We start from the raw sequence: 121,896 nt of genomic DNA on the forward strand, positions 1-121,896 counted from the left end.
TATTCTTATTATTATATTACATTAAAAATTACAATAGATGTTGGCTTAGACTATAAAAAGAAAAATAGGTAAATGAAAAAGTAAAAGATTTTTAAAAATTAATTGAATATTTCAGACAGTTGCATTCTGTGTGAGTTCTTGCTCCGGTGGGACTGGTTTTCGTATCTAAAGATTATTGCATAGGTGAATTGAAATGAAAAAGAAAATAATTAATTTTTCGATTAGTGCAAAGTGTAGGTCAGATATTTATAATAGCAAAAAAAATCTACAAATAATAAATAAAAAATATTTATTAAATTAGTTTTTAATTAATTTCAATCTACTTTGAATGTAATCACATGCAATATTATATTTATGAAAATTGTTAAATTAATGTATAGTGAAGTTATAGAAAAAAATTATTCTACTCATGTCAACCATATTAAACAAAAATTATTTTTAATGTTTAATGAAATTAAATCATTTTAATTTTGAGATATTATTTATTTTTAAAAAAATATTATCAACCATTTTTATTACAGTTTACACTTTGTGCAGGATATTTAAATTAATTCCACCACTATATAACCAGTACTATATTAACCAGTGATTGTTATTGGTTTATTATTATATATATTATTATTATATAGATATACTACTTAAACCTTTTGTATTAAAACTTAATTTAATAATATTAATGATATCATAGCGACTAAAACAACAATTTTTTCTAGAAGGCTACTCATATTTATTTATTTATTTTACTATTTATTAAATATTAAATAATTTATGTAAAGATTTGTCAAGCAAATTTTAGATTAAATAATAAAATAATATTACAATATTTTTAAATATTTTTTTTTAAATTGTACATACTAAGAGAAATATTTATAAGTCATTTCATATAACTAATATTCACAATTTTTTTGTTTAATTATCCTTTAGCTAATATATTAATATATTAATTAATAAATTAATATTAATACATATATTAATTTATTAATTAATGAACTAATATATTTAGTCTTTTCTACATGTCAGATGGATACCTAAAACATTTTCATTTACTTATAATAAAACTTTTAATAGTTATACAGAGCAATCTTTTAAACCTTGGAAAATATCACAAGGAAGGCTTAGAAAGCTTTAATGAAACAATGGACACGATACAAAAAATAATAAAATTTTGTTATTCCCCATTATTGAAGAAGCCTAAAGACTTCAACTTTCTTTGGATCCATACCAGAAATTATTACTCGGTTCGAGCATTATGCTATTATGTCAATTTCAAGAATATTTCTTACAAATAACAGTTTTGTGATACTAAGAAATCTTATGTTCAAATTCCGTTCTGGTATATGTTCGTAAGGGTAAGAACAATTTTGTTTGTAATAAGTTCTTAACAAATTAAAGCCCCTAAAGATTCAACAAGATTTACGAATGTATATGAAAAATTCTTTAAATATTTATGTTTTTTTCCATTAACATAAATTTATTCAAATAGATTTGCAAGAAGTTGACTTAGGTTTCGGTTCAGAGAGTTAGCCATTAACTTTGTACCTTCTTTGTACCTTCTATATATGTAAAAAGCAATAAATTGAAAACACTCAAAATTTCATTTTTTTTAAATTTAATTAAAATGTTAATGAACTTTCATAGCAAATTAACTGAAATCCAAAATGCGAACATACAAGTCAAGTACGGCTTTGTGGGAGTTGGTTAAGGAGTGCTGACTCTGAGCTTCAAATTTGACAGGGCACGAGCTCAATCTTTGATACTTGGAGTCTCAAAAAATTATTTATGAATAATTTAATATAAAAAATAATTCCAAGACCATTGATGTTGAGTATTTGACAATACTCGAAACAGCTGTATGGTCAGTCAAAAATTCAATTAATTAATAAAATAATAAAATTTTATTGTTACAATTCACTACTTTTCGAAATCTCTCTACCAAAACAAAGAATATAATATTTTTGAAATGAAATTTTAAAGATTTTAATCAAAGATTATTAGAATTACTATTATAAACACACTATAAACAACTGGGCTTAAATAAAAACTGCTCAGGAAATTAAAAAAATATCGGTTTGCAGAAGCGTATATTTCAAAGCACTCTAATCTTCTTACATAAAATTGAGAATCTATAAAATCTAATCTTCGTACATAAAAATCTTTATTCAAAATATAGCGCTGAATCTATTCTAATATATATGCTCTTATTATATTAAATTTAAAATTATTTCATTTCATTAGATACACTTAATATTAAAACTGAAGGAGCTACTAACGGTCTAAGTGCAAAATTCCAATCAAAAGAGTTTGACTTATAATAATTATGAATCCTATAAACTAATTCATTCAAGGCCCAATTTAGTCAATTGCTGTGTATTTTAATATAATATAATTTTGATATATCTTACAAATCAAATATATTTAAAATAAAATTTAGAAAAATATATATACAAAATTACTAATAATTAATTACTTAAATACAACTAATTACTAAATTTATTAATATCATGCTTTAAATATATAATTAATGAACATGCATTATAATGTTATTTTCGCAGACAAATAAAAACAATATTACATTGAATATATTAATATATGTATAAATGTACATATATATTTATTCAATATCTATACATATATAACAATAATATTAAATAAAATAAATATTAAAGTAATTAAACTTAGTAAGCTACCCAATAATTTTGCATGCAAATTTATCAGAAAAAAATTCAATAATGAGCTGCAAAAACTACTTAAAAATAAATGAATTATTAAATATTATATGAGTTGATTAACAGTTTACATGACGTAAATTCCAAAATTAAATTAAATTAAATTAGTAAAAGTTTTGCATTATTAGTTTTTTTCCAAAATAAATTTGAAAATGAATTAATTATAAATTTTAAATTAATGAAATTTAAATCCATTTATAAACGCTAATTAATTAATTATTTTATATCAAAATAATTATCGAAAATTATAATACAAAAGCATCACATTAATTGTTTAATATTTGAAAAAAAAAAAATTCATTAAACTTAAAATTAAAATGTATGAAAGACAAATAATTTTATTTTCACTATGAAAATTTTAGCATTGTAAAATGTTTTTGTATTATTTTGATCTAAATTAAGGATCCCCTTTTTGTTAGTACTTGGTCAAATTTTAAAAGTTGTTATCATTTAGTTTTATTTAATGTTGATTAAAGTTCTTTGTTAATAATTGATTTTCCATTCGTGTTTTCATATCCAGGTTTTTCTCTTACTTTAAAGCACCGAATTTTGAAATAATCGCACATTTCACGCACCTAACAAAAACAAAAATTATTATCAACATTATTCATTATTATTAGAAAACAATAAATATAAATCAAAAAAAAGAAAACATTTAAGTTTAAACAAAACACTTGCCACGCCTTGACCGTAATGTAAATGGGCTATGGTTGTGAAAATGGTTAATGCCTGCACTGTCCAGCGTTCTGCATCCGCAGATATTTCCATACCAATCACCTGCTCATACCACGGAAAACAGCTCACAGCTACCGTTGCCATCAATGGCCACATGAGTATATTGAAGGAATCACAGCGTGTGTCAGACATTTGAGCGACAATCAGGCGACACTGTAATTAAATAAAAATAAATAAGTGATATAGAAATAATATAACAATATTATATATAACATATATTATATATAACATATATTGTATATATATACAGTATTTGAAAAACAAATTTAAAAAATACTGAAGCTTAAAATTTTTTAAGAAATTTAATAATTGATTGAGGCCGATATATTATTAGATCGAATAAATGTTAGTAATATCTTTCATATATAAGAATTTTTTATTTTACTAGACTTTTGAAATTAACATCCGTCAAACAACAGATAAATGATTTGTCAAGTAATAGCATTTCTCTATTAAGTGGTACCTCTGAAATCACTACGCAAAAACCTACGACCCAACAGAGTTTATAAATAATTTATGTATGTATAATATGCATCCAGAATAAAAGTTCAGTGGAAAGTGGTACACCCATAGGTCATAAGGTTCAGTTTTATCTTAGTAGCTTCTTAAATAAAAAAACATTGATACAAGTGGAGTAAAAATAAGTCATCAGGTACATATGTCCCCTGAAAATCACATGACATGTGATCAGACATGTGGCATGATTGTAACCATTGAAATTATCAGAAACGAAATTATTGTTCCATATGTAGATAAAAATGTTCTGGACGACTTGCATCTTTTAGTTAGAATGAAAACATTATCTTAAAATTCAACGAATCAAGATTAGAGAATCGATGATGATTACTCCTATATAACCTAAACAAATTAAGCTGGCTATAAAAATTGAGTTGTAGCGTTGCTATAGTGTTACCGCTTATTCTGTGTTTACACTAGCTAAACTTTAAGAATACGCAAACCTTGTGTCGAAAAGGGTTATACTGATGTGAATGGTAGCGTTAATACACTTAGTCGTTGTAAATATCAGATGGTAACGAACAAGTATTAATAAACTGGCGCCTGAACGACAATCACAACCTGATCAATCAATATCTTTTCAGTTTCATTTTCTGAATTTTCTAATTGCAAATTACCTAGCACCAACGTATTATCCTAAGCAATAAGAAATATAGCATAAATATGCCTTCATATATCACTAAATAAAAATATGCACTTGCTTGCAAGCATATAACAGCAAACTTAGCTGTAAAATAAGTGTGTTAATTCTTTGATTTTAATATATGGCTTGGTATATGGAGAAAAATATGTTTCTTCCGCTTCCAAGAAAATTTTGACATTGAAATAGTAGTACATAAAAAATTGAAGGTATCATCAAAAGAGAAATATTTGACAAATTTTTTCGATGATTTTTGTTTTTTTTTGTTTTAATCAATTTGAAATCCTAAACCATTTCAAATAATATCCTTAAAATATAACTAACATAAATGTGTTTTAAATGAATTCATATTACTTAGAGGTATTAACTCTATTCAAATAATAATACTGTGGCCAACGATTACGAAAACGGATATATAAATTAGGACACAAAAACAGAAAGTCAAGCCTATTGAAATATAAATATTTAACAGTGACTAAAGCTCTTTTGGGCTATGACGAAAATGTATGTTATGTAGACTGTCCCATCAGTATTGCCAATTTCGTATTTTTTACTATTTTTTATTCTATTGTAGATATGCTCACTTTCAAATTGCCACCAAAAATAAATAGCAAGACAAAAGTCATTGAAGCTGTAATAATGTTAATTTATTATTATATTATTTTATAATAATTGCTAACAGTTCTTACAAAATTATACTCCTTGCCTTAAAGTCGGAAAGTGTTATCAGTAGTTTATTAGCGGTTAATAAAATGGGCTATGTTGCTCACTAAAAGGCGCAAATTCTGAAACTCATTACTAAACAACGCTGCTTTGCCGAGGCACAAATAGCCCGGCTCTTATACCGAAATTTGAACTGACTTATTATAAACAACAACAATTTTACTCATGCCTTGCCGGAGACACTCTACAAAACATGGCCCTCACAATCGCAATAGCGAATCCAAAATAAATATGAATAAATGTAATGAATGGATCATGACCATGCTCAAAAGGCCAGAAGCAGGAATGCCACGACAAGTCTGTAAAGAACTTTTAAATAACTTTTATAGGGCTTGAACTTAAAGCCTCATAATAAAATGTAACCTCAAAATGGTGATACGAAAAACTGTTATTAATGTTATGACAATTGTTCGAGTAGATGAAAGCATCCTGTAGTTGGTGGTTCCATTTACAATATTTACCGAGAGAAAACAGGTGTCAAGAGAAACCGCAGTCATATAATTTACTACATCTCAAAGAATGGTTCACCCAAATAGCTTTAATCATACTCCAAATTAATCTTTTTAAATTATTATGGAAAATTTGATGTTTCGGGATTAATTGTTGTTTTTAATATTTATGATCGGAACATTTTTTATAAAAGATATTTCCTTTGAACACACGCTGTTTTCTTAAAAACGTTCTCTGAAGCAAATCACCTTTTTTTTTGCTTTCTTCTTTAAAAATAAATAATTACGTAGTAATTAAAACATATATTTGCAGTGAATATTGTTTTGATTACTTATTTTGATAATTTAATTTAAATATTATGAATCACTAACTTTTTTAATTGCACTTTGGTTGTTTAAAAAATTAAGAAATGTTATTATTTTTGCCGGAACAGTGATAAAAAAACGTATTTTTTTAATTCCAATCAAATATTTAAATCCGCAAAATGTAGATTGAATAACTAATTAAAACAAATTATATTCCAAATTGATTCCAAAGTTCTTAATTATATTTTTTTTAATGTATTTATTTTTGGCATTATTTTTGATCAATCAGTAGTCACTGTTTCTTACTATTTATATTTTAGTTACTTACTTAATTAGTAATACTTAATTAATACTTAATTAGTTGTTTATTACCGACGTGAGACGTCTTTGGCCGCGTCGAATAGCCAAAAATGATTACGAGTAATGATTGTTTAAGTAATTTTAAGCTACACATGTGTTTCAAGATTCAGTAAAACGTAAATGACTTTCGACGCGGAGACTTATTGCACCCACTGTATAGTACTGACTTTGTACCATATATATCATATGTTATACTCTGATCACTTTGAAACACTCTAATAAAAACTTTCATCCAGGTCGGCATAAAATTGACATCACACAAGGATCGTATAAAGCAAGTGTAGTAATTTTTCAGAGATAAAAAGAGATTTGAAGTTCTGCAATATGAGAACAATAATTCCTGTCTTAAATCGGCCAAAGGTAGGCAATTATTTTTAAAATTAAAAAAAAATATACTTAATTAGAACTCGAAGTAGGGTTCATCGATTTTTCTTGCACAATATATTACATACACAAATGCAATTTGTTAATAATAACATAAACAAGGTGTAAAAATTTATTCTCTATAGACATGATGTACTTACCGCTATATTCGAGAACAATGTGCCAAATAGCACAAACAATATTCTTGGCTCTAGATTTACAATATTATTACGTGAAAACAAGCACCAAATCATAGTGATAACAAAAAGCCACAGAAATGCAAAAAGTGGACGTGCAGCTTCCATAAATGGGCGCATTTTACCAGTTTTATTTTTATACGATCTATAGAATATATATATAATGTAACATATTGCAGTCAAAAAATACTTTGAGAATTTATTATTTTTTACTTACAAATAAATATTTTTTATAATAATAGGATGACTTGTGACAATACCGGAACCAATTAAAATGATTTCAAACACATTCGCCATTGTTAAACTATAGAAACGGGCACGCCATACGCCAGGTCCAACAATCGATGTAAAGAAAAGCACTGAACTGACACCCTAGTAATAAATAAAATATGATAAAAACGTGAATAATTAATAATATTTGTTAATCGATAATGATTGAATAAATGTCCTGGCTTTGATGAAAAACGTTGACTTCTCTAATTATTTATTGAATATATAGTAAATTAAATTAAAAGCTAAAAATTCTTACTCACCCACATTGTGAAGTCGTAACCCCATGGCAAGAACATAACACCAGTATTGTACTTTTCTACATGCGTAAGGTAGAAATTAAGAAACACATTCCATATCACGAAAAACATGCGAATTGGTGGTAAATCATCAGAACCAAACAGTGAAAACATATAAATTGGTATTAGCACAGCCGAATATGAGTCTAAACCATGGTCAAATAATTCACCCAGAGGACCACTTGTACCTGTGCGACGCGCTTGTTTTCCATCCATACCATCTTTTGATGTAACAAACCAATTAAATTTATTTTAATTATTATTATGTATAACATAAAAATGAACAAAAATATAAAATAATTTTAATAATATATATGTATAATTATGATATAAACAATAATTCAACTTATAAATAAATATATGTATCTCTCAATAAATTCGTTCACTGCTAAATAATGATTCGAGTTCGACTTTATAATTGAAAATCAATAAGCTGAAAATAATTGTGTTCCGTTCAATGGGCTTCTCGGGGAGGTATGAAGATCTGAGGTCTATTATTACTTAGTCTGATAAAGTTATAAACAATAATCCAGCCAATGCGTGGAGAGGGGTTATGAAGAAATTTCGCAGTTAATAGAGAGTAGAAGTGCTCAAGTGCACTAACTCAACTAGTCTCAACATAATAATAAAATAAAAATAAATAATTAAATTATTAATAATTAAAAATTGAAAATTAAAAAAAAGAAAAGAATACTTTTTAGATAGGAAGTAAACAATGGTAATAAATTTCGTTTATTATTATATATTATATACTATATACTAGTATGTGCATATAAATTGTGTATTCGTAATATTGTCTTTCATCTTACCTAAATTATAGTATATTAATATATTAATTGCTGCCACTGACCAAACCCAACGTGGTACACTATTTTCCATATTATTTGCTGCCGAGAAATCCCAGTCATAATATGCAATGAGTATGAAATTGACTACGGTCATGAGAAATCCAGTAAATGTAATAAGATTAGGTGCCAACCATTTTGGCAGGAACTATTCAAGATAAAAAAGTTTTTTTAAATATTAATACATAAATCATAAATATAAGTTATATAATATGTAAAAGGGATACATTATAAAATTTTAAATTTATTTATCGACCTGTTTTTTTATAATATATATGTATATATATATATATATATATATATAATATATATAATATGTCACAAGGATTATATTCACCAGTTATACTGGTCATTAAAATCATTTAATCAGTACATTGCAAAATTAGTATGTACATATTTTAAACTTAATTCATGCACTTTTTTCAAATTATAATTCTCATTAAGTACAATATTTTTTATTCATAAATTGTCTATTAGATCATAAATAGTTTGTGTAATTTTAATGTAATATATTTCTGATAAATATTGGATCATGTTTTCATTATTGTTGTTATCATTACTACTTTTATTTATTTGATCGTTTTGTGATATAATAAAATTGTATATTGCGCTGAATACCAGTGGTTTTCACCTTGAAACGGATTTTGAAAATGCAATCCTAATTTTATGGATTAGACGATTGTTAAGGCTGTTTATCTGCTTACTTCGTTATTTATTAATATTATTGCATGAGAAATGTTTTATAATATTATTTGATGAAATTCAATTTAGAACCACTAATAATAACCTCAACTAATAACCACAACTAATAATATCAGGAGAAGCCTATTAAAGGCGTCGGTTTGAGGAACAATTATATATGTTTTAATATTAATTTTAAAAGAAATTTATAAAAACAAATAAAAATTATGAGTTAAAACACAAGTTATATGCCTTTGTTGTTGTATTATGTTGCTTAGGGTACACAATACAACAGCAAAGCACATCATATATTCTTATTTTTATGGGGTGGTTATAAGAATACAACTGTTGTATGGTTCTTACAATAATAGATTTAGAAAAATGGAATCGGCCACATAAGTAACTGGCTGTACTGTGGAATATGGGTGAAAGATATAGATTATTAATTGCCATCATGGTAACGATCATGAACTAACCATCATCATTAAACTTAATAACGATTATCATGAATGAACTTAATACAGATAATAAAAAACTATCGATATTAGTTGACATAACGAATTGAATTTCTAACTGTTCTAGAATTTGACAAGACGATAGTTTGAGACCAATATTTTTTGATATCGTAATCTAATATACAGTGTAATTAAAGTGATTTAGTTCAGACAGTACTAGGATACTTTATGTCGACTGGTGTATTAAAAATTCTATGTTGGTGATTTGACTTTGCTATTATTATTAAATAAGAATACTCAGAATAAATGTTGTTCTTGATTACTTTACATATAACTATAAACAACAAGAAGGGTTTCTGTGCTGACTTGTTATAGCGGTGAAGATATATATTGGACTTAGGTCATTGGACTTAGATTCTTGATCTCAACAATTTTTTTTTTGGCAATGCTCAAGGTTCCTGTAAAGAGTAGTTATAGACCAGTCTATTATAAATAGAAGAGTTCGGGTTTTAATTATCGTTTAGACTTATTTTCTTAAATTTTATAGCATTTTTATTCTTGCGGTATTACGATGGAAAGACGAAATCCAGATTAAATCTGAATTGTGGCTGTTGCTAACTGATATTTGAGAGTATCTACAGACGCCTTGATAGTTTCATCTAATTGGATTTTATGCTGATACTGTATTTTGAAACATAATAATTTTATAGTTGGGTTGGTTAAGTATTATAATACTTCTAGCAGACACCTATATATTTTTTTATGTATTCCAAGTGATTTCTGTTTCATGATATAAATTTCTTGCGATTTCTTTTTCCTTTCACTCTTTTCTTCATAATGTATGAAAAGAGGGGGGAATGCTATTGAAAAGTTTAATTTCCCCTTCTTCTAAAATCATTATTTCTTTTACACCACATTAATTTATTAGACAAATTTTTTTTGGTGGCGAGATTGATAAATATTTCGATATAATGCGCTTAAGTTGTGAGATATAAATTAATATCTTTTGTTTTTGATATTAATTTAATATTTACATTTCCCATTTTATTTTAAACTGTTGCCAAGTAAATTTGTTAAAATATATATTAACTGTCTTTAAACAGAAGAATAAGAATAATTAAGAATAATACTCGTCTAAACTCGTATAGATAAAAGCGCATGTACATTTAATATTTTATATAAATATTTATTTAACAATTAGAAATATAATTCAACTTACCTTCACACACCAATTCCAGAATGGATGCATCACGTAGATACTTAGATAGCTGGTGTCGATACTGTTGTACTGCATTTCACACAGGTGGATTGAGAGCACCGGAAATATGAAAAGAGAATATTCGAAACAAAAAATTTAAATTAAATTGAAATATTTTTGAAACAAAGGAATTCAAAATGCTACGGAAGTAATGAACAAGAATAAACAAAAGTTTTAATGAGTTTTTGCAATATAAATTGTTGCTTCCTTTCACTAAAAATTGCTACATTTTACAGTCCACAATGTTATTTCGCACAAATTATATGCAATTGAAATCTCAGGCAAGTAATTCTCAACTTCAAAATTAAGATTTAAATATGCACCCAAAATTTATTTGAAGAAATGAAGTGTGGAATCAAAAATTTTGATTTAGAAAATAATTTTACTACAATATTGGGTGTGGAAAAACTATTCGGCGTTTTACTCTTCATTTAAGTTCAAAATTGCAATGCGGTGTGTTTTTTTTTCAATCTTCTAACAATTAAAGAAAAAATTATCGAAGATATCTGCATAGACTTGTGTTTTTTATGTTAATGCTACTCTCAATATAGTTCAAGAAATTTCAACAAAATAATGAAAGATTCTCTCGGCCTCCATCGGGCTAGCACCGAAAACGTCGATCAATAGTGCAATTCAGGCAAAAATCGTTAAAAGTCTGTTGTGTCAACCTATTTTGGCGTTTTGGGGTGTTAGTTCTTGTCAACTACCACCGCTGACATCAAACAAAAACAAAAAAATATTGTGCCATTAACAAATACTATATATGTCTATACCTGAGTTTATAGGAACCAACGCAGACACTCTTGCTATTGCCCACACCCATTCATTCCGAATTCAACTTCACCCCTTAATAATCTTACCGGTCTTTCCTTCCTGTCACCTGTTCTATATGTATAAGTAGTCTACGTCATTTTAGTTCCTAATTTCGTAAGATCTTTGTAAGATCGAACAGAAGATCGTTTGTAAGATTTTAGCTATTCTGGCACAAACGTCTTTTTAAAAGTTTCATTCTATATCTTTCGAAATCAAAAACCGCTGGTAATCTCTACCATAAGCAAATAAACAATTAAATTTTAAAAACAAAAGTGATGGAAAGCAGCATAATTTTTATTATTTACATGAAAGAAATAATAGCAGCTTTTGCTGCACTACCAACAGCAGTGGCAAAAAAAAAATTAATTCATTTTAAAATAATAGCTTAAATATATATAAATAAATACATAAGTAGATGAATAAAAAATTGTTAAAAAATATTAATAGTGTTATAATAATAATAATTAATTAATAATATTAAAATTAATAATAATTAATTAGTATATAGATTGAAATACTAATAATTGTACAAAAAAAGATATGAAAAAAGTGTAGTGGCAAGCACCTTCGTCAGTTTTTTAAAGATAGATCTCTGGAACTATACACTAGGAGAATAATGATTCAAAGTACCATATTATATAGAGTGTCAGGGGCTCGTCATGAACAAAATTATTGTTGTTTTTAATGCAAATTATAAAATTTAGAGTGAGAGAAAAAATAATACGTCAGTTCAAATTTGGTCATTAGAGCGGAGGCTATATGTGCCTCGCCACCTAGGCACACCAGTGTTATTCACTAATAAATATCAATATTTGTGTCTTTTAGAAGCAAATTATTGCAATTTTTGTGACACTCAGCATAACATGCATTTTCGTCAAAGCACAAAATAGTCAATTTTGACGAGCCCATGACACTTTACATTAGATGGCCCAAACCAAAGCTAGCAGTGATCGAAAAAATCAGTGAAACTTGCAATATTATTATTTAATTTGAATTAAAAAAAAAACATTTTTTATAATTAACGTTAAACGTTATTTTTGTACCCCAATAAGTTTAAGTATTTCACCTATTAAAAGCATCTCAACATTTTTTTGTCATATTATGCCACATATTTGAATTTATAAAAAAATAAAAACTATCAATAAATAATTAATTAGTGTAAATATTAACATTAATAGGTATTATACATATTCATTAGTGTACATTAAAATTCATTAAAAATTAATAGATGTAATTAATTCGCTCAAGCCATAATTCAAAATAATTGTTACTTTTTATCATTTAATTGCAATATACTTCTAATGATAATTAATTAGTATTTGATTATATGATAATTTCGTGAATATTATTATTTATGGAAAAAGAATATTAACTGATAAAAAGAGCAAAGGAAGTATAAAATTATTATGAGTTAACATTTTTACTTAAATATTTTTTTTATCTGAACTGCAAAATGAATCTGATAAGTTTTGGATAAAAATTAAATGTTTTTATCAAAAATATTGTACATAAAATACAAAATCTCATAATACAAGTACTTTAAAGTCAATGTGTGAATATTCAATATTTATTACAGGCGTGTGTGATATTTGTACATTTATATAAAATATTGATTATTTTTTTTACAAATATACGTACATTCATTATTATTTTTAATATACGAACACAATGAACGCGATATATAAAATATTGGCATGAATATGGTTTGCTAATTAATCTATGAGACATTTTTTCAGCTTCAGATGTCAGCAAAAAAATTACTGTTCCAATAGACTTTTTACTATTATTAAAAGATACATTTTAATAATAAACTGCAAATAATTTACTATTTAATATTAATCCTTTAATAAAAAATTAATATTTCATTTATAACTTTTATGAATAAATGCTACCAAGTATATAAGTATATTAGTGCCTTCAGAAATTAACGTAGTAGTACAGTATAATCCGTATACGTTGACATCATATAATGTCACAATTTTATGACTTATAAACTCCTTTAATTCAATGAACTGTGTATCTTTGCATAATATTCATATGTTCAGCATCAAGTAATAAAATAAGAACATTTAGTGATAAACAGAGTTACTTTTTGTTTATAATAATTAAATTTGTTAGTTTATATCTAACTTCTTGTGCTATTTAAAACGACAACATTGCTTATCTAATTGATGATTGAAATATCTTGGCCAGAACTAGGCTTAAATTTTTGGGGGCCTCTTTCTTCAACACACTCGGCGATATCTCTAGCATTAGTATTGCACAGATTCTTGCCTTAATAAATGCCTCTGGCTGGTTCTAGCTTGACCTTCTCTCTACTATCTACTATTACAAGGTTTTGTAGTTTGAAAACGGCTTTTTTTTTAGCTAATTGATGAGGACTCGTTTCTCCCTCCACCACAACTAACTAACTAAGTGAAACATCTGGGAGTACCGAAGTAAGTAGAGCTGAATAACCAACACCATTCATAGAGTTGATACAACCGTTACGTTTCCATATTAGTGAACGTATCTAAAAGCAGTTAATCACGGCTTAAATTACTTAGTATATGTGTGTTAATAGCAAATTTGAAGAGATAATTCATCCAACTTCAAGAACAAAGTATAGCTACACAAAACTGGTAGCTCCAAAGAATTTTATTAGAGTTTACAAAATAGCCAGAAAGAAGCAAAGAAGATGCTCTGCAGTTTTCTTGAAGTTTAGTTTAATAAATATTTTATTAAATTATAAATTGCCAAATCTGGTCCAATACTTCTAAATATTTTGTTTATTATTGAAAAATATCTAATAAAAAATTAATTCAGATGATTTTGATTTTATCATTTGAAGAAAAAGTTTGTCTAATTTTGTAGTTTATAATTTTGCAAAGTAAAAATTATATTTTTGGACTAAACTATAATTAAAGGATACTAGATCTGGCAATATATTCCACTCAAGCTGTGAAAACTTTTGGCGCATTACCAAATTGTATGAAGTCTCCCATTAATTTGCTGGAACACCATAATTTTTCTATTGAAAAATTTTGACATTTTCACGTTTTACCGAATTTGATAGTACATTTTAGAAGTCAAAAAAAAACAGTATTTTGAAAACCCCACACCTTACATTATCACACTCTTCGTATTTGAAAGGACACTAACCGAAAACTACTATGTACATAAATAGTTTTGCTACATCAATTACCAAAATATATAATGATTATGTTAACTAAAAAAGCATACAATTAAGTTCTCTATTGGAGAGGAAGAATTCATATTTGGAACACCCCAACTACTATAGTATGTATGACATACACTTATGTATTTCAATTATCTTTTTTATATGTAATAGTGGATGTAAAAATTTTAAATTTTATTGAAATGTAAATATGCCAAAAATCTCGCGCCCATAATATTTTTTCTATCTGAAGTTTTAATTTTGTGTGTTTATAATATGAAACAAGTTACTTCATCAATTATGGGATAATTAAATATTGATTTTATGAAAGTTAATTTTTAAAACAGCTTAATAATAATATGTTTTTATAATAAAATCAAACGAAAAACCCATCATATTTACTTACATGCATTGACTTCATTGTAACCAATGCAACACATAGCAAATTTAATTAATTTAATCTTAATTTAATTACAATATTAAATACATTTTAAAATTGATCAAATTTAAGCGTAAATTGAATACAATATTATGGAAACTACATTAAAAAAGATTAAATGTTTATTAAACAAATTATCTAAAACCCATATTAAATTTGATACTTTTAATCGTATTAAAAAAAATTACTTAATGATTTTTTAATGGGTAGTAAGTACTATTTTATGTCATTATTCGAAAATAATTAAGAGAAGTTTTGTTGGTAAAAAAATTAAATCATCAGTAGAGCAGAGTACTACGGTGTTCTTACTAATCAATAACTACCTTCTGCTCAAAATGTACTCGGATTTTGTAAAAAAAAACACAAGAATTTAAATTTTATTCCAAATTTATTCTATCTCCTTCAAAATATGCTCCTTCTGAAGCAATACACATATGCCAACGCTTAACCCAATCTTCCATACACTTTTCGTAAGCCTTCCGTGAAGGTATGGCTTTTAGTTCCTTCAGCGAATTCTCTTTTACCGATTCAATCGACTCAAAACGCTTACCACGAAGGGGCAATTTGAGTTTTGGAAACAGGAAAAAGTCACACGGATCCAGATCTGGCGAATATGGTGCCTAAGCGATGACAGTGGTGCCGTGTTTTGTAAAAAAATTGCGTACAACAAGAATTAAAAATCGCTAAATGCACTTGAGGTAGTCTCACATTAACAGCTGCTGTAAACAAACTAATTGACAGATGGCGCTCAAATTTGTATCATATGTCAAGAAAGGGTGTACCAACATAACAAAAAAAAATTTTTGAAAAAGAAAAAAGGTCTATTACTTAAGGAGTAGTTAACAAACAACAAAATCCGGATACTTTTTGAGCAGAAGGTACTTCCTCGATATTAAATTCGCTGCAACTGTGCAAATTATTAATTCAAATGCGATAAAAGCTTTATTGCAACATCTTAATGGATAAAAAAAATTAACATTAAATAATTTATTATATAGTATTACCACACCTCACCTCATATTGGTTGGCTTAACAGACATTATAGTATTACCATAAGCTTTATCTTGGCTTAACCGTTTATGGTATAAAATATTGTTTATGGGAAAATGTTTTCGAAGTTGCTTCAGAGCTGTAGGTACGTAAACACTTCGATCTTAGACCATGCACCTTCCAATAAAATTCGGCACTATGTCATAGAGCTCAAGTGAACCAGGAATGGTTAAAAAATCATGGGACATACTTCATATCGTCCACACAATAGTTTTCGAATTCACTAGCTGCAAATTCGATAAACTATTCTATCTGGGCCCAGTTCGAGAACAAGGTGAGGCCTTAAAAATATGAAAGTATGGATGCGTTGAAGAATGACATTGTTCAGGAATGGTCCAAAATACCGAAAGATCACAATTGTAAAGCATGCAACCCATTTTTTAACCGTTTGAAGGCCACAGTCAAGACAAAAAGTGACCACATTGAGTTAGAGTGTGTGAATTCTAAAATTTTGATTATTTCCACAATTTTTTTGTAAATTGAATCAATAAGCAATACTTTCACATGGAAAAGAATGGTCGCTTGAATAGGTAAACTTTGGACCACTAAATCTTCATTTGACTGATTACAAGTGCTTTTGTAGTATTTACTAAAAAGAATTCTCTGTATCTTATCAATATTGTCTACTATTGAAAATAAAGCATTCCAAAAAGAAATATTTTCTTTTATTTATTTCTATCTCATAAGATAAGTGTAAGCATCCTCGTACTTGCTTATCATTGCTTCATATATTTTGCAAACAAAATCGTACATGCGGTCTTCTACATATCAATTTACTTTCAATTATGAACATTTCAGCGCCCTATTCTTCAGCGCGAAGTCCATTAAAACGCAACTAAATCAATTGTTGTAAGCTTTTTACGCTGTATAAGGTTCTGCCGCGCGATTAGCAATGGTCATTGACTTTCATTCAAAGTAGGTGAAACAATTCACTATGAAAGACCCAAATGAGTGAAAGATGAATGCTGCTGTTATCAGCAAAATAATTCATAACAGATCGCTTCAAAAGCCTCAGTAAGTACTAAGTTGTGGCAAGCGTGACTTAAAAAATCAAAAATAAATTAATTTGTCTAAAGTTCAAATGAAATTATTTTGCATTTCAATTAAGTTACATTTTTCCTTATATATATTATATGTAATTATATAAATAGATTTTGAGACATTTCTCAAATCTGTTTCAGACAACATCACTAATGTACATTTTTCTTTAAGTTGATATTAAGTTATCATAGCTACAGAAGGATGTTAGCGGAAATTTGTGATATTAATAATATCGTTAAAAATAATGTCAGTAACAATTAAAATAAAAACTGAAAAGTTTTTTTTCGATTATCGAAATCAAAATTCATCATCATCCGTGACTATATAGTACATATACGACCTAAGCCTGTTCAAGAACAGTCTTCCATTCTGCTCTGTTTTTTGCTTTTCTTTTCCAATTTCTTATGTTCATATCTTCTAAGTTCTGCTGCACACTGTCTGTCCATCGTTTTCTAGGTCGCCTACTTCTTGTACTGGTTCCTACCTCGTTCTCATAAATCTTAAGCGGTACTCTCATATCCGGCATTCTTATCACATGTTCAACCCATCTTAATAGCTGCTTTTTCATAATTTTGTTGATTCTATCACCTTCAGCTAGCCGTTCTAACTCGTGGTTGTATCTTATGCGATACATCCCGTTTTCTTTCACGGGGCCAACAATTTTACGGAGAATATTAGCTCTATTTGAAGGTATAGGTTACCTGTAGTCACATTCTGCACCAAGAGTTCCTATACTCATCTGATGTGGACGGGTATAGGAACTTGTGATGATGTCTAAGCTGTGTTAATGTTTTTGTATTTTTATTTATTTAATTCAAACTTATTTAAACAAATAATATTTTTAAATATTTTTATTTTTTTAGAATAATATTTATTACTTTGCATTTACTTCTTTTTAAATAAACAAAAATATTTTTATTATTTATTTAAACGTTTGAGTGAAATAAAAATAATGCTGATATGTATATACTAAATACTTTTAAATATAAAATACATGTTATTTGTTTACAAATTATTTTAGTTCAAAAAGACTTCAGTGATAATCTTTCATTGAAGATGCAATTAAACTATTTATTTTTAAAAATGGTTCAGTAGCTGCAACGCGAATTTATCAAATAATTTTTGCACGAATTGACCTTAAAAATGCACTGATTAAAAATAAAAAAAAAGTTATTTGTTCTATAAATAATAACAAATTCTGATTGAAAATTTATATAGAACGCTACGCAAAGGAATTTATTTAAAATGATCAATTTTCATTCACAAATCATCAAATATTTTTCAGAGATAGCCCCCAGCAACTATTAACTGTAGCCGCCTTTGCAAACCTCAAAAGGATGTACTGGAATAGATATTTGTTTTAAACGAAGAAGTGATGCTCAAAACAATAGCTTATTTCTAAGGTTTCAAAACAACTTTTTTTTAATAAGTTAAAAAAATGTGGAAAAGATATTACAAATATTGTAAAGAGTTCTTATGACAAGGAATTTATCGACAAATCATGAAATAATGCTAAAGATAATGTATTTATATATGTCAGATAGAAAACTTTTAAGTTTTATTTTTTTTTAATTCCTGCTTTGTTACTTATGATATATTATTATTATATTTTACTAGAACTTATTTTTTACTATATACTTTATTTAAAAGAAGAGTTCATTATAGTTTTAATAGGGTTATTACATAGTAGTACTGACACAAGTAGTACTTGTGATAAATGAGGACAAAACGAAGTACTTTCTGTCAACAAATAAATCTCCTAAGCATCTTGAAAGTCACGTCACTGTTGACAATTATAAGTTCGAAGTTGTGAAAGAAACTAGCGTAATAACGGAAATGACGTCAATAAAGAATCACTCTTGCCAACAGCTGTTATTTCGGGCTAAGTAAGCAATTGAGAAATATAGCTCTCTCTCTCTCTCTCTACAAACAAAAATCACGTTTTACAAGTCTCTTAACATGCCTGTTCAATTGTACTATATGGGTAGAATCATTTAAGAGAAAAATTCTTCGGTTAGATCTATGGTGCCTTAAGCGTTGGCAACAACTATCGAATAAGATAGAACGATTAGATATATGAGCTATCCCGCGACATTCACATGGTTAAGTGCATTAGAATTCGCTGGGTTGTTCATATCATGCGAATGGTAGAAAGTGTTCCAACTAAAAAAGTGTTTGATTCGGTATCCGAAGTTGGAAAACGCGGTAGAGGACGTCCGCAACTTCAGTGCAAGGATCAGGTGACCAACGATTTTTGGGCGCTCAATACTACCAATTAACGACAGGAAGCAACTAATCGAACTGGGTAGCGAAAGCTACTCGACGCAGCCAGAGACGACTCACGTCTATGATGGCGAACATTCTTCAGAGATATGAACTTCGCTGGCTTGTTCATATCATACGAATGGTAGAAAGTGTTCCAGCTAAAAAGGTGTTTGATTCGGTATCCGCAGTTGGAAAACGCGGTAGAGGACGTCCGCAACTTCAGTGCAAGGATCAGGTGACCAACGATTTTGGGGCGCTCAATTCTACCAATTAGCAACAAGAAGCAACTAATCGAACTGGCTGGCGAAAGCTACTCGACGCAGCCAGAGACGACTCACGTCGATAATGGCGAACATTCTTCAGAGATATGAACTAGCGACTCAAAATTATGTAGCGGTAAGAATTTTTGCTTTGTTTGAGAAAATGATCGCCAAAGCAGTAGCTTATTGCCAGGGTAAACAAATTAAAGAAAAAAGTTATAAAGAATGTGGAGAGTTGTTGTGCTAAAAAGTATATCAATTATTTTTTATATGTTCATTATATTCATTATTATTATGGATAGGATATACATGCAGTGGCCTCTTTTAAACAATTAAAGAATTTCTTTCAATGTATGTATTGTGTAATGTTAAAATTAATCAATATATCGATAAATCTCGTAACGAGAGTTATAAGGCAAATAAATTATATATGTCAGTCAATTTGTAGAGCAACAAGTGTTCACTAGTTTGACATTAAAAGTTATAATTTAATTATCGTAATTTCAGCCCCCACGATAGCAATAATAAACACGCAAGAAAAAAATTAAAAAAAAAAATATATGTGTGCTAAACATAAATAATTTAATGGAAAGTATGTGGTTCATAGTTCAGTCACTCACCTTGTATCGTTCGAAACCCTTCAAATGGGCCTCATCTAAATATTTAATTCCCAACATTTTTAAATGTGATCAGCTGACGCGGTATTGACGGTATTGTATAAGGCAGCCAAGTGCAGCGAGGGTGGTAGCAGCAATTGTTTGTTTATTCACTGCTGCAGGTGAATGCATAAAAACTGGACTAAAATGTCTAATTAACAATTTTTTATTTAAATTTATTCAAGGCACTTCAGAGTTGTGACGTCACCGGAATTGTAATAACTACACCACGGAATTCACGTGAGACTGTTAACAACTGACGAAGCGGTATTCACGTAGTTGCACTAATTGGCTTAACGAAATATTAAACATAAATTTCAACTCAAAAAAATTTTGTTTCATTATATACACCCGCGATTACACTAACAATTTGAAACTTAAATATCAAATTTTTTTTTTTATGAAATAAAAAATATTACAATTTTTAAAATAAATTGTAAGAAATTTTAAATATTTTAAATACAGTTTTAACACTCAATATATATTCTTAAACGAAAAATCATTTATACATATATATATATTCAATATTATTTTATATTTATTTATTTTATATAAGTTCATTTATATATACATATGAATTTGTATATAGTATATAAGTATAGAGTTTGTTTTAAATATATTATAAGACTCCAAACTACTGTATAAGAAAGTGAATATGTCAAATAAATTTCTATCAGATATATAATTTTATGACATAAATTACGAAGCATGATATGAATCAATAAGCTACAAAGAAAAATCTTAGAAAGTTAATTCTAGACCTAGTTAAAGCCTAGTGTGGGGTAGAGATAAGCCCCCCAGCCATTATAGAGTAAAAGTGCGAAATAGCATTAACTCAAGAAGAAGAAGAATCAAGAATCTAGACCTCAAATTTTTAGAGATCAAACTCTTTTGAACATATAAGACTGTATCTAACACATTTAATGTATGTTGTTCTTGTTGTTGTTGTTGGCCATCGGATTCAAGAAAGTAAGTATATAAAAGAACGACAAGACGTATGCAAAAGGGAAAGGAATGGCAGTGTTTATGCGATTTAGGTAGAATAAAGAAGATTCGGATTCAAGCAAGCAAGTACATAAAAGATGACAAGACGTATGCTAAAGGAAAAGGGATGGTAGTGTTTCTGCGATTTAGGTAAAATAAAGAATTGAGAGCGAAAGAAGAGTGGGTGTTAAAAATTGAATCTAACCAAGGTGGAGAAACTTTACCACCTCAATAGTGTACAAGAGATATTAAATATACCGGAACCAATCGTCTGCTCCAACGAGCAATTTCTGCCCGCACCCTCCAGCGGAAATAGAAACACTATGTTTAATTCCAATTATTGTCGACTTCTTTGCATAGACAAATAACTTCAAAATAAAAAAAGCATAAAGGTATGATTAATCATAGAACAATTGCTTTAATAACTTGTTAATCTCTGAATATATAATTTGTGTAGCATAGCCTGATTGTCTGATTAAAAAGAACGGTGTTTGCGCACTATCTAAAATTTCCGCCAACAAAGTTTTTCAAATCTGGCGTATATATAATGTGGTATCATAATCATAATTTGTGCTTAAATGACCTCAGTCTGCTAAAATCCGTTCAAAATATATTCAGCCAGAAATGGAAAAATCAGATGTTGTGCATAGCTCTTTTTCGGGGACAACTATTACTAATATTCTGTTTTTCTTCCTTGTTAATTGGACTTAGAAAAAAATGGAGGTGTTATAATTGAACGTTCAATCTAGCTTATAAATAGCCCAGGTAGCTGATGGTTTCAAATTGGGTTTATAAACAAAGTTACTGAGAAGTAATTAGACTTACAATGTCATTGCGTTTTGTGCACATTTAATACTAAAAATTTATTATTAATTATTATTATATATTATTAATTTATTTTCATTAGTGCTTAAACAATTAAGGCGCGCTACTCGGACATAAGGCATAAGTGTCTGATTAATGATTTGGTAAACATCATTTCATAAAAATATTAATTATCAAATGTTTGAGTATTATTATGTAGAAAAAAAATATCTAATATATGAAGAAACTTTTCAATAAAAAAAGAGTAGTTTTTAACGGAAGACAAAAGTTAATTAAGCAGAAATGGGCACGGTATTATTTGGAATAATAAAATTGTTAAAAATTTAATTATAAAGTCCAGTAAAACATATGGCATTTTCCAAGTCAAAAAACCAGGGTATACAATGTTTATGAACCTACAAAACCCTTCTTCTACGAAGATTACACAGATACACATTTTTTATTAAAAATATAATATACGTATATACCAAACATTTATACATAAATATATATTCTCGGATAAAATAGTTTGAAAACGCAGAGCTTTAAGGAAACTATTTTGATTTTCTGGTAAAGCTCATTTGAGAACAGACGTTTAGTTATTTTTTCCACTACACTATTTTAAGCAATTAACACGTCTTAGAGTTAGAAATATTTAGATGAAACCAACAAAAAAAAAAAAGGATATGAACCATCTGACGAATCTACCACTGATGATTTGGTCAGCCAAATTTCAATAAATTAAATAAATGTTTGTCCTTGTCTTTTTTTGCTATTTGAATCCGTTTAACTTTTTTTGGCAAGAAAAGATTAACATAAAGAATCTACTTATTATTATTTGTTGTTTGCTTAATCAATGTTAAATTCGAACAAACTAGTTATCACTAGTTGATATGTGTAGTTTTTGTTAATTTAATCAAAGCGAAAAATTTAAAACTTTAAACCTTGATATCTGAAGACGTAAACTTTATCAGCATATAGCGTGATAGAAAAAGTTGTTTAAGACAGAAGTCGCCAGACTCAGACTTCGGTATTTATACATTGCCTTCAAAGTACATAATCGCGTTTTTAACTACTAATCGTCTGCGGAACTAAAGTGGGTATATCACAATAATCCCCAAAGGATGCAGTAACGTGGTGACAAGTTCCCAACCCGTTTTTTTTAAATCTAAAATAGTTAACGCTACTGAAATGCATTGCCTAACCGGCGTTACAGGGAAATCGAAATCGAATGCCGCTTTGAGACGTAACTGTTAATGATTTATCTCAAAACACTGTTCTCTAAGTGATCTTCTTAGTTATAACAGAATCAGATATTTTTATAAAACACTTTGAAACAAAACTATTAGTGATTTATCTCAAAATACTGCTCTCTAAATGCTTTTTTTTAATTATAACAAAACCAGATATTTGCGTTAAACACGGAAATTGATTAACGTCACAAGAGTCTTTCTTACATTAATTAGATTAATTACATTAATTTTATATTTACGTTGTTCGTTATCGCAGTTATTGATTCATTATTGATGTTAGTCATTAGAGTTCACAAATTTGATTTATTATTATTCTAATTTTTTTAAATTATTTTTCACTTATATACAGTTTAGCTCAGATCGGTTTTATATCTTTTAAATTGCAATTGTAAAATTAAGGAACTTTTTACATTTATTTAGAAAAAAAACTATTTATGAAATTTTATATATTTTCAGTAATTATTAATTTCATTGCTAATATTAAGAAGAACGGACTGAAATGTGGCTGCTGAAAATAGTTTAAATCTAATCTATGCAATTTCATAATAATTTTTATATTTTTATTACAATTTAGCAACTAAGAACCAATCTGAATTTATTAAACAATTTTTCAAAAAAACTTTTTTTATTTTTTAATTTTTTTATTTGAAAATTAAGAATAAATTAAGTTTCCGCGCACTCAACACTAATTAAAATTGAACTTAAAACCACGACTGAAATTCACTTGCACGTCAGATTGAGAGTCTGAAATTATTTTTTATTTTATCAATTTTATCAATGAATCGATTTTGAAAGCCACGTGTATTTTTGCAAGTTTTCTCTCAGTTTGTAAAAAATTTGCAATTAACTGATTATTTAATAATACTATTTTGTTTTTGTGGTATATTAAAACCTTTTACTTGAAGGGGCTGTCTTATGTACTGGTGAGTTGATGAAAACAGTGGCGGTATCAAATTATTTAAAGTTTTAATAAAATCATTTTTACTAAACGATAATAAACAATTTATAGGACGTGTGCGAGTTCGAGTAAATTGTGGTAAAGTAAATTGTAATTTCCTAGAGATTTTTTGCACTGCACTTATGTAAATATTTATTTATTTATTTATTGCACTTTAATAAATAAGTTAAAAGTTTTCAAATTTATTAATTTATTTATTTACTAAACATTTTATGTATCTTTTTCTGATTCTGAGCTTCACATTTGGCAGGACCCGAGTTCGAATCCTGGTACTTGCAATCTAAAAAAAAAATAATTATTTACGAAAAATTAAATACAAGAATTATTTCCAAGACCACTGATGATGGGTATTTGGCAATACTCGAAACAGCTGTATGGTCAGCCAAAAATTCAATTAATTAAAATAATATGAAAACTAAAATTTTTGTTGTTGTAGCTCACTACTATTCGAAGAAACCTCTTTAAACACCTTATAAAATTTTCACAATAGTAACACATAATTTACATAATTTTCATCTAATTTACTCTACTTGAAATTCTGGTAAATACCAACATTCCCTGCCATACCGACATAATTCACTATTTTCATCAATTTACCATCAATTTACTTGAACTCGTACACGGCCATAATACGACCAAATCAACTGTGATTTGAAATAAAATCAATTAATTTTATGATAGATGAATTTTGAAAAATTACTTTAAGTCTAAGATAACCAAAAAACAATAGTAATTCTTCTCTTGTTACTATAGTTTTGTAGATAGTTGGGTTAAAAATGTTTCTGGTTAGTAAATTAGTTCAAGAAAATATTTACAGTCAAAAATTCTTAAGATTTACATATACTTAACAACGATGGCTGAAGACGACTATCGAACATAGTCGAAATATTGGAAAAGTATATTAATAGAATATAAATTGTTTTTAAATATAAATAATAAATTAAAGTTTTTTTATTTTTATTTAAACGACCAATTAGCCCGCTAATAAATTATTAAATAACAACGATGGATATACGAGTATAATATATACAAAGATTATAGTTTCACATAATAGGATTGACTTTTTACTAATATAATATAATTTCAACTACTACATGACTTTTTTTATTATTTAGATTTAGTATATTATTTGTTGTTTCAATAACATCCAATAAAAAAACATATGCTCATTTAATATAAGATTTTAAAAATATGATGATATTAAGAACTGTTGTATCTATAGTTGTAAAGTTGTATCTATACTAATTAAATAGACTATATGGTCAATATACCACCAACGCCGAAAAAGGCAAAAACTCTCCCATTAAGTAAAGGTAAACCAAACTGACAGTTTTATGAATCTAGTTAAGTCCCTAATATTGCAGGATGACAGCTTAGTCAGATCGGTAAGGAAAGGAGTCCCCAAGATTTTTGATCCTCTCCTAACAAAAGATGGACACTGACGCATAAGATGAAACACAGTTTCTTCCTTGTCCTTAGCTGCGACAAAGGTCATTATAAGAAAGATCTAGTCTGATAACATGCCTACCTATTACGCAGTCCTCATCAGCACCGATACCGTAGTGCTGAACAGATTTTGCTTTAGTTGAAGTATCTGACTGGTATGTTTTTTGTCCAAATTAGACACAAATCGACCTAGATATCTGACAATTGGATTTATCAGCCTATTGTTGCTTGGCTATGTTAAGATATTTTTGTTTGATTGCCAAAATATCACGCATATACTGATTAATTTTTTTTTTTTTGTTAAGAAATCAACCCAAAATAATATTTGTTTAAAATTTAATTAAAATTATAATTTTGTAGATCAAAGAAAAAAAGAGTTGTTTATACAATCACTATTCATAAGAGAATTCTCTAAAATCCGAAATAGTGTAATATACGTCATTCACATTATCAGCAAAGAAAATATCTCTCATTGGACATTGAAAAAATTATAGTTCCGACTAAGACCATTTGTAACTTGTATCTGATCACTTATAGCTGGCAAATATTCATTGAGAAAATTTGATGATAAGTCTATCAGATAATGATGAAAAATAAAGTTCTGATCATTTAAATTGTCTTAAATAAAATGTATTAAATTTTAATGAACTTTATTTTTTTTTTATATAAAGAAGGAAATAAACATTTTATTGACATTCACAATCAACGCAGGTACTGAAAATTATATTAGAAAGAGTATTATACAAGCCCTGACGCTAAGAAATCTTGATTCTCCATCAAACTTATTTTGAGAACTAAATATGTTCTCATGATTGAAAAATGGAATACCAGAACATTGTAATGCTCATATTGAGGTTAACTGCTTTCCACCAACAAATTCTATTGCGATAAACAGGTTAAATTCAAATGGCGACGAATATGTTTATTAAGAAATTAAAATATTTAATAAAAATTATTTTTCGTGAATAAATTAATATAATAATATTACTTAAATTATTTTAATTTATATTCAATTTAATTAATTTAAAGCTCATCAATTTTCAATTCGTTTTGATTCCAAGTTTTTTCTTTATTCACATACTTCACATATATCTGCTTATTTATTATTATTAAAAATCATTCCACATTTCTCCAATTAACAGATTATTATTGTAGTCATGTAATTTATCTTCTTCTTTACGTTAAATAACTATAGAATAGTAGATTATTCTATAAAAATATATATTATTCTATCAGATATAATTTTAAGATATATGTTAAATTATTTTATAAGTTTTACTTATAAGATAAAATCTAAGGATTAATTTTTATAAATTTTTCAATAAATAAAAACAACAGAAATATATAGATTATTCAATAATGGTAAAGACGAAGTTTAATAAGAAACTCGATTTTTTCATTTATTTCTTTAGATTCATTTTCTAATTTGATTATATTGAAAAAATAATACCTAAAAAATTTTAGATTATATGTTAAATTTTCAAAACATACACTTAATTGAAAAAAGTCATAACTGATAGAAGTAACTGAAACACGAATTAAGTACCCTAAAAATGCCTATAGGATTATAGTCTAAATAATGTTGACAATAATATATTTTTTAAAAAAGGGTGTTTTATTTAAACAATCAATATATATATATATATATATATATAATAATTATATTTATTTGTTAATTATTTTTAATTATGTATCAAGTGTAGTTCATTTTAATTTATTGCACTTCGTGTATTTCTTTGTATAATTTTGAATATATAAAATTTTTACTCGTTTTTTTATTTATTTATTTAGATTTATTTATTACAATTTTTTATCCCGGTAAATCCTTTTATTATATTAAGCTGATCTAATTTTTATAATTTACATCTATTGAATTTAATATGCTTTTATATTTTATATTATATTCAATACATAGGCCGTGTGCGAGTTCGAGTAAATTGAGGTAAAGTACATTGAAATTTCCTAAGGTTTCTTGCACTGCACTTATGTAAATATTTATTTATTTATTTATTGCATTTATTTATTATTTTAGGTTAAAAGTTTTCAAATTTATACATTTATTAAATATATTATAAAATATTCACAATGGTAACACCTAATTTACCTAATTTTTATCTGATTTACCCTACTGGAAAGTCTAGAAAATACCAACATTCGCTGCCATACCGACATAATTTACTATTTTTCTCAATTTACCATCAATTTACTCGAACTCACACACAGTCATATAATATTATATGATTATTTATTATAATCGTGTATTGAATTTAATTAATCCTTCTATTATATGTTATACCCAAATGAAGACAATTGTATTAATTTAATAGAAATCGTGAATCACACATTTTAAACATCTTTATCTACTTAAATGCGAACATTTTATTTGACAACTTTCTTCTTGAAACCGCCACTGGTGCCATCACTTTATAGTACTTTAATCTTTTGTAAGCAATCGCCTACGATAACAGTTTCGAGAAGCCGGTAAGGTTTCTTGTTGTTTTTGTTATTTTTGTTATTATTTTTTTTTATGTTTTGTTTTTTTCTGTTTTTAAGGCAATAATAAAATATTAGTATAATTTATATTGAGGTATCAAAGATTTTTTTTATGAATTGCTTTTATTGCGGACACTTTATTTTACACCCCTATGTGTTGTAAAATAAAAATTCGTCGTTTCCTTTTTAAATCGTATTTGCTGTGTTTTTTTTGATTTCTTTCAGATTTATTTGTTTTTTTTTTGTTCAGTGAAATGAAAAAGTGCAATGCCAGAACAAGAGTTGAAGAATTTTGATTTACTTTAAGACACAAACCGCGCAACGAAACACGTTTGCCGCATTATTTCCATACAAAACCTCAGTACGATTCGCGTATCTTTTCAAGACTAACTAAAGTAATTGTCATCAACAGACGATGGACAGACGTCTAAGTAGATCGCAACAGGCTAAAATCGCGTAGAAATTGTATGTTTCCTATGCAAGAATAATAAATACAATGAAGAACACAAAATAAATAAAAAAAAACAAAAAATACAAAAACAAAAACAAAACCAAACATAAAAATAAGAATAAAAAATTAAATAAAATAAACTTTTTTTAAATTTCATTTAAAATTCTGTTTATTAATTTGTATGTGTTTTCCTCCCTATTTGATTGTGAGCTCCAATGTACACACACACACACATGCACATACGTACACATACACATACACATATATGTGTAATTACAAGTCTTCATGTTTGTTGGCTTGTGGTATTTAAATTGTAGCATTTTTGCGCGGCCACTGTGCGTTACTCACATTGAGAGCTTTTCTATTTGTTTTTTTTCCTTTTTGTGTTACATACGTTAATTTGAATTTTATATGTTTATATGTTTGTGCTTGATCATATTAGTTTTGTCTGTTAGTTTTGTTTCTATTATTGCTGTTGTATTTGTTGTTGTCTTATTGCTATTGTTGCTTACACAGTGTACTCAATAAAGTTAGGAATCTTTCACACTATACATTCTGACGCGTTACAACCCCCTTTGTCGCTTGCGTTTAAGCGTTTAAGGTTAACCCATTTCGTTATTACTTTTCTTGATTAATATTTATACTTTTGTTCTTATCAATTACTTTAAAAATAAATGAAATAAATGTTTAGTTTTGCTATTTTTGCGTGTGCTGGGTAACCGATACCCAATTCATTCGAAGAGGTTATCAATGGTGTGATGCTCAATGAGTAACTAAATTGTCATTGACATCATTATTACGTTCGCCGTACACATTATTTTATTTGAAAACTTTTTTAAGTAATTAAAAATTTTAAATTTTACTAAAATGTAGATTATTAGAAGTGTAACCCTAGCAAAAATTCTACATACATACACTAAACTGTTGTACAACATGGCTTTACTATAGAAGCTCCGCTTATCGAAAATCCAAGTTTTACAATTTCTGTCAAACCATAAAAACACACCACGTTCTCACTGATAATATGACAGATCCCTAATATTCAACAGTTTTAACCTATAAGTGTAATGTACTAAATAATAATAGTGATAAAATATCGATAGAACTAGCTATCTATTGTAAAGAATACTTTTTCACAACTATCAATAAACTATCGATGGCTATAGTTTGAATTAAAAAAAATTGAATAATAAAATGACTCAACTAAATATCTATTAGATAAAGAAAAAGATTGACACACGTTCTTACTGATAATATGACAGATCCTTGACATTCAGGTTCAAAAGTGAGAGAAATGTTGATAAACTATCGATGGATCTGGCTATCTACAGTAAACGATACTTTTTTACAACATTTAAAAAAAAATGGAGAATAAAATGACCTAACTAAATATTTATTATATAAAGAAAAAGATTGACACACGTTCTCACTGATAATATGACAGATCCTTGACATTCAGGTTTAAAAGTGAGAGAAATGGTGATAAACTATCGATGGATCTGGCTATCTACAGTAAACGATACTTTTTCGCAACTTTTAAATAAAAAAATTGAAGAATAAAATGACTCAACTAAATATCTATTAGATAAAGAAAAAGATTGACACACGTTCTCACTGATAATATGACAGATCCTTGTCATTCAGGCTCAAAAGTGAGAGAAATGGTGATAAACTATTGATGGATCTGGCTATCTACAGTAAACGATACTTTTTCACAACATTTAAAAAAGAAATGGAGAATAAAATGACCTAACTAACATAAATATTTATTAAATAAAGAAAAAAATTCCCAAAAAAACGACAAATCCTTGCACTTGGATGCTTCAACATTTATTTTCTGCTGATGAAGTAGCCTTATCTTTTTTCGAAATGCTAACAAAAAACATATATATATCTTTTTTTACAGAACTGTCAAACAGTCACAGAGTAGAGTATATTCAACCTATAAAAATACTTGTAAACAGTCAGTTATTTAAGTTTATTAGATAAAGAATGAAGCTTAAGAAACATCATTTTGTTATAATTAAATTAATTAGTTTTTGGAATTTCTTAATTGTTTTTCACAAATTTCTTAATAGTTGTTTAAAGTTATTCAACTATTTATCTTTACTAAATAAAAAAAATTATATATTGCCATAATACTGACGCCTTCTACAAGTAGTAGAAGAGATTATTTTAGAAAATTCAAATTCAATATATAAAGTACTTCACACCACATGTTAGAAATGGAATTTTTTTGAGGAATTAGAGTTTTATTAGACCTCTAACTTGAGAATCCCATTATTATTTTGTTATTATGTTATAGCAGTTTCTCTTACTTAATTAAAGCTGTTATTATCTTAATTATCTGTTATTATCTGTTATTATTAAAGCTGTTATTATCTAATGTTTATAAGATTTTATTTATATTATACATAGTACACTTAGACTATTATTATTAAGTTAATAATTGTTTTGCAAAGTATATTGTTTTTTATAAAAAAAACTTATGTAAAGTCCATGTAAAAAAAGACCATAACTGTATATGTAATTGTTATACGAGTATGTGTATATTATGTACACTGCACTCTTTTGAGCATAAGAACCTATAAAGCTAAAAAGATAATGATTGATAGCTATTTCATATTAAGATTATGTTTAAGTGCTCCACACTTTGAAACGCTAAAACAAACGAAACTGTCTGCGTTTTTATTCCATTCAACGTTCCTATAATCCAGAACCCATATTCCGGATTGAGTTCTTCCTTATATTCTTGTGTTCTTATTTAACAGTGAAATTAAAATTTATTTATTTCATTATTTATGACTACAATTGTCGCTTGGCAATTGTCTTATGTTTTAGTACGATGAGACTTTCTTGTCATATCCGTAATATCTTTTCGATTTATATTTGTTATATATATACATATATTGCTAATATGTGGCCCTTTGCTTCTCATAGGATCATAGGATAGTTCCCATAACTAATATATATGTATTGCTAATATGGTAAGCAATATTTATCCTTTCCGACAAAAATATCGAAAGTCTTTCTTTTCTTCTCTTCTTATTTTATAGGTATATTATATAGAGTATAGAGTATATTATATCTTAACAGAAATATATTTTTGTATTGATATTTTAACTATAAAACTGTAGTAATGAATTTTTATGTCGTATAAACCAGCTAACTGGACAGACATACGGAGTAGTGTTAATGCTAATCAATATAATATTTATATTGTAATTATGTGCTATGTATAGCAACAGTATTTATTATATATATAATTACAATATGGGTAATTCAAAAATATTTCTAAATGTTTTGATTAATTTATTCATTCAAAAAATATTTTAAATATTTAAAAAAAATTAAATATTTATTTTTAAATTCTCAATGAAAAACAATAAATAAATATACATATTACATCCATTGAGTTGATAAGAGCTCTAGAACCGGAACTATATTGACAATGAATTTCTTGCTTTAAAAAAAAAATTTTTAAAACTTTAACAAAATATCTTATCAAATACAAATGGACAGAGAAGCATAAAAGTTCAAACCGATTTAAACAGCATTTGCATTAATCTATACTCGTACATGAACTTGATAAATAATTTGCTAGTTATAAAATTATAAAGAGTTGTAAAGAAGTTATAGAGAATAAAGAATTGAACGTTTTAAAGCAGTTTAAAAAATAAAATAATTTTATAAAATTATTGTAAAACCCTATGGCTGACACCACAGTTTAAGCAAATATGCGGGTGTCGTAAATACTTTTAAGAATACAACAGCAACAGAAAAGCTCCTTTAAGCAAGACAAAGCTCGTAAAAATGTAAGCATTATCCTTTCATCCTTTCTTTTATATTTAGGGCAAAAAGAAAAAAATGGTGCAAGTTACTGCAAAAAAATGCATCGTTAAAAATCATTTATCACTTTTTATAGATTTCTGAGGCAGCGAAGCAAACAGTGCATTAAATCAAAAGAAGGGAACAAATTTTTGCAACTACGGCAGCACCGAAAAGACAAATATACACTGAAAAAAAAATTAATTTAATTAACTACTTTTCAAGTATTAGCACGCTTAACGGATACTCATTTTGGATAAACAATTTTGCCTAAACGAAATAAGTTTTCTACAATTTTTTGGAATAATTGATCTCATTTTGATTAGGCAGTCTTCTTGTACTAGCATCTCTCTTGAGTGGACAATTTTATCTCTAATTATTTTAAACAACTTACAACATATTTTCGCTGCAGCTAAAACTACTTATGTTAATGAAACTAAAATTTGGTCGTTTCCATTGGCATAAGATGATTTATGCATATGAAGTAGCTTATTTGTTAACATTTTACATATAAAACATGTGACAAATATTTCAAGCTTCGGTAATTTCCCATTGTGGAAAATTAATTTTCAAGAGTTGCATTCGACATTTTTCACATTAAATCTGTTGACTTATTTATAATGAACTCAATTATATTTAAGGAGTTTATATGTTAAATGATCTTCATTAACTATCTTAATAAGCAAAACTAAACAGTGGAAACATGGTATTAACTCCATTTCACTGGAAACCTCCCTTAAACAAATATAAATTAGCTAGCGATGTCAACTTTACCTAGTTGACCACTTCAAACACTTTCCACTGTACCTATTTCAAGGTTATTATTAAAATTAAGATTAACACTGGAAACCTCTCTTAAACGAATATAAATTAGCTGGCGCTATCACTGTAACTATTTTAAGGTTATTCGTAAATAGGGTAAAGATAAAATAAATTAAATAAAATTAATTCTCTGATAAATGTATTATATTCTTCAATTCGATGCCAGGTTCCTTTAATAGCTCTATAAAAAGGGAAAGAAAATCAACAAATAGAAATCAGATTACCGTACACTTGTTCTTCTAAGAATAATATTAATTCAACTTTAATTATTGTAGAAAAAATTTATATACAGGTCAGTTACAGCAACGTTTTTTATTCAATCAAATATTATTAAGTTCTTACATCGTTAAGTTTCTTAAAATTTAATATTAGACTTCTTAAAATTTCCCAAAAAATTAAGCTGATATCTGGCACGAATTTGTACCTAGTTAATGATCTCATTTAATAGAGCGACCACAATTGACTCTTATTGAAATTGAACTTAAAAAGTATTTTTAAAATCCAAATATTTTAAATTTTATATGTTTGAGTATATATGTATTATACTTAAACCTGTTATATTATTATATAGCATTATTATAGTATTGTCATGTTGAGTCAGTGCACTTGCGCACTTTTACTCTCTATTAACTGCGAGGTCTCTTCATAACCCCTCTCTACACCTTGGTTGGATTATTGTTTATCACTTCATCAGACTAAGCAATAACTGACCTCAGATCTGCATACCACCACGAGGAGCCTGTAACCATTCTGAGATTCGATAGCACGGTGTTGGTAAACCTGTCAGTTTTCGTAAATAATTTCTCTGTCCTTTATATATTTTTTGATCGGATCAATCTTGAGGTCCCTGAGGATATTATTCGTCCTAATATTCCATGGTATTTTGGAAAGTCTTCTCAGAGTCTGACTTTGTGCAATTTCTAACTGATGAATAATAGTTTATTCTATTGTTTTTGTCAGTGTATCACAAGTTATTCATCACTGAAACTTGCTGATTTTTAGGTTGAAACAATACTGTGCTCTCAACAATACAATCGATTCATTCGAGCTCAGAATACTTAAAAAAAACTCTACTAAAAAATAAAATACCGCAAATCCACAAAAAATTAGATAAAAACAATTCTGAAAAATAAAATGATTTTTGCTTCGACCGTGCCATTATGCCTTGTAAGAAAAACAATTGCTTCCACTTGCAAGGAACTTTAACTAAGAGAATTTACAGTGAGGATACTTAAGCAGACATTATAGTATACTAACGGATATGTTACGCTTAAAAAATTTATTGAGCCAAATAGAAATTTACTTGCAGTTACCAAATAATTTATATCCAAAATATGAACTCAACGAATAGATAAACCTAGATACGTAATCGCTAAAATACCTTCACCTTGAAATGTAATTAACGGCAATAGCATAAGATTTCTTTTTCGTATAAACTTACTAATTAATTTCAACTGAAACGATAAACTTATGTCTGCCAGTTGAAATAGATTTTAATTGACTACAGAGAAATCTTAGAAAGAGAAATTCTTTTCACATTTTATTTTTAATTTCTTCACATTGAATACATTCAAGAAAGCTAATATAATCCTTACAGTTTATATTTAATAATATCACGGACAATTAACTTAGACTTAATAACTAATTCGTAATTAAATTTGTATTCTTCTTTCGAGTCAGTTTTTGGTACTTTAATTACTGTCCCTTTGGCTACTAATTTAGGGAAAAGACTCCGGACAATGTGATTTGTAAGCAGATAACATGTTTTAAATCTTAAATAAGTCATGGTAGGGAAAAACTAATTCAAAAATGATTTTATTATAATATAATACAATGCATAATCATCATCATCCATGACTATACAGTCTAAACAGGAACAGGACCTAAACCTGTTCAACAACAGTCTTCCATTCTTCTCTGTTTTTTGCTTTTCTTTTCCAATTTCTAATGTTCACTTCTTCTAAGTTCTGCTGCACACTGTGTTTCCATCGTTTTCTATCAATTCTTCTGTTTCCTACTTCGTTTTCTTAAATCTTAAGTGGTAATCTTATATCTGGCATTTTTCTTACATGTCCAACCCGTCTTAATCGCTGCTTTTTCATAAATTTGTTGATTTTATCACCTTCAGCTAGCCGTTCTAGCTCTTGGTTGATCTTATGCAATACATCCCGTTTTCTTTCACGGGAACAAAAATTTTTCTGAGTATTTTCCTTTCACACACTGCTATCTACAATGCATAATACTGCATCCAAAGAAAAACTTATAATCATCACTGTAAACTGTAATACCACCTTACAAGACTGGACATATATACGGACGCAAACTGTAGATTCTGCGAAGAGGATGAAGATTCAGTCCCACATATGCTGTTAGAATGTATGCCCTTACGGAAGAGGCAATTAAACTCTGTTAAGTAGGTTCTATACTATATTGAAAAACTGAATGACATTGGCCAATATATTTAGATATGAATTTTATAGTTCCGGGTCACTCTGGAACTTCTAGTAATTAAACTGTAGACACACTTGCCAGAAAAGAAGCCGTCTCACTGCTGTAATTTCAACACCATTTTGTGTCAATTTATTCACAATTACTCAAAAAGCAAAGGAAAAACTGAAAGTGGAAAACTGAAACAATTTACCAGTGTTTTCACAATTACTTATAACACCTTTAAATATAAAACGATTTAAGACGTGTATGAAACTAATCAAAATCCATTTAAGAATTATTATTAAAGTTGTGACAGAGCATTAAAGGTAAGTTGTAGTATATTATTCCTTGCAAAACTGGAAACTAACTCTAAAAGAAGTTACAGCTTTTGTAGGGAAGAGAATGAGATCTCAATGTACACACGTTAGGAATCTGCCTAGCACTGATGTGTAAACGAAAGAAATATCTAGATGAGATTATATCGGATGAAGAAATAAAACTCAGTAAAGTGGCTTCAATATTACAATTTACGAGTAAGAAATATTCTAAATAAAAAACGGAGACACAATAGATCTTTAGGTCGCAAAATATTTTACAAAGAACCTTAATTGTTTAATTGTTTAATTTTATTAAAATTATTTATTTTAATTCAATTATATATCAATTATTGCACATTTTAATCAAATTGAAAATGTATGTAAATACAAAACGAAAATAAAAATTTCTTAAATTTAAACTTAAACTATATTTGAAAAGATAGAACTTAATTTAATCCCGAAAACATCAATTAAAAATCCATATTACGGTATCCACTTCGATGTTTCGGTTGCCGTTAGACCCTCTGCTCTTAAACGTTGCAACATTGGCCTATAAATATCTGGTGTGAAAGGTAATACTACTCCACGTTCTTGTATTTCACCTACGAAATAAAAGATATTTTAAATTAAATTCTCTTAATTGCAATAATCTCTATGCAGATTGTTTACCATCCAAAATCATTTTTGCAGCAATCGCTGCTGGCTTGCCAACAGTTATGGCCATGGCCGAATGTCCCTCAGGTTGACCATACACAACAAAGTTAATGCCACGTTGCTCATGACGTCCATCTTGCCAACGTATACCAACTTCATGACGGAGTATAACCAAATCCCGTTCATTTCGCTCTAGAAAAATAGATAAAAATTTTTATTAAAACCCATAAATTTTCATAATGAATAATATTAATTAAAAGACCTATTATATATTTTAATTATTTAAAACGGTTTCCTATTCGTTGTAATTTTATTATAGTTATTATTATTGTATATATATTTCCATACATAATCAATACAAGGTAAATAACTTGAAAATGGCTATAAATAGCGGGATGATGGGATTAATTTTTTACAGTAAATTTTATTTTTCATTTTATAAAATAGACGCCATTAGACCCTACGTTTATCATGTATTACTTAGTGCAGGTTTGGCTTCACAGTTACTTCACTTTTTATTGATATAAAGGTAGTTTTTATACCTTATCCAAAGTACCGATGCTGATAATCACAAAATAAAAGAGCAAATGTCTTCAAGAAATAAGAACGTAATACTAAGATGAAACTGTATCATCTGCCATGGATGTTAGATATTAATTGGCGCACGGTAGCTATATCATATACCTCATAGATATCCGGCTGTTACGGTTATCGATTTTTATGGATTGTAGTGAAAGTTTTTAATACTTTTCGACTCTTGATTTTGGTCCAACCATACTTCATGTCAGTTTCACCACATGAGCTAAAATTTCTCTAACAAAATTAACAGGTCAATTTAACTAGTATATGGTTAGAGCATATTTTTCTGAGTGCAGTGTCAATAAAAAACTCTTACTACTTATTATTTTATAACTAATAATTAATTTTAATACAACTAAATTAAAAATTCGAAATATTTATTCTTTCATACTTACCAAAAGCCAAACGTTTCGATAAATAATGACTGAGCGTATCCAAGGGTGTGCCCAATTTTTCAACTTTAGTATCATCTAATAAGCCTAAACTCTCCAAGCAGTCTGCATCTCCAATTCGTTCGACTAATTTTTGTTTTAAATTTTCATAGAAAATACTGCTATCCGCCATGCCCAACATATTAATAACCAACTGACGCCAAGTAACATCTGGTCCATTTGGATGTAACATTGGATGTGGCTCAGGATCAATTAAACCCAGCAACTGCATAGGTTGTATGGACTCGGAGAAACCCTTGTAACGAATCGTGCCACGCAAGAGAGTATGTATATCTCTACCCAAGCCATAAAGCTCAGCATATTTAGTTGAGTCACGATTGGGAAATCCTTCTAGAGCGAAACCTGGTAAGAAATCTAAGTTCTTTGGATTAGACATCAGATCTCCACCACCAGATATTTCTACGATTTGTCCTTTGCTTAAATATTTAGCAGCTGACAGTGTATTAAGCAAGACCCCGCGAGGTGACCAAGAAAATTTATAACGTAATGCATTGTCCGAGTGTTCAGGTGCTGGTAAACCACCGCAAAAACTAACAAACGATTCAATTACACCACCCTTTTCCTGTGCTTCGTGTATACATTCCAATGCAAGCAAATGATCAATACCAGGATCTAAACCAACTTCATTCATTATAGTAACATTATTGCGTTTAGCTTCATCGTGCAAATCTTTGATTTCATCATTTAAGTAACTTGCTGTGACCATATGTGTTTTCTCAGCTACACAGTATCTCGCCACCATACCATGTAAACTGTATGGCAGCAAAGAAACAACGACATCCGCTCTACCACATAACTCACGTAAGTGGTCAGTGCCTTCAGTCACATTCAAATACACACTATTAACACCCGAATACTTATTAGCCAAACGATCCGCTTCCTCTTTGACTTGGGAACAAACTGTTATAGCAACATCTTTCTCGCGATGCAACCACTCAACAAGCGGTGCAGAAACCATACCAGCGCCTAGTACAAGCACTTTCTTATCACCCTCGTTCTCCCCCTCGACCTTATGACGAGAACGTGAACTGCAGAAAAAACAACAAAATTCGATTACGTGCAAATGTGAAAAGACCAAAATTTCACTTACGTATAAGATTCACGCAACTCTTGTATGTATTCGTAGTTTTCAGTCAACTTTCCATTGCTGGCTATAATGGCCTGAAATTAATAAAAAACATTATTATCATCAATTATTTATTTTATATTTTCAAGTCACATTTCTAGCTCTTCCCAAAAATCTAAACATAATTCAAAAGCATATGTAACTTTAGTGTTCTGTGCTAAACTGACGTGTACGCCCCTATTCCAAAGACTGACTAAGTGTGCAATTCATGTCATATAACTTCATATGAGTGCTAGCATATAACTCAAGCTGGCATGGTTTAAATGATTATTTGTTATCAAAAGTGGTTTTAACTGGTGAAATCGAAATTTACTGCAGATTAATTTTTTTTATATTTTATTTATGAAGACTTGTTGCAATCAGTAATTTACTTACTATATGCCGGCATATGAGTTGACCTATGCTAACACAAGATACGAGACACACTTGTAATGAAAATTCAAAACAAATGAAATAAACCCATCATTATCTTATAGATTTATTCAACTTCATCAACAACTTCATAAATTAAAACCAAAAGGTGTGTTCAAAAAAATGTTCCAGACATAATAGTATGACAATTACTTATCATAAATATTACTAACTTCGACCTACAAAACTTATTTACATTTTTTTCAAATAACGATTTACTTACAGATTTAATGGGATATGTGAAATTTTCCTCATCCAATGATTTTTTAGCATCACTTTTAATAATGTCATTGACAAATGGTGATAATAGTTCACCAAATAGATCAGTAGATTCACGTGGCAGCTGTGTAGGCATATTATCAATCGAACACACTAACACACCTGGCCCTTTGAAACTTTTAGTATCCTTATTACGATCGGCATCATACAGGCAAAAAGGTGTATCAATTGTAGTACATTCATTCATAAATTCGATTGAACCACCGGGATCAGCAGAAATATCACAAATCGCCAACATGCGATGTGGCAAAGCTGGACTTCCTTTGCTAGTTGGTAACCAGGGAGTATTCGCAGGTCTTAGTAAATTTTTAGCATCAGGAATACTTATCAATTTGGGACTTCCTACAGCCCAGTATATACCATTCACAATTACTGAAGCATATGGTGCCATTTTTTGATTGAAAGTTGATATATATCGTTCGGGATATTCATCATATTCCTTAGCATCAAAACCACCGCCTTCACGGCGCTCTAAGTGATCAGAACGACTTACTTCACAGCCATAGAGTTTATTTTGACCTAAAAACAGAAAAAAAAATGTTCATTCAATTAATTCCTATATTTTACAGCAAAAGAAGTATTAATAACAATTCCAAAGAATATATATCACAGTGCCGATAAGATATTTATTCACTTTCAGAAACAAAAAGCTTAAAACTTATAAAGTTGAGTAGCATAAACAAAGATTATAGTTTAAAAAACCATAATGTACTGATCAAAAAACCCCATTATTATAAAAACATATATTTTTTAATTAAAAATTTTAGAACAAGAATGTATACGAGTACAATTTTCCACAACTCAAGATCAATACACAGAATGGATCTGCTCAGCAACCCTAACTGAGCAGATGACATTCAGCTCTTCGAATCAAGAAAAACATGTCACATGTTGAGAATTTTTTTATAAAGTACTGGGTCCCAACGAAGTAAAACGCTGCTACAATAACAAATGTTTAATGCTGCTAACCGATCCTAACTGAGCAGATGACATTCAGCTCTTCGAATCAAGAAAAACATGTCACCTATTAAAAATTTCCTTATATCAAATGAGTTTAGAAGCTTTCGATTCAGTAATCTTCTCCTGGCACAAATCAAGCAAATAAAGTAAATCAAAGAAAGTCACAAAGAATGTGACTAGAGACCTCACCTGACTTTAAGCAGCACCGACTTTCTGTATTCTCAGATAGGCGGATATAGTTGAGATCATAACGGCGGTCATAGTAGCTTGCTAAATAACGAACTATATATGAAACGACTTTTCTATCAGAAACTTAATTTACTAAAAGATTATCGTCTAAACTCGTAGAATTAAATGACTAATTCCAGATTATGCTGGATGTTTGATTGTTTGCAGAGTCACTACCATTGATGCCTACCATTGAACACTGCTCGCTTTTTGGTTGCCAGTAAAAAAAATATCATATGAAAATTAAACATTTTTAGACGTTATAGATATATCGACAGTATAAATATATCACTATCATAATGACTATGATTTTGATTTGACATTTATTTTTTGTTAGACTGATAGTCGTCGAAATAGTATGTCCGACTCTCTAACATTAATATGAATATGTGTAGTATAGGGACTAAAACACCCTCTCCCACTCTTATAATTCGTTGAGTTTTTTTTTCATTTATTAATTATTAATTTGTTCTTTACTGTATTTTAATCATTTTGATTGCAAAGAAAATTATTTAAAATTAACTATTAAATTTGTATTATTTAACTTTGCTCTTCCGTACTATCCCATTTCGCTTGACTGCTGTGCATTTAAATTTTTAATATATGTAAATTAAAAGCAATAAAATTACTTACTGCCATGTTCTGCTACTTTCCTCAACATTTCTGGTGGCACATACTCAATGGGCAACTCTTGGAACACTTCCTGAGCACCTTGTGACACATTCCCCGAACCGGTAAAGACGAACGTTAGTGGCCCAATCGACTTAGGCATCATACCCAATGAAATTTCATACCCACAATCGCGTATTGCCTGTCTTGCCATCGATGAGTTACGATAGTTATGGGCCGGACCAATATGCATAAAAGGTGTATGATGTCCCAATGCCAATAAACGCAAACCAATGCCATGTAATATATTTACCATACCAGCCACACCTGCATACTTGCCAAATGCCACCTGTCGGGCACCACGTTCGTCAATGATGCGCTCGTAATCAATGAGACGAATTTTCTGTGAAACGATATCAGTGACCATTTTTAAATAATATTACATAAAACAAGAAGATTTAATTATAAGGCGTACAAATAAATTTACCTTTTCCAAAATGGCATCCAGTAAGGGCATGTTTGATTCTTGCGCTTTTATCGTATGTGAAAAGAAACAGTAGGTTTTGCCAGGTATTAAAGCATCGATGGGCACCTGCTTGACGCCAAATATAACGGAAGCTTCACTCATGTCCTCTTTTATGATGGCGCCAGATTGCAGATAAGCCTACATAAATGCACAAAAAGCAAACAAAAATATAAAATCATATATTATTCATTACAAAAAATGCTTATAATTGAAATAATGCACAAGGAGCACCATCATAAGTTCTGCATTAACAAAACCACTTTACAACGAAATACGACATATCCAGGCACAACGAACATCGACAGGACATGGCCTGCATAACGACGAAAATTTATGCCAGTGCATCAGTGCATCACTGCACCAAATATAAAGAAAATATTTACCATTCCCGGCACGGAAGACGGCTGTTTAATATATCTCGAAAAAGGTATTGTAAGGACACAAGGAAGCAACACACTTAGTACAAGCGTAAATGTAAATATTGAACATTTGTATGCACTTTTACTAAAAGGACATTTAACCAATTATTAAGTGCACATCAGTGAGCAATCGAAATTGGATCAAAATCTCATTGAATATAGGTTGTTTTTTCATGGATATAATTAATTTACTTAAGCCTGGCATTATCTTATAATATAAATGAACTCTTTAACGGAGCTCCTTTATACCATTTACACATTCCAGAAAAATATATTGAAATTCCAATAACCATCGCATTATAAATCAGAAGATAATTAAGTAAAATAATAAATCATAACGTGACAGAATTATATTTTATAGTTGGTCACCTTGGCGTAAAAATTTTTTGTTGACAAAAACTAAATGAAATCTTATCAGGTTTTCAGATTCCAACGACAACAAAAGTTATCACTTTCAATTTTTAATGTAAACACCCCGGAATTGCGTTCATTTAAAATTTAAAAAAAAAATTTTAACTTGTGGGGTAAGGAGCGGACTCACTGATTTATAAAATATTAATTTTTCTAATCTTATTATACAAAAGAAAAAAGTACAAAAATTTATTTCTGAGAAAATTGTTATATATTATGATCATGATATAATTAAATCGAATTAATTAAAGCTTTTTACATCGCGATAAGCTATAAATTGTTTAATTGCTAATAAATATATAAAATAAATACAAGTTTTTTAAATATAAAAGTAATTAATCATTAATTTATTACATCACTATGTGTTCTAAGGAAATGTGAATACCGACGAGGAGGGTAGAACTATCAGTTAACATAATAATAATAACAATTTTCCAGTTAATCGAGCATATAAGAGCTTAATCCGATTTCTCATAATAAATAAAACGAATTGAATTTCTGCATATTTAATTTTAACCCATCTCTTCCTTTTAATCTTCATCCTTATCTCTATCCTCTTTCATCACTATACTATAGATTTCACCCACTATATCCGAAACTGTCACCATAAATTAACATAAATCTACAATTTTTTATAAAAAATTTTTGTTTCAGAAATTTTTACACATTGACCAAAACTTATCAGTTTCAAATAGTTGATAGAAGCAAAAAAACTCCCTAATCGGAGTAATAATCTTAAGTCAAGCTTTTAAGTCTCGCAATATTTTAAAAAAATATTACAAAAATAATTTTAAACTTATTTAATACAATAATCAACGACTTATCAAAATGGTCTTGTTTATATTTCATAAAATGAAAGTCTATTGACCGGAAAGAAAGCAGACAGTGCAATACCTCTATAAATATAAAGCATTCTTTAAGTCCAGTAATTTCAAAATATTGTATCAAACTCTATCGGCATCTTTATAATTGACGAGATGTCACCAATGAATCACCAATAAGCTTTAAGTATCCCTCACTATAACAAGAAATTTCTTAGTGTGGGATTGCTGTAGTTTATCATTAGAGACATATGGTACCGTTGTGCTTTTGTTAGTATACCATTGGAACCGTCAATTTATTTTCACGTTTCGATTACAGCTTTATAGCTCAAAAATTTATTTGGTTAAGATAGTTGCAAATTAAGCCCAAGCAGTCAATAGAGAGGATTTACTTTAGCTGTACCTAATTGTTTTTTATTTGTAGAAATATGTTATCTATTTATCTAAGCACATTCTATTATGTCTATTATTCTAGTATACATATTCTATATGCATATTCTGCATATATTATATTTGCACAGAATTCTAGAAAGATTCGTAAATTACAAAGAGTACATGAGAGAAGCATTCGTCTATATGTAGGACTTATGATACCTAGGTTGACTTTTCTAGATTTGTTTCGAATTTCCAACTTTTTATGTACTCATTAACGTCATTCAACTGCAGTGCCTTTCAGATAAAGAAATCCAGGTACCAGCAGGATAGAAATAGTTTGCCTAGAAGGGAATAATATATTAAATAGATATCTAGGACAGTAGTAAGTAAGTAAGTGAACTAATTAAAAATGTATGAGTTTATTCCAGTTAACAGGTAAAATGATTTTTAACAACTACACATCTTTTGATACGATGTGTAGTTCGATTATTCACTTCTCTCAATTTCCAGTCACAGAAATATCGCTGGTAATAAGCAAACTAAACGAGACACATCAAAAAGTCATAAAGCATATCTATAAAGTCTGGGCACACAACATACTTCATACAAACTGCTGCTGATATCTCTATATATTCCAAGATTTTATACAAAATGGGATTTTTCAAATATTGTCAGATATCTGTATGTAAGTTGCCATTTTCTAAATTAGAAAATTATAAAAAATCTAGGAATAAAATCTAACAATAGCATTGAGATGCGTCAATATTTTTAAATAAAATGTATTAGTTTTTACAAACTAATAGTTGGATTGTTGGCCGATCACTGTCAGTTAGATTACTATGCAAGACGATTAAACCCTTCTTTTATTGACACTTGCCGCAACTGTAAGGAAGCCAATGAAAGTAGTACACATCTGCTTTGTTGCCATCCAACACAGTGACGATGTAGATTAAACTCATTTTAGGGACTCACTTTCCGGAAGAACTTAATCAGTCACAAGAGAGTATTAAGCTTTGTTAAATATTTTAAATATATTTAAACTTATCAAGTTTTGTGGGGTAACATAACAGGCCAATAAGCTACAAAACCTCTCTATAAGTTGATTTTTCCAGATAGATTCAGTAAAGATCCCAAATGGTTTTAAGCTTATAAAATTTCGTTCAGTGACACAATGAGCCATTAAGTATAAGTATATTAAGTATATTAAGTATATTCTAACTCATAATCATTTAAATTTCTTTGTAGTTAGCTGGACACTATTGCTTAAGTTGAATGGTGCTATAGATTTTTCAATAATTTACAAACAAAATGTTATATATATAATAATTTTATGAATTTTTTCAGTTTTCTTGAAACTGAACTGTTTAAATTAATAGCTATAGAAATTTATTGCTAATTAAAAAAAAATTAATGATTATATTTATTTATTATAAAAAAATAAGTAAAATTATTACTGTGAAATCGTCATAAAATCAACTAATTATAAACGTTTCAACCATGAAAACTAAAACTACTCAATTGCGATAAAGAAAACCAACACTCCAACAAGGTAAAAGATACTTCAGTTTTCATGAATACGCTATCATTGATATATACATTAAATTTTAAAAAATATGTATCAACATCATTCTTAATCGAATGTCAACGTGCTAATAGAGTTTTCTTTTCGAGATGTTATCAGAACCTAATCAGACGATTCAAAAATAAATTTATTAGGCAGTAGGCAACACATTTCTATTGCTACTAAACGCAAATAAACATGGCCTTTTTATTCTCTTATCACCAATACCGATAGTGATTATGCGATGTGATGCTTTATCATATCAAATTATAGAAGTTTTTTAATAACTGTTAATGAAATCTAAAATAAAAACACCAGAAATAGTAGTAAACGTATTCACTATATCTCCAGCAAATAACACTTTAAATTTTTAGATATTTTTTTTTATAAAAAAAAAATTTATTATTTATATATTTAATAAATTTATATGAAGATTTTTACTCATTATCTATCCATTGTCCTTATTTTTTAAAATATTTTCAAGTACTCATGACTTTTAAAATGACGTTATTTACATGCAATTATATTAAATCTCATCAAAACATATGATTTGAAAGGCCCCTAGTTTTATATAGAAATATAAAAATATCGGTATCACATGGCATCTCTAATATAATTAAAATGTATCATTTTTGAGATGATTAATTCTTGGGACCTCTTATACTACATTTTTTTAAAATGTGCAGGATAAAAGACTTACTCATCTACTAGAGTAGACAGGTCCAGAATCCTTAAACCAAAGAACATTATATATTTGTTTAATATACAGTATAAAAGATTTACTCATCCACTAGAGATAAGAAGTCTGGAACCCTTAAACTAAAAGACATTATAAGTTTTATTTGTTTTAACTTCAGTTTAAGTTTAATAGTTAACTATTCCCCAAAATCATAGCAAATGATTCTACTGTTTGAGGGATACCAATACCTTCCAAAATAATTTTTTTACTACCTTATTATTGCAGTATATATAGCAAATGGGTTTCTATTTTGCATACCTACAAAAAATAATTATATATATTACTATTAGGATGCTATTCAAACCTGAGATTAATTATCATTCTTTGTACTACAATTTCTTTTACAGTAAAGGATTAATTTAAACAAATATAAATTACTACTAATTACAGAAACCTTAAACCTGCCATATACATTTGAACTTAATTTTATTTAGGTCAGTCTTCTGCAAATAAAAAATATCGATTTAACTATAATATTACAGATCATTCCATAAAAAAGATCTATATTTAAAAGAAAGTTGTTTTAGTCTTGTTTAAGCAAAATATAGAGATATATCCTAAGAATCTATACACATGAATCTAACATATGTTAAAAAAATCACTAACCGTAATTGTTTTTAACAAGAGATGTTTATGCTCGAATTAAACAACAACGAAAATGAGACCTATAATTCCTTATACCATAATATAGTTTAATTAATTTATTTTAATTCGTAGTATATATACTTTTATTTGCATTTACTATATATATATTTCTTTGTTTTTCTTACAGTTTTTTAGAATATCATTACAAACATTTTAAAGAACTAATTCCTATATATGATATACTCATATATATGATATATATATGATATACTCATATAATGTGTATATCATATAGGACTCAAAAAATTATTTCGTCTAAACTTTTATACCTTCCACTACTTAATATATAGCATATAAAGAATTTTTTAACAGTGCATTCTTTAACCTTGAACAACATTCTTTTTGCCTCAACTTATTATATTATTACGAATTATTAAAATAAATGTTGATAAGTTCCAAATATAAATTTTTTTGAAATTTAATTTGAATTTGTTAAATTTTGCAGTATATTATCTACTAAAGGTAGATGTCCGATTGTGAGTAATCGCATTTATTAAATATGACTATATACTTATAGGTACACTATAAAAAAAAAATTATTTTAATAAAATATATTAAATTAGTGACAAAAAATATAGTTACTGATATATGAAAAAATAATTTATATATTAATTTATATTATATATTTATTAATTCAAATTTTACCTGCATTGGGTAGGCTCTACGGTTGGAGGGTTGTACAATAACTTTAACCCCTTTTTTGACTAATTTTTGTACGTGTGAAGGACCAAATGGGGCACGCCGTTCCCATACTGATTGATCTTCCCTTCGAATTGCTATTACTTTGTCTTGCTGAAAACAAAATTAAATATTATGAAAAAACAATCAAAAATATTTGTGTATATAATAATAACAAATACATAGTTAAAAACTAAAATATCTAATAAAAATTTAAATAAAAAATTTAGACTATACATGAATACTTTAAAATACAATTCTGAAAACTGTCGGCGATTTTAATCATCTTACAATGTTGTTATTAATAATTTTTTCATTGCCCGACCTTAATTGCTAGTGAGAGTGGTTAAAAACAGTCAACAGGATAGAGCTCAGGAGAAGACTATTAGATGGAAACTCATGGTGTTTTCATCTAATATATTTATTTTTATAGCTAGCTAGACTACCATAGAAATATTATATTATAATATTGAGCAATATTAACAAACATCTAAATTGGGTATATATGAACAGTGTGTAAAATTTATCCGAAACTCCTACTATATGTATTTATAATATTTATAATTAATAAACATACCATCAATAATAGTATTTACATATTCACCATTCATTTAATTTCCGTCATAAAACTATCTGTATGTAAAATACTACTACTCTAAACATATTATTATAAAAGATAATTTTTTAATGATCTACTGGACACAAAGATAATATAAAAAAAATTTAAGAAAATTTTAGGAAAGTATCTCTGATTATTCCAGAAAACCAATCATTTGAAAATACCTGATTGAAACTAATATCAAGATCTAACATAAGAACAGTAATAATAACATAAAACCACTATTTAAAGTATAGGAGAAAAATGTTTCTTATATAGAATTATTAATCAATTATTTTTAACTAATTATTATAGTGTGATCTCAACGAAAGTTACTACTATATGATAGAATTGCAGGGTCTAAGCCTTAAGCTACATTACTTGATCTATTTTTTGTATAGTGAAATAACTTAAGATATTTTTGCGTATTCCTTAATAAGATAATCAAGCAGTTTATCTTGTTTAGATGTCTGATTAAATACCCAATAGTGAACGAAGAATATTACTAGTGCATAGGCAAATTCCCATATTATTTTGTATTGAACAAAGATGGATATGCTGACTTCTAATAAGAAAACTTCTATATCAAAACACAACATTATATCCAAGATTACTTGAATAACTAAAAATGCAGATAACACCACAAATAATAATGATGGAGATTTAATATATCGCACAAATATTGCACACTTATCAAGTGAATCGAAATGACGCTCAACTATACGTATTGAAAACATACTTGCACATATAGAGAAACTGCGCATTCCCTATAATACTCACTGCAGAAGTTGTGGAAATCCGCAGGAAAAAAGAAACCATAATACATTTTCTCTGTGCATGCCCGGCCTTGACGTCTAGAAGATATAGATTCTTAGGAAAATACCTCTTTGATTGTTTATCAGACTGTTCATGGATGAAAATGAAAGATCTATTAAATTATCAAAATTCGGCGGGATGGGTTTAGTTTCTACTCTTCTATACTAGTGTTCTTGCAAAGAATGTGGTAGCAAACCGGAAAAAAATCGCTAATTGAGGTACATCTAATGAAGTTACCTAATGGCCTGCCACTGCAACCAACCAACCAATCATCTTATGTTATTATACAAAATTTTTAATATATAAGCTATTATAATAGTACTATATATGTATATGTGTATATTGATCCTTTTTTCGAGTCAGCGCAACTGGGTACTTTTACATTTTGATAGCTGGGGGTACTACAGGGTCCCACCCATCTCATTGACTAATTTATGTATTGCCTATAAGCTTCATGATGATTCAGTGATTGATCTAAGATCTGCGTACTATATTAATATTGAAATATTTTCTATAAAAGACAATGTATCAAAAACAAATTCAATACATATTAATATATTTTAACAATATGCAGTAAATGAATGATTATTTCTATAAATAATTAAAACAGATACATATACAATACATATACAAAATAAAAGAAAAAAATTTATACATATCTATATTTCTGGTGATAAAAAAAAATATTTTCGTTGCTATTAGAGGAGCTTAAAATGTATCACATTTAATTCACAAAAATCCATACTCATAAGCGATTAAAATGTATAAACTATTGATTATTTTAATTAAACACTAATTAGGCTTAAGTAAACAAAAATAAGCGAGAAATTAAAACATAACAGTATAATTTTATATACATATATTTTTTATTATTTTTTATTTTATATTTAATTTATTTTTTGATTAAATTTATTTTTTGATTTGCATAATTTATTTTTAAAAACAACAACTAATAATTGATATAATTTATTTAACATATATTGTCATTAGAAGGATTTATAATACGTATAAATCCTTAGAGCATTTAAACAGCTGTGATATCTTTATAATAATATTTCTTTCATATTTTTCATGCATTATTCATGCAAATAAAGATATTAATAATGTATATGTATATATATAAACACAGTGTTATTATGTATGTTATCATTTTTATTTGCGTTATACGATAAAGTCAATATTTTATTTACTTACTGTCAGTTAGCAGAAAAAGTAATAAACGTTTAAAAAACAATTTAAAATAAACCTTAAATATATGAAAAAAATTATTTAAAACGAAAATAAAAAAAAATCTTATCATTTTGATGCTGAAAAAAAAAAATAATACAAATGACATTGTTTTAATTTATAAAGCGCTTTATTATTTGTCCTAAACATTTTTTCTATTGCATTTTATTTTTTTAACATTGAAAAAATTTTTTACGAAGTTTTTTTATTAAATTTTTCAAGTGTATCGACACTTTTGTTCTTTATATTTCATATTTTTTTTTTATATTTCTTATGTTATATATATTGCACTGTTAACAGTGTTGTGTTAAACCCTACCTTGTTATTTCATTTTAAACTACAAATTATGGAAATTAATTTAATTCATATTTTGTGAAAATATGTCATAAAATTTGTATAAAATAAACATCTAAATTTTGAAATACCCGGGGGACTTTAAAAAACTATACCCCCGGACACCAAAAACCGATAACCTATATATGTATGTGTACACAAATATTAAATAAAAATTTCGGTTCAATCAAATAATTTTTTTTACATCCAATATAAAATTTCATTAGACGGATTCGAATAGCAAAGAAAAGACAATGACAAGAATTTATTTAATTTATTGAAATTTGGCTAACCATACAATAAATTAAATAAATTTTTGTCCTTGTCTTTTCTTTGCTATTCGAATCCGTCTAAACCGTTCTTTTTGTCATAAAGACCCGTATTAACAATTAACATATAAAATTTCATTATTTCGTAATTACAACAATAAGTTGAAATTAATTACAAAGTAAACCCCTTCACTTCACTCAACATTTGCTATTCAACAATCAGTAACCAAGAGAAGTCCAAACATTAATTATCTCTTCAATCTTTTCAATCTGTTTTTTGTTATTTTATTGTAGTTTGTTTAATATATAATTTAATATTAGTTGCATTAATATAAATAATAATATTAAATAATAATATATTAAAATATTTTTTAATATTTTTGATTTTGTTTTGATTTTGTTTCGATTTGTTTTATTTGGTACTATTTTATTTTATTTTATTTTTTTTTTATTTTACTTTATTTTATTTAATTTTATTTTATTTTGTTTTATATTATTTTATTTTATTTTATTTTATTTTATTTTATTTTATTTTATTTTATTTTATTTTATTTTATTTTATTTAACTTTATTTTATTTTAATTTATTTTATTTTATTTAGCTTTATTTTATTTTAATTTATTTATTTTTATTTTATTTCATATTATTTTATTTTATTTTATTTTATTTTTTTAATATTTTATTAAATTAACTTTATTTTTTATTTATTTTAAATTAATTTATTTCACAGTTTTATTTTTTAATATTGTTTACATTATTTTATTTAATATTTTATTGTTTTTTAATTATAAATTTGTTTATTTGTTTTCACTTTACTTAAATATCATTTATTTATATATATAAACATCAATTATATATAGACAACAAATTTCAAACATATACTCACGTGACGCCATCTTTTGCAGATTTTTGTTATTATATCCTTGGAACCTATATTCACTGCTGATGTCGGTGCAGCACTTGCACGAAACTGCAGAAATCGCATCATATTATAGCCAATATAATAATTAAAATTCTCTCTCCACAAAAAAAAAACAAGACTCCTATTATCAATTAACTAACATGCGTGTAAGTAAATTTTAAGAAATGACAATAGTGAGTATATATTCATATATATGTTCGGTGATCTACTTTTACTCCGTCTTCAGTACTTTGACATAAGTTTTCTTATACTTGTACTTTTTTGTTTTGTTTCGTTACTTAAAAAAGAATTTCACGAGAACCGTTTTCTTTGAGCGCTTAAATCATTCTAATCACTTGGTCGAGCCCCTATCGCCAGAGTTGCTAAAATGTTTTCATGCACTAATTTTTTACTCTCCGAAAAAACAAGAGATAAGCAAATCCATAATTCATAATTCTGACCATAATTCTGGTCCTACGCAAACAAAATTTTGCGTGTTGAATGAAAAAGTCTTATCAGAAAACGAGTTGTCGTGTGGCATGTTGTCAGCAATTTTAGATATTTTTCCAAGCGTACATATTATATTTTTACTCACATGTCTCATATCTTATGTATGTTTTAAGATACCACAAATAAAAATTTATAGAGTAAACTTAACTTCGTACAGATCTTTATCATCGTCTTATCTGCACTACAGCTCTTTAAAGAAATTTATTGCAATCAAACTGAAGTCGTCCGTTTTGAATGAATCCAATTAGTGTTACATGTGCCATTTGCACTTTACGCACATATAACTCTGGGTGCGTTAAATTTTAAACATAGTATCATTTATATTTACATTTTTATTCACTGCTCAATTTTGAACATACTTATATATATAATATATGAGTAAGAACACTCACTATAGTAGAAATATCATTGCACGTCCAAAACCAGTAACCACATTATCAATTTTTCTATGCAATACTCCAAAGCGTTAAAGAAAATAGATCAAGAACCAAATATATAAAAAATCTGGAGAGACGTTTTTGTCATCCCAAAAAAAACAATCTAATAATTCTCTAGTCTCCGTAGTGTGCCCCCTGCGGTGAAGGGGTTAGAATATTCCCGCGGTAAGGTATGCCTGTCGTAAGAGGCGACTAAAATCCCGGTGCCAATACGGCACTTGTGTAGGAAGTATGTATGGTATTGAGTGGCACGGCACTTGCGCCATCTGACCAGAGATGATCCGATCTGGTACTACGGGGGACAATGGCCCACTGCTTCGGCTGGACTGACCAGTTGAGGTTGGCTTCGTAGTGGCTGTTGATTAATACCCAAACTTACGCGGGAAGAATATTCAGTTTATGGTTTACATTCGGCGTGGAGTTGCGTATTCACCACCGGGTGCTACAGCCCAAATTGTAGCAGGGGCAGTAAGTAGACCTCGCATTAAACCGAGATGGAAAAAATGACTTACATAAATTCTTCATTGGTACGGGCGGGAGTTAATTCCAATTGGGGTGCTGATTGACGCTTTGTACCAAGACGTTATGCTTTTGAGTACCGTGATGTTGAGCCTACACGACAGGTAATCACGTTAAACACTGGACTTCCAGTCTCCATAGTGTGTTTGTGGATACGCGTTTCATCTGCGTCGTACAAATCGAAATGTTCAACTGATTGCATTTTCATTCCAAGATTTATACGTGAAGCACAATATGCGTAAAAAGATTTTTATTTTTTAACGCGAGTGATTATACGTAATAAAGTTTATAAAATTACTGAGTTACTTAGTTAGGTCTAAATAGGCCTACCATATATTTTTTGTGATAAATTTTCGTTTACTTGTACGCATACTCTACATTTAAATTGGTATACATGATTTTTGTGGAATATATAGGCAAACCAGCAATCATTGTCCATTAATGTGGCCATCAGTAGGCATTTTTAAATAAATTAAAAGAAATATTCATGGAAAATTCCATATGGAAATTTTCCTTTAGGAAATACAATGGAGATAAGAACTCAAAAACGAACTTGCAGCTGAATATAATCGCTTCGTTTCCCATACACCTCAGACACATAACTCCGCACGCGACCGATAATAATGAATGAGTCTCGTGTTTGCAGCATGAGCGGAACGTGATTTAGAAAAAAACTGATAATAAAATAGTAATTACAATGAAAATAATCATATACCATATACGTTATCTAGTAATCGATTTTTCTCCCGAAAACGCTTGTTAAACTTCGAAAGCATGTAATTGGCGTATAAAGAATAAAAGTGTCAAAATAATGACTAATACGAAAAAACATGCAATTATGATTGTTCAAATCCAAGAATATAGGTATTTCTAGGCCCTCAAGCTATGGTTAGGTCAGCTTGAAGAGGCACATGTACCAAAAAGCTAAACGGTAAAGAATCAAAAAAAGCAAAAACAATTATTGTATTAACGTTATATAATTAATTAATAGCAATTTTATATTTTTATTGTTAATAAACAAAATTACTAAAATCAATGACACAGTTTTTTTAAATATATATGTAAATCTTTTTTTTTAATTAGTGTTATCATTTACAATATATTATATCTCAAATTATGTTAAAGATGATCAGAAAGATAATAACAAACAAAAAAATTGATGAATTTGATTTGATATGTAATGAATCAGAATACATTATAATATATCTTTAATAATAGAGCTCAATTACCAATTTTGTTCTTAAACTTAAAATTAAACTTAAAGCAAAAAGTGAAAAAGGAGGTTAAGGAGGTGAGGAAGGTATTATTCTTCTATTATTGCCAAATTTGAGAGATATAGAAACTTTGGATATTGAAACAGGAAAACAAAATGGGTTCTAGAACATTAGATCAATCTTCAAAAATCTTCATTTTAATCTACGGAAATCGCTATCAAACAATTATTGAGGACTTTCTCTCTATCCATTTATGGTAATAGGAACATATAGTTTCAATAAATTAGTGCTATATTTTACGCAACTCGAGAAATAATAAACTTTCTGCAATGACAATTTTCGAATCGTGTCAGCTCAGAAAACCATGACACTAATTTGACGGCGCATTTTTTTTATATTGAGGAAATAATCCTTCACCACTTACCTGCCCCTAGCTACCTACACCCATGATTACAGATTTAGTTTGAAAGGAAAATTGTTTTGTAGTCTGTGTTCTGAAAATCGTATAATCAAAAGACCATCAGATTCTTATAAGCTGAGAGTATTTTTCGAAAATCGTTTTTTTTTTTCATATTATTTACTTACAACATATCTTAGGTTATAAAATGACCTAGTCTATTATATTGAACATAACATTTTAAACAAGTTCTTCTGCAATACTAAAAATGCTATTACCAACTCAAATGTTGTTATCGTGTCGAGCGAGGTCAAGGTATTTAAATATTCTTGAGGTTATTCTGATGAGCACATAACTACTGACAGAATAGCCATAGCTGTTCAAGTTAACGCTAACGGATATATATCCGAAACGAATTTACAACGAACAGAAATCAAACGACAATGCAACTGTAATATAGTGGTTAGAATACCAAGCACAAACATCGGAATTTGCAATTAATTGAGGTTAGTAGTAACATAATGGTATCAGCTTTTCGATAATGAAGATTTCGACATATGTCTGGCACACATTCCTGTCTAATCTGAAGATCCACTTGGCCCAAACTACACAGGACACATATCGGTCAGCTGCTTTAACTAAAGTGGAATATGCTTAACACTACAGTATCGGTGCGGACAGGTCACGGCGTAGTAGAAAAACATGCTATAAGCATTATAGGCCTGCCCTATAATGACCTTTGTCGTGATTGTGGTTTTGAAGAGACTGTTCTATCGTGTTTTCTCGTAATGATATAACTGATATTCTGTAAAATTAAGCAACTAGTCAAATTTATAGACTTATCGGATTAATTCACTTTCACTTTGATAGTGGAGTTGTGCTTTTCAGTTTTGTTTGTGCGCTAACCACTGTGGTTCTTATGAGAATCCTTCTGATCTATATATGAACAACGCTAATACAAAGTACGTAATATTTTTTTCATTATCTCAGAAAGATTTATTTTTTAAAATTCCTTTATAGTACAAATTGGTTAGAAGTCTTTGTGATAAGAATTTCTAGATTACATAGAGAAGGGAATATATCACGAATATATTGCTTTTATTTAGTGTATCTATTTTTGTAAACTGCAATTTTTCATACCTTCTTTCTTTATTAATTGCCTGATTTTTACAAAGGAACGCTTGATGTAAAATCCTTTTCCAATTCAATAATCCGAATAGAGATAAAGTTTCAAAATGACTAATAAATAACTAATATCTGCTATATTGAATGTCCATTCTTAAATATGGAATATTCTGGTCTTCTGTTGAAAAATCCATGTTTTACGAAAGATAGTAAGTCAGAGTTCCTAAGATCTTGACTCTTACGCTGTGATCGTGTAACACCAACTTTTTTCTACTAAAGAAATAGATCTGTGTATAATAAACAACAAATTCTTAATATATCCTAACCACTTAAGTGATTTACTTAAAATAATTGATAAAATATGCAATCTTACAATTTTTACTTTGAAGAAAGATGTTGATATCCTTTTCAAAAATAAATAATTTTATGCTATAATTTATATCTTAGAAAACTTATGGATTGAAATTCATTAAAAAATAAAACTAAAAAATGAAATATATTAGTACGGCTCACAAGGGACAATATAAACCGAATACCACAAGTAATTCTATTAAAGGAACTAAGTGTTCGCATTATTCATAACCCTTAAAAAAATTTTAAACTTTTATGGGTCTAAACCATGTCTTATCCCAAAATTAATAAAATAACTATAGATATAAAACAAATCTAAACCTAGTAAAAATTACTAGATACATTTTTATTCATTCACTACATTAAGATATTTAACATCTCTCCATTGAATATCTACTTCTGCAACATTAATTAACTTTGATGACTTTTGTGATTTTTATCACCGCTCTCACATTATTTCAGACAAATACTTTAAATATCAATCTTCTTCTTCTTCTTATTCTTAAGTTCGTGCTATTAAGCACTTTTACTCTATAATGGCTGGCTTATCACTACCCCACACTAGGCTTTAACTAGGCTAAGAAATCATATCATTTATTTGTCTTTTAGTTGATGACGGACCTTAAATCAGCATATCTTCCTTAGAGTCCAGAAGTGGACTTGAGGATTGTTAAGTAGCGAATCAACTTGAGTGAATAATTTTAGAGCTCTCTAAGTCAATCAATCATATCTGTCCAAAAAATATAATAAGAAATATGAAGAAATTAATTTTTCAATTGTCTATAAAAATTTATCTAAACATTAAAGGTATTACCACAAGTACTTACAATATATGACTTCTTCTGGTATTATTTATTTACTTTATAACAGTTAACATCTTAATTGAAGTACTCAAATTAAATACATTTTTTCCATGCTATAAAATAAAAGTCACAAAGCTTTTTATGACCTATCAAATTATACTTATCAGTTCTAGACCCTGGATAGAACTTATTGATGATAACTTATATGGACGGACAGACGGTAAATCAACGGACAGACGGTTTATCAAATCAAACCCTGACAACACTTTTAATCATTTTTATTTAAAAAAATAATATATTTATATAATTTTCTAATAGTTATATGCAAAAAAAATTTAACTAAATATCATAATAATATTGACCTACTTCTCTTCTATCTGTCTGTCCATGCAGTTGGCTGTTATTGCAAGCAATATTGCAATGCAAAATTTACGAAAGATAAGATACTATATTAGTAGTATAGCACTTTCTCTATCGTTATTCCAGTTTTGTAATATTTAATGGAGAAATAGACTAGAGCACTGATGGCCAATCTTTTTAGCAGCGCGTGCCAAAGATATGAATTATTTTTCGTTTTAAAAAAGGTCGTTTTATTGAAATCGTCCTACAAATCCGCCTTATCTTTCTTTCTGGACGCTAGTGTCCATTATGCTTATTGCTATAATAATGTGGATATCCTATATGAAACACAATCCATAAGGTTACTAATCCATTTCTTTTTAAGTATAAAACGTTCTTTAAAGATATATTGGAAATGTTTTTTTTTTATTGAACTGTTGGAGATAAATTATCAATTACTATAACCACAAAAATGATAAGACCAAAATGTTAAATATATACTGTATAATAAACATTTTGTTATGAATTTAGTCGAAATTTATATTAAATTATATATTATCAGATATTGAATTTAAAGGTATTATGTATAATATATATTTATTTTGTGATTTTTTTTGTTTTTGTTATAGCTGAAGATCTGCTGATATAGTCCTGCTGTTCTGTTAAAAGTGGTGAACGATCTTGGTCGTCATAATTGCGGAGTAACTCCGGGATTACAATTTAGTGCTGTGTATTGCAATTGTTTTCCAAATTACTTAAATAAATCTATAATGTATATCAATGCCATATTCTTTGTTTAAGATTATTCATATGGAGAGCCTTTTTAGATAATATTTGTCATTATCATGCTACGTTGTGGATATATTGTTTATAAAATTAGTATAAACGTCTAGCTTTTCGTATTATGAATTTCAAATTTGATTCAATAATTCACTTCTACATGACTATAATATTCACCAATAAATATTATTAATTCTCTTATTTGATATATAGTATCTATGTACAGGCTATTGACAAAATCTTCGTGAACGACAGAAGTTAGTATGTATATTTGTATAACATGAAAATCCATTTTTCTGACAGTTATAATTTAAAAACAAAATATGAAAGGATTCGAATAGCAAAGAAAAGACAAGAACAAGGATTTTTTGCTATTTCAATCCTTCTTACTTTTAAAAAAATAGTTTATTTTGTCGTTATAAGAAGCGCCACTTTTCGGCAAAAATAATTAACTTTAATACAAAATATGTTTATTATAAATACAATACTTAGTTATATATTGTAATTTGATACAAAATAAAATAATTTATAACAGTTTTTATTAATATTACAGTCAAACTATGCAACAGGGAAACATCGTCGGCTTAAACAGAAGAGATACTAAGTCCAATTCGCAAACTTAAAATACCTAAACGAAAATGTGCTTATAAAAAATAAAGTAAATAAATGCTTTAATAAAAAAAAAAAAATTATTACATTTTTTGACTCTTCCGAAAAATCTGAAAAGTGGACTTAGTACATTTTCACCCTAAACTGACTATATGCTACTTTACAGTAGCGATGCGTCAGCTTTTTGGCAAGGTGTTCACAATTTCATCAAAACAGAATTCCAACTATAACGTATTTCCCCTACTCCTGGGTTTTGTCCTTTCCACAAGCAAATAGCGTACAAGACCAACAAAACAATTTATTTAAATGTTCGCAACCTATAATCCACTGGTTTTTATGATAAATAGCTGTAGAAAAACAGCGACTTACCACAGATTTCGACATTTTTACATCAGGTACCAAATTCTTCATATCTGGAGTTGGTCTATTCATTTTATAAATTAAAACCTTTTTTTCAGAAGATCGTTTAAAAAAAGATATCTGAATAAAATCTTTAATCACACATTTATCCATTTCTAAATATTATTTTTCATTTCAAATTTCTTTAAGTTTTTTCTTTACTTTTACCATTTGCTAGTATAAAATTGCAATAATGACTTTGTTTTTGGTTTATTTCCAACCTCTACATAAGAGTAAGAAACTCTCATGCTTTCATTTACTCTTTTACTTTGTATTTACTATGCGCGGTTCAGTTTTTTTATTGAACCATTTGTCTGTATAAAACGGCAACCGTGACTTTGATTATATTTGCACTCTTTGTATGAACTTGGGGTTCAATTTGGTCGAGTGAACCTCTAATCAAATGTAAAGCGATTTTCGCTCAGTCATTTCTTTTCTCTTTTGTATTTACTTTGCATAACATTGGATTTTCACTTTTTTATTGAACCGCTTGCACGTATTAATTTAAGAATTATGATTATTTTCCGTACATATTTTGCGGGGCTTGTTTTCTCTTTTATTTTTACATTTGTTTGTATGTTTTGTGTTTATTCAATATTGAACATAGTCCCAATGTGAATGTTATTTCATTTGTAAGCACCGCGGTGCATTAATCTCAACCTTAGTATATTTTAAGAGGAATGTGTTTTCTCTTTTAATAATTATAAGTAATGTTGAGTGTAACTTACATATGTATGTGTGATTTTGTTTGTATTGTACGTTTTGTATTTATGTTAATCTGTTTGGAAAAGCTATTATAAAAAATGTTAAGTAGCAAAATAGCGAGATTATTTACCTAATAACAAAAAAGATCTAAAAAGGAAGCTTTGTTAAGGTGTTCAGTGAACACTCTGAACCATTCGACGCCTCGCCTCTGCTACTTTATACTATTTTCATTCACAACGAATTATAAACTATCCGTAAAAATGTCAAATTGTGTTTTCTTAATTATTTCAAATCTAATTATATGAAGTTTTAAACTTCATACCATATAGGATATAAATATATACCGACTTATGATATAATGTTTATTTGTTTGTTATTAAATATTAAATGTTCTGATAAACTATTTATTAAATGTTAAATGTATTGAAATCAATATTCATTTCTGCCATTATCAATGAAATGGCAGAAATGAATATTAACCAATATTTTTCAATAATTTAACAAAATAAACGTACAGATTTTTTTTATAAAATAATATTTCTTATACTAACTCTACTAGAAAATAAACAGCTCTAGAACATTATATACAACGTTATTTATGTAATGAAAACCATAACAAACGTAATAATTAAGACGATCTGTTTAAAAATCTAAGGCATGGAAAATAATTACAAAATTGTTAAATTACAACATTAATTAAATTTTTAATATTTTTATTTCTTTTGTTTTATAAATTTAATTTTTAATTACACACATTATTAACATGTACATTTAATAAATTACTCATTTATTTGCTTAATATTAATATTTGTTAAAGCATATTCATTCTTTCAAACTAGTAATAATTACATTTTACTATATTAAATAAAATTAATCTTTATTAAATTTCACTTAGATTTATAATAAATACAAAACTTTTTTAACAATGCATAAGTGTTTGCACTACACATTATATCAATATATCAATATAATTATGTTTCATAAAATAAAAATTGATAAATAATATAACATGTTTTTTATTAATTTTGTTTAAAAACAAATATCAAAGTAAAAGTTTTTAGTTTTTACAAACGTAATTTCCAATAATTTCAGTATAAAAACTAAATTTCATAACAACAGCTTATAATAGTTAATTTATAATATATATATATATATTTACATAAAAATTTCGTAGCTTTATTTAAAAAATTTTATCAAAATTATATTATATATGCCAAAAAATCTTCGACAAACATTTTGATAATATATAGAAGTACTAAGTTGACAACATATTGAATCAAATTCCTATTTAAACTCAAACATAATAACACCAATGACTGTTTCTCACGTATTTTAGTAATTAATATTAGCTAAAAATACTTAGTACTTCCCTTTTATAAAAATAGAAAAGTCTGGAAGTGTATTAAAATAGGGAATGGTTGAGAGTTGAAGCAAATTCTTGTTAAAAATGTAGAAAAACAAACTATCAGTGCTTTACATATCCTTCCAAGTTAATGGTATACTAAATAAAAATATTTTAATTTGCCCTCTCTTTCCGCTTTGCTTGTCTTTGTTATATTATTTCTGTCTTATGTTGTAGTTTGACCATAATTTACAATGCTGGCGTCTCTGGAAGCAATGAGGCAAAAAATGTTAGCACAAATGTACGTACAAATGTTAGAACGCCAACATTTGGTAGAGCTGCTGCATTTGGTTCTGCATCGTCACCAGGAGTATCAGCAGAAGAAGCATGTTGTGGTTGCTCTTCATCGGTGGCTTCAGCATTAACAGCAGGTTCTTCTGTTGCATTACTCTCAACGTCTTCACTACGATTTGCTGAATTTTCTTCGGTGGGATCAGTATTTGATGCACTCTCATTTTGTATCTCTTGAGCAGCTTGTGCTTGAGCCTGCTGTACTTCCTCGACACCTTGGCGTATTTGATCGTTATTGTTGCGATTTATATTATTGTTATTGCGTTCTGGTCGAAAACGAAACACGCCAATATGATTACTGTAAATAAGGAAACCAATTATTATTTGCATTATAAAATAGTTTAAATGAAACTAACAGATAAATTCCGCCAGCAATAAAAACTACAGCTAAACAACGCAATGGCGATGAGTTAAAATACAAAATAGTCAGGAAGAAAGCTAAGCGTGTTATTGAAAAGAACCTATCCAACCAGTCTCGATTTTCCTGTTCCTCTTGTACAATGTTAGGAAAACGTGGTCTTTGTAGTACTGCCTCAGGCCGTTCCTGTGCTTGTACATCTACTGGTTCAACATTAGGTTCACTTCCAACAATATTTTCAGCGCTTTGCTGCATTTGGTTTTGCGGCTGATGTGCATTAATATTAAACGCACTAGGATTTGGTATCAGAGGTACGCCAAAATTGGAATATCCATATGGTGCCTGAAAGGCATGATTTATTGGTATAGTAGGTTCAGTTGTATTATTCTGCGATGCGTTTGAGCTATAATAATGAAATGAAAAATTAATTAAAAATTTAATCAAAAATTCAAATATATAACTTCAAATTAAAAATTACTTACACTTGTATGCAACGATCCATATATTGTGAATACACATGCTGCATCCAATTGTACATAGCAGCTTGTTGCGTGGCCATTACTTGCATAGTCCACTGGTTCATTGGATTGTTTGTATCAAATGGTGGGCAACTCTGTGCAAGAGGGGCTTGTGCATAAGCAGCTGATACTGGCATTATGTGCGGATTAAATTGTGGTGCATTTGCATAGTATCCTGCCCATGGCTGCGGTTGATGCACTGATTGCTGTTGCTGTTGTTGTTGCTGTGTCTGTTGGTTTTGGCGTTGTTGGTCCTGCTGACTATGCTGTTGGTTTTGTTGCAAAGTGTATTGTGGTTGCGTAGCTGAATATACATTTCGATGCCGTAAACCATCTGTCGCTGAGCCCATATTAGTCGAAGCCATATTAGTGTTTATGTCTCTATTGGAAGTCATAGTATTGTTTCGTATTGATTTTGCAGCTTGAGGTGGTGGTGATCGTACTGAAGCAGGCGTGTAAACTAAATGAAATATGTGGTTTTGTGTATAAACATCCTTATAACTGCGTATAACGTCTTTAAGCAAGAGCTTATCATTTAGTAGTTGTCCTGAGTAAATAAGCTTCTGTTCTGCTACAGGCTATAAAAAAAAATTATATAATTTTATTTAGAATAGATAGATGACATATTTCAAAAATTAATACTTAAAATAATTTAAAAAGGCATATTTCAGTTAAACACAATAAAGCTATAGCAAAATTATAGTACATACTGTGTATTGTAATTTAAATATAATTGTTAATAAAGAAGCTGTCAACAAGGCCTGATGTCTCTCCAAACTCTCCAAACTCTCCAACAATTTATGACAATAACAAAACAATAAGGACCAAATATGATCGTATGAAATAAATTACAGCAATTTTGAATTTATATCTATAGAGTACAATATAGACCGAACCTTATTCTTGTTAATATAAAAATATTTATTTACTACCATAAAAAAAAACCATTTTGACAGCATTTTGACATTGTCAAGTCAAATGTACAAAAAAATTTTTCATATTTGTATATATCGGTACACAGAACGATAAAGATCTCTCTAAATTTTTTGAACTTGTAGTCTGAATATTACCGACATCAGATGTATTTTAGCAAACAATAACCTGATCAATAAATTATATAAATAAATTAAATAAATAAATAATATATAATAAATAATGTATAATAAATAATATATAATAAATAATATATAATAAACAATATATAATAAAAATCATGCTATATCCCTTTCTAGATCATGGAAAATATTTTCTATGGAAAATATGTGCAAATTTAAATTGGAATGTATCTTATACTGTGTTCAGACAGCCAAATTTGCTTAATTTCGTAAAAATGAAATTAAGTTAATTTCGAATTCCCAATGAGTTAACTAATTTGGATTCCCAATTAAGGGAATCATATATTTTTTGTTTACCAATCGAATGTTTAAAATTTACATGCTCCCAATACGATTTGTATCTGGAAAATTTTAAAAGTTAGTTATTATAACTGTAAAGGATGGCATTTAGTAGTTTTATTAGCTTTAGTGGATTAAAGGCTCAGTTAGACGGTAAGTAACGTAAGAAATTAATTCAAAGCGAAATGCACAATCAACCAAACCTGCATATTTGAGAGAAACGAAATAAACAAAAGCGGCTAACATTGTTTATTTCGTTTCTATTAAATACGCAGGTTTGGTTGGTGGTGAATTTCGCTTTGAATTAATTTCTTACGTTACCTACCGTCTAACTGAGCCTTAAGGTATGTGAATTATTATTTTTCACTATATTTTAAATTATTAACAGTTACAGTTCTTTCTCTATATTCAAATTTAAAAATTTACACTACTTTCAAAATGTTTTTCCCGGTTTTATTAAAGTCAAGTGTCACTGACAACGAAATTAAGATCATTTTCCTTAATTTCGTTCTAACATAAAAACTAAATTTTGTATGGAAAAAACAACTTAATTTCGCTGAAATTAAGTTGGAGTTAAGATTTTTGCGAAATTAAGGTGTATCTGAACACAGTATTATAAAAAATATAACGTTGTATAGTCGACCAAATTTCAATAAATTACCTAAAATTTTTATTGTTGTCTCTTCATTTCTATTCAAACCGTTCCAACTTTTAAATAGTTACTTTTTGTTATAAGACGCGTGACTTTCGGCAAAAAAAATAAAAATTAACATTAACGTGAGTATTTTTCATATGACAAGTCGCAATACCAATACAAATCTAGCAACTAACTCAGGCCTACAGCCTGAGCTTAAGCAAAATTTTTATGTTCGAATACAATTACGTATTATTTTCGATTTTTATCTATGAAGAATAATTCGCATGTGTTTGCAAAAAAGTAATGCAAAAATATTGCCAAAGTCTAACCGGTGTAGACGCTGAGTAATGAAAACAGAAAAATATTTAAAAAAAATAACAAATACAATGTGATGGCAACTTTTTCTTTTGAGATACGTACCGTTTCAGTGAAGAATATCAAGATCGAAATTTACTGAAACAATATCGCTGTTATTGTGGCTATTCAAAAAATCGTCTACAAATCTGCTCTCTAAATCGCAGCTTATTTTAAACAATATTATAATGGTTGCAATCTGTAGGTTTCTTTGGTTTTAAGAAAACTTTTCTTAACATTATTTCTTTTATCTTGATCAATATCACGTAATGTGATTTAATGTGATTTATTATGATTCAACTTTTATCATGGTAAACTGCATAATGAAAACATAGTTTTATAGGGATTTTGTATGGAAAATAACACTTATAGCTGCACATTAAACGAATTTAATACAAAAGTGTAAATGTATTAGGTTAGGTTAGGTAGATTAGGTTATACCGGCGATCCCTAGTGGATGCACTTAGGCCTATTGGCCCAAGTGGATCCCAAACATTTCTTTACTATTATCAAAAAATCATTTATTTAAGCTAATCATATTAAAGCATGATAATAAAAAAATATAACATATTTTTTATATATACATATATTATATATATGCATGTTACTGTATATAATTTATTTAAGTTCAACCTCGATGTAAAATAAAAATTTTGTTGGTCTTAATTGGCACAGAATATTTTTCCAATTTATTAAAAACAACTTGATTGAATTACTTGCATTTTTACAATTTAAAATGCAATTTTTCAAAGTGAATGTCATTAACATTAAAAAGTTTAAAAAAAAACTGTTGTATTTCATTAAACTTGAACTTGCAAGTTTTTATTTTTTAAATTTCTCATGCTTTACAATTGCTACTTTAATATTGTTTGACTATCTAAAATTATAAAAAAAAAATAATAAAATAATATTAATGCAATCAAAATATGGTTTTATTTAGATAGATTAGTTTAATACCAAACTACACTTAAATTACGTGGTATGAAAGATACCATATATACAATATAAAACGTATTCAATAAAAACTGTTCAATTAAATAAAATAAATAAATAAATTATAAATATATTGCAAGTCAACCTATTTTTGGTTGTTCTTAGGGGTAAATTAAGAACTTAGTCTATTTACATAGGATTTCCGCAAATCCCGGTTTCCAACAATATGTCTTAACTCATTAACTCATCATTTTTATTTGTTTCCTTATTACGTTTCTACGCCATGTCATCTTGAGACGTCCTCTGTTTCTTGCACATTGGGGGTTCCATTATAAGGCTACATGTACTATTTCGTTTGCGTCCTTCCGAAGGGTATGTCCAATCCACTTCTAATTCCTGCGCATTATTTCTTTCTCAATAGGAATTTGTTTAGATATTTGCCATAAACGAGCATTAGTTATCGTACGGGACCACCAAATAGCGACTACACATCGTAAATATCTACGAATCATCTCTTTTTTTAAGTGCCATGTTTCGCTGCCGTAGTTTAGCACTGACTTAACACAGGAATTAAATATTTGAATTTTGGTTTCACGATTTATTGTTTTATTTGATTATACCCGCGAAAGACCGAAGAAGATACCAGTAGTTTTCGTTATTCTTTTCTTTATATTTGCATCTGTTCCACCTACAATTGTTAGTGTGCTTCCAAGATACTCAATTTCTTTAACATCTTCCATGTACTCCCCGTATATTTGAAACCGATTGCTGTTACCTGAGTTCAGGCGCATAGACTTAGTCTTTACGGTGTTAATTGTTGCTATTATTTGTATTAATAATGTATTAATTACAGAAAATTTTTATAATTACAAAATTACGAAAAAAATTTTGAATAGATGATGCTGAAGTTTGATCGTCGATTCGCTTATTACGCACTCTGCGTCTACACTGACTAGACTTTAGCAAGATCATTGCATAAACTATCATTTCCTCACTAACCCAAACAATTTTTTGTTCGCAGACATAATTCGAATATAATACTCATTTGTATTCGAAAATAATACGCATTTGTATTCGAAAATAATACGCATTTGAATTCGAAATTAAAAAACTTGTCAAAGTCTAACCAATGTAGACGCCAATTCAAAAATCATCAGTTACAAACAGAACTGATATTCCGCATTTCGGAATATCAGTTACTAACAGAACTGATATTCCGCATTTCGGAATATCCTTCAAAATAGATAAACCTTTTAAAATCAAACGTACAGATAATTTGTCAAAATATATATTAATATTGGCATTAAAAAATATTTTTGTAATTGTATGTTATTTGCTCTCTAAACCCTGTTGCACTCTATTAAGTTCGAATCATAGAAAATTTAAGTTATAGAAGTTCGAATTATAGAAGTTGGACTGTAGTTTCAAACCTAATATTATTAACTTTTTATAAAAAATTTAAATATTTTAAAAATACGTGTATTTTGTTTATAAAGAAATCGAAAAGTATCTCGAAATGATATATATCTACACATTAGCAAAGCATAAGACTACAAATAAAACACTTGTTTATTTGTTATATTTACTTCCCATTGAGAAGAAAATTGACTGAATTGTTTATAAAAAAAAAAAGTTTCACAAAAAAATTTTTATTAACTCAATCGAATTTAAATGTGTTGAAAATTTAAACAGTTGGAGTTAAAAATTACATCAATTTAATTAATAAACATAAGATTAAGTAATTAAACCTACAAAAAATATACTGCAATATAAATTTTTTAGGAAAACTTTATTATAATTTTAAGAAAATAATGAAAACTTTATTTTTAAAAAAATCAAAAATAAATTAACATATTAAAATTAATATAAAAATTATTATTAATAAAATTAAAATATTATTTTAATGTAAAATTATTCATGTCAAATAAATATCGTAAATATAATGCTTTTAACACGAAGGAAGTATCTGCCAGATTACCTATCTGACATATCAACACGTTTTCACTAGTATTTAATATTACTATGCAATAAAATTATTGTTTAATTTGAAATAATTTAAATAAATTTAATAATAATTTTATTTTTGTTCGTTTCAGGGAAATCAAGTTATTTTCCCTACAGAAAATTAAGTTTTAAGGTTAGATCGAAATTAAGAAAAATTGCCTTAAGGGAATTAAGGGAAAGGGAAATTTCAAATGCAATTATGCGCAAGATAAATTTTAAGCAATTGATAAAGTTAAGATAACGAAAAAGGGACATTTTCTTTTCAATAAATGTCAATAACAGTTAATTTTAATAAAACCGGGAGAACATTTTGAAGTAGTGCACAATTTTAAATTTGAATATAGAGAAAGAACTGTAACTGTTATTAATTTGAAATATAGTGAAAAATAATAATTCACATACCTGAAATCTACTAAATCTAGTATATGTATATGTTGATCCTGTTTTCGAGTCAGCACAACTGGGCACTTTTACTCTTTGATAGCTGGGGGTACTACAAGGTCCCACCTATCTCATTGACTAATTTATGTATTGCCTATAAGCTTCATGATTCTTCAGTGATTGATCTAAGATCTGCGTACCTCCCCGTGTGGAAAAGTGATTACTCTAGTAAAACTACTTACTAAATGCCATCCTTTATAGTTTTAAAAATCAACTTTTAAAATTTTCCATATACAAATCGTGTTTGAAGCATGTAATTTTTAACATTCGCTTTGTAAACAAAAAAACATATGATTCCCTTAATTTGGGGCAGTATGAACACTTTTGAAATTAAGTTAATTTCATTTTTACGAAATTAAGAAAACATTGTATAACAAATAAGAAATTTTTAACCTCTGTTAATGCACAAAATTAAACTTTACTGTAAGGGTACTCACGATTTTGTGTAACCAGCCACAACAAAATATATTTCAAATACATCTATTATTTTATTAACATTCTGTAGTGTTATTTTGTCACCTAATTGTGAATACCCTCTTTATAATGTGACATGTCGTAGTCGTTTGTTTTGTGCTCAAGTTCTAATGATAACTTACATTTGTTATAATATATATAATAATTTATAATAATAATATATAATATATTATATGTAATATAATATAATAATATATAATATATATAAATATAGAATAATAAACATTTTCAATAAGAGCTTTTAAGCAATTTATGAGACAAAAAAAGAAAGTGTCTAGTCTATTAATTAATATACTTTCACATTATTACAATTAACTCAATAAATGGACATTTATAAGTACTATTTCTCATATAAAATCCATACAAAATCCACACATAAAAATTTATCTCTCTTTTACAAAAAGTAAAGTACGATTACTTTGAGTGTAAGCAGGGTATGAATTTTATACGACAGAAATGCATTTGGTAACAAAAAGAAAGAGAGAGAAAAAACAATATGAAAAGAGAAAGAAAAGAAAGCAAGGGAATTGTAGTAAAAAAAAATGGAGAACATGTCATACTCCATTTTGAAGTGATTTTTTTTCAAAGCAATTTTTTAATAAAGATTAATAGCATTTTATATAAAAATAAAAGGACAACATTTGCAATTTTTAGCATATTATTTAACATAATATCACAAAGGAGACTTCTATAAGTGTAAGGTAATTATTATAATCAATGATTTACTTAAGTTAACAAAAAATTTTGTTTAAAAATGACAGGAAATTTTCAATCAAACTACACCCAAAGGTTTGCGTTTAAACTTCACCCGAATAACTAGAATCCGTAAAATATGAAGAAGGTAAGTGAATTGTTGCTTAAATTATCATCTTTAAATATATAGATGAATATATAAATGAATATATCCAAAAACAAAAGTACTTACATAGAAATAAATTGAACTTAAACTTTTTCCCATGGGAAACTGTTTGGACAGGTACTAGAAATTGATTCGTGATAAGTGACTGTTAAGCACGCAGCCTATACCTGAAACCAAGTAAGTTAGGTTAAGGATCCACTTAGGCCTATAGGCCCATTAGGTTACCGTATAATTAAAATCAAACCAAATAGGTCCACAAAAATTCTTGCAGTTCAATTTCTTTGTATTCCTAAGAAAAGCGTGCATATCACTTTTAAACATTTCACAATAGGTGTGTTCTAGCAAACAATAGTATGATTAACTATGATATGAAACAATAGCAATGTGATGAACTGGAAATTGAGTAGGGTCACAATATAGTGCAATGTGAAATATATGTGAAAAATAAAAGTAGACCGTAGTTAAAAAAAAATGTGGTTGCAAACTAGATTCTTTAAACAAATAGACAAATGACTTTAATGCAATACCAATAATTCTCATTCGAGATTCATACTATTTGAGTAAAGCAGATCCAAATCATTGTCTACTGAAACGTAGGTAATATTGAAAATATTTTTTTTATTCAGTATTGTGAATTTCATCCATAAATGATAGATATAGATGGACATATATCCCCACACAAACAAAAATTATATTTTTTTTCATTGTCGCTTAAATATTTTATTAACATCTTTTTTTATAAATCGTTACTGAGGTATATTAAAAAAAACAGTTTTAAATTGGTGACTCGAACCCCTCACTCAGGAATCCGCTTTCTTCCAGTGCGAAAATAGATATTTTTATCACGACTTTATACGGTAAAGTCATCGCACATCGTATATATGTCCAAGTGAACCTCTAGGATCGTTGTTAAAATCTAACCTTCTATTATTGTTAAAGAATAATAAAATATTTTACAATCATTGCTTCTCATTATATTTGGTGTCTTAATTACAATATCACGTGATGAATATGTAAATATTAGTCTTATATCAAAGGAAGCTGAATGAGTTATGTTAATAGATTGTTTGGAGAAATTTTTGCTATTAATTTTTAAAATTGGAATTAAAATTTTGCAAACATTTTGAGATCACAATGTTTTATTTGCTCACACATCTGTATGTATAATAATTTAAACTATATCTCGTTCTAGTCCTCTATACAGTCTCAAGGGCTAGAACAAGATATTATTTGAATTGTTTTATATAGAATACTATTCTGGATTTCGCTGAGAATTAATTTATTACTTAAAACAATTGCCAGAATAATCACATTTTACTAAGTTATCACCAAGTCTAAAATGTAGAAGTAAAGATGCAATTTCTATACAGCAGTATTTTAGATTGTAATTACTTAACTACATATAGAAGTAATATTTTAAGAAATTTTCAAAAGGTTGTTAATAGATTATTGAAATAAATAAGTATTATTATCACTTATAACATTATTATCATTATTTCAAATATTATTTCAGCTTTTTGTATTATCATACCAATTGTTTTTATAACAAATTTTAATAGCTATAATTATTTAAAATTTTAGTTGATTATTTTTATTGTTAATGATTTAAAGTATCGCACTTATTTTGATGGATGATGACATTTTAAAATTATTAATTACATGATATCAATAAACGAATCCATTCCAAATCATATTATAATCATTCATATTAAACTAGATTATTTTCTTTAATATGAATATGAAGCAATTCTCAAAAGAGCATAATATGGAAAGTTTAACACAATCAATATAAAACTAATTACATTTTGCGCTGACGTGTATAATTTCACCTGCAGACTTGTATTTATTTATTTATAAATTACTGTATATCTATATGGTTTTATAGAACGTCACTCGTTTAGTATCACTAGCTAAACAAACAATTTAATTTGAAGGGTTTCAAATACACACTATAATAAAAACGTATAAATCGAAAATTTAAATATCTCTGGAAAAACAACAAACTGAACAGACAAAAAACTGTTCTAAACAAAAACCTTAAAAAGCAACTGAAATAACGATAACGGCTCGACAGTTTAGGAGGGTTTGCGGGATTGCAGTATTCGGGGCTACTTCAGTTCTCAACAAATTAAAAACAACCACTTGTCGCTTATACATCGCTTGCGCAAAAATAAACATTAAAGCCAGATAAGATAAGAGGGACAGGCGGCACAGCAAAGCTTAAAAAAAAAAAAAAAACAAATATAAAGAGCGGAATACTATAAATAAAAGACTTCAAACGGAATATAATATAAAAACAAAATAAAAAATAAATCACAACATTGAGAAACAATTGTGGATACTTTTTCAAACTGGAAGTATTGCATAATTTCACTCCAACTAAAAATTCATCATATCACCCAATACTTTCGGTTCTGTTAAGTTTTTTTCTTTAGTAACCAAACAGTTTCACAAAACAGATATCCTATTACGTACCTTCTATCAATGGTTCTTGAAGCTTAAGAACTATTAAACAAGCTATATGGAAATACAACATTATTCAATAGCTATATAACCCATAAGTCGATAATGATCGTAAAGAACGGATACAATTTACCCACAACTATATAATTATATTGTGTATTGTAAACACATTTTACCATAAAATATGACATAAAAGACCTAAAACTTAAAAATGCTTCACAATTTAAGTTGATGCAAGACTTATGAAACCTTTGCCTTCTAATTATAAACAATTTTGTTCGCACCCTCTTTTTTTCTCTATCTACCTCTCGCTCTAACTACCTCTCTATTTTCTCTTCCCTTTCTCTCTACCTTCCTCTATCTTTTTATCATCCTCTATCTCCCTATCTTACTCTATCTCTCTATCTTCCTCCCTCTCTATCTTTCTTCCTCTTTCTTTCTATATTCCTCCTTCTCTCTATCTATCACTCTCTCTCCATCTTCTTCTCTCTCTCCATGTTCTTCTCTCTCTTCATGTTCTTCTCTCTCTCCATGTTCTTCTCTCTCTCCATGTTCTTCTCTCTCTCCATGTTCTTCTCTCTCTCCATGTTCTTCTCTCTCTCCATGTTCTTCTCTCTCTCCATGTTCTTCTCTCTCTCCATGTTCTTCTCTCTCTCCATGTTCTTCTCTCTCTCCATGTTCTTCTCTCCCTCCATGTTCTTCTCTCTCTCCATGTTCTTCTCTCTCTCCATGTTCTTCTCTCTCTCCATGTTCTTCTCTCTCTCCATGTGCTTCTCTCTCTCCACCTTCTTCTTTCTTTCCCTCAACCTCTCCCCCAATCTCTCTTTCAATATACCTCTCTCTCTCTATCTACTTCTCATCTCTATCTATCTTCTCGCTCCCTCTAGATCCGTTTAGGTCCGTACTTTTAGGATGTAATTAATTAATTTACGTTCAGTTTCGTCCTCTTTTGTTTTTGTTTATATATTCTAATTTTATGTACATGGGTATGGTATATTATGTGTTCGTACTTATGTGTATAAACTATAGCCTGTGCAATACTTTGAGCCAATCAAACTCTAAGCAATTAGCAATTAGTAATTAGTAGTTATATATATCTACATACAATACATTTATCTAAATCCCATGTTTAACAGTTAATTTTTAAAGCTTCGGAAGCGGATTTTAATCAGTGCTGTTGTTATAAAGGAAATGAGAGTAGCGAGAGATATATTATATAGAATTCTCCATCACTCCTGGTATTAGGTTTAAAATTATAAATATATTGTATAGCTTACAATTTACAAAACTATAGCCAACTTCTCGATTTTATCTAATATATAACAGTACTTAAATATCTACAAAGTAACTAAATTGTAGTTTTTAAGTTTTAATCGTCATAAGTTCATTGAATTAATTAACATATTAAAACAAAAACATACCACATGTGATCATATAACCATGTAAAATTTCTACTTTTATAAAATAATCTATATTTGTATAGAAATACAAACTTTGCATTACACATAGTACGATCGAGAAACCAAGTATTATTATTAAATTGATTTGACTTAATTAAGCTTCATTTGCAATTTGAAGAGCAGAGGCTTGTGATGTTCAAGCAACAGTCAACAATAATAAAACAAAGAAAAAAACAACTAACAATTAAAAGTGATGATGTAAACAGAATAATTTTTTTATCGACAATCACACATACAATTTAGTAATATAAATATCACTAAAATTTTACTACTTAATCCAAATATATGATTTATATATATAATTTATAAAACTGTAATATAAAATACAAAAAAAAAGTTTTCTCTATACCTATATGTTCTTGAAACTTTGACATAGACAAAACACTTTGATTTCTGAAGGGCTCGAGTCCATGTTCCAAAGTTACCCATATTCATTTTTGATATAATTACACCAAGTGCCCTACATCTCTCCCAACAAAAACAGAAAAAACAAAACCACAGACTTAATTGCGATTCTGGGATCTAGATTTAAGTGGCATTCACACAACAATTTTACTGACACAATCGGTAATCAGCAGTTTGCCGATATTGAAGAACATAGCGCGCAGCAGCATTGCGACTCAATGATGGTCAAATAAATATTAAAATTTTTACTAAAACTGTAGGCGTTTCGTTTGATCGTATTTTGGAAAGCATGCGAAAACTGTCAACACAACAGATGTCATGTTTGTTGACTTCAAAACAAAAATATAATCTCTTAGGCATTTCTATAAACGGGTGAAGCAATAAGATAAAAAAAACTCTAAAATTTCTAAAGTAGTTCACTTTAGCAGTTCGAGAATTATCATAGTATAATTGGTGTCATTCATATTTAGTCTCAACATTTTTCAATTTTAATTTAAAAATGTAAATATTACCATTTCATTTTGTTGATTAAATATTAACATTTAAATGTTATATACTTCAATTCAACTAGAATTCGTCGATGTATAATAAAGTAATAATAGTTTGGTTTTGGAGTTTTTCAGTTCAGCACCCATTTAGAAATCTGATACCACAGATTCTAAACCACAGATGTTGATATGTCTTCATTGATATGAAGTATTTAGGAATAAGAATGGACTGGGATTTTTTTTCTAACACTTTGAACTGGTATAGTTCAATTTAAGAGCTCTCATTGAAATGCTTAGGTTTCTCCAGCTTAACCCAGACAGATTTTAATTTCCCAACCATTCCCATTGCATTTCTACTTCCAAACAATCCCCTTCCTTCTCATACTATTATCACATATCCATATCTTAACCCAAGTATAAGTCTTTTCAAAACCAACCCATCCGTAATCCATTCTTTATGGATTAGATGTCGCAGATGTCGTTGTAGATGTATATCGTGCTTCAGCTAGCTCACTTTCGACCGTTTTTCTTCACGTTTTCACCAGGTCTTCTGCTACTGTTTGTGGATTTCATACCAACGCTTGCTTCGCTATATTATCGTTTGGTTGTTTAAGCCTATGGTATATCCATATTCTCATTCTATCTCATTTTGTGCTATTTTTTGAGTCGTTTAGTTTAGCAAACGTTCATTTAATATTCGATCTGGTTACCATATTTGTAAATTTCTACATATACACTTGTTGACAAACACTCGTATGTTTCTCTCTATATATCTGGAGTGCTTTCATGTTTCACAACCGTAGTACAAGATAAATTTCACATTTGTGTTGAACATTCGCAATTTGGTCTGCCTCCTGAGTTCACTGGATCGCCATATATTCAGTTCAGTTCAGTTTGCTGAACGCGGCTTTCGCTTTATTGATCCGAGCATCCGAACATCTTCATCAGCTCTACTCTTGTTTGTCAAAAAAGTTACCTCTGAAAACTTTCTTATTTCTTTCATGTTATCTGCTTGATAGATCTGTTGCAGGTAACAACATAGCTATGAGTAAAACTTTTCCCACCTATAATAAAAATAGATCGTCGAAATTCATCAAAAGTGGCCACGTAAACACTACAAGGCTTACTGCAGTTCTCTGTGGTCATTGGTGTATAGGAACCCACGCAGAGAAAGTGCGAATTTCTCATAATCCGCACTGCAGAAGTTGTGGAAACCCACAAGAAGAAAGAAACCATAATACATTTTTACTGTGAATACCCGGCTTTGGCGTCCAGAAGATATAGGTTCTTAGGAAAATACATTTTTAATAGTTTATCAGACTGTTCATCGGTGAAGACGAAAGACCTATTGAATTATCTAAATTCGGCGGGATGGATTTAGGCTCTACTCTTCTATACTAGGGTTCTGGCAAGGAATTTGGTAGCAAAACGGCGAAAATTCGTTAATTGAGGTACATGGAAGTTATCTAATGGCCTGACACTGCAACCAATCAACCAACCACTAAAACCAACCACTTTCTAATAGCCCACGCATTAACTTTCTATGCTCTTCAAAAATTGTTTATGCGACCTAAACATGACTTAAAGATGTGTCCAACATAATACATATATGGTAGTTAGTTATATATGAATGAACTATAAAATTTCAGTTTAAAAATGCTCAGTGGGTCAGATCAAGCTGTCAGTGCACTTGCACCCAATTTTCTTTACATATACATACATATATTATATATTAGTTTTTAGGGATCAAACACATTGACCTTGTTCTGCTATTGATTCGTCAGTTCGTTCGTTCGTTGGTTCATTATAAATGCAAAAATATATTTTAATATATGTAAATGTGAACTTGTGTATATATGCATATATACTATGTCATATATTATTCTCATATAATATAATATCAAGAATAATCAATCTCATTTTGAGTTTATAAAATATTTATTTCCTTTTTTATCGATATATGAGAAGCAAAAACAATTATTTATTTGAACACGTCGTACTGACGACTTACTGTACACACATGTACATAGTTGGCATTAGTTTATGTATACACGTAATTATGTATATATGTATGTACATACATATTCGCAAAAGGATACACAGATATCTATGACACTGCCAGCACCGCACACAACATACGAGGGAGGTATGGGTATTTTGCATATGGTTGCGGTTGCGGTTGACGAGGCAAGCAATTCAACTTAAAAATGTGCCCATTATTATATTGTATAGTTAACTATAATAACTATTTTAATATTTTAAGATGTTTTCAGATATATATGCGTATATAAATTGGTACACATATCAACATTAGTTCATATGCACATATAAGCACTTTTGTACACTCTTACCGGCTGGCTTGGGTAAACCAAAGACAATTGCATCTTAAGACGTTGTACAGTCCAAAGTAAATCACTCTCAACAACTTGATCATCGTGTAGTTGATTTGAGGCCTTTGGTCATGGAAAATATATAAAAATAATAGAAAATTGTTTAAATTAATTTTTACTAATTTTATTTTATTTTATTTTATTTCTTTTTTTTTTTTTTGTTTTGTTTTATATACCTTAATTAAGAGTTTAACACTTGTCACATTGCTATTGACTGTGGTGGTTGTTGCGGCAGATGTTGCTGTAACTTTGCTGCTCGCTGCAGCACTTGCTCCATCTGCAACAGCCACTGCGGACGATGATGAAGTCGACGTAGTGGGCTTATCCATTGTCGTTAGAAAATTCACCTAATTTTGTTTTTTGTTTTTTTTGTTTTTTTTGTTGTGTTTATCGTCGTAGTCAAATTGTTATTGTTTTATTGTGTATTACAAAAAAGAACACTTTGACCCCTGCGCTCACAATTTGATGCAAACTGTTTCGTTGTATATAAATTCTGTTAGATTTATAATAAATTCGTTTTTATTATCAAACAAAAACAAGTAATAAATATTTTTAACTTTCAAGTCGCAATTTTTTTTCATTGACTTTTTTTCTTTTTAATTCCTAATTTTTAATTTTAATATTATTTAGATACTCTCTTGATTTTCGTTAAACTATGTTATTTTTTTGTTCAACTTCCCTTGAACAATCTTATGATTTTTTTCTTTTTTCTTTTCTTTTACAGGCACTTCCAAAATAAATAATTACTTTTTATTTTCAATTCGCTTTAATACATTTCGTTTATTATCTGAAAACTTTATTCGTTTCAAAAAATAAAAATTTATTTATATTTTGTCAAGCATTACTACGTTTTTCGGATCCAACATTTGGGAAAACGAAATTTTTCTGATTAATTTCTATCGAACTTGTATGGTTCTTGCTTTTCCTTTTTAAAGAATACTAATGAAAATAAATCGGACAAGCCAAACCATATCACCAACAACACAGACAGGAGAGAAGCACTCTTCGCACTCTGCTTAGCACTCTCTTCGTCCAAGCGTAAGGAACGAGCAAAATTTGGTGCGCTACAAGTGACAATAACGAATTGAATTAAAAAAAAATTTAATCACTTAAACTTTTCAATAATAATTTTATTTTTTTTTCGAGCTAATTGATCCATCTTCTTTTACGGACCAATTAGACGGTAAAAAGACAACAAAATTAAAATTTTTTGTAATCAAAACAATTCATTTATAAATTTTTCAATTAATATAGACCATATCATTTAAAAAGCCACCAAGCAACAACAACAAATTATATACTAAAAAAATCGCTAAAAAACCGATTTTACGAAATATTATGTTATTACCCTACTATCCTTTTCTACGAAAATCCACTATGTTACACTAATAATAAGAAATTATTTAAAAATGAAGTAAAATTTTTACATTAATATCAATTAATTTTAATTAATTAAACAAATAACTTAAACTAATTTAACTATATATTAATATATAATTAATATTACTATATTATATTTACCATATATCGCTAAAACCGGTTTTACGAAATATTATGTTATTACCCCACTATCCTTTTCTATGAAAATCCACCACGTTACACTAATAATAATAAATCATTTAAAAATAAAGTAAAATTTGTACAGTAGTGTCAATTAATTTTAATTAATTAAACACAAGCCTTAAACCAATTTTACTATATATATACATTGTAATTTCATTGTCCTTTTCAATCAAAATCCATTATATTACACTATTAAGTATGAAAAATCTATAAAAAACAAATAAATCCTTCTAATTAATGTTAACTTATTATAATGGCCTAATTCAAAACCTTAAATACATTCAGTATATTTATAAAATATGTAGTATATGCACTAAACTACACTAATGACATAGAAAAATTATAAAAAAAACAAATAAAGCTTTAAAATTAATGTGATATGTATGATAAGCGTCCTTATCATACATACTATATATGTAAACGGTATTTCGTAAATTTCGTAATTCGTAAACTTTATTTACAAGAGAGTGGAGTATATAATATACGCTTCACACGTGGAACTTGACGCATATCTCCTTTATATAAAATTATATGTACTTATGCCATTGTCGAACTAAATTTATTCTCATAGTGTTTTATTTTATTTAGATTTTAATAATTTCTTGTATATTTTAAAAAAAAATAACAAATTTATTAAAATACTGTGATTTTTGTCATTAATAAAATATGTCAGCTCCAATTGCCAAAATATATCCTGTAAATTCTACCCACAAGTGGACTAATGATGTTTAGTCATGATATCTATTAGATATTCTAACGGAAGCAGTGATATGGAATCCATTATAGTTGAATGTAATAAATAAATTATATTATGCACGTTTAAGATTTGTTTAACTTCTTTCAACTAAAAATTATATATGCATACTACTCAGTTTTCGCTGACTATGTTATTATCTGCATTATAAGTTTTCTTTCTTTCTTTATATGAATTCTTACTGTTATTATTTTATTTGCTTCAGTTACTAATTATGTAAAATAATCGATTAATGAGTAGGAATTAGGATGTAATAATAACAATACGCCGTGTTATTATTTGACACTAGTTAAGGTAGAAAGTTAACATGATACAAAAAGAAATTTTTTTGTTTAATCGAAATCTTGTTTAGATATTTTACTTTAATTTTTGCTCTTATTGCAAGTGTCTTTATAGAATATTCATTGATATGATGAAAACTAGCAGAGCCAACTTATGCCGAACATAGCGCTCTCATAATAATCAACCGTTTGTTTGCTGAGAGAAAAACTGATAGCAGAACAAACTACAATTTAGCTGACCTAAAGAATGTGAAAAACAAAGCAAAATAAATAAAACATATATTTACATAATTATTATAGAATCAGACGTTTTGTTTTTGTTAATTACTCCATTCCAATCATTTTCAACTAGTACAGATTTGGTAACTGCTGATTGGTTTAAAATTTTAAATAAAGAAATTTGCATCAAAACGAAAACGATAAAAAGTATGACGTGTTGGTCATATTGTTATTGTTTTCTGTTTTTGGTCTGTGTACTCATGTGTTTTCACTGTACACAACAATTGCTTGCAAAGATGGTTTACACAATATACTTTACAATACTTTACATAATCAGGAAACCATATTTTTGAAATTAATCAGTCCTAATTGTACATTAATATTAATCACTAATATACAATTTAAAATAAAATGATTATGTTGTGAAATAAAATGAGTACATGTCATTTTGGGTGTGTTCAATGGAAGTTGTTGCAAAATAAAAAGTAGAAATATCGATTATTGTGACATGGGACACCCCATTGGGTGGCGACAAAACAGCAAAATATAACAATAAAATAACTTATGTACCACACTTAATATAAATAATATCACATTTTCTGTTAGATTTATGAACTGAATCTTCTAATTTTTTTTTGCATATAACCATTAAAAAAATTTAGTTCCAAAACTTTATTATAGCTAATTAATTTCTGATTACACAAACACATTATATTTCTCTAGTTGTATTTCCATTAAAATAATGTGATGAGACTTGTTTTTCTTACACCTTTTTACACATTTCATCAAACTTAAAAATGAAATTAATACTCAAGTACTAGTATAATTACGAATGCAAAACTCTCCAACAATCAGCTGATACAATCTGTAAACATATATTAATTTAAAAAAAATTGCGAAGGAGCTAGTAGTCCAGCTTCTTATGCTTAGTTAACTTTAAAATTAATTTTACTGTTAACTTAAAACTAAATAAACAAATACAATACTAATTAAAATATATTGCATAAGTTATTTTTTAGGCCTGCTTATATAGCAATTTATAAATTTAATTTACTCATAATGTGCTACTTATTTAGTTACAGAATCAAATAAATACAGAATCAAATAATTTTATGGTATTTTTATGGTATTTATAGTACTATTTATTATAAGTTGTTCTTACATTTGATTATATATATCGTTTAATTGTAAAAGTATGAACAAGAAAACCACATTATAAAAAAAATGCGGAAGCCTTAAGATCAATTTTAAAACAGATCTCAACAATCAAAAGTGATCTCAACAAGTAGCAAGCGAAGTTTTAAACTGCTTTTAAGGTATATATAAAAATCTTAGAAGTAATATTTCTCACTAAAATTACTGTTTAACGGCTTTTATTACTTCTAAGTAAAATTCATTTTAAAATGTTTACGTGTCTCTAAAACTTATATTAGCCGTAATTTTTTTCGGAGTAGCAAAAAAATACTCGCAACTTTTAAAAGAAAACATGTAAAACAACAACAATGCTTTTAAAATCTTTAGAGTTCGGTTTTACTCGAAAAAATCTCACGTCTTAATTTTTATTGTAGCCTGAATATAAAAATCAGTCAATTGTGAATGTTCACTGCAAATATGTTGCAAAATTCCAGTCATCCTTTAAAGACATATGAGCATTTCATTTAATAATAAATTTAGACGCATAACTAAATAAATGAATTTAAGGCCGTGTGTGACCAGAACCAGAATTTCAAATAGGATATATTAGATAAAAATTACATCAATATACTCGAACTCGCACAAGGCCTAAATATTTTATATAAAAATAATTACAGTTGCCTTTCTAATACTAATTTTGTTTTCTTATGTTTATATAAATTAATTTTTAGTGTTTTAATTTTATAATTCGTATTGTACGCAACACAAAAAAAACTTATGTCAAAAACAGGCATTTGCAATATTTTAAAAGTGATGCCAATTTCTTTTAACTTAACCTAACGTTATTGTTTTACAACTCTTAAAGAAAAAATTATGGCTATTATCATATTAGTTGATCGTACATTTAATATAAGAATATTAGATATAATTAAATCAATATAGCATAATTTTAAAAACAAACAAAATATGAAAGCTAATAATATTTTAAAGTATTTCATTTTTTTATTTGATTTTTTATTTGATTTTATTTTTAATTCATTTCATTGAATTATTATATTTTGATATTTTTATATTTTTTCTTATTGATTGTCGACGTGATCCGTGTATTCTCATAAATATTAATATTTTTGATAGAAGAATACAACCCTGAATCTCTTTCAACAAAAGTGACATACAATTGTATAATTTTCCATTCTGGTAGCGCTTCTTATATGTCAAATATTTTTATTTAATAAGTAAGCCGCTCTTTTGCAGTATGAAATTATATTGCTTGGCGTATAAAATTGTTGCCTAGGATTTGTTGTTTCCCGTTGTTACGTTTAATAAATTATAATAATTCATAAATTATTTGAGAAATTTTGTTATATTGAAATATTGGCTATTCTATACGTGGGATTAGTGTTAACGTTTAAGTTAAAGGTGGCAAAATGCAAGATAGTGTTAGGGACTTGCAAGTAAAATTTTTAAGTGTTTTTATTTCTTTTTCGCATATAAAATAATTATATTTTACAGGATGTACAATTTAAATCGCATAATGAATTCAAGATATTTGATATCAATTCGGTACCATCTACGGTTGGCGTACATTTTTTGACAGCTGCTAGCACTTATGGGCTAATTTTTGCCGGCAATCCATATGCAGCTCGATTAAATGGTAAGTGTTTGTTGCTTTAAACTAAATATTACACACACAGCTTTATCTAACTTTTTTTTAATTTCATCATATGCGATCTTAATATATAATGTTTTTAAATAATTACAGTTTTCAAACATAATGACCTCGTGGATGCAAAATATGATAATTCTGCGTTGAAAACGCGTGTTTTAGATTTATCATCACCTATTACAGCTTTATCATGCAATGCAGATGGAAACTTCTTGGCCATTGCCTACAATTTGAATGGTTCACCATTTCTACAAATTTATAGCAGTCAATCATTTTTCACGCCGGTAAATATTTTATAAACCTGATGTTTGTTTATATAAGTTCATACATTTTCTACAACAATGGAAAATCATATCACAGGAAGCAATATACAATTTTATATTATCTAACAATTCTTATGTTCCTTATATACGTATATATATATTTCTTTTGGTTTATACTTATTTTTATTGAACCACTTTCTTCATTAGTAAGTGCTATTAATGTATTATTTACCAATGCCAAACCATACCTTTTCTTGTGTAACGACAATGAATATTATTGTTATTATATTTTACTATATTTATTGTTATATTTTATTATATGTATTATTATATTTTATTATATGTATTATTATATTTATTATTAGTTATCATTATTATTCGTTATTATTATTGCATATACTGATATACTGTTGCACTATATTAAGAACCTCAAATTGATGTATAATCTTCCAGCAATATATGTGTTTTATCTTATTCAACTTCCATTGGTGACATACATTGTATTTGCAATGTTTGTTGCTTAATATCTTTAAACTTTCTTTTTAATTATTTCAATCAATATCTTTTTGTTATTTATTATGCCAATGTATAGTCGTTACACAGTAATAAGTAAGCTAGGCCTACGTCACTGTTATGCTTTAGCGGTTTTAAACCTATGCTAACAAAATCTTTATTTCTAGTGTACAATATATCAAAATATCTAATAACTTCCTTATATGTGAGTAATTGGTAGAGTATCTTGCGCTTCTGCAAGATTTCAATATATCATAATCTTCCATATTTTTATTTTCTAAAACATTTGTGTAAATAATGTTTTCTAGATAACAATCAGTTTGTTGACATATCCACATAGTTAAAATGACTTGTGATGACTATTGGCGGTTTCTTTCAAGTTAAATCTAAACTAAAAGTGACATACAAGATTAAATAAGCAAGTCGAAAGAAAGTCAGTTGATATTTGATTATTATTATGTTTCCAATATTATTTATTTATTGCAGCATTGAGGCGCTTTATGAGTAATTATAAATCGCAAAAACAAAAACGGTTGCTTGTAATCTATGAATAGGCAGTATTCGAACTCGATATATTTCTCTATATATCAGCTTTATCAAAAGTTATCACTTATATTCCTACAATGTCTGTGTTACAATTGTGATAGTACATTGAGCCCTAGAAAGCAAGCACATAAAATAATGACAAAATGGGTTCCAAGAACGGCTTGATATGCGTCCTGGTGCTATACGTCAATTTTGACGAGCTAGTACCGTTTGGTACCCCCTAAATGAATATTACAAGCAGATCCCCATGGGCTACAACAACAAGATAAACCGCGTTAGTGATTTAGGTAGCATAAGAAAAGGGGATGGGTATCATATGCTGTCCTTAGTAGTTTGCTTCTTTACAACTATTGTTATACAATTATCTATTCAATTAATCATTATAATTCTGTTTTTGAAACGATCTAACAAGGTTATTGAAACAAATTATTTAACATTATATAAAAAATTATTTGTATATGCCCTGTTGTGTGTTTTTTCTTTAAAAAATTTTGGCATAATTGTTTAATAATTGTTTCTCTCTCTTTTTTCATAGAACGTTACTAGCATTTGCACTATACGTTTGTCGGCTGATGAAAATACTGAGGTTACTGAACTATTATGGAATCCAGTTATTAGTCATTGCTTGGCTGTAATTTTAAATAATGGCGCTGTTGGCATGTACACACTTAAAGATGACGGCCAATTTGATATTAAAACTTTGGATAAAGCTCTTGGAACACAATGTGGTTCTTGGTCACCTAAGGGAAAACAAATCGTATTAGCATTTGCAAATGGCAAACTGCAACAATATAAACCAGATTTAACAGCGTCTCGTACAATAGTTCTTCCACCTAAAGTATTAGAGAGTCCTTTTGATACTTTAAGTGTTTGTTGGCTTTCAACATATCAATTTGCTGTTGTATTATTGGCGAAAAGCGAAAATGCTTTTCCACACGTTGTTATCGTGAATGCTCCAAAAGGAGCTGAAATTAATTACAAAGATTTTTATGATGTGTGCTATAGCAGTGATGGTCCTCGCAAACATAGGTTCATGCTAACACACATTTCATACTGGAATTTGTTGCTGATTCTCTCAGCAAATGGTGTGGAATTGGGCGTATTAGGCACAGTCGAAAAAAATGATACTCCTAATTGGATTGCATATAGTTGTGCAGATGAAGCACGCATTTCATTACCTTTAACAGAAGATCATAGTGATCAATATGCAATTGGTTTTTCTGTGGACACAGCTAGTAAACATAGATTAACAATTAAAGAAACTGAAATAACACCTATGCCTATGATACATATATTAACAACACATGGAGTACTTCAGACTTATAATTTTATAAATTTGTTGCCAGAAGCAGCTAGCTTATGTTCCCCTCCGCCACCAAAATCAGATTCATCAGCAAAATTTTCTCTACTTAAAGTCGAAGACTATCGTAAGAAATCTGTTAAGGAGGAAATTACCGCGACACAACCATTGGTTCATCAACCACAAATGTCTACTATTACACCACAAATAGGAGGTTTTGCTCCACAAAAAACACCTGTTATACCACAAACAGCTGCTTTACCACAAACAATGGCAACAACACCACATGTCTCATCTTACGAAACGTTTAGTTTTAATAAAATCGAATCAACTTCTACGCCAAGTCCAGTAATAATTATAACTTAAAAATACTTAAATAGTTATTAATAAAATTGTTTTAATTTCAGAAACCAAAACCAGTTCCAACTTTTACAAATGTTACTAATCAACCATTTTCAAATATACCATCGTTTGGTGTGCCAAATCCGATGGCACAGACAATTCAAAATAAAACCGACGGTTTGTCAAAGTGTGAGTATAGATTATAAAATCACTATGTGTTCATAAATTAATTTATCACTGTAGTCACTTTAAACAGTTAAATGCAGTTCAGTACTTCTTGCTCCAACTCCTCTTTATGGCTGTGAAGTAAATTTGTTTTGTCTATATAAACAGCATTCATTCTTACTCAATATTTTATACGATTTTAATTTGTTTACGTTTAAGTCGTTCTTTGCCCTTCTATTGAGTAAGGATTCTAATTATTATTGTAATTTTTATTGCAGTTCTTATTGTAGTTCTTATTATACTTCTTATTGCTTTCCTGTTTGATTCATATTAATTGAGAGGCAGTGTAAACTATTTAATTGTTCAATGAATATATGATATAAAATAACGAAACAGATTTAAGATATTTATTATTTTATTCTGGTTAACAGAGAGGTCTCGAAAAGTAGTGAACTACAATAACGAATATTTTTTTTTAATAATAGATTAATTTTGATTAATATGATTACTCTACTATGCAATTTTGATGAAAGTAATATGCAACTCTTAGTTGAAATATGTCGACTAGTTTCTAAATGGAACCATAATATAAACTATAGTCCTATTTCAGTACTCATAAATGTAATCGTTGCAATAAGAATTTAGGGATGCCATTGTACTATATTGCTTAAGTCTAATCATTGCCTAATAATGGTTATTTATAATTTTATTAATTTTTTTTTTTTAAATAAATATTATTCCCTCAAGTATCGTTTATTGAATTACTACTAGTCACACGGAGTTTTGACATTTTAATTATGTATTAAAAATATAATATATTTTTTCAATGTCTTATTTCTTTATTTTGTTTGAATCTCATTTATTTATTTTCATTTATTGATTTCTATGTATTTTCATTTATTTATTTTAATTTATTTATTTTCATTTATTTGTTTTAATTTATTTGTTTTAATTTATTTATTTTAATTTTTTTATTTCCAATTATTTTCATTTATTTAATAATACAACATTTTTACAGTTAAACAATCAAATTTAATGGCAGTAAAACCAAACATTCCATTGGGCACTGTTATTAATAAGGCGTCAACGGAACCGCCGAAAGCTTTATATACAGTTTCATCAGATTTCACACCCACTGGTAATAATGATGGTTCAAGACGCAAAAGTTCTTATGACAACGGAAAGAATTTTCCAGATTTTGAAGAGATGAGAAAACATGTTGTTTATTTGGACATTATGGATTTTGATAGAGAAATTCAAAGAGCATTGGTGAAACCAATTAACGTTGCAGAAGAGGTAAGTGAACCATTTTATATAAATTTTTATCAAAACTACTGACAAAAACAATTTTTTTATTTATTTATTTTTTTTATTATATATAAAACAACATTTACTAAATTTATACAGAACTTATTACGATTTTTGTTTTAAGTTTTCTTTATTATTAGTATGTTAAATCTTCGTTTCAATCTACAATTAATCTGTTTATTTAATTATTCTAAAAAGTACAATCGAAACGTTTATCTGCACTTTTACTTTATCAGCTTCAATCCAACTACTTTTAACTATGCGGTCTTATATTTCGAAGCTGTAATCTGTTTAATCTGGATTTACTTTGTTTTGTTCTGTATATTTTAATATCAATCCTTATGTTACTGCTTGTTTTTACAGTCGTGAAATAAATTAATAAAATCTATAAAAATCGTATCTAAAGAAACTTTCGTCATTTGAAGGACTAATTAAATACAAATTTACAATTTTTTTTACTCAGTACTTAAATCTTAATCATAATATTTATATACTATATATTTAGCTCGGTGATCCAAAAGAGTTCAGAAATGACACCCTAACTTTGTTGGATTTAGAAAAAAGTATAAAAGAGGCTGACACAAAAGATTTCCAACAAGAAATTCGTCATTTACGACACGGTATCATTGATATGTACGCTATTTTGGAAGAAATAAATGCTAATGTCTTACTCTCCAAACATTCAGAGTAAGTATATGTGTAAAAATCAAAAAAATACCTATTAATAAATATATTCTTTCAAATTTTAGTATTAAAAGTATGCGACCACTGTTGGGATTCGACAAATATAACCTTCGTTTAGTTAATAAAGCAGATGAACAAATCAAAAGCAACAAAATTTTGATGAGAAAAGCTGAATTAGAATTGGATAAACAGTGGATTTTGTATCAAGATTTATTACGCAGTGATATGCCTAAAGAAATTACTGCACCTCGTTTAAATCCAATTTTCCAGCGTTTATCGAAATTGGTTAATATTTCAAATCGCAACATGAAAAAAATTGATTATTTAAAGACAGTTCTACAGTCTCTTGGCATCAGACAAAAATCAACTCGTCCTAGAAAAAGAATAGACTTAAATAAAACAGAAGATGCGAGGTTAGTACTAGTTTTTATCAATTGATTTAATGAAATTATTTAATTTATATTTTGTATGCAAAAATAAGTATCTCATAACATAGTCAATAGTTTCTAGATTTAAATTTGTTTTTATAAAAACCAACAATATATTATTAATATTGTATCGATGGAACCTTTTTCGTTGAGATGTACATTTTATTTGAGAAAAATTGTTCGGGAAAATTGTTTAGCAATTGAATTCATTAACCGATTGCCCTAAAATTATTGTTACATATTGAAAGAGGCATCAAGGATGGTTTTTATTTAATATATTTAATATCATCACTATTTCAATATCATCACTATTTTTATTTTCATTGATAAATTGCCATATATATTGATAAAACTCTTTTGTATCTTCGCAAGTAACACAATCGTATTAATCCGCCACTGCCTTTCTTTAGTAATTGTAAACTGTTTCTATAAATTAGGAGAAACGGTTATATGGAGTCATCAACTCATCGCCTTTAAATTGTTGCTACTTGTTTACTCTAAATTTATAGAAACGGTAAAGTAGCATGTTTTCTGGATTAATGTTTTTTTTGTATAAAGAAAGTAAAAAAAGATTATTATATTATTATTTTTTCAACAATCAAGTTGAAAAGAAGTATTTAATTTAAAATACATTACTCGCATATATTCAGAAAATAGAGTGAGAAATATTTTCAGTTTATTAAGAATTTTGGTTAAATACTCTGAAAGTTGTATCAAAAATTATATATATAATATATATAATATAAATATAATATATATATAATATTAATATATATATGTATATTTTGGTTAGCTTGATGAGAATCAATTTTACGTTCTTCAACTGTAAGTCTGCTTTAGGTCTGTGAATTAATTTACATTCGCAAAGAATATTCTCTGTAAAATTTAAGCAATAAATATAACTTTTCCTAATGCCACAATAAAAACATATCACGTATACTATATTATGCGAATAACATATATTCGTATACAAATAATAACTTACTGTATTATTAAATTAGTAAAACATTAGATTTATAGATTATTAATTTTTAATAACTAATTTGAGTAGTTATTTTTAATATCATTTATATATTATTTTTTCAGCACATTGGATATTCTTGCTAAATCCATACTTGGTAAAAATGCGAAAGCTCCTCCACCCAAATACAGTCTTCATATTTCTCCGAAAAATAGAAGAGTCGCTTTAAATACTTCATTAAAAAATAAAGTACAAGTGACAAAACAAATTAAATCAAAGCGCATTAAACGTTCTGACATTAACTCGCACGCTATACTTGAAGCAAGAATACGTAATCTGCCACCGATACGTGATGGTGCATCTACAAATATTGAGAAAATGCAGCAACAAATGCTGCCACAAAAAAATATAGAGCCGTCACATACACATTTAGCGAAACCAACAGCCACCAAACCAGTTATGATACCAACACAAACTGTTTTTGCTCCAGTTGGACAAACATCAACGAGTGGCTTTAATTTTGGTGGTACAAGTCCATTTGTCAAAACAGCTGCTGCTGTTAAAAGCGATGAACCAGCAAGACCAATTGCTGTATTTCCTTCTAATGCGGGTATGATGAACTTTTCAGGATTTCACGTACCTCCCACAAGTAGTGGCGGAATTAGCGCCACAACTAACCCGTTATTGGTTCAACCAAAAGCAACACCAAATAAGGTAGAACCACGCAAAGATTTGCAGTCTTTATCTTTTGTGGCTAAAGTTGTTGGTGGCGAGGCAAGTGAAGCACATATGGGTCAACCATTAGTAGCTCCCACAGCTACACAGCCAACTGTTGTTCCTGTTGCCAATAAAACTGAGATTAAGAACGCAGATACAGCTACATCTGCAAATTTCAGCTTTTTAGGAGATAAAACTAAACCAGCCTCAACATTTGGTCTGTCAAGCGTGACTCCAGTGATGACAACATCTACAACAACACCTTCAGGCGGTTTTAGCTTTGTTCTTCCACAAAATTCGTCAAACAACACGATTATAAAACCAACAACAACAGCTTCAGGCGGTTTTAGCTTTGCTCCTGCACCAAATGCGTCTAACAATATGCCTATAAAGCCAACGACAACAGTTGCAAGTGGTTTTAGTTTTGCTCCTTCACCAAATGCATCTAACAATATGCCTATAAAACCAACGGCAACGACGACAACAGTTGCAGGCGGTTTTAGCTTTGCTCCTGCACCAAACGCGTCTAACAATATGCCTATAAAACCAACGACAACAGTTACAGCCGGTTTTAGCTTTGCTCCTCCACCAAATGCGTCTAACAATACGCTTATAAAACCAACGATAACGACAACAGTTGCAAGCGGTTTTAGCTTTGCTCCTGCACCAAATGCGCCTAGCAACACAATTTTAAAATCATCTAATCCAATTTTAGTGACAGTAGCTGCTGAAATTTCACCTACTACAAAGTCACTAATATTTACCGGAAGTGGCACTACTATTACAGCTGATCCGAAAGGAGGTTTTATTTCGTATGTATAGTTAAAAATGAAACACTTATACATAAAATTGAATGTTAAAGTTTATTAAAATTTAAAATTGCAATTCGTTTTTTCTAGATTTGGTTCAGTAAAAACACCTCCCGAAATTTCTACAACTCAGTCGCCTACTCCGGTCTCCGATCCAAGCGATGCACTATTGAGTAACTTGAATATATGTAAACCAACAACTAAAGAAACAGGTAAGAAACAATAATGATAAAAATATGTATTATTATCATAGACCATACTTTTGCAATGGGCAATTCAGCAATACTTTATGTATTGCTGAATTCAACCTGGAACTATTATCGTTAAATCTACAGTTGTCACTATTGTTTGTTAATTCATTTAGAGTTTTGTTCACGATCGAGTTTATTGGTAGGTTATTAATAACTTTTAAATTGTGTTTACGAAGATATAGATTTGCATTGCATTACCCGAAATCGCCGCTTAAACTAGTTAAATCGCTGCTATGTAAATCTGCATAAACATAATTAAAAGTAAAGCGCGGTGTTAACTCTCATTTTTGAATGTCATTCAAGTTGCGTTCTCTCTTGTTTAAATTAATTCTAGCAACCGAACTTGTACATGCTCACATTCAAGAGTTCTCATTCAACAAAATTTTTTGAAGAATAGGGGTGTTTACGCACGGTATAAGTGTGTTTCGCAAGTTTTTGGGTGACAGACTAACATTCACAACATGTTGATGTGCTCATTTCATATTACTTTTTCATTGCTCTCGAACACCAAGTTTAGTTGCCCAAACATTTTTAGAATAAACTAACATTTTTGTAATTAAATTAGTAGGCATTTATATTTTCCATAAATACATAAATCAAATCAAAACAAATCACACTTTATTTTTTATTTTATTTTACAAAACAGCTTGTAATTCAAGGTAATCTTGCTACTCTAGCCAAATATCTGGCGTTATACGAGTGTTATGTCGAGAGTTATACGTTTTGCTCTATTAAATACGTTATACGTTTCGCATATTAAATCATAATATTTTACTATTTGTAAAGCTACTATTTGTATTTGTGATTATAATTGTATTTGTTTTATTTATAGGCACTACAGTTGCCGCAACCACAGCAGGGTTGACTGGAAATTTATTTGCGGGATTAGGATCCAATACTGGTAGCTCTTTATTTTTTAATTCTCTTAATCCACCGACTTCAACATTTTCGTTTGATGCAGCTGGTAGTAGTTTCAGTAAGCCACAAGCAGTAACAGGACAAACTCAGGTTTCCACTGCTACAACAACTATAACAACAACAGCGCCTATAGCAACGTTAGTAACAACAACAATCACAGCAACTAAAACTACTCCAACCGTAAAAGCCGCACCCATCGCAAAGACTGCTGCAACAGCCGGAATGACACCAACAATACCACCAGCCGGAGTTATACCATCTACAATACCAGCAACAATTCCAATTATATCTCCAACGCCAAAACCTGCTCCAACCCAAAAATTATCCACAATGCAAAAGCCAGTAACAACTCTAACGACAATTCCCCCAGCAATAGCGCCAGCATTAGCAACTTCCGCAGCATCACCACAGCCTGCAAATCTTTTCAGTGCTACAGTTACTAGTTCCAATGTGATAAAGAGCACCGCCAATACCACCACTACATCTCCGAATGTCACAGCTGCAATCAGTTCAGGCACGCCTATACCAGCTTTCTCTTCCCTAAGTGGTTTGGGGGATGCTAGCACACCAGAAACAAAAACTGTACAGACTAACATACCAGCAACAAGTTTTAATGCACCCTTATTTACAGTCGCTGGGGCAAATACGACCGCAACAACTACAGCAGCTACAGCGGTTAGTAAATCAAATTTAAGTACTGCTACAACAGCAACGACAACTGGTTCACTCTTTGGCGGCTCGGGTACAGCTTTTGGTGGTACTGGTTCACTTTTCAGTACTCCAATACCAATGCCAGTGACTTCGTTATTCGGAAATGTACCAAAAACAGAATCATCTTTGTTCGGTAGTAGTGCATTGTCAACTGTACCGAGTGGTCTCTTCTCTCCCCCAGCTGCAACTTTACCAACGAGTAATACAAGTACTGGTGGCATTTTTTCACCACCCAAAAAAGACTCGTCACCATTTGGAGTTTCTACAGGTGGTAATTTATTTGGAAATACTCAACAGCCAGTAAATGTTTTCGGTAATCAAGAAACCAGTTCAAATACCGGCAGCGTGTTTGCAGCAGCTGCAAATAAACCCGCTGAAGGTGGTAATATTTTTAGTGGCGGAACCCAATCAAGCGATAATCATGGAACTGGACCGCTGTTCGGACAATTTGGTCAAAGTAATAAACCAATGACTGGTAATATATTTGCAAGTAGTGGCGCAATAAGCCAATCTCCACCGACTGGTTTTAGTACTGGCGGCTCATTATTTGGTAACGCTCCTGCGAACAACATGTCAACATTGTTCGCTAATTCTAGTAGTGGTGGTACTGCTAGCACATTCGGTTCCCCAAATACTGGTATGGGATTTGGTTCGTTTAGTAGCCAAAATACTGGGGCATCGGCTTTTGGTTCAACGAATACAGGCAGCTCATTTGCACAAGGCGGAGCATCAGTGTCCCAAACAGGGTTCGGTTCGCCACAACAATCATCTGCTTTTGCTAAACCAGTATTTGGTAATACTACTGCGTTTGGTAGTCCACCAGCTTTTGGCACACAACCTAGTTTTGGAGGTGCAGCCACTTTCGGCAGCCCCAAACCATTTAGTTCATTTGGTTCTCCACCAGCCACTTCGCCAACTGCCAATGCATTCGGTGGACCACAAAAAAATAATTTATTCGAAACATTGGGAGCATCGGATTCCGGATTATCCTTTGGCAATTTAGCTCAAGCAACACAGAATAATCCTCCGAAACCAGCATTCGGCGGGTAAGTTGAAAATCAGTAAATAAATTTAAAACTTCTTAAACACTTATACTGTTTACATTTCAATTTCAGCTCATCCTTTATGAATTACCGTGCGTAAAGAAGCATTAAAAATAACAAAATCATATGTTTTGAATCAATAAATTAATATATATTTTGTGAAATGTCGAAATGGATAATTAATGTAATCCGTTTAAAATTATTGTGTTTAATTATATACTACTCTAACGATTGTTAAATGTGTTTTTTTTTTATTTTGTAATGTAGATAAACCATTTATCTCAGATAATATTGGATAAACATAAATATTTGATTTTAAATATATTGTATAACAATTATTAATCATGCTAAATTCATATAGATATTAAGATAAACATATTACTGGTATTGATTATATTAAATGAAGCACATTGGTTCTATCACTGAGTAACTGGAAACTGTAGTGCGCAAATTACGGAATCCTACAAAGGATGAAGCCGTGTGTAGTTGTTTTTTACTGCGATTATTCTTTACAATGCCTTGCAAAGCATGTGCATATGCGCCTCATATTCTAACAATTGAAATAAAATACAATTGGTCAAGACAATAGAGGTGTGCCAACAGATATTTTATTTGTTTTTTTATCGTTTATCGTTTTAATTATTAAGATTGTAATTGTTAATTTTGCATATTTTAAACATTTATAAAATTAAAAATGAATAAAAACTATTATATTTTTTAGAATAATTATTGTTTATTTCATTGTTTGTTATTTTCACACTATATGTGTATATATTTTTCTTGTATGATGTATGCCTTAACGACGAGGTTGATTTCGATGCTATAATAAAATACTTTTCCTTGGTGACTTATCCCCACTACTACCAAACTAATGATCCTGTGACATTTTTGACAGTATATAAACAAATAACAATATATAAAATAAAAAAATTCTTTGTGGATCATAAAAGATTTAATTAATTAATTTTGTTTAATTAGATTTTTTGTTAGTCAAAATGGTGAGCTACAGATATATACGAATACAAAAGTAACCGAGATATGTGACGTTTAATGGAGTGAGAAATAAGTCATTGAAATGAAGTGAAGACCCGGTTTCAGGGTCTACGTCCCGAAGCCACTCGTTAACCACGATGATAAAGTGCCATTTACATGGGCGATGGTATTTTACAAGCATATCTCAGCGAATTTTAACAACATGAAGCGATGCCATAAATAAATAGAGCTTAATTTAGTGTGTGAATTTGGGTAGGAAAGCAGATGGTAGAGGTTATATGTTATAAGGAGTTGTGCTGCAGTTGGGGAACATATTGCGAATTGATGTATTTATACATGAAAGTTAGTATTTAGCAAGTGCTCTTATCTCGTACGTGACTCCAATTAGGTTTGGACTGTTCTTCCTACACGAGGAAGGCTTCTTTCATATTTATAAATAATCACAACTCTACAAGATCAAATATTTGAAAGGAATTTAATTTGCAAATTTAATTGGACTTAAATCCAATTTTATGATTCTTTTTATATTAACAGACTTACCAACACCGCGTTATCAAATCTCAGAATGGTTACAGGCTCCTCGGGGAGATAGTCAGATCTAAGGTCAATTATTGCTTAGTCTGATGAAGTGATGATAATCCAGTCAAGACGTAAAGAGGGGTTTTGAAAATACCTCGATTTAAGAAAGAGTAAAAGTGCTTAAGTGCACGGGCTTAAATAGCTTCAACATAAACATTTTTAAACCAAATACAAATAAAATTTTTCTTTTTATTTTTAAATTTTTTTTTATTAATATAAAATAAATTATAAATTATAAAATATTGCGTTACTAATTTTTCGTTTTTATTTTATATTTTTTTTTAATAATTTTACAAATATTGCAATCTGTTTAATTTTTTCTTTAGTAATTATTTTTTGAACTTAAGGTAAAGTTCATACTACTAATTACGATCGATTTTTGGTTAATTTATAATTTTTTTTTCTTTAATTATTTAAAAATTATTTTATGTATATGTAAATAACGCCACAATTTATTTAAGTTATAATTTTTATTGCTATTTTTGTAAACAGACAGTTTTTATATAAAATGCAATCAAAAATAAAATATCTTAAATTTTAAAAATGGTGCTTCAAGTGTTTTTGTAGTTTTCAATTTTTAATTTAAATATATATTTAGTAATATTCTACTTATATATATAAAACATATATTTCGCTTTGTTTACAAGCAGCTTATTAAATTAAATTTAAAAATGCAATGCAAGCAAAAGAAATATAAATAATTTTTTATAATAAATAAAAATGTATTATATTTTGATTTATATATTTCTATTAAATAAAATAATTTTGACTAATTTAGGAAGCTTTTTTTTTTTAAATTATATACAAATAAACAAAACTAATTCATTGATCACAAATTTTTTTTATGTTGGTTTTGTTTTACTAAATGTTTTTTGTTAAACTAAATAAATATACACATGTAATTAATTATAAATTTCAAATTATTTAATTTATTTCTGTGTTAGAGACAATATTTTAAATTCGTTACTTCTGAGTTAGTATATAGATCCACATATATATAGATATATAAATATATATTATATTATATATAAATATATATTATATTATATATAAATATATATTATATTATATATAAATATATATATATAAATTCATATATATTATATTATATAGAAGTATATCATATATATATGATTATTTTTTTTGAATATATTTATGCACTTATTATTTTTTATTAATATTATTTAATTAAAAATATATATTACTATTTTTATAGAATAAAATAATTAAAAATATTAAAATGATCAATTTTATAGCAAAAAATATAAAAGAAAAGCAAATGCTAAACAAAAATAAAAAAATTTTAAATTTTTTAAAAGTTTTAAATGATTTTTTATGACAGATCGACATCTCTTGATTTATGAAGACAGAACAAAGTTCATGTCCTTTCCTTATAAATTTTATAATAATAAATAACAACTTGTCATCGAATATCGTTGAAGGTCTATTTTTTTTCAGAATTTAGTATATATAATATCTTAGATCACTAGGCTCACTTATTTTTGATCAAAATCCTATTATGATGTCCAGTTCTTTATATAGAAATAAGTTAAAAAACGCTTAATAGAGATCTTTGTTAGAAATTCGTTTACTGCATTATTAGTAAATTAATTAAAAAGACTGAAGTAATTTTTTAACTAAAATTCTTAATTCAGAATTAGGTATATTTATGTGGCTTTGGAAATAAAAATCACATAAGCCTTATGCTATATTTAGTCTATTTTTTAAACAAAATCTATATAAAAATATGCTAAGAAGGTTCAATTACCATAATGTTAACAAAATTTAATAACAAAAAAGCCGACTTTCGAAGTAGAACTGAATCGAATAATCTCTATATTTTTCTCGGAGCGAAAACCGGTACAGTTATATTAATTGAATCGGTACGGAAAAGCGGTCAGTTCAAATGTTTTTTTTTTAAAAAAATTAAAATAAATTTTAGTTTTTTAAATTTTTTTATAAATTTGTTAACAATAATTAAATAAAAAATTATTAAACGTAAATTGTACAGCATAAAGTTTTCGGTTAAGATGTTTTAATTTAATTTTGATCAAACAGTGTTTTGGCTTTTTTTTTTTATCAATGGTATGATGACAAGAAATTCTTTTTATAAGGAAATACTTTGTTAATATTTTTTGATATCAATGATCAATTTATAATTACATATCGAAAATACTCTATTACAAAATTTAACTGCAAAACAATAAATAAATTTATAAAAATTTTAAATTTTGTTAGTATTTTTTTTTACTATATTCTTCTTTAATTTTATTTAGTTTATGCATTTTGAAACAGAAAGCAATAGTTTATATGTAGATATATCCAGCTTAACATTTAATAGTATAAAATTAAAAATCTAAAGACTGAGAGAAGATGGATAGAAGAATGAATAAATAGAACAATTTAAGTATTGATTTTTTTAATTACGCTTTCTGTAAATTAAATATTATTAATTAAAATAGAAGCCGTAAGCTTAATGATACAAATTTATAATTAATAAAAATAAGTGCATAAATTTAATAAGTTTATATTTCAAATTCCTGTTATCAAGTTATTCTTTCTTACAGATTTGCTTAGTACAAATATATGTCTACATAAATATGCATTTTTTTCTATTCGGTTAATATATTTTGGCAACATTTTTATGGGTTGTTAAAAAATAAATTATTCTTAATTTCCTTTATTAATTTCAGATGTTTAGAAAAATCTTAAAGCATTGAGTCTTAAAAAGATTCTTTGACATAAACTATATTTGGTATCCTGGTATATATTAAACAAATACACGTTATTTTTAAAAAATTGTATAGGAAGTTCTTCGTTGTAAAAAGTATATATTATAATTTTAACATAATTTGATATATCATTGTTTAAGTTTCAATGCATAATATTCAATGATATTAGAGTCTTGAAAATTTTGAAAATGACTGACGAGAAATTTTCATAATTCTCCATAAATGAATTGAATACAGTGTTGTCTCTGATATTAGATATTATATCAATGATTATGTATTGTTGTCTTTATTTGTTATACTCAGAGATCTATACAATCTTCTTATTCCTGAAGCTTTTTAGCTTTGTTTTAAATAACAAATTTCGTTAGTTCGTTTAAGCTTTTATATATACTCTGGAATCAATAGTAGTCGAAATCAATCAATATATTTTCGATATTAATTATATTCGGCGTATACTATATAAAGTTTACATAATAATTAAATACGTTGTAGTTCGATTTTGCTAAATATGCACTACTCAATCACATTAAGAGATTCAACGTTCGAAAGTATAGCAGTCGCCTCACTGATTAAATGATTAATACGTCAGTAAAATTTTTTATATTAGAGCTCGTTATATTGGAAAATTGATACCTCTATATGAAATTAAAGTTATTTAACAACGATAATTTTATAACACAATTTCTCTAATGATTTTAAATTTGAAGTATAATATGTCACCGACTCTTAATTTAACACAAAAAATTCTAAACATCTTTTTTTAATTTATATGGAAATTTTAGAATATGATATAATGACAGTTGAAAGTTTTTCCTTTTACTACATTATGTATAACACTATACATAATTATATCAATTTCATATTAATGTGTATGCATACTCTGTGTACGTACTGTGCGTTTCACTAACGTTAAATTGACTTAAATATATACATCACTTTAGATACCGCTCCGATTACAGCTTTATTTACTGTGCAAGTATTTCGGTATTTTCGGTATTTTTAGTAAAATTACAATTTGTTTATATTTTCATTAGAATTAAATTTATTATATAAGTAGACAAAGACAACTTTATTTAATAATAAAATAAAAAACGGATGGCATTCATACAATGAATGAATTTGTTAAAGTGAATCGCACTGTATAAACACATGAATACATTTATCTCTAAGTAAAGCATTTAAAAAATCTTTGTTCAATTTATAGTTACTTAAAAATATCTTATTTATATATGTGTAAATACAAATACATATCAACAAAGATATATATTTTATATTATATTTATATATAAATATATATAACATATGTATATATATATATTAGACATACTCATATAATATAATATAAATTAATTATATACTCATATATGAATTTTATATATGCTTATATACGTATATTTATATATGAAGCTGGTTTATTACTTAAGCGAGATATATAAATAATTTACAAATATTTATACAAATATATTCATAAATATGTATAAAAGTACACATACAACAAATAAAACTAAATATAAATATTTATTACTATATACAAATATATATATATATATAGATATATACACATATAAATATATATAATTATATATAGATATATATAATTATATATAGATATATATAAATATATATAATTATATATAGATATATATAAATATATATATTATATATAGATATATACAAATATATATATATATAGATATATATAAATATATATATATATATAGATATATAAATATATATATAATTATATATAGATATATATAAATATATATAAATATATATAATATATATAGATATATATAATTATATATAAATTTATATAATTATGTATAAATATATATAATATTATACATAATTATATATAAATATATATAATTACATATAAATATATATAATTACATATAAATGTATATAGATATATAAATACAAATAGATAAATATATATATATACATCTATATATATATTGCATATAGTTTCATACATTCACATATATAAATTATCAGGTTATATTTAAGCAACAAAAATTGTATATTTATGTATATACTCAAATATAAATCACACGCAGTTCATATAAAATATATATTTCTGCAGCCTAGTACAAAAAACATATAAGTATATATAAAAAATATATATATAATATATATATTAATTTATATTATATATAAAAATTATATTGCACATATGAATATTATACATATATATATTATTTATATTAAATATTTAAATGACAATATAATATAAATGCTATAAGTATCAATATATATTATATATGCGTATATATGTATGGTGTTCTCCGCAGAAACATGAAAAAAATTTTGTGTGGAAGGGGTGGGTAGGATAACTAATATACGTTTCCTATAATCTGTTACTGAATTCGTTAATGTAGTTCAATAAAATTGGAAAATAAAATAAAAAAAAATTATTTTTATTTTTAAAAACTTTCGATCATTTTTCAGAAAATCTTATTTATATCAACATTCTTGGAAATTTGTTAGTTTTTTTATATTTCAACCAATTTATATCTTACGCACATTATTTAGAAAAAAAATTGATCTATAACGCACCGTTCTTCTACAATCGGTCTTTGCAATAAACGATGGTAGTTTTTTCAATAAAACGCACAGATTTACTAGAGCGTATGAGTATTAAAAAAATATAAATTTGTGGGTTTTAATCGGAAAAAAGACTAAATTATTCACTTAAGCGACCGATTGTATGAAACCAATTAGTTATTATATTAACTAAGTCGATAGACTGTATCTAGTAAGATAAGCCGATTTTGTTAGAAAGTTTTATTTTTAAAGTATTTTTTTTTTTAAATTTTATACATCGACTAATATTAAAAATAAACAGATCCACTCTCCCCCCTATACGATTTTTTTTTTTTTGTTTCTTTGACTAAAGAAAAATCTTCCACATTTATGCCATGTGATTGGAAACACCCAATATAAATATACATATTCATATATATACATATTCATATCTACACATATATATATAATAATATATATAATCATAAAATAGAATTGATGTTGAACATTCTTTACATAAATTATTGGCACACCTGCGTGCATTCTATCACACCGCTTATAAAACTTTCATCGGTTCGTTCTATTAATCACTCAGACGGCTAATTTCTGAATCCAATTCCTTTTCATTTCAATATACTTAATACACTAATAAAAATCACGATAATATAGCAACGCTCCTTCTTGGACCGCCTTGACTAATGTTATCCATAGATGACCATTTTTTAATACCGTTTTTGAGCGCTTCAGCTGTAACTTTATCTTGCATAACACGCGACATAGCTTCAAGTTTTTGGGCGCGTTCTTTTGACAGTGGCTCTGTGGGAAAGGAGAGATCATTTGCTTCAGCTAATGTACGTAAATCGAAATAGTATTTGGCATAGACGGACGAGGGTACGTTTATATTGAATTGTAGCAATTCAAGAAATTGCCTTTCGAGCTCATTCATATCCTCAACTGTAATATCTTTTAAAATCTGGCAGTAATCAACGTTCCAGACGGCTTGATCGTCCCAGACTTTTGAGGCGAGCAATATGGCACCTATGTAAATATATATTTTTTTGAATATTAGTTAAGTAAAAATATTTTTATAATATATTATATATAAAGATTTTACCTAAAACCATACGTTTCCAATTACAAGGTGCTACATCGAGGTCAGCATATGTAAGCAATCGTTCTAGATAGACTAGGGTTATAATAGCGCATTCAGCAGTTAATTGCGCTGCATTGAAAAGTGTACGTACAAATTTATATATTTGCCGATGTTCTGGATTGTGCGAATCATAATCATCTGGTACTGGATCATGTGTCAGTGGATGTAATTTTTCATCGAATATATTTAGTCGTCGATCCGATTGACGATTCTTAATGTGATAATAAATGGCGAGTGATACACATTTTACAGTATTTTTGAGATTAGGTTGAGATACAGTACTATCGTCCAGATAAATAGTGGAGCATGATGAGCTTTTTTTAAGTCCACATCCTGTTGAATTTGCAGCCTGTTGAGCGATTTGATGTTGCGAACGCTTACGTGTTATGCCACCATTTTCAATTTTGGAACGTTCAAGGAACATTGTCGCTGCAGTGGGATCAACTGATGGATCTTCTTCACCCTCGAGAGCTTCTCGCTCCGAGATGTGTTGTAAATTGTGTGGATTGTCAAGCGTGCCGGCGCTATGATGTATGGCAGCAGTTGAGGATATATTGCTATCTAGTTGATGTTGCGATGAGTGTGTGTGATGTATATGACGTTCTTCATAAACTGGAGGCATATCTTTCGTTTTACGATCGGATTGAGGACTTGAGTAAGCGCAACATGAATTTTTGTTACCCATTTTGTATAATTAAAATAGTTTCGTTTCGAATAATCAAATATAATGAGTGTCAATTATGCTAGTGTGATATACGATACGATGAGGATATAAATGCAAATTTGTTTCTTTTTTTATAATAAAAATTTAAACAAATTATATATATATATATACATAAATACATATGTATATATATATAGATATATATACATATATATATAATTGCTAAATTGTTGTTTCTATTACGATTTTAATGACTAGTTAATTGAAATTTCTTATTTGAAAAGTGTTTTCATTTATATACACTGCGTTACTTTTACATTTGTATCTACCCTAAATATCTTTCGAAAAATATATCCATATATATAAATTTTATGCTTTTTGAAGATTTATTTCTTTATTAAATTAGTTATTGATTCGAAACAGACTTTCAATTCTGCAATATTAAGTTTTATATTAAATATACAAATCCTGTTCAAATGGGTATTTGATTCAAATCAAATCAAATATAACTTTTTGACCTTTTTTGCTTTTTGGCACTATTCCTGCATAAGAACTCAACCATTTTTATTTATATTTTCCTCCACAGAATTCTGCAACTTGGTTTCAATATCTGTAATATAAACAAAATTTTTAATTTAATTAATAATACAAAAAAAAGTTATAGAATAGTACGTTATATATAAACAGTTTAAATAAATGAAAAAGATTAATCCGGACTTCTTTCGAACGTTTAGGTAAATCATATTAGTCAGAGGGCTTGAAAAAGTTGGAGAATCATATATGAAGAAATAAATAAAATAATAACTATTCAATTAAAAAATGTCTTTTTATTACGTATTTCTAATAACCTAATGATTTTGCCTAATAACTATTGATATATATTATTTGTAGTTATGTTAATAATAATATTAAATAATATTATTGATGGATTTTAATGAAAGCTTTGATTAACATTTCTTAAGTTTGCGAATTTAAGTAAAAACTATCATAGTCACGTACCAGCAAAGTGGATAGACAGACAGCAAGCAAACGTTAAACAAATACTCGTAAACCTCCAAATATTTACTCGCCTATAATAACGTATATTTGTATTTACGTATATATTGTGAATTATTAAATCAAGGGATGTGTGAGACCTTGTTCTATATATTGACCCAATGTAAAAGAAGGGTCCACAAATGACGGTGAACCTCTAAATATTTACTCGCATATATGAGTAATAATATTTACGTGTATATTGTGAATTATTAAATTAAGGGATGTGTCAGACCTTGTTCCATATATTGAGCTAACGTAAAAGAAGGGTCCACACATTATGCTTAGGCAAAGCATAAGTAGAAAATGGAAAATAATATTAAGATCAATATCGTTATATATGTTTTTGATAATAAATTACGGACCTAAAGAAACTCTTACATATTTTGTGTTTATATTCTACTGTTGTTCGGCTCTTCTTATTTTATTATTTGTGAAGTTAGCAAGCTCAATACATTCTTCTTTCTTTAATATAATGTGAGGAATTTAATATGACTACCATGGGTGTAACCAAAAAAAGAGTTATCTGACAAGCTTAATACACATCTCTTTCTTTAATATAATGTGAGGACTCGTGGTTGTAATCAAAAAATGCATATGAAGTGGTATACCCCCTGTCTTAAAAGTGTGCCTGTTTCATAATTGGACACTCTGTAATACTTTGAGACTTTCTTTGCCCCTAGTGGTGCCGGGTCTTATATGACTGTCATTTGTCAGAAATTTAGAATCTTCCTATATGCTTGCTTAGACACATATGTACACAAATCTTTAAAGCTGATACTGTGTATTGCTTAAATCAGGGCTGTGCAGATCACAGCAAATTAACAAAAGTCCAAGTTCGAACATACAAATCATGTATGGATTTGGGTTCAACCATTGGTACTTCCAGTAAGTATTAAAAAAATTATTTTTTATATTTATTAAAATATGAAATAATTCTAAGCTGTATGGTCAGCCAAAAATTCAATTAATTAAAATTATATAAAAGAATTTTTTTGCTACTAAATATGGAATGTTAAAATATATTAAACTGGAATTAATAATTTATTAAATAGATACATAGGAATGATTAATTAGTTATAGAGTATAACTAACTCAATAATGTGTTACATATGTAGTATTACTCATACTCAAATGATATCAGATAAATATAATATCATTAGAAATTATTCTCGTTTGGAGTTATTAAAATATTTTAGAAGCATTGTAAGTCCAAACTTTATTACGTGTGACAATTTTACATAAAATGAAACTCCAAGGTAGGTAGGTAGCTTGGAGTGGCTGCCTTGTGTCTAAAAAGCCCACTTGAGCTCAAATAATGGCCCAGTGTGGTACCACAGGAATAGCATTGGTACGTCCATAGAGTAAAATCAGTATACAATCAACGTCGAAAAAGGTGACTCCATTAGGTAACGGAAAACCAACCTGACAGTTTTATAAAATTGGCTAGGTTCTTAATATTACAGGATGACAGTTCGGCCAGAAAGTGGGTCCCGAAAATTTTTGTTCTTCTCCTAGCTAAAGAAGAGCATTGACACATGAGATAGAGTACGGTCTTATCTTCAGAGCCACTGAAACCCAAATGCTTACGGTTCCTTTTTTTAAATATTCAATATATGTGTGAGATAAATTTTAAATATAAATATTTCCTTTTATTTTGTTTTCTATATTATGTATAACTGATATGTTTTAAAATTAATTTTAATTAATTTATTGGGGAATTCGTTTTAATACTTTTGTTTTTAAATCAAAATTATTAGGAGTATTTTCCCTTACAATAATTTATAAGATGATTCTAATACTGACATGCGTATTACCTAAGCGTACCTAATAATTTTCAGTTGTTCATTTATTCCCCTTCAAGGTGTGGTTGGGAGTTTTTCTGATGCTTTCAGTTACTAATTGCGTTACATCAACGTTTATAATTAATTAAAAAGTGCCCTTTCATAACTACCGAGAATGAAATCAAGAATTTTATAAACGAATTACCTGCAGCTACGAAGCGTAGCTCTTTACAAGGGTCAGTAATTTCCTTATCAAACGGAAACGGTTTTAGATGCTTTATATATAGTTGAGAAAAAAATTAATAAGTAATATATTATTGGTGATGACTTATAAAATAAGAAATAACAATAAAAATTTATTTTTTTTAAATGCAATCATTTCATATACAGTGGTCGTCCAGTATAACGAACGCTCGATATTACGAATTTTCGATATAACGAACACCCAAAATATTTACATTGATTGTTCTATATAACGAACGAAAAAAAAAATTCTGCTCCATATTACGAACAAAAAATTTTTTGTTTCTTATTCGTTTTTGTTTTATACAAATTATGCTTTTGAATATAATTTTACTATAAAACTAGCATTATTCAGCTTAGAATATGCATGTAATTGTCCGTTTTTTTTTTTTTCTGAGAAAAATGCCTATATATGGCAAAATGCATATATGCAGGCGCCACTGATCTGTTGTTCACAAATTCAGTTTATCATATACGAAATACTATCTAGACATACATATAATATCCTATATTATATTTTCAATTTTATTGTTAGTGTGACATTAGTACATACGAATTTAATAAATGGAATAATGCTGATAATACCATCGATGTCTCGGACGAGGATGATGGATCTGATGACGAAAATATAGAAGAAAATAATTTAGAAATTATTAAACATAAAGATGCCATAAATCATTTCGAAAAATGCATAAAGTGCGCGATTAACAATAATGAAACTTCAAAATTAGCTGTACTAAGAGAACTACAAGAAAAAGCTGTTCAGAAAAGTCTTGAGTGTAGTAAAAAACAAACAAAAATTAATGATTTTTTTTACTCTACACTATGATTGAATGCGTCCTTTCTTATAAATAATTTTTGTAACAACCCAATAAAAAATACTTTTAAATAAATATATACTCGTACGTGTTTATAAGTTAATTTATGAACTCAAATATATGAAATCTCCTAAAAATAACCATATTGGTAGGTAAATGTATAACATTCGATATTACGAATTTTTCGATATAACGAACAAGGGGTGCAACATAAAATTCGTTATATTGGACGTCCACTGTAATTAAATTTAATCATTACTTCTATTTGTCCTAGTAAATCTTATGAAATAAAATATCTGTATATATAATAAAGTAAAAGATATAGTAAACTGATGTTCTCATAGCGGGGCATCTTAACTATTACTGGTCTCCTAAAAGAGCAAACATACTTCTGAAAATAAACATTAAGAGTCTAAAGTCACTCTCTGATGAACTAACAGGCTATGTCGCCTGCAATAAACACAAAATGAGTATATCCGACGCAAATATTTGCAGATTCTGCTGTGATGAGAAAGCCTCAATGCAACATCTGATCACCAAGGCCATACACTAGGCCATAGAAGACACAAAATTTAAAGTACATACTAACTGGAGGATGAGATCTTCAAAAATTCCCTCTGAAAGAGTTAGTTCGATTCCCCGAGATACTAAATGTCTAAATACAAAGAGGTGCAAGCTGGTCGTAGTGCATTAAAGTCTTAGCCTAACCCAGAAACAATAACCATACCATTACCGGTCTCATCGGGATATAATATAAAAATTAAATATATTGTGTTGATGCTCTTTGAGTCAGTGCACTTGAGCACTTTTACTCTTTCTTAACTCGAGGTATTTTCAAAAACCCTTTTTACGTCTTGACTGGATTATTATTTATCACTTCATCAGACTAAGCAATAATTAACCTCAGATCTGACTATCTCCCCGAGGAGCCTGTAACCATTCTGAGATTTGATAACGCGGTGTTGGTAAGTCTGTCAGTTTTCGCAAATAATTTCAGGGCTCTATCCTTTATGCATTTTTTGATCGGAACAATCTTGAGGTCCGTGAGGATGTCATTCGTCCTAATTTACCATGTATATAATAATAGTATATATTATAATATTACTACAATATAAATACTAATGTATTTAATATTTATTTATTATAAGAACTTTATTATTAGTGAAATATTATGAAACAATGGTATATTGTGTGAAAAACTAATGGAACAATATATGAGAAGCTTAAAAAATAAAAAGGTATATTTTTCGGAACCTCTCAACACAAGCAACAACAGATGGTTGACCTCATGTTGAATGAATTAGAAATTTAGACACATATCATCAGCAGATTTTGAGTTGAGTCCAATTGTTGGAGTCACCTGTTATAGACTCAGTAAACTCAGTGCGGTTTACAATTTCAAGCAGTCACTGTGGTTACAAGATATACAGTTGTTAATAGTTCATTGTAGGTTATAATTGCAATTAGTTGCCTAATTGAATACCTTCTGTTCAGAATATATATAGTACTATAAAATATGAAATCTGTGTATTATATGGGAAACTCAGCTGTAGAGTTTAAGTAAAACAACCACTAAAACTATATAAGTATATCGACAAAGCACGTAGCTTTTTCCATATTTTTGTGAAATGCACGTTTTCTTTTTTTCTCAAATTCTACAATGCAAATGGAATTGAGTATAAATAACGGGGAAAATTTTACAAATTTAAAAATTAATAAAATATAATTACACTGTTAAGCCACTATATAGAAAGTTCTATTGATAAAGAGTCTATACACACAAAACTTCTCTATTTGTAGACATATTTTTCGAACGTTTAACCAACTAACCGCGCACTACGTTGTCAGATAAAAATATGTAAAATTCAAGCAAAAACTGAGATTCAAGTCGTAAAAAACATTAAAAATAGTAAAATTAACCAAACATTTGTTTACACTGCCAACGTCAATTTAATTAATTCTATTTGCCTCGATTATTTACACAAAAATATATTCCTCTCATATTTATTTTCTCTACATACTGCTCAGTTCCTTCCCCATCTTGTAATCTACCGAATCGGTTGACCGGTGTAAATGTTATCTGTAAAATTTTTTTGGGATAAGAAAATTGAAAAAAAAAAAAAAAATTGAATATGGAAATATTCGCTATATATTAAAAAAAAAAATAAATTAATAAAATATAAACGAACACAATTTTGGCTTACGCAAATTAACAAACAACGTAACTGATAACGAGATGGGGAATATCGTTTTTACTATTTATTTTACTATAGAAAATACCATAAATAATATAAGAAAAAATTTTAATAATTAAGGACTGAAAATGATTTTACAGAATCTTTTAGGAATTCTTAAAAAAAATTTGCAATCTTTTTTAAAGTTGGGATTGGCACCATATGCACAAAGCTATCTTCCAAAATATTATTGCCACTTTGATAGAAGAACTTGGATTAGTAGTTTTAACATTTATTAATCTTGGGATTTTCATACTGCTTTCAGTGTTTGCTCGGTGCAATGCAATTTTATGAAAAAGGATTGATAAGTGCATTAAAATGGGGCGAAGCAAAATATTGGCTTCCAAAAATTCTATCCATTTTTTTATTTAGTCGTAAATGTACCATGTTGACTGACTGTAAGTCTCTGCAGTTGTCACGCTAAAGGTAGAATTTGATTCATCGCGTGCATATACATTGGATTCTACAGGATTAGGAGTGTCAGGGAAACGAATGTGTCATGGAAATTTCTTATTCAGAAAAGATATCACCGTCAGATGGTAAACTATACCTGACAAATAAAAACAGAGATAGGTTAACATTATTATATATAGTACAGGGTTAGGCGATTGTTACCAATTACACACAGGTATATCTGTAAAACTGATATTGTCAACTACAAAATTCAATATTTATTGACAATGGAATTCAAACGTAATAGTGTGATTTCGTTATATTTGGCTGGAAATACCAAATCACAACCACGAACCAACCAGTTCTTGATCTCAAACACCTCAAAGTGAATATAATGGTTGAGTATCGTACAATAAATCGTAGTAGAGGCAGCATTGCTAAACGCTATGGTGGTAGACAAAAAAAAAACAACCTCACCTGAAATGGTTCGGAAAGTGAAGCCCCAACTTCACAAAATCCACGTCGTAGTGATAATCAAATGGCTGAAAAACTGAAAATATCCCAGGAAGCATCCGACGTATATTCCAAAATGAGCTTAAGGTAAAGCCTTACAAGTTCCAAAAGGCACAAGATCTTACACCAAAGCAACAAAAACTTAAACTCGAAAGAGCAACCTGGCGAATTTACAACATTGTGTTCTCTGATGAGAAAAATTTCCCCATTGAGCAGTTCATAAACTCTAACTGCTCAAAATGATTGTGTTTACTTAACATCAGTTGCGTTGTCTTCAGCTGGTCGAGATCAAAACTGGACACTCACAGAGCACGTGACTACAGGTCCTATCCACCAACAATATATAGAAATTATTGAAAGTGTAATAGGCATATATAACATAACTTTGTATGTATACGATTACGATAAAATGTCAAAGTATGTTTAAAAATAAACAAGATAAATAATAATAATATATTATTAAATATCGTATAATAAAAATGTTGCAACAATTCATCAATTCAATCTCATCTGAAAATTTGAACTTAGCTAATTAAATAAATAATTACGATAACAGATGACTAAACTTTATTTAACAAAAAAAAAAAAATAAGTAAAATTAAATTTGTACAAAAAAATATGTAATTTATATAATACATATGAAATATATAAAGCAGACGACCTTAAAGCATAAATTAAGAAAAGAAGAAGAAAAAACAAATGCATAGATAAAAACTTTTTTGCTGTTTTTTTTTTTACTTTTTGTAATTGAATAATGACAATTTAATATCACTAACTGGGTCAGATACATTAAAAAAAAAAAAAAAAAAAAAAAAATAATAGTAAGTTGAAAAAAATCAAACCTAATAGATATGCCGGAATTTAAGTTGACGAAATTAAATGAAACAAAACCAAACTCAAGTAAAACTAAAATCAAACCAAATAAGAGAAATACGGAAAACACGTTGGCGGCAAGGTAAATTGCAATTACACCTATTTACAGATACACCTAATCGATCTGGAACTGTGCTACACACAAATTCAAAGCGAAATAAATTGCAAAGTAACGAAAACTTTATGTGAACGTACCAGAAAAGTGTGGAAGTACGAAGTCATCTGGGAAGCACCATATATCTTAACTTGACAGTGTTAGATTTACAAGCTCACACGTAGCAAATTACTAAATTCGTATTATTTTATATAAATTAATGGGCGGCTGTGCATACACTATTAACAAAGTGAATATTATTCAGAGACGTATAATTGCATAAGTAAGTCTTTGGGGTTTTAAGTCATTTGCTATATTAATACAAAAAAACTTATTATAAAAAAAATAAAAAAATTATAACAGTGAAAACCCAGTTTGTGCTACTTTTCACTCATAACATCAGATGGTTTGATTAACCTGAATACAATAACAATACAATGAATACGAATAGATAAAAATATATTAAATAAGTAGACACGCAATGACCTGGAGAAGGACAGTTCAGCAGGAGATGGCCAAATCGTTTAACAAGTTGAGAGCAATAGCACAAACTAGAAACCATTGCAAAATTTTTGTAGACCCCTTAAGCTCCTAATGGAGTATGAAAATAATAATAATAAATAAATAAATAATAATAATAAATAAATATAATAAATAATAATAATAAATAACAATAATAAATAATAATAATATAAATAATAAATTATAATAATATAAAAAATAATAATAAAATTATAAATAGTAATAATAATAATAAATAATAATAATAATAATAAATAACACTAATAATATTTAATAAATAATATTAATAAATAATAATAAATAATAATAATAATAATAAATAATAATAATAAATAATAATAATAATAATAATAAATAATAAGTAATAAATAATAATAAATAATAATAATACAAATAATAATAAAAAATAATAATAAATAATAATAATAATAAATAATAATAATAATAAATAATAATAATAAATAATAATAATAAATAATAATAATAAATAATTATAAATATAAATAATAATAATAATAAATTATAATATATAAATAATAATAATAAATTATAATAATATAAATAATAATAATAATAAATAATAATAATTAATAAATAAGATATTATAGTAAATAATAATAATTAATAAATAAAGATATTAGTAAATAATAATAATTAATAAATAATAATAATTAATAAATAAAAATAATTAATAAATAATAATTAATAATATAATTAATAAATAATAATAATAAATAATAATAAAACTAAATAATAATAATATTAAATAATAATAATAAATGCAAATAATATAATAAATAATAAAACTTATAATAATTAATAATAATATAAAATATAATAATTAAATTATATAATAATAATAAAATATAATAATAAATTATAATAATAATAATAAAATGTAATAATAAATTATAATAATATAAATAATAATAATAAAATTATAAATAATAATAATAAATAATAATAATAAATAATAATAAATAATAATAAATAATAATAAATAATTATAAATAATTATAAGTAATTATAAATAATAATACTAAATAAAGCAAAATTCTATAACTTCATTGTATAAATCAGTAAGACTGTGTGAAATTTAGATCTTAAATAAACAATTCTGTGGAAGCTAGCTTTGTATCTTAAGTTTTTAATACTTTACTGCTTTAATATTTTTTTTGTAAATTTTTAAACGAAAATTATATGTACTGAAAATTAATTTTAATAAAGTCTATGTTGGTCTCTGTTATTTATAACCTTTTGGCATTTTTAGGTTAGCTTTATAATTTGACCGATATAGAACTTGTGTGGTTTATCGACAAAAAGCGATTTTCGATCCGTTGAACGTCGGTCCATCAAATTAAAAAAATTTACTATTAAAGGAATTTGTTATGAGAGTTTAGTTCTCTTTAATTTTTTAAGAAAGTGTATTAAAAATCGAAATAAATGCTATAAGTGCTAACTATAAAGTTATCAAGTTGCTTTTATGTATAGTAGGTATTCCTTCCTATTTAATTTTGGGTATTTATAGCTTTCTATTCCTTGCCTAACCTATTTATATCAAGTAAAAGTAGTTTTTTCTAGCCATATATAAACTATTTCATTCCATAAACTATTTTTACTGTTTAGGAATCTCACTAACGAAAAGAATACTTAAATACAGCCATGCATTTTAATATTATGTGTTTATTTAATAAATGTAGTTTATTACTATATACGATAATTGTTTTGAGACCAAATTTAACAAAAACATACTATAAGTAAATACAATTAGTGACAGCTCTGAAATAGAGAAATTTAACCTTTGCAAACCCTTCTGTTTTATTTGTTTTCTCTTTTTTTTAAGGTGTTTTTAAACAAATCTTTTTAAAAATAGGTGTTTGTATTAAGGCTGGTTTTAATTGAGTGCGTCAGCAATATAGATCATTCATTGATTGACTGTAAAAATCAATGAACCACCTTAATGGTGCACCCAAGCAAGATTATTCTGGCATTAACAGCTGTTTTACATGACTTGATATACCAGGTGAATTGATAAATACCCAGCTTAAGTAAAGCTATTTTTTTTTGTTTTGGAAAATTGTATTTTATGCTTCAGTATAGTCCCCTTTGTGGTATTTACAGGTAATAATCAATCTACCTAGTATGCAAGGTGATTTGATTCAATATATGTACATATTTGTGAAAAACATAAAAATACTAGAAAAATGTTAGATTATTTCAATAATGTTTAATTTGGGTAACAAAAGTTAATAGATCAAGAGTAAATCTAGATTGAATCCAGAATCACTAATTGAAAACGTCATAAGATTAAATTGTTCCACTTCGATATGGAACAGGAACTTTTCCGTTCCAGTTTTCGTTCCTGTTCAAGACAAAAAAAAATATATCGGTTCGATTCAGGTTGAATGCCCTGTTATAAAGAATAATCTTTTTATTAACACTTTAAGTCACAATTTTTAATTTTTAATCCATTACCGTCAGAGACCTAGACCCAGACTGAATATCAGCAAGCTAATATTAGCCTAAAACCGTTGTATTAAAGTATTAGACTATGCCTACCCCAGCTATAGATCATATAGTGCATATATAAAAAATATTATAGTAAATATAATAGAAAGTTACAATCAATTTCAAGGAAAATTTTTGATGTCAAAGCAATAAATCATCATAAAATACATTTTCTATCTAATTTAACTTTTCTGTGCAGGGACTTTTTGGTAAGGTGATAATCCAACTCAAGGTATCAACTCATATCGACAAACTTCGTTATGGTATTGAAAGTTACAAAAAAAGTTCAAAATGTCAAAATATACAAATATTTTTGGGTAAATAATCTTGATGACATACCTAGTATTAATCCACCTATAACATGTTAGCTTTCTTAGCTTAGTAAGTCACGAGAAAGGAATAGAAATAGAAATAGAAAAACTCGTATCAGCCCGAAAAAATCTATAAAATTTTGGAAAGCCTCTGGAGACATTAATTTATTGCATTTGTTTTACGTTAGTTTTCAGATGACAAATTTTTTATTCACTCGAAACTGTTGAATAATTTGGCAAGTGACTTGCGTGTTACTAAAGCGAATTTTTTCCAATAGTTTTTTGTTGTTTGTTGCAGAAATTACCAACGATTAAGATAAGCGACAACTAATTGGCTAAAATTAATCATTTTCCTGATAAGCAAAATCATATCGACAAATATGATATATACATTTTTTTTATAATAAATAATATAAAAAATATTTGGACATATTATAAAAATGAAAACCTAATGAAAGCCTAATGCACTAAGCAGAGATAAATAGTTTAGCTAAGTTAGATATGAATTTAGAGTATGTAAGATTGCTGGAACTAATTGCCGGACTTGCATTCATTGGTCAGGCGTAACAGAAGTGAAATTCTGCAAAAAAAAAAAAAAATAATAATAATTATAGTGTTGGCCCCGACCACTTATTTTGTTTTGTTGTAAGACGAAATTAAATAAAATTAAATTGATCGAAATTGGTTTAAATACATCAATTGCTTTCAAATGAATTTAGAAAGTTTGCTTTAAATATTTTAGTTATTGCGAAAAAAAATCTTTATTTTTTTTTAATATTAACAAATCACACTTACTATTACTACACTACCTTTTAGTAATAGATAAAGTAAATGTATTAAATAAATATATAAAAAAGGTATTAGGATAAAATTAGTAAAATTTGGTAACAAATAAAGTAGTTTAATTAGTTCTTATAAATCACTTCATATATATAAGCTTAGACTACAATTTTTAATTTTAAAAACCTGTCTAGTAGGTTCAATTCCAATAAAGTAAGCCATTACTGTTATATTCATTTCTTTCTTTCATTAATAAATAAATTAAAAAAAAAAAAAAATAACCAAAGCCAAAGTACCAGTTAACTGCATTAAAAGATAATGATTGAAGTTTTAAACATATGAAAGCAGAGATTTAGCCACTATATTTAAAGCAAAGACAATTAAAAAAAGTAAAGTTGTTAGATTTATATTTGCAGAAGCTAAGATACCCTTTCAATCTACATTGAGGTATCATTTATATATTATATATATGGATGGGTAGACTCAACGATATGCAGGCATCTGTATGCAATTTTTGGCCACATACCAATCAAATGAAATCAAACTCCCTCACTGAGATACGCCATAGAGATATCACTTTTGTAGTAGATTTACTTACAGCAGATCATTGTATTTTAGGTAACCATACTAGAAGGTAACCATACTAAATCTCCCTTTCAACCATACCTGTCGCAATTGTGAAGAGCATAAAGAAAAGGACTTCCATCTACTTAGTTTCTGTTCAGCATTTGCGCAGCGCCACCTTATCATTTTAGGGGCTTACTTTTTTGAGGATCTTAGCGAACTGCAAGATCTCAGCCTGAATAGTCACATAAGCTTGCCAAAGTGGTTCGGTTTAAAGTGGCTATTGAACATAGTGGTCCGATTTTAATTCGACAGTACTTATAGTGGAGTAGGAGTATGCAAAGCTACCATTGGGTAAAGTAAAAATAGGAAAAGGAAAAAAAAAAATAAAAACGACTTTAATACAGATCTTGTAAAATCGATACAAAAATCTATAGATGTAGTATCTTAGTACCAGCACAAAGATATTAAACTGAATACGTAATTTATAAAATATGGAATGATTTTATATTATTTAATTTTACGTTTATTACAATACACTAAAAAGTATATGTAGATATCGTAAAGATTAACTGTCATAAAGTAACTGTAAGTTCGATTGAACCAAAGAATGAAGGTGCTATATCGTCAACGGAAACTGGAAACTGAAGGATATCTAATAGGACCGAGATTTTAAAGCAATTGTAATATATAGTTTCAAGGTTTTGGGAAAGGTTTTGCTGTCTAACTATTCAAAATAATATCTCAAACTTTTGAATCAAGAGTATATATAATATGATCAACCTATTCTTAAAAGGAATCATATAGGTAGAGTTTCAATAATTATTGAGATGAGCGTGTCGACATATATTAATTTAAAAAAAAATATTTATTTTAATTTTATGTGATGAGATCGAAAATTCGGTAATTTGGAGATAGTTAATTTATAAAATCAAAAAAAAAAAAATATAAAATTAAAAAAATATTATAATTAGTTATCCCGAACCTTGGGGAACTGAAAAGCTCTTAGGTGAGATATGGTACAAATAAGATTGAGAAACATTGATTTAAATAACAGACTTTACAAATTATACTCAAATGTTGGAGTTGAATTTTTATATTCTAAATATAAATAAAATATAGTGTTTTAATAATATTTAAGGCACTTTATAACAGCTACGAATTATATCAAATTACGACATTATCCCTATTTCCGTCACATTTAGGTAAAAGTAATCCTAAGATAAAAATCAGTTAAATATTGGATAACCACAGGAGTAAAAATTGAAACGAGGTCATATGCGTAGAATACTTCAAAGAAACGTTCATTGCTATTTTAATATCAAAAATAATGGGTCTATCATCAGGCACTTAATTAAAAATATGACAAATTGACTTTACTTTCACTGTAATAATTAAATTAATTAATATTTGAAATAAATTTTAATCAGTTATTTTTAGTATAATTTATTATCATACCAAATATGATTTAGATATAAAAATATGTTAAGTTCATTGAGCAGAATTATTTAACTTTTGCTTATATAAAATTATTCAAAAACCCACAAACTGCAAATAGTCGATTAAAATAGAGAGTCATTATATATTTTATAATATAAAAATAAGGATTATTTTATCCTCATATATTCCTTAACATAAGTCAACACTAGCAATCAAGTTATTCCGAAAAAGCTCACTAAAAATAATCACAGCGAATGCTAATGACAAAAGTCGGAAGACAACATATATGAGATCGTCGAAACAATGTCTTCTTGTGGACCGCATTTGTATTTTAACAGACTTTTCAATAAATATCGTCTGAAACCTTTAGGGAATAAAGAAACGTTCGTTAAACAGCAAAACGTTCCATAAATCCAATTGGGATCAAAATGAAGTCCTCTACTAAACAGTTTCTTGTCACGTAAGTTCAGAATGTGTGCTCCAACCGCAGTGCTATATCTCATAATACCGGCTATCTGTTTTTCATTTTCTTGAAGCACATATTCATATGTGCCCAATTGATTGACTCAGTTCTATTAAAATGGCCAGTCACCTCTACTATAAGCTAGTTTCAGTTAACTTTTAACCAAGTGCTAAAGAGATGCTGTTCATATTTAAATAGTTTGATTCAAACGCAGCTTTACTCCTTATGACAACAGCTAAATGTTTTTCTTTTTAAATATGCAAACTTTTTTAGGCCTTATTGATATTATTGACCTTATTATGAATCACTTGGAACACTAGACTCGTTTCAATTTCCAACCTAACCCAACACATCTTGTTCCTAAATAATCGTTTCCTTTGTTGCACTACCATTATCTAGCCAGCATTCCTAACCTATGTACACGTCTTCGTAATTTCTTTCATGTCATCTGCTTAATAGAACATTGCTGGCTACACCAACAATTAGTTTCAATTAACAAGCACCAACACTCTTATTTGTCTCCCATCAGACGCAAACCCTCTCCTTCTCTCTCTTCTCATATCTTATAGTATTCGATGCGAATCGTCTTGGTTAAAAACATGAAGTTCATAAATGGAAGCAAAGGTGGGATTATGGCGCTAAAAAAGGGAAAAGTTATTATAAGCTACTACCACCTTGTCCATTGTTATTAATAAATGCTTTTGAAGCTAGCTAGAATTTAAAAAAGTGCCAGAATTGATGTAAATTAAACGTGTTATATATCTTGACAATGATATCTCACAGACATCTCAGTGATTTGGTAAATATTTTGGGAGAATGATTGAGAAGTTTTAATATAAAAGCCATAAGGTTGTGATATTGCAAAGTGAATAGATTAAGTATGTAAAGGATCTCTTTAAGTCAGCAATTCTACCATAAGAGAATAATAATTTTAAACAAAAAATCACAGATGACACTAAAGTGGGTCTAATAACAAAGGTTTTCAATAACCCCTGTTAATTGTTAATTAATAACACTTCATTTTTATTTTATAACCTATTGTGAACTATTTAAGAATCAATTGAGACTTTTGACATAGTTCACCGGTTTCTACCACCACCGTTACTTTGTTTAAGGCAAAAATCTGTAAAATTACAATGGACCTTATGCCATTCGAGAAGTTTTATAGTATCTCAATTCAAGGTTCCTTAATTTGTTGTGGAAAAAAATATTTTGTATTACAGTAGAGTCTCACAAATTAAAACTCTTACAAATTCGAATTGTCTAGAAATTAGAACCAAAATACTTCAATACATTGTATGTACTAAAACCTCTAAAGTTAGAACTTTTGGTTCTAGTTTTTAAGCGAATTCTCTTATTTGTTTTTTTTTTTTTTGATTTTTTATAAATAACTGAGTTATTGTTCGTATTTTGTTTCAAAAAAAAAAATCAAGGGGGGAATTCCCAAAATACGCACTTAAATGAAACGCATTCAAAAATGCAAGTTCAAGACGGATCTGAAATTCAGATTCTGAATATGTGTTTAATACCGATAATGATACTTCAAATAACATTGAAGATGACGTTCCCAATCCCACATTTAATATGTCTTATTCTGAAACGATTGAATGCGTCAACATCTTAATAAATTTATGCAAAAAGTATGACTCGTTTTCTACTGATAACATGACCAATCTTTTTAACTCTCTGTAACGATAACATTATTTGACAAAAAAATTTGACTAAACCTAAAAAAAAGGCAAACATTACTCAATATTTTATACAATAATGCTTAATAAGAATTGATTTCAATTGTAAAATAAAGTAAAATAAAATAAAATAGTTATTATTATTTGAAAATGGGTAATGCACTGCGACCTAAAAGTCCTATTGAGCCCTTTAGTCGGATTGGAGTGTTTCTCCAAGTCCGATTTCTTTAATGAAAGACAGTATAGAATCTACCTTTCGTAGTTTTGAATTTTTATGATCCATGCAATATTCTCCTAGGTGTTTCTTCCGGTTATGCATTAGTGCCGGGCACTTCCCAAGCACATAGTATGCAGTTTCTCTCTTGTTTTTACAGTATCTGCGGTCTGAGTTGGATTGAATTCCTAATTTCGTTACGTGATTATTCAATCTACAGTGAATAGTTAAAATGCAGAGTTTTAATTTATTGATCATTCAGAAATTAGAATTTTTCGCAAATTTGAACTACTAATTTGTGAGGTTCTACTGTATCGGAATTGATAAGCTCAACTTTTATAGCATTTCATAAGCAGAAATTATAATATGCTAATTTATTTAAATTATTCAGCAGTGTTTGAAAGGAATATACTCAGAAAAATTGTAAAACCCCGTGAAAGAAAATGGATTGTATCGCATAAGATACAACCATGAGCTAGAACGGCTAGCTGTAGGTGATACAAACAAAAAATGTATGAAAAGGCTGCTATAAAGATGGCTTGGATATGTGATAAGAATGCCGAATATGAGAGTACCGCTTAAGATTTATGAGAACAAGGTAGGACCTACCAGTAGAAGAAAGACCTACCAGTGGGCGACCTAGAAAACGACGAAAAGACAGTGTGCAGCAGCACTTAGAAGAAATTAACATAAGAAATTGAATAATAAAAGCAAAAAACAGAGAAGAATGGAAGACAGGCCTAGGTCCTATATGGACTGTATAGTCACAGATGATGACTATGTATGAAATTATTCATACCCGTACTTATCTTTTCATTCTAAAATAAATGTCACATAGGCGGGTTGTAGTAATCTAACCTACTTCGTATCACAAAAGCAGTTGCTGATATTTCTAATACTAACATGACTTTTTTTAGTGCATAATTAAGTGTTAAGCACCAAGATAACTAAAAATTAATAAATATACGTAAATGTTTATTCGATCCTTGAGGCATTTTGACCGTACTAAGTAACGAATTTGGATAGTTTTTATGAATGTAGAAGACCAAACTCATTAATACTGTCCCGTAATGTGTATTTAAGTGGAGAGAATCTTAGCGTACGTATAATGCGGAAAACATCAACGACATTTTTACATTGAGTTATGAATGGAACCTGCACAGAACCCCCTCCACTATCGTAAAACGTGAAACCGCATAACACTAGTTTCCTTCAGTCTCATCAGACAGATTATGCAAAATTGGCATGTTTTCTCTATTCTTTGAAGTTTGATCGAATTAATAAATTAAGACTTTATCAAAATAGTTAATATTATTTAATGAAAGCATAGAGCACAGCACTAATTAAACACTTTATTATTATTTATTCAGTCAGTTCAGTTTAGTTTTCTCAGTTCAGAATAATAAAGACAGACAGACAGATAGACAGACAGCCAGCATCAATCACGACAATTTTAATTAATTAATGATAAAATTTACACATAACATATTTTATGAAATTGAATATTATTAGATAAATTTCTTAATCTTAAATTTTGTTAAAACAATTCACAATTCACAACCACACAAAGATCATAATTAAGAGATTTTTTTTTTGATTTCCAAGAAATTATTAGACAATTATACACTTTTTCTTGGGGTTGATGAATAATATAATGCCCGCACAGTAGCGGCGGCGGCTATTAAATATTTAAGAATTTAACGCAAGTGTATAATATTTTATGTCTGAAAGCAACAAATACACATTAAATATAAAAATTGTTTACCTTTAATGTGAGGTTGCGCGGCCCGTGGTTTATGAAAATGTTATTCATATGCAGACTTAAATTATAGAAAAATATATAAACTTTTTAAATTGTACAAATTTCACCCGCACCACCTATTTTTATGTCCAGCTGTAGCGTACGTCTGTGTGGGTATATATTACATATTCTCCGTTAGTGACATACATCAGTGCTGCCGTGCGCAAAATTCTTGATAGCAAGCAAAAGTGTATCAAATTTTATTCTACACAAAATCAACAAAATTATTAAAATTTAATTTTTTTTTTCAAATATTCACAAATATTATTTAAGTAAATTAAATTTTATTCACAAACGCACAAATAATATCGTTGTTTTATTTATTCACAACACAAAAAGATTTTGATTTTTCTTTACACTTCTCCCTTTGTTTGCTGCTACTCCGTTTTCAGCAAGAAAACATAAATAAAAAATAAATAAAACAAAAACAATATACAATATGTAAGTTGTGTTAATTCCTCCCACTGATAAAATTTAATGTTTAAAGCTGTTTTTCTAACATTTCATATATTTTTTCTTTTATTAATTAATAATGTCACTTAGTCATATTAATTTTCTCACAATATAAATTTATTATTATTCGCAGCGATTTTAATAAAATTTATACGAAATATTTGCATCGCATTGATACAATTATGTATGTTTGTATGATTATTACACCTTTTTATATATAAAAATATTTTTTTGTTTTAAAACTTTTCAATATAAATTATTTTACAATTACAATTAAACTACAATTTATAGTTTGCATATAATAAAAACTGCAGCACAATAAACGCGTGCTACCACTTCTAACTCCAGCGGCCTTTTGCGGTTCCTTTTGTTTGTCATTTTTCATTGCAGTTGCTTTTCTTGGGTGCGACACAGTGTTGTATTTGCAGTTAAAATTTTAAAGTACTTCTTTGTAAAAATTATGTGCAGAAATTAAAATTTGTGTAAAAAGTTTTAAGTTTTTCAGTTTCAAGAGGCAAATATAAAATAAATTTATTAATATAAATTAAAATAAGGAGGTTTTTTTTGAAGAGTAGTGAACTACAATAACAAAAATTTTATTTTTTATATTATTTTAATTAATTGAATTTTTAGCTGCTCATACAGTCTGTCTCGAGTATTGCTAAATACTCATCCTCAGTGGTCTTGGAAATAATGCCTGTATTTATTTAATTATTCGGTAATAAATATTTTTTGAGACTGCAAATACCAGGATTCGTACTCGAGTCCTGCCAAATGTGAAGCTCAGAATAACATGCTATATAATAAATATATAATAAATTAAAATAAAATAATTTTATCTTAAACATCATATTATTATTATATTCTTTTAATGACAAAATTTTTTTATATAATTTTAAACGTGCTGATTAGTCAATGTTAAAGAATACACAATTTTTAAAAAAAATAGTTTTTAAAAATATATTTAATTGTT

General features: G+C 28.0%; 5 protein-coding genes and 1 long non-coding RNA gene across 11 annotated transcripts; 1 reads left to right on the forward strand and 5 right to left on the reverse strand.

The window, feature by feature from the left end:
- Window positions 1-45: 45 nt before the first annotated feature.
- Window positions 46-20,558, reverse strand: LOC119689138 (ethanolaminephosphotransferase 1). 2 transcript variants are annotated; one of them, XM_038103889.1, is made up of 9 exons: window positions 20,469-20,558; window positions 10,785-10,853; window positions 8,394-8,577; window positions 7,549-7,805; window positions 7,233-7,387; window positions 6,980-7,160; window positions 3,405-3,614; window positions 3,260-3,301; window positions 46-165 (listed from the first exon to the last, which is right to left on the reverse strand). In XM_038103889.1, the coding sequence occupies exons 1-9, from the start codon at window positions 20,523-20,525 to the stop codon at window positions 112-114; spliced, it is 1,209 nt and encodes a 402-aa protein (XP_037959817.1). In that variant the 5' UTR covers window positions 20,526-20,558; the 3' UTR covers window positions 46-111. The 2 variants fall into 2 exon arrangements, with proteins under 2 accessions (XP_037959817.1, XP_037959816.1); XM_038103888.1 differs by lacking the exon at window positions 46-165 and having other exon boundaries at window positions 3,097-3,301.
- Window positions 20,559-36,649: 16,091 nt separating this feature from the next.
- On the reverse strand, window positions 36,650-52,238 carry LOC119689879 (alpha-aminoadipic semialdehyde synthase, mitochondrial). The gene is made up of 9 exons (XM_038104809.1): window positions 51,893-52,238; window positions 47,731-47,877; window positions 42,076-42,252; window positions 41,613-41,991; window positions 39,736-40,310; window positions 39,066-39,136; window positions 37,919-39,003; window positions 36,960-37,136; window positions 36,650-36,892 (listed from the first exon to the last, which is right to left on the reverse strand). Exons 1-9 carry the CDS (start codon window positions 51,992-51,994, stop codon window positions 36,774-36,776), a joined length of 2,832 nt encoding a protein of 943 aa, XP_037960737.1. The 5' UTR covers window positions 51,995-52,238; the 3' UTR covers window positions 36,650-36,773.
- A 9,058-nt stretch (window positions 52,239-61,296) lies between these two features.
- On the reverse strand, window positions 61,297-77,521 carry LOC119689106 (homocysteine-responsive endoplasmic reticulum-resident ubiquitin-like domain member 2 protein). The gene is made up of 5 exons (XM_038103848.1): window positions 77,143-77,521; window positions 76,928-77,029; window positions 62,629-63,242; window positions 62,145-62,549; window positions 61,297-62,086 (listed from the first exon to the last, which is right to left on the reverse strand). Exons 1-5 carry the CDS (start codon window positions 77,293-77,295, stop codon window positions 61,687-61,689), a joined length of 1,674 nt encoding a protein of 557 aa, XP_037959776.1. The 5' UTR covers window positions 77,296-77,521; the 3' UTR covers window positions 61,297-61,686.
- Window positions 69,527-94,165, forward strand: LOC119689105 (nuclear pore complex protein Nup214). 4 transcript variants are annotated; one of them, XM_038103845.1, is made up of 13 exons: window positions 69,527-69,597; window positions 69,663-69,742; window positions 82,430-82,571; window positions 82,680-82,867; window positions 84,441-85,553; window positions 85,613-85,736; window positions 86,731-87,008; window positions 87,526-87,707; window positions 87,770-88,117; window positions 89,219-90,622; window positions 90,710-90,831; window positions 91,703-93,545; window positions 93,615-94,165. In XM_038103845.1, exons 2-13 carry the CDS (start codon window positions 69,734-69,736, stop codon window positions 93,640-93,642), a joined length of 5,781 nt encoding a protein of 1,926 aa, XP_037959773.1. In that variant the 5' UTR covers window positions 69,527-69,597; window positions 69,663-69,733; the 3' UTR covers window positions 93,643-94,165. The 4 variants fall into 4 exon arrangements, with proteins under 4 accessions (XP_037959773.1, XP_037959774.1, XP_037959775.1 ...); XM_038103846.1 differs by having other exon boundaries at window positions 69,574-69,602; XM_038103847.1 differs by lacking the exons at window positions 69,527-69,597; window positions 69,663-69,742 and adding an exon at window positions 81,975-82,371 and having other exon boundaries at window positions 91,703-91,771; window positions 91,832-93,545.
- A 6,164-nt stretch (window positions 94,166-100,329) lies between these two features.
- On the reverse strand, window positions 100,330-102,323 carry LOC119689903 (cyclin-Y). Its single transcript, XM_038104834.1, has 2 exons — window positions 101,490-102,323; window positions 100,330-101,413 (listed from the first exon to the last, which is right to left on the reverse strand). The coding sequence occupies exons 1-2, from the start codon at window positions 102,211-102,213 to the stop codon at window positions 101,031-101,033; spliced, it is 1,107 nt and encodes a 368-aa protein (XP_037960762.1). The 5' UTR covers window positions 102,214-102,323; the 3' UTR covers window positions 100,330-101,030.
- Window positions 102,324-102,504: 181 nt separating this feature from the next.
- Window positions 102,505-121,271, reverse strand: LOC119689904. 2 transcript variants are annotated; one of them, XR_005253511.1, is made up of 3 exons: window positions 121,195-121,271; window positions 120,435-120,675; window positions 102,505-102,802 (listed from the first exon to the last, which is right to left on the reverse strand). It is a non-coding gene; the product is annotated as an uncharacterized LOC119689904 (long non-coding RNA). The 2 variants fall into 2 exon arrangements; XR_005253512.1 differs by lacking the exon at window positions 121,195-121,271 and adding an exon at window positions 120,828-120,949.
- Window positions 121,272-121,896: the final 625 nt, after the last annotated feature.

The sequence above is a fragment of the Teleopsis dalmanni genome, chromosome X, assembly GCF_002237135.1.
Source record: "Teleopsis dalmanni isolate 2A chromosome X, ASM223713v2, whole genome shotgun sequence".
NCBI classification, from domain to species: Eukaryota; Metazoa; Arthropoda; class Insecta; order Diptera; family Diopsidae; genus Teleopsis; species Teleopsis dalmanni.

Excerpts from the sequence above, each read along its gene's own strand:
- LOC119689879 (XM_038104809.1), bottom strand. The coding sequence starts at position 51,994 with ATGATGCGATTTCTGCAGTTTCGTGCAAGTGCTGCACCGACATCAGCA. Across the intron at positions 41,992-42,075 it reads TGGATGCCATTTTGGAAAAG|AAAATTCGTCTCATTGATTA; the intron begins GTAAATTTATTT and ends ATCGTTTCACAG. Across the intron at positions 39,137-39,735 it reads TCACATATCCCATTAAATCT|GCCATTATAGCCAGCAATGG; the intron begins GTAAGTAAATCG and ends TATTAATTTCAG.
- LOC119689105 (XM_038103844.1), top strand. The coding sequence starts at position 82,345 with ATGCAAGATAGTGTTAGGGACTTGCAA. Across the intron at positions 88,118-89,218 it reads AATAAAACAGAAGATGCGAG|CACATTGGATATTCTTGCTA; the intron begins GTTAGTACTAGT and ends TTATTTTTTCAG. Across the intron at positions 90,832-91,702 it reads ACCAACAACTAAAGAAACAG|GCACTACAGTTGCCGCAACC; the intron begins GTAAGAAACAAT and ends TTTTATTTATAG.
- LOC119689106 (XM_038103848.1), bottom strand. The coding sequence starts at position 77,295 with ATGGATAAGCCCACTACGTCGACTTCATCATCGTCCGCAGTGGCTGTT. Across the intron at positions 77,030-77,142 it reads GTGTTAAACTCTTAATTAAG|GCCTCAAATCAACTACACGA; the intron begins GTATATAAAACA and ends CCATGACCAAAG. Across the intron at positions 62,550-62,628 it reads ATGGATCGTTGCATACAAGT|CTCAAACGCATCGCAGAATA; the intron begins GTAAGTAATTTT and ends TCATTATTATAG.
- LOC119689903 (XM_038104834.1), bottom strand. The coding sequence starts at position 102,213 with ATGGGTAACAAAAATTCATGTTGCGCTTACTCAAGTCCTCAATCCGAT. Across the intron at positions 101,414-101,489 it reads TTGGAAACGTATGGTTTTAG|GTGCCATATTGCTCGCCTCA; the intron begins GTAAAATCTTTA and ends ATATTTACATAG.
- LOC119689138 (XM_038103888.1), bottom strand. The coding sequence starts at position 20,525 with ATGTTGGGAATTAAATATTTAGATGAGGCCCATTTGAAGGGTTTCGAA. Across the intron at positions 7,806-8,393 it reads ATTAATATACTATAATTTAG|ATGGTATGGATGGAAAACAA; the intron begins GTAAGATGAAAG and ends TTACATCAAAAG. Across the intron at positions 3,302-3,404 it reads TACATTACGGTCAAGGCGTG|GTGCGTGAAATGTGCGATTA; the intron begins GCAAGTGTTTTG and ends TGTTTTTGTTAG.